The sequence below is a fragment of the Rhipicephalus microplus genome, chromosome 2, assembly GCF_043290135.1.
Source record: "Rhipicephalus microplus isolate Deutch F79 chromosome 2, USDA_Rmic, whole genome shotgun sequence".
Classification (NCBI taxonomy): Eukaryota; Metazoa; Arthropoda; class Arachnida; order Ixodida; family Ixodidae; genus Rhipicephalus; species Rhipicephalus microplus.
The window spans coordinates 6,033,135-6,172,725 of NC_134701.1; the positions used below are offsets into that span (position 1 = coordinate 6,033,135).

General features: G+C 52.2%; 1 non-coding gene across 1 annotated transcript; it reads left to right on the forward strand.

Annotated features, from left to right (window-relative positions):
* The first annotated feature begins 136,645 nt into the window (after positions 1–136,645).
* On the forward strand, positions 136,646–136,719 carry TRNAN-GUU (transfer RNA asparagine (anticodon GUU)). The gene has a single exon. It is a non-coding gene; the product is annotated as a tRNA-Asn (tRNA).
* The last annotated feature ends 2,872 nt before the right edge of the window (positions 136,720–139,591 follow it).

A 139,591-nucleotide genomic window follows, 5' to 3' on the forward strand; every position in this document is an offset into this window, starting at 1 on the left:
TTTCTTTGGGCTGATAGCTTTGAAGATATGTTCTGATGGTGGTGAGAGTGGAGCACGACTGTCTCCCTGGCGCAATCGGCTAACGCGATCGGCTGTTAACCGGAAGGTTGGAGGTACGAGCCCTCCCGGGAGTGGTGTGTTGCTTTTTTTATTTTGGGCTGATAGCTTTGAATATATGTTCTGATGGTGGTGAGAGTGGAGCACGACTGTCTCCGTGGCGCAATTGGCTAGCGCGATCGGCTGTTAACCGAAAGGTTGGAGGTACGAGCCCACCCGGTGGTGGTGCGGCGCTTTTTTTTCTTTGGGCTGATAGCTTTGAAGATATGTTCTGATGGTGGTGAGAGTGGAGCACGACTGTCTCCATGGCGCAATTGGCTATACGATCGGCTGTTAACTGAAAGGTTTGAGGTTCGAGCCTTTCCGGGAGTGGTGTGTTGCTTTTTTTATTTTGGGCTGATAGCTTTGAAGATATGTAATGATGGTGGTGAGAGTGGAGCACGACTGTCTCCGTGGCGCAATTGGCTAGCGCGATCGGCGGTTAACCGAAAGGTTGGAGGTACGAGCCCACCCGGTGGTGGTGCGGCGCTTTTTTTTCTTTGGGCTGATAGCTTTGAAGATATGCTCTGATGGTGGTGAGAGTGGAGCACGACTGTCTCCGTGGCGCAATTGGCTAGCGCGATTGGCTGTTAACCGAAAGGTTGGAGGTACGAGCCCACCCGGTGGTGGTGTGGCGCTTGTTTTTCTTTGGGCTGATAGCTTTGAAGATATGTTCTGATGGTGGTGAGAGTGGAGCACGACTGTCTCCGTGGCGCAATTGGCTAGCGCGATCGGCTGTTAACCGAAAGGTTGGAGGTTCGAGCCCTCCCAGGAGTGGTGTGTTGCTTTTTTTGTTTTGGGCTGATAGCTTTGAAGATATGTATTGATGGTGGTGAGAGTGGAGAACGACTGTCTCCGTGGCGCAATTGGCTAGCGCGTTCGGCTGTTAACCGAAAGGTTGGAGGTACAAGCCCACCCGGTGGTGGTGTGGCGCTTTTTAGATGCGGAGCATCTTATACTCGCGCCTTGTAGTGCGCCGTCCGCGCCGTCCGCGCCGTCCGCACCGCTTCTCGAACATTCGACAGCTGACGCGTGCGCATGCGCCGTCGCGCCGTCGCCCACTCTTCGACCATCTGTGCATCCCTTCCTCCTCTACACACCGCGCGTGCTTCACTCCTCCACTATCTGTGCACCCTTCCTCCTCTACACACCGCGTTCGACATCTACAATTCTCCTGATTCTCCAGTGGACGCGCATGTGGCGTCGCGCTTCGAGAACATTCAACAGCTGACAGTGCATGCGCCGTCGAGCTGTATATATACTCAAGGTCGGCGCTCGCTCGCTCAGTTGCCGCTCGTCGGTTGGTTTGTACGGCGTGTCGACGTCCAAGGTCGCGGTGAAATGAATTCCAACGAATCCACAAACACAATGATCGACGTCCCTTCGACCAGCGCCGCCCTTTCGCATACGTGGGTACGTGTTCACTAATTTAACACCCCCTCCTACAACCACGTTAACCAATTTAGCCATCGACCCAAGTAAGTCGCAATTTAACACCCCATTTCACAACCACGTTAACCAATTTAGCCATCGACCCAAGTAAGTCGCACTTTAACACCCCGTTAACCAATTATATGCTCCGCATCCTCCTCAGTGTTCCCCCGAGGGAAGCTGCGGGCAATTTTTTTTCTTTGGGCTGATAGCGTTGAAGATATGTTCTGATGGTGGTGAGAGTGGAGCAGGACTGTCTCCGTGGCGCAAACGGCTAACACGATCGGCTGTTAACCAAAAGGTTGGAAGTACAAGCCCTCCCGGGATTGGTGTGTTGCTTTTTTTATTTTGGGCTGATAGCTTTGAAGATATGTTCTGATGGTGGTGAGAGTGGAGCACGACTGTCTCCGTGGCGCAATTGGCTAGCACGATCGGCTGTTAACCGAAAGGTTGGAGGTACGAGCCCACCCGGTGGTGGTGCGGCGCTTTTTTTGGGCTGATAGCTTTGAAGATATGTTCTGATGGTGGTGAGAGTGGAGCACGACTGTCTCCATGGCGCAATTGGCTATTCGATCGGCTGTTAACTGAAAGGTTTGAGGTTCGAGCCAATCCGGGAGTGGTGTGTTGCTTGTTTTATTTTGGGCAGATAGCTTTGAAGATATGTAATGATGGTGGTGAGAGTGGAGCACGACTGTGTCCGTGGCGCAATTGGCTAGCGCGATCGGCTGTTAACCGAAAGGTTGGAGGTACGAGCCCACCCGGTGGTGGTGTGGCGCTTCTTTTTCTTTGGGCTGATAGCTTTGAAGATATTGTAACGGTAGGATGAGAACGACGAAGAAGACAAAGAGGAGGACGATGTTGTCAGATCTGTGAGCCAACTGGGCGCCATCTTGTCCACCACCGAGTTTATTCCTCGTTTTATAAAGTAAAGTTATTCTCCCGTAACATCATTGGTGGGAGGTGCGGGGTACTCACTTCACGCAAAACGGAGCTTCGTAGCGGGCGCCTAGTGGTCTCCCCCATGGCGACTGCAGTCAACAATGCCGACCCTTCCCCGACTACCGTGCCTTCTCCAACTACGTCCGTGCTTTCTCCAACTGGACCGTCAACCCTCATCTTGGAGCCCCCGAGAGATCCAGGTACCTTTTCTGGCACTGATGGCATTGACGTAGAAGCCTGGCTGAAGTCATACGAACGAGTGGGTGTACGTATGCGATGGGATCCAACGCTCATGCTGGCCAACGTGATTTTTTATCTCAGAGGTACCGCAAAGGTCTGGTACGAGACGCACGAGGAAGAACTGACTAGCTGGGAGTTATGCAAGCAAAAGCTCCGGGAGCTATTTGGCAGGCCTGTGGGAAGTCAACGCGCCGCCCAAAACGAGCTCGCACGTCGAGTTCAGACGTGCACCGAATCATACCTCACGTACATTCAGGACGTGCTCGCTTTGTGCCGCAAGGTAGACTCGCAGATGTCCGAAGCCGATAAGGTTGACCATATTATTAAGGGCATAGCAGATGACGCCTTTCACCTTCTTGTGTTCAAGAATTCATCTACGGTCCACGACATTATTTCTGAATGCCGGCGCTTTGAAGAAGCGAAGAGCCGCCGTGTTCTCCACCAGTTTGCCCGGCTTCCAAACACGGCTGCAACATCCACATGCGAAGACCCTCGCCTGCCTTCTACGGAAAGTCCCGGTGACGTTGTCCGTATTGTCCGTCGGGAAATAGAAGCCGCAGCTCCACTCGTGTCAGCCTCCCCCAACTCCGAAAGCTATCACGCCACCGTCTCTCTCATACAGACCGTCGTGAGGCAAGAACTGGCCAACGCCGGCTTAAACGTCTGCTCCATTCATCGTCCAGACTACGCCACACCAAATCCACCCGTGACTGTTCCGCCCAACCGACGTTTTTCTGCCAGCCCACATTATCGCGACCCGGCGGTATGGCGCACCCCAGACGACCGGCCGATATGCTTCAATTGCGGTCGTATAGGCCACATTTCGCGTCACTGCCGTGCTTGGTCCAGCTCTGCTCCGTGGCCTCACCCTCCGCCCCATCGCCCACCTGTCTGGAATTCACGCTCATCACCGAAAACAGAGCCGCTAACGCCTGAGAATTCCTCGCGCCCCCGATCCAGCCGCTCCCCTTCGCCACAACGCCGTTTCTCCCGCTCGCCCCCATCTCGCCGATCGCCGTCCCCAAGCTCGTTCCGGCGTTCACCTCCGGAAAACTGACGGGAGCAGCTCTTGGAGGTGATGCTGCAATACCGACCCGATCCCAAAATCCTCTACTGACCTTGCCCGCACATCAGAACCTTATCAATGTTGACGTCGACGGTGTACCTACTACAGCCCTCATTGACACTGGCGCACACGTGTCTATCATGAACGCTGACCTTAGAGCACGGCTGAAGAAAGTCCTTACTCCTGGCCCAACTCCTGTGGTCCGAACGGCCGATGGTGGAAAAGTCGCCGTAATTGGTGTGTGCTCAGCTCGCGTCAGCGTCGCCGGACACCACACATCAGTTCTGTTTTATGTTTTAGAACACTGCCCTAATGACATAATTTTGGGCCAAGACTTTTTGTCTGAACATTCGGCCTTGATAGACTGCTCTGCCGGTATAGTGCAACTCGCTCTACCTAATGTTGTTGATCCTCCAAGTTGCCCTCCAAGTCGGCTTTGTTCTACAGAACACCTGCGTCTCCCTCAACGAACAGTAGCTTACATAGGCGTCTCCCCTGTTCCACCTGTCCCAGACGGTGTTTATATTGTGTCCCCCAATGTTGACGTCCTGCTTTCGCACAACGTTGCGTTTCCTCACACCGTCATCACTATTACGGCCAATGCATCCTGCCTACCCTTAGTGAATTTTTCACTATGTACACAAGTCCTCCCTCGTGGTATATCTCTAGCCGAGATCGTGCCGGCGGCAGAGTGCCATATTTGCACTCTAAGTTATGACAGCATCCCGAGTGCCGAAAAAACTTCGTCTACTCCTCCATCAGACCAAAGTGTGTTAACCAAGATGATTGCCCCCGACTTGCCGAAAGAACAAGCTAACGACCTCCGTTCCCTGCTTGCATCTTTTTGGGACATCTTCGACCTTGGCGACCGCCCACTCGGCCAGACGTCCGTTGTTAAGCACCGGATTGATACAGGCGATACGAGTCCCATCCATCGGAGACCCTACCGTGTTTCCCATGCAGAGCGGCGCATCATCCAACAGGAGGTCGACAAAATGCTTTCTCGGAATATCATCGAGCCTTCATGCAGTCCCTGGGCGTCCCCTGTTGTACTTGTAAAGAAGAAGGACAACAGCTGGAGATTTTGCGTTGATTATCGCCATTTAAACAAAATAACGAAGAAGGACGTCTACCCTTTACCACGCATAGACGATGCCCTGGATTGCCTTCACGGCGCAAAATATTTTTCCTCCATTGACCTCCGCTCTGGGTACTGGCAGATTGCCGTTGATGACATGGACCGTGAGAAGACGGCGTTTATCACTCCCGACGGCCTTTACGAGTTTAAAGTGATGCCATTCGGTTTATGTAATGCGCCCGCCACATTCGAACGTATGATGGACGCTCTGTTGCACGGTTTCAAGTGGTCCATCTGCCTGTGCTACCTGGACGACGTTATCGTTTTTTCGCCTTCTTTTGCGACGCACCTTGAAAGGCTATCGAAAATCTTATCTGTCTTTCGTAAGGCGGGCCTGCAACTCAATTCGGCAAAGTGCCACTTCGGCCGTCGTGAAATTTCTGTCCTCGGACACCTCGTTGATTCCGTGGGGGTTCGCCCTGATCAAGATAAAATACGCGCAGTAAGAGATTTCCCTGTACCAACCTGTACCAAAGACGTTCGCAGTTTCGTTGGCCTCTGTTCTTACTTCCGCCGCTTTGTTAAAAACTTCGCCGACGTAGCACGCCCTCTCACTCAACTTCTCAAAAAAGACGCTGGCTTCATCTGGGGCCCCGAGCAAGCAGATGCGTTTCAAAATCTAGTGTGTCTGCTTACGTCTCCGCCTATCCTCGCCCACTTTGATATTTCATCTCCAACAGAAGTTCGTACAGACGCAAGTGGCTATGGCATCGGTGCAGTCCTCGCCCAGAAACAACAAGGACGAGACCGTGTTGTTGCTTATGCCAGCCGCCTTCTTTCGCCTGCTGAAAGAAAATATTCAATAACCGAACGGGAATGTTTGGCACTTGTTTGGGCAGTCGGTAAATTTCGTCCCTATTTGTACGGCCGGCCATTCACAGTAATCACAGATCACCACGCCTTGCGCTGGCTTTCGTCCCTTAAAGACCCTTCAGGCCGTCTTGGCCGTTGGGCGCTGCGCCTTCAAGAATTTGATTACTCAGTCCTGTATAAAACCGGCCGCCTGCATCAAGATGCGGACTGCTTGTCCCGGTATCCTGTCGACCCTCCAGACGGCGACTCCTCTAAAACCACCCTTCCTATCGACGTTTTCTCTCTATCCGCGTTTCATGACATTGGAATCGAGCAGCGACGAGATACTTTCTTGGACGGTATTATCCGAAGGCTCACATCGGTGAGGCCCGACCCTTCCCTTCGAATGTTTGAAATACATGATGGTGTATTGTACCGTTGCAATATGCGTCCTGACGGCCCCGAAAGACTACTCGTCGTTCCCATTCAATTGCGTCACACTGTTCTCGCCCAGCTTCATGATGCACCTACAGCGGGTCACCTCGGCGTGTCACGGACCTACGACAGAGTTCGCCGGCGCTTCTTCTGGCCTGGCATGTACCGCGACGTCTGCCGTTATATTGCAGCCTGCGACCCTTGTCAACGACGGAAAAAACCAAATGCCCCTCCGGCCGGACGTCTTCAGCCACTGCACATCCCACAAGACCCATTCTACCGTGTTGGCGTGGACCTGCTTGGCCCTTTTCCTACGTCAGCTGCGGGTAATCGGTGGATTGCAGTAGCAACCGATTATGCTACCCGATACGCGATCACACGGGCCCTTCCAACCAGCTGTGCAACTGACGTGGCCGATTTCCTTTTGGAGGACGTCATCTTACATCATGGCGCCCCTCGACAACTCCTTACCGACCGAGGCAGCTACTTCCTTTCCAAAGTGGTTGATGACCTCCTCCGCTCCTGCGCCACTAAACACAAGCTCTCGACTGCTTACCATCCACAAACAAATGGTCTAACGGAGCGCCTCAATCGCACTCTCACCGACATGCTCTCCATGTATGTCTCCGCCGATCACCGCGACTGGGACACTACGTTACCGTTTGTAACATTCGCGTACAATTCTTCCAGACACGACACCGCTGGGTTCTCTCCTTTTTTTCTGTTGTTCGGCCGTGACCCTGCGCTACCTTTCGACACCCTCCTGCCGGCCGGACTAAATGACAAGTCTCAGTACGCTCGTGATGCAATAATGAAGGCCCAAGCGGCACGCCAAGTTGCTCGACGACGCTTACTGGACTCCCAGGACAATCAGAAGAGCGTATACGACGCCCGCCATCGTGACGTCCACTTCACACCCGGAGATCTCGTTCTGTTATGGTTCCCCTCGCGCCGCGTTGGACTTTCGGAGAAGTTACTCCCACGCTATTCAGGTCCCTACCGTATCTTACGCCAAGTAACTGACGTCACATACGAAATCACCCCTACGGACCCCGCCATCCTTCACCCTCACACTGACGTAGTGCATGTTACGCGACTCAAACCGTATTACTCCAGTGCCTCCTGATTAGCACCGGGTCGGTGCTCCAGCCGCCGGGGAAATCATGTAACGGTAGGATGAGAACGACGAAGAAGACAAAGAGGAGGACGATGTTGTCAGATCTGTGAGCCAACTGGGCGCCATCTTGTCCACCACCGAGTTTATTCCTCGTTTTATAAAGTAAAGTTATTCTCCCGTAACAATATGTTCTGATAGTGGTGAGAGTGGAGCACGACTGTCTCCATGGCGCAATTGGCTATTCGATCGGCTGTTAACTGAAAGGTTTGAGGTTCGAGCCCTTCCGGGAGTGGTGCGGCGCTTTTTTTTCTTTGGGCTGATAGCTTTGAAGAAATGTTCTGATGGTGGTGAGAGTTGAGCACGTCTGTCTCCGTGGCGCAATTGGCTAGCGCGGTCGGCTGTTAACCGAAAGGTTGGAGGTTCCAGCCCTCCCGGGAGTGGTTTGTTGCTTTTTTGGGCTGATAGCTTAGAAGATATGTTCTGATGGTGGTGAGAGTGGAGCACGAGTGTCTCCGTGGCGCAATTTGCTAGCGCGATCGGCTGTTAACCGAAAGTTTGGAGGTACCAGCCCACACGGTCGTGGTCCGGCACTTTTTTTTTCTTTGGACTGATAGCTCTGAAGAAATGTTCTGACGGTGGTGAGAGTGGAGCACGACTGTCTCCGTGGCGCTATTGGCTATGTGAAAGGCTGTTAACTGGAAGGTTGGAGGTTCGAGCCCTCCCGGGAGTGGTGTGTTGCTTTTTTTGGGCTGATAGCTTTGAAGATATGTTCTGATGGTGGTGAGAGTGGAGCAGGACTGTCTCCGTGGCGCAATAGGCTAGCGCGATCGGTTGTTAACCGAAAGGTTCGAGGTACGAGCCCACCCGGTGGTGGTGCGGCGCTTTTTTTCTTCTGGCTGATAGCTCTGAAGAAATGTTCTGGCGGTGGTGAGAGTGGAGCACGACTGTCTCCGTGGCGCATTTGGCTAGCGTGATCGGCTGTTAACCGAAAGGTTGGAGGTACGAGCCCACCCGGTGGAGGTGCGGCGCTTTTTTTCTTTGGGCTGATAGCTTTGAAGATATGTTCTGATGGTGGTGAGAGTGGAGCACGAGTGTCTCCGTGGCGCAATTGGCTATGCGAAAGGCTGTTAACCGGAAGGTTGGAGGTTCGAGCCCTCCCGGTGCTGGTGCGGCGCTTTTTTTTCTTTGGGCTGATAGCTTTGAAGATATGTTCTCATGGTGGTGAGAGTGGAGCACGACTGTCTCCGTGGCGCTATTGGCTAGCGCGATCGGCTGTTAACCGAAAGGTTGGAGGTTCGAGCCCACCCGGTGGTGGTACGGCGCTTTTTTTCTTTGGGCTGAAAGGTTTGAAGATGTGTTCTGATGGTGGTAAGAGTGGAGCACGACTGTCTCCGTGGCGCAATTGGCTAGCGCGATCGGCTGTTAACCGAAAGGTTGGAGGTTCGTGCCCTCCCGGGAGTGGTGTGTTGCTTTTTTTATTTTGGGCTGATAGCTTTGAAAATATGTTCTGATGGTGGTGAGTGTGGAGCAGGACTGTCTCCGTGATGCAATTGGCTAGCGCGATCGGCTGTAAACCGAAAGGTTGGAGGTACGAGCCTACCCGGTGGAGGTGCGGCGCTTTTTTTTCTTTGGGCTGATAGCTTTGAAGATATGTTCTGATGGTGGTGAGAGTGGAGCACGACTGTCTCCCTGGCGCAATCGGCTAACGCGATCGGCTGTTAACCGGAAGGTTGGAGGTACGAGCCCTCCAGGGAGTGGTGTGTTGCTTTTTTTATTTTGGGCTGAAAGCTTTGAAGATAGGTTCTGATGGTGAGGAGAGTGGAGCACGACTGTCTCCGTGGCGCAATTGGCTAGCGCGATCGGCTGTTAACCGAAAGGTTGGAGGTACGAGCCCACCCGGTGGTGGTGCGGCGCTTTTTTTTCTTTAGGCTGATAGCTTTGAAGATATGTTCTGATGGTGGTGAGAGTGGAGCACGACTGTCTCCATGGCGCAATTGGCTATTCGATCGGCTGTTAACTGAAAGGTTTGAGGTTCGAGCCCTTCCGGGAGTGGTGTGTTGCTTTTTTATTTTGGGCTGATAGCTTTGAAGATATGTAATGATGGTGGTGAGAGTGGAGCACGACTGTCTCCGTGGCGCAATTGGCTAGCGCGATTGGCGGTTAACCGAAAGGTTGGAGGTACGAGCCCACCCGGTGGTGGTGCGGCGCTTTTTTTTCTTTGGGCTGATAGCTTTGAAGATATGTTCTGATGGTGTTGAGAGTGGAGCAGGACTGTCTCCGTGGCGCAATGGGCTAGCGCGATCGGCTGTTAACCGAAAGGTTGGAGGTTCGAGCCCTCCCGGGAGTGGTGTGTTGCTTTTTTTATTTTGGGCTGATAGCTTTGAAAATATGTTCTGATGGTGGTGAGTGTGGAGCAGGACATTCTTCGTGGCGCAATTGGCTAGCGCGATCGGCTGTTAACCGAAAGGTTGGAGGTACGAGCCTACCCGGTGGAGGTGCGGCGCTTTTTTTTCTTTGGGCTGATAGCTTTGAAGATATGTTCTGATGGTGGTGAGAGTGGAGCACGACTGTCTCCGTGGCGCAATTGACTAGCGCGATCGGCTGTTAACCGAGAGGTTGGAAGTTGGAGCCCACCCGGTGGTGGTGCGGCGATTTTTTTCCTTTTGGCTGATAGCTCTGAAGAAATGTTCTGACGGTGGTGAGAGTGGAGCACGACTGTCTCCATGGCGCAATTGGCTATGCGATCGGCTGTCAACTGAAAGGTTGGAGGTTCGAGTCCCGCGGGAGTGGTGTATTGCTTTTTTTTCTTTGGGCTGATAGCTTTGAAGATGTGTTCTGATGGTGGTAAGAGTGGAGCACGACTGTCTCCGTGGCGCAATTGGCTAGCGCTATCGGCTGTTAACCGAAAGGTTGGAGGTTCGGGCCCACCTGGTAGTGGTGCGGCGCTTTTCTTTCTTTGGGCTGATAGCTTTGAAGATATGTTCTGATGGTGGTGAGAGTGGAGCACGACTGTCTCCGTGGCGCAATTGGCTAGCGCGATCGGCTGTTAAACGAAAGGTTGGAGGTACGTGCACACCCGGTGGTGGTGCGGCGCTTTTTTTTCTTTGGGCTGATAGCTTTGAAGATATGTTCTGATGGTGGTGAGAGTGGAGCAGGACTGTCTCCGTGGCGCAATCGGCTAACGCGATCGGGTGTTAACCGAAAGGTTGGAGGTACGAGCCCTCCCGGGAGTGGTGTGTTGCTTTTTTTATTTTAGGCTGATAGCTTTGAAGATATGTTCTGATGGTGGTGAGAGTGTAGCACGACTGTCTCCGTGGCGCAATTTGCTAGCGCGATCGGCTGTTAACCGAAAGGTTGGAGGTACGAGCCCACCTGGTGGTGGTGCGGCGCTTTTTTTTCTTTGGGCTGATAGCTTTGAAGATATGTTCTGATGGTGGTGAGAGTGGAGCACGACTGTCTCCATGGCGCAATTGGCTATACGATCGGCTGTTAACTGAAAGGTTTGAGGTTCGAGCCTTTCCGGGAGTGGTGTGTTGCTTTTTTTATTTCGGGCTGATAGCTTTGAAGATATGTAATGATGGTGGTGAGAGTGGAGCACGACTGTCTCCGTGGCGCAATTGGCTAGCGCGATCGGCGGTTAACCGAAAGGTTGGAGGTACGAGCCCACCCGGTGGTGGTGCGGCGCTTTTTTTTCTTTGGGCTGATAGCTTTGAAGATATGCTCTGATGGTGGTGAGAGTGGAGCACGACTGTCTCCGTGGCGCAATTGGCTAGCGCGATTGGCTGGTAACCGAAAGGTTGGAGGTACGAGCCCACCCGGTGGTGGTGTGGCGCTTGTTTTTCTTTGGGCTGATAGCTTTGAAGATATGTTCTGATGGTGGTGAGAGTGGAGCACGACTGTCTCCGTGGCGCAATTGGCTAGCGCGATCGGCTGTTAACCGAAAGGTTGGAGGTTCGAGCCCTCCCAGGAGTGGTGTGTTGCTTTTTTTGTTTTGGGCTGATAGCTTTGAAGATATGTATTGATGGTGGTGAGAGTGGAGCACGACTGTCTCCATGGCGCAATTGGCTATACGATCGGCTGTTAACTGAAAGGTTTGAGGTTCGAGCCTTTCCGGGAGTGGTGTGTTGCTTTTTTTATTTTGGGCTGATAGCTTTGAAGATATGTTCTGATAGTGGTGAGAGTGGAGCACGACTGTCTCCATGGCGCAATTGGCTATTCGATCGGCTGTTAACTGAAAGGTTTGAGGTTCGAGCCCTTCCGGGAGTGGTGCGGCGCTTTTTTTTCTTTGGGCTGATAGCTTTGAAGAAATGATCTGATGGTGGTGAGAGTTCAGCACGTCTGTCTCCGTGGCGCAATTGGCTAGCGCGGTCGGCTGTTAACGGAAAGGTTGGAGGTACGAGCCCACCCGGTGCTGGTGCGGCGCTTTCTTTTCTTTGGGCTGATAGCTTTGAAGATATGTTCTGATGGTGGTGAGAGTGGAGCACGACTGTCCCCGTGGCGCAATAGGCTAGCGCGATCGGCTGTTAACCGAAAGGTTGGAGGTTTGAGCCCTCCCGGGAGTGGTGTGTTGCTTTTTTTTTCTTTGGGCTGATAGCTTTGAAGATATGTTCTCGTGGTGGTGAGAGTGGAGCACGACTGTCTCCGTGGCGCTATTGGCTAGCGCGATTGGCTGTTAACCGAAAGGTTGGAGGTTCGAGCCCACCCGGTGGTGGTGCGGCGCTTTTTTTCTTTGGGCTAAAAGGTTTGAAGATGTGTTCTGATGGTGGTAAGAGTGGAGCACGACTGTCTCCGTGGCGCAATTGGCTAGCGCGATCGGCTGTTAACCGAAAGGTTGGAGGTTCGAGCCCTCCCGGGAGTGGTGTGTTGCTTTTTTTATTTTGGGCTGATAGCTTTGAAAATATGTTCTGATGGTGGTGAGTCGGGAGCAGGACTGTCTCCGTGACGCAATTGGATAGCGCGATCGGCTGTAAACCGAAAGGTTGGAGGTACGAGCCTACCCGGTGGAGGTGTGGCGCTTTTTTTTCTTTGGGCTGATAGCTTTGAAGATATGTTCTGATGGTGGTGAGAGTGGAGCACGACTGTCTCCCTGGCGCAATCGGCTAACGCGATCGGCTGTTAACCGGAAGGTTGGAGGTACGAGCCCTCCCGGGAGTGGTGTGTTGCTTTTTTTATTTTGGGCTGATAGCTTTGAATATATGTTCTGATGGTGGTGAGAGTGGAGCACGACTGTCTCCGTGGCGCAATTGGCTAGCGCGATCGGCTGTTAACCGAAAGGTTGGAGGTACGAGCCCACCCGGTGGTGGTGCGGCGCTTTTTTTTCTTTGGGCTGATAGCTTTGAAGATATGTTCTGATGGTGGTGAGAGTGGAGCACGACTGTCTCCATGGCGCAATTGGCTATACGATCGGCTGTTAACTGAAAGGTTTGAGGTTCGAGCCTTTCCGGGAGTGGTGTGTTGCTTTTTTTATTTTGGGCTGATAGCTTTGAAGATATGTAATGATGGTGGTGAGAGTGGAGCACGACTGTCTCCGTGGCGCAATTGGCTAGCGCGATCGGCGGTTAACCGAAAGGTTGGAGGTACGAGCCCACCCGGTGGTGGTGCGGCGCTTTTTTTTCTTTGGGCTGATAGCTTTGAAGATATGCTCTGATGGTGGTGAGAGTGGAGCACGACTGTCTCCGTGGCGCAATTGGCTAGCGCGATTGGCTGTTAACCGAAAGGTTGGAGGTACGAGCCCACCCGGTGGTGGTGTGGCGCTTGTTTTTCTTTGGGCTGATAGCTTTGAAGATATGTTCTGATGGTGGTGAGAGTGGAGCACGACTGTCTCCGTGGCGCAATGGCTAGCGCGATCGGCTGTTAACCGAAAGGTTGGAGGTTCGAGCCCTCCCAGGAGTGGTGTGTTGCTTTTTTTGTTTTGGGCTGATAGCTTTGAAGATATGTATTGATGGTGGTGAGAGTGGAGAACGACTGTCTCCGTGGCGCAATTGGCTAGCGCGTTCGGCTGTTAACCGAAAGGTTGGAGGTACAAGCCCACCCGGTGGTGGTGTGGCGCTTTTTAGATGCGGAGCATCTTATACTCGCGCCTTGTAGTGCGCCGTCCGCGCCGTCCGCGCCGTCCGCACCGCTTCTCGAACATTCGACAGCTGACGCGTGCGCATGCGCCGTCGCGCCGTCGCCCACTCTTCGACCATCTGTGCATCCCTTCCTCCTCTACACACCGCGCGTGCTTCACTCCTCCACTATCTGTGCACCCTTCCTCCTCTACACACCGCGTTCGACATCTACAATTCTCCTGATTCTCCAGTGGACGCGCATGTGGCGTCGCGCTTCGAGAACATTCAACAGCTGACAGTGCATGCGCCGTCGAGCTGTATATATACTCAAGGTCGGCGCTCGCTCGCTCAGTTGCCGCTCGTCGGTTGGTTTGTACGGCGTGTCGACGTCCAAGGTCGCGGTGAAATGAATTCCAACGAATCCACAAACACAATGATCGACGTCCCTTCGACCAGCGCCGCCCTTTCGCATACGTGGGTACGTGTTCACTAATTTAACACCCCCTCCTACAACCACGTTAACCAATTTAGCCATCGACCCAAGTAAGTCGCAATTTAACACCCCATTTCACAACCACGTTAACCAATTTAGCCATCGACCCAAGTAAGTCGCACTTTAACACCCCGTTAACCAATTATATGCTCCGCATCCTCCTCAGTGTTCCCCCGAGGGAAGCTGCGGGCAATTTTTTTTCTTTGGGCTGATAGCGTTGAAGATATGTTCTGATGGTGGTGAGAGTGGAGCAGGACTGTCTCCGTGGCGCAAACGGCTAACACGATCGGCTGTTAACCAAAAGGTTGGAAGTACAAGCCCTCCCGGGATTGGTGTGTTGCTTTTTTTATTTTGGGCTGATAGCTTTGAAGATATGTTCTGATGGTGGTGAGAGTGGAGCACGACTGTCTCCGTGGCGCAATTGGCTAGCACGATCGGCTGTTAACCGAAAGGTTGGAGGTACGAGCCCACCCGGTGGTGGTGCGGCGCTTTTTTTGGGCTGATAGCTTTGAAGATATGTTCTGATGGTGGTGAGAGTGGAGCACGACTGTCTCCATGGCGCAATTGGCTATTCGATCGGCTGTTAACTGAAAGGTTTGAGGTTCGAGCCAATCCGGGAGTGGTGTGTTGCTTGTTTTATTTTGGGCAGATAGCTTTGAAGATATGTAATGATGGTGGTGAGAGTGGAGCACGACTGTGTCCGTGGCGCAATTGGCTAGCGCGATCGGCTGTTAACCGAAAGGTTGGAGGTACGAGCCCACCCGGTGGTGGTGTGGCGCTTCTTTTTCTTTGGGCTGATAGCTTTGAAGATATGTTCTGATAGTGGTGAGAGTGGAGCACGACTGTCTCCATGGCGCAATTGGCTATTCGATCGGCTGTTAACTGAAAGGTTTGAGGTTCGAGCCCTTCCGGGAGTGGTGCGGCGCTTTTTTTTCTTTGGGCTGATAGCTTTGAAGAAATGTTCTGATGGTGGTGAGAGTTGAGCACGTCTGTCTCCGTGGCGCAATTGGCTAGCGCGGTCGGCTGTTAACCGAAAGGTTGGAGGTTCCAGCCCTCCCGGGAGTGGTTTGTTGCTTTTTTTGGGCTGATAGCTTAGAAGATATGTTCTGATGGTGGTGAGAGTGGAGCACGAGTGTCTCCGTGGCGCAATTTGCTAGCGCGATCGGCTGTTAACCGAAAGTTTGGAGGTACCAGCCCACACGGTCGTGGTCCGGCACTTTTTTTTTCTTTGGACTGATAGCTCTGAAGAAATGTTCTGACGGTGGTGAGAGTGGAGCACGACTGTCTCCGTGGCGCTATTGGCTATGTGAAAGGCTGTTAACTGGAAGGTTGGAGGTTCGAGCCCTCCCGGGAGTGGTGTGTTGCTTTTTTTGGGCTGATAGCTTTGAAGATATGTTCTGATGGTGGTGAGAGTGGAGCAGGACTGTCTCCGTGGCGCAATAGGCTAGCGCGATCGGTTGTTAACCGAAAGGTTCGAGGTACGAGCCCACCCGGTGGTGGTGCGGCGCTTTTTTTCTTCTGGCTGATAGCTCTGAAGAAATGTTCTGGCGGTGGTGAGAGTGGAGCACGACTGTCTCCGTGGCGCATTTGGCTAGCGTGATCGGCTGTTAACCGAAAGGTTGGAGGTACGAGCCCACCCGGTGGAGGTGCGGCGCTTTTTTTCTTTGGGCTGATAGCTTTGAAGATATGTTCTGATGGTGGTGAGAGTGGAGCACGAGTGTCTCCGTGGCGCAATTGGCTATGCGAAAGGCTGTTAACCGGAAGGTTGGAGGTTCGAGCCCTCCCGGTGCTGGTGCGGCGCTTTTTTTTCTTTGGGCTGATAGCTTTGAAGATATGTTCTCATGGTGGTGAGAGTGGAGCACGACTGTCTCCGTGGCGCTATTGGCTAGCGCGATCGGCTGTTAACCGAAAGGTTGGAGGTTCGAGCCCACCCGGTGGTGGTACGGCGCTTTTTTTCTTTGGGCTGAAAGGTTTGAAGATGTGTTCTGATGGTGGTAAGAGTGGAGCACGACTGTCTCCGTGGCGCAATTGGCTAGCGCGATCGGCTGTTAACCGAAAGGTTGGAGGTTCGTGCCCTCCCGGGAGTGGTGTGTTGCTTTTTTTATTTTGGGCTGAAAGCTTTGAAGATAGGTTCTGATGGTGAGGAGAGTGGAGCACGACTGTCTCCGTGGCGCAATTGGCTAGCGCGATCGGCTGTTAACCGAAAGGTTGGAGGTACGAGCCCACCTGGTGGTGGTGCGGCGCTTTTTTTTCTTTAGGCTGATAGCTTTGAAGATATGTTCTGATGGTGGTGAGAGTGGAGCACGACTGTCTCCATGGCGCAATTGGCTATTCGATCGGCTGTTAACTGAAAGGTTTGAGGTTCGAGCCCTTCCGGGAGTGGTGTGTTGCTTTTTTATTTTGGGCTGATAGCTTTGAAGATATGTAATGATGGTGGTGAGAGTGGAGCACGACTGTCTCCGTGGCGCAATTGGCTAGCGCGATTGGCGGTTAACCGAAAGGTTGGAGGTACGAGCCCACCCGGTGGTGGTGCGGCGCTTTTTTTTCTTTGGGCTGATAGCTTTGAAGATATGTTCTGATGGTGTTGAGAGTGGAGCAGGACTGTCTCCGTGGCGCAATGGGCTAGCGCGATCGGCTGTTAACCGAAAGGTTGGAGGTTCGAGCCCTCCCGGGAGTGGTGTGTTGCTTTTTTTATTTTGGGCTGATAGCTTTGAAAATATGTTCTGATGGTGGTGAGTGTGGAGCAGGACATTCTTCGTGGCGCAATTGGCTAGCGCGATCGGCTGTTAACCGAAAGGTTGGAGGTACGAGCCTACCCGGTGGAGGTGCGGCGCTTTTTTTTCTTTGGGCTGATAGCTTTGAAGATATGTTCTGATGGTGGTGAGAGTGGAGCACGACTGTCTCCGTGGCGCAATTGACTAGCGCGATCGGCTGTTAACCGAGAGGTTGGAAGTTGGAGCCCACCCGGTGGTGGTGCGGCGATTTTTTTCCTTTTGGCTGATAGCTCTGAAGAAATGTTCTGACGGTGGTGAGAGTGGAGCACGACTGTCTCCATGGCGCAATTGGCTATGCGATCGGCTGTCAACTGAAAGGTTGGAGGTTCGAGTCCCGCGGGAGTGGTGTATTGCTTTTTTTTCTTTGGGCTGATAGCTTTGAAGATGTGTTCTGATGGTGGTAAGAGTGGAGCACGACTGTCTCCGTGGCGCAATTGGCTAGCGCTATCGGCTGTTAACCGAAAGGTTGGAGGTTCGGGCCCACCTGGTAGTGGTGCGGCGCTTTTTTTTCTTTGGGCTGATAGCTTTGAAGATATGTTCTGATGGTGGTGAGAGTGGAGCACGACTGTCTCCGTGGCGCAATTGGCTAGCGCGATCGGCTGTTAAACGAAAGGTTGGAGGTACGTGCACACCCGGTGGTGGTGCGGCGCTTTTTTTTCTTTGGGCTGATAGCTTTGAAGATATGTTCTGATGGTGGTGAGAGTGGAGCAGGACTGTCTCCGTGGCGCAATCGGCTAACGCGATCGGGTGTTAACCGAAAGGTTGGAGGTACGAGCCCTCCCGGGAGTGGTGTGTTGCTTTTTTTATTTTGGGCTGATAGCTTTGAAGATATGTTCTGATGGTGGTGAGAGTGTAGCACGACTGTCTCCGTGGCGCAATTTGCTAGCGCGATCGGCTGTTAACCGAAAGGTTGGAGGTACGAGCCCACCTGGTGGTGGTGCGGCGCTTTTTTTTCTTTGGGCTGATAGCTTTGAAGATATGTTCTGATGGTGGTGAGAGTGGAGCACGACTGTCTCCATGGCGCAATTGGCTATTCGATCGGCTGTTAACTGAAAGGTTTGAGGTTCGAGCCCTTCCGGGAGTGGTGTGTTGCTTTTTTTATTTTGGGCTGATAGCTTTGAAGATATGTAATGATGGTGGTGAGAGTGGAGCACGACTGTCTCCGTGGCGCAATTGGCTAGCGCGATTGGCTGGTAACCGAAAGGTTGGAGGTTCGAGCCCTCCCGGGAGTGGTGTGTTGCTTTTTTATTTTGGGCTGATAGCTTTTAAAATATGTTCTGATGGTGGTGAGTGTGGAGCAGGACTGTCTCCGTGGCGCAATTGGCTAGCGGGATCGGCTGTAAACCGAAAAGTTGGAGGTACGAGCCTACTCGGTGGAGGTGCGGCGCTTTTTTTTCTTTGGGCTGATAGCTTTGAAGATATGTTCTGATAGTGGTGAGAGTGGAGCAGGACTGTCTCCGTGGCGCAATCGGCTAACGCGATCGGCTGTTAACCGAAAGGTTGGAGGTACGAGCCCTCCCGGTAGTGGTGTGTTGCTTTTTTTATTTTGGGCTGATAGCTTTGAAGATATGTTCTGATGGTGGTGAGAGTGGAGCACGACTGTCTCCGTGGCGCAATTGGCTAGCGCGATCGGCTATTAACCGAAAGGTTGGAGGTACGAGCCCACCCGGTGGTGGTGCGGCGCTTTTTTCTCTTTGGGCTGATAGCTTTGAAGATATGTTCTGATGGTGGTGAGAGTAGAGCACGACTGTCTCCATGGCGCAAAGGGCTATTCAATCGGCTGTTAACTGAAAGGTTTGAGGTTCGAGCCCTTCCGCGAGTGGTGTGTTGCTTTTTTTATTTTGGGCTGATAGCTTTGAAGATATGTAATGATGGTGGTGGGAGTGGAGCACGACTGTCTCCGTGGCGCAATTGGCTAGCGCGATCGGCTGTTAACCGAAAGGTTGGAGGTTCGAGCTCTTCCGGGAGTGGTGCGGCGCTTTTTTTTCTTTGGGCTGATAGCTTTGAAGAAATGTTCTGATGGTGGTGAGAGTTGAGCACGTCTGTCTCCGTGACGCAATTGGCTAGCGCAGTCGGCTGTTAACCGAAAGGTTGGAGGTTCGAGCCCTCCCGGGAGTAGTGTGTTGCTTTTTTTATTTTTTGCACATAGCTTTGAAAATATAATTTGATGGTGTGAGTGTGGAGCAGGACTGTCTGCGTGACGCAATTGGCTAGCTCGATCGGCTGTTAACCGAAAGGTTGGAGGTACGAGCCCACCCGGTGGAGGTGCGGCGCTTTTTTTTCTTTGGACTGATAGCTTTGAAGATATGTCCTGATGGTGGTGAGAGTGGAGCACGACTGTCTCCGTGGCGCAATCGGCTAGCGCGATCGACTGTTAACCGAGAGGTTGGAGGTTCGAGCCCACCCGGTGGTGGTGCGGCGATTTTTTTCCTTTGGGCTGATAGCTCTGAAAAAATGTTCAGACGGTGGTGAGAGTGGAGCACGGCTGTCTTCATGGCGCAAGTGGCTATGCGATCGGCTGTTAACTGAAAAGTTGGAGGTTCCAGCCCTCCCGGGAGTGGTTTGTTGCTTTTTTTGGGCTGATTGCTTAGAAGACATGTTCTGATGGTGGTGAGAGTGGAGCACGACTGTCTCCGTGGCGCAATTTGCTAGCGCGATCGGCTGTTAACCGAAAGGTTGGAGGTACGAGCCCACACGGTGGTGGTGTGTTGCTTTTTTTATTTTGGGCTGAGAGCTTTGAAGCTATGTTCTCATGTTGGTGAGAGTGGAGCCGACTGTCTCCGTGGCGCAATTGGCTAGCGCGATCGGCTGTTAACCGAAAGGTTGGAGGTACGAGCCCACCCGGTGGTGGTGTGGCGCTTTTTTTCTTTGGGCTGATAGCTTTGAAGAAATGATCTGACGGTGGTGAGAGTGGAGCACGACTGTCTCCGTGGCGCTATTGGCTAGCGCGATCGGCTGTTAACCGAAAGGTTGGAGGTTCGAGCCCACCCGGTGGTGGTGCGGCGGTTTTTTTCTTTGGGCTGAAAGTTTTGAAGATGTGTTCTGATGGTGGTAAGAGTGGAGCACGACTGTCTCCGTGGCGCAATTGGCTAGCGCGATCGGCTGTTAACCGAAAGGTTGGAGGTTCGTGCCCTCCCGGGAGTGGTGTGTTGCTTTTTTTATTTTGGGCTGATAGCTTTGAAAATATGTTCTGATGGTGGTGAGTGTGGAGCAGGACTGTCTCCGTGACGCAATTGGCTAGCGCGATCGGCTGTAAACCGAAAGGTTGGAGGTACGAGCCTACCCGGTGGTGGTGCGGCGCTTTTTTTTCTTTGGGCTGATAGCTTTGAAGATATGTTCTGATGGTGTTGAGAGTGGAGCAGGACTGTCTCCGTGGCGCAATGGGCTAGCGCGATCGGCTGTTAACCGAAAGGTTGGAGGTTCGAGCCCTCCCGGGAGTGGTGTGTTGCTTTTTTTATTTTGGGCTGATAGCTTTGAAAATATGTTCTGATGGTGGTGAGTGTGGAGCAGGACATTCTTCGTGGCGCAATTGGCTAGCGCGATCGGCTGTTAACCGAAAGGTTGGAGGTACGAGCCTACCCGGTGGAGGTGCGGCGCTTTTTTTTCTTTGGGCTGATAGCTTTGAAGATATGTTCTGATGGTGGTGAGAGTGGAGCACGACTGTCTCCGTGGCGCAATTGGCTAGCGCGATCGGCTGTTAACCGAGAGGTTGGAAGTTGGAGCCCACCCGGTGGTGGTGCGGCGATTTTTTTCCTTTTGGCTGATAGCTCTGAAGAAATGTTCTGACGGTGGTGAGAGTGGAGCACGACTGTCTCCATGGCGCAATTGGCTATGCGATCGGCTGTCAACTGAAAGGTTGGAGGTTCGAGTCCCGCGGGAGTGGTGTATTGCTTTTTTTTCTTTGGGCTGATAGCTTTGAAGATGTGTTCTGATGGTGGTAAGAGTGGAGCACGACTGTCTCCGTGGCGCAATTGGCTAGCGCTATCGGCTGTTAACCGAAAGGTTGGAGGTTCGGGCCCACCTGGTAGTGGTGCGGCGCTTTTTTTTCTTTGGGCTGATAGCTTTGAAGATATGTTCTGATGGTGGTGAGAGTGGAGCACGACTGTCTCCGTGGCGCAATTGGCTAGCGCGATCGGCTGTTAAACGAAAGGTTGGAGGTACGTGCACACCCGGTGGTGGTGCGGCGCTTTTTTTTCTTTGGGCTGATAGCTTTGAAGATATGTTCTGATGGTGGTGCGAGTGGAGCAGGACTGTCTCCGCGGCGCATTCGGCTAACGCGATCGGGTGTTAACCGAAAGGTTGGAGGTTCGTGCCCTCCCGGGAGTGGTGTGTTGCTTTTTTTATTTTGGGCTGATAGCTTTGAAAATATGTTCTGATGGTGGTGAGTGTGGAGCAGGACTGTCTCCGTGACGCAATTGGCTAGCGCGATCGGCTGTAAACCGAAAGGTTGGAGGTACGAGCCTACCCGGTGGAGGTGCGGCGCTTTTTTTTCTTTGGGCTGATAGCTTTGAAGATATGATCTGATGGTGGTGAGAGTGGAGCACGACTGTCTCCCTGGCGCAATCGGCTAACGCGATCGGCTGTTAACCGGAAGGTTGGAGGTACGAGCCCTCCAGGGAGTGGTGTGTTGCTTTTTTTATTTTGGGCTGATAGCTTTGAAGATATGTTCTGATGGTGAGGAGAGTGGAGCACGACTGTCTCCGTGGCGCAATTGGCTAGCGCGATCGGCTGTTAACCGAAAGGTTGGAGGTACGAGCCCACCCGGTGGTGGTGCGGCGCTTTTTTTTCTTTAGGCTGATAGCTTTGAAGATATGTTCTGATGGTGGTGAGAGTGGAGCACGACTGTCTCCATGGCGCAATTGGCTATTCGATCGGCTGTTAACTGAAAGGTTTGAGGTTCGAGCCCTTCCGGGAGTGGTGTGTTGCTTTTTTATTTTGGGCTGATAGCTTTGAAGATATGTAATGATGGTGGTGAGAGTGGAGCACGACTGTCTCCGTGGCGCAATTGGCTAGCGCGATTGGCGGTTAACCGAAAGGTTGGAGGTACGAGCCCACCCGGTGGTGGTGCGGCGCTTTTTTTTCTTTGGGCTGATAGCTTTGAAGATATGTTCTGATGGTGTTGAGAGTGGAGCAGGACTGTCTCCGTGGCGCAATGGGCTAGCGCGATCGGCTGTTAACCGAAAGGTTGGAGGTTCGAGCCCTCCCGGGAGTGGTGTGTTGCTTTTTCTATTTTGGGCTGATAGCTTTGAAAATATGTTCTGATGGTGGTGAGTGTGGAGCAGGACATTCTTCGTGGCGCAATTGGCTAGCGCGATCGGCTGTTAACCGAAAGGTTGGAGGTACGAGCCTACCCGGTGGAGGTGCGGCGCTTTTTTTTCTTTGGGCTGATAGCTTTGAAGATATGTTCTGATGGTGGTGAGAGTGGAGCACGACTGTCTCCGTGGCGCAATTGACTAGCGCGATCGGCTGTTAACCGAGAGGTTGGAAGTTGGAGCCCACCCGGTGGTGGTGCGGCGATTTTTTTCGTTTTGGCTGATAGCTCTGAAGAAATGTTCTGACGGTGGTGAGAGTGGAGCACGACTGTCTCCATGGCGCAATTGGCTATGCGATCGGCTGTCAACTGAAAGGTTGGAGGTTCGAGTCCCGCGGGAGTGGTGTATTGCTTTTTTTTCTTTGGGCTGATAGCTTTGAAGATGTGTTCTGATGGTGGTAAGAGTGGAGCACGACTGTCTCCGTGGCGCAATTGGCTAGCGCTATCGGCTGTTAACCGAAAGGTTGGAGGTTCGGGCCCACCTGGTAGTGGTGCGGCGCTTTTTTTTCTTTGGGCTGATAGCTTTGAAGATATGTTCTGATGGTGGTGAGAGTGGAGCAGGACTGTCTCCGTGGCGCAATCGGCTAATGCGATCGGGTGTTAACCGAAAGCTTGGAGGTACGAGCCCTCCCGGGAGTGGTGTGTTGCTTTTTTTATTTTGGGCTGATAGCTTTGAAGATATGTTCTGATGGTGGTGAGAGTGTAGCACGACTGTCTCCGTGGCGCAATTTGCTAGCGCGATCGGCTGTTAACCGAAAGGTTGGAGGTACGAGCCCACCTGGTGGTGGTGCGGCGCTTTTTTTTCTTTGGGCTGATAGCTTTGAAGATATGTTCTGATGGTGGTGAGAGTGGAGCACGACTGTCTCCATGGCGCAATTGGCTATTCGATCGGCTGTTAACTGAAAGGTTTGAGGTTCGAGCCCTTCCGGGAGTGGTGTGTTGCTTTTTTTATTTTGGGCTGATAGCTTTGAAGATATGTAATGATGGTGGTGAGAGTGGAGCACGACTGTCTCCGTGGCGCAATTGGCTAGCGCGATTGTCTGGTAACCGAAAGGTTGGAGGTTCGAGCCCTCCCGGGAGTGGTGTGTTGCTTTTTTATTTTGGGCTGATAGCTTTTAAAATATGTTCTGATGGTGGTGAGTGTGGAGCAGGACTGTCTCCGTGGCGCAATTGGCTAGCGGGATCGGCTGTAAACCGAAAAGTTGGAGGTACGAGCCTACTCGGTGGAGGTGCGGCGCTTTTTTTTCTTTGGGCTGATAGCTTTGAAGATATGTTCTGATAGTGGTGAGAGTGGAGCAGGACTGTCTCCGTGGCGCAATCGGCTAACGCGATCGGCTGTTAACCGAAAGGTTGGAGGTACGAGCCCTCCCGGGAGTGGTGTGTTGCTTTTTTTATTTTGGGCTGATAGCTTTGAAGATATGTTCTGATGGTGGTGAGAGTGGAGCACGACTGTCTCCGTGGCGCAATTGGCTAGCGCGATCGGCTATTAACCGAAAGGTTGGAGGTACGAGCCCACCCGGTGGTGGTGCGGCGCTTTTTTCTCTTTGGGCTGATAGCTTTGAAGATATGTTCTGATGGTGGTGAGAGTAGAGCACGACTGTCTCCATGGCGCAAAGGGCTATTCAATCGGCTGTTAACTGAAAGGTTTGAGGTTCGAGCCCTTCCGCGAGTGGTGTGTTGCTTTTTTTATTTTGGGCTGATAGCTTTGAAGATATGTAATGATGGTGGTGGGAGTGGAGCACGACTGTCTCCGTGGCGCAATTGGCTAGCGCGATCGGCTGTTAACCGAAAGGTTGGAGGTTCGAGCTCTTCCGGGAGTGGTGCGGCGCTTTTTTTTCTTTGGGCTGATAGCTTTGAAGAAATGTTCTGATGGTGGTGAGAGTTGAGCACGTCTGTCTCCGTGACGCAATTGGCTAGCGCGGTCGGCTGTTAACCGAAAGGTTGGAGGTTCGAGCCCTCCCGGGAGTAGTGTGTTGCTTTTTTTATTTTTTGCACATAGCTTTGAAAATATAATTTGATGGTGTGAGTGTGGAGCAGGACTGTCTGCGTGACGCAATTGGCTAGCTCGATCGGCTGTTAACCGAAAGGTTGAAGGTACGAGCCCACCCGGTGGAGGTGCGGCGCTTTTTTTTCTTTGGACTGATAGCTTTGAAGATATGTCCTGATGGTGGTGAGAGTGGAGCACGACTGTCTCCGTGGCGCAATCGGCTAGCGCGATCGACTGTTAACCGAGAGGTTGGAGGTTCGAGCCCACCCGGTGGTGGTGCGGCGATTTTTTTCCTTTGGGCTGATAGCTCTGAAAAAATGTTCAGACGGTGGTGAGAGTGGAGCACGGCTGTCTTCATGGCGCAAGTGGCTATGCGATCGGCTGTTAACTGAAAAGTTGGAGGTTCCAGCCCTCCCGGGAGTGGTTTGTTGCTTTTTTTGGGCTGATTGCTTAGAAGACATGTTCTGATGGTGGTGAGAGTGGAGCACGACTGTCTCCGTGGCGCAATTTGCTAGCGCGATCGGCTGTTAACCGAAAGGTTGGAGGTACGAGCCCACACGGTGGTGGTGTGTTGCTTTTTTTATTTTGGGCTGAGAGCTTTGAAGCTATGTTCTCATGTTGGTGAGAGTGGAGCCGACTGTCTCCGTGGCGCAATTGGCTAGCGCGATCGGCTGTTAACCGAAAGGTTGGAGGTACGAGCCCACCCGGTGGTGGTGTGGCGCTTTTTTTCTTTGGGCTGATAGCTTTGAAGAAATGATCTGACGGTGGTGAGAGTGGAGCACGACTGTCTCCGTGGCGCTATTGGCTAGCGCGATCGGCTGTTAACCGAAAGGTTGGAGGTTCGAGCCCACCCGGTGGTGGTGCGGCGGTTTTTTTCTTTGGGCTGAAAGTTTTGAAGATGTGTTCTGATGGTGGTAAGAGTGGAGCACGACTGTCTCCGTGGCGCAATTGGCTAGCGCGATCGGCTGTTAACCGAAAGGTTGGAGGTTCGTGCCCTCCCGGGAGTGGTGTGTTGCTTTTTTTATTTTGGGCTGATAGCTTTGAAAATATGTTCTGATGGTGGTGAGTGTGGAGCAGGACTGTCTCCGTGACGCAATTGGCTAGCGCGATCGGCTGTAAACCGAAAGGTTGGAGGTACGAGCCTACCCGGTGGTGGTGCGGCGCTTTTTTTTCTTTGGGCTGATAGCTTTGAAGATATGTTCTGATGGTGTTGAGAGTGGAGCAGGACTGTCTCCGTGGCGCAATGGGCTAGCGCGATCGGCTGTTAACCGAAAGGTTGGAGGTTCGAGCCCTCCCGGGAGTGGTGTGTTGCTTTTTTTATTTTGGGCTGATAGCTTTGAAATTATGTTCTGATGGTGGTGAGTGTGGAGCAGGACATTCTTCGTGGCGCAATTGGCTAGCGCGATCGGCTGTTAACCGAAAGGTTGGAGGTACGAGCCTACCCGGTGGAGGTGCGGCGCTTTTTTTTCTTTGGGCTGATAGCTTTGAAGATATGTTCTGATGGTGGTGAGAGTGGAGCACGACTGTCTCCGTGGCGCAATTGGCTAGCGCGATCGGCTGTTAACCGAGAGGTTGGAAGTTGGAGCCCACCCGGTGGTGGTGCGGCGATTTTTTTCCTTTTGGCTGATAGCTCTGAAGAAATGTTCTGACGGTGGTGAGAGTGGAGCACGACTGTCTCCATGGCGCAATTGGCTATGCGATCGGCTGTCAACTGAAAGGTTGGAGGTTCGAGTCCCGCGGGAGTGGTGTATTGCTTTTTTTTCTTTGGGCTGATAGCTTTGAAGATGTGTTCTGATGGTGGTATGAGTGGAGCACGACTGTCTCCGTGGCGCAATTGGCTAGCGCTATCGGCTGTTAACCGAAAGGTTGGAGGTTCGGGCCCACCTGGTAGTGGTGCGGCGCTTTTTTTTCTTTGGGCTGATAGCTTTGAAGATATGTTCTGATGGTGGTGAGAGTGGAGCACGACTGTCTCCGTGGCGCAATTGGCTAACGCGATCGGCTGTTAAACGAAAGGTTGGAGGTACGTGCACACCCGGTGGTGGTGCGGCGCTTTTTTTTCTTTGGGCTGATAGCTTTGAAGATATGTTCTGATGGTGGTGAGAGTGGAGCAGGACTGTCTCCGTGGCGCAATCGGCTAACGCGATCGGGTGTTAACCGAAAGGTTGGAGGTACGAGCCCTCCCGGGAGTGGTGTGTTGCTTTTTTTATTTTGGGCTGATAGCTTTGAAGATATGTTCTGATGGTGGTGAGAGTGTAGCACGACTGTCTCCGTGGCGCAATTTGCTAGCGCGACCGGCTGTTAACCGAAAGGTTGGAGGTACGAGCCCACCTGGTGGTGGTGCGGCGCTTTTTTTTCTTTGGGCTGATAGCTTTGAAGATATGTTCTGATGGTGGTGAGAGTGGAGCACGACTGTCTCCATGGCGCAATTGGCTATTCGATCGGCTGTTAACTGAAAGGTTTGAGGTTCGAGCCCTTCCGGGAGTGGTGTGTTGCTTTTTTTATTTTGGGCTGATAGCTTTGAAGATATGTAATGATGGTGGTGAGAGTGGAGCACGACTGTCTCCGTGGCGCAATTGGCTAGCGCGATTGGCTGGTAACCGAAAGGTTGGAGGTTCGAGCCCTCCCGGGAGTGGTGTGTTGCTTTTTTATTTTGGGCTGATAGCTTTTAAAATATGTTCTGATGGTGGTGAGTGTGGAGCAGGACTGTCTCCGTGGCGCAATTGGCTAGCGGGATCGGTTGTAAACCGAAAAGTTGGAGGTACGAGCCTACTCGGTGGAGGTGCGGCGCTTTTTTTTCTTTGGGCTGATAGCTTTGAAGATATGTTCTGATAGTGGTGAGAGTGGAGCAGGACTGTCTCCGTGGCGCAATCGGCTAACGCGATCGGCTGTTAACCGAAAGGTTGGAGGTACGAGCCCTCCCGGGAGTGGTGTGTTGCTTTTTTTATTTTGGGCTGATAGCTTTGAATATATGTTCTGATGGTGGTGAGAGTGGAGCACGACTGTCTCCGTGGCGCAATTGGCTAGCGCGATCGGCTATTAACCGAAAGGTTGGAGGTACGAGCCCACCCGGTGGTGGTGCGGCGCTTTTTTCTCTTTGGGCTGATAGCTTTGAAGATATGTTCTGATGGTGGTGAGAGTAGAGCACGACTGTCTCCATGGCGCAAAGGGCTATTCAATCGGCTGTTAACTGAAAGGTTTGAGGTTCGAGCCCTTCCGCGAGTGGTGTGTTGCTTTTTTTATTTTGGGCTGATAGCTTTGAAGATATGTAATGATGGTGGTGGGAGTGGAGCACGACTGTCTCCGTGGCGCAATTGGCTAGCGCGATCGGCTGTTAACCGAAAGGTTGGAGGTTCGAGCTCTTCCGGGAGTGGTGCGGCGCTTTTTTTTCTTTGGGCTGATAGCTTTGAAGAAATGTTCTGATGGTGGTGAGAGTTGAGCACGTCTGTCTCCGTGACGCAATTGGCTAGCGCGGTCGGCTGTTAACCGAAAGGTTGGAGGTTCGAGCCCTCCCGGGAGTAGTGTGTTGCTTTTTTTATTTTTTGCACATAGCTTTGAAAATATAATTTGATGGTGTGAGTGTGGAGCAGGACTGTCTGCGTGACGCAATTGGCTAGCTCGATCGGCTGTTAACCGAAAGGTTGGAGGTACGAGCCCACCCGGTGGAGGTGCGGCGCTTTTTTTTCTTTGGACTGATAGCTTTGAAGATATGTCCTGATGGTGGTGAGAGTGGAGCACGACTGTCTCCGTGGCGCAATCGGCTAGCGCGATCGACTGTTAACCGAGAGGTTGGAGGTTCGAGCCCACCCGGTGGTGGTGCGGCGATTTTTTTCCTTTGGGCTGATAGCTCTGAAAAAATGTTCAGACGGTGGTGAGAGTGGAGCACGGCTGTCTTCATGGCGCAAGTGGCTATGCGATCGGCTGTTAACTGAAAAGTTGGAGGTTCCAGCCCTCCCGGGAGTGGTTTGTTGCTTTTTTTGGGCTGATTGCTTAGAAGACATGTTCTGATGGTGGTGAGAGTGGAGCACGACTGTCTCCGTGGCGCAATTTGCTAGCGCGATCGGCTGTTAACCGAAAGATTGGAGGTACGAGCCCACACGGTGGTGGTGTGTTGCTTTTTTTATTTTGGGCTGAGAGCTTTGAAGCTATGTTCTCATGTTGGTGAGAGTGGAGCCGACTGTCTCCGTGGCGCAATTGGCTAGCGCGATCGGCTGTTAACCGAAAGGTTGGAGGTACGAGCCCACCCGGTGGTGGTGTGGCGCTTTTTTTCTTTGGGCTGATAGCTTTGAAGAAATGATCTGACGGTGGTGAGAGTGGAGCACGACTGTCTCCGTGGCGCTATTGGCTAGCGCGATCGGCTGTTAACCGAAAGGTTGGAGGTTCGAGCCCACCCGGTGGTGGTGCGGCGGTTTTTTTCTTTGGGCTGAAAGTTTTGAAGATGTGTTCTGATGGTGGTAAGAGTGGAGCACGACTGTCTCCGTGGCGCAATTGGCTAGCGCGATCGGCTGTTAACCGAAAGGTTGGAGGTTCGTGCCCTCCCGGGAGTGGTGTGTTGCTTTTTTTATTTTGGGCTGATAGCTTTGAAAATATGTTCTGATGGTGGTGAGTGTGGAGCAGGACTGTCTCCGTGACGCAATTGGCTAGCGCGATCGGCTGTAAACCGAAAGGTTGGAGGTACGAGCCTACCCGGTGGAGGTGCGGCGCTTTTTTTTCTTTGGGCTGATAGCTTTGAAGATATGTTCTAATGGTGGTGAGAGTGGAGCACGACTGTCTCCCTGGCGCAATCGGCTAACGCGATCGGCTGTTAACCGGACGGTTGGAGGTACGAGCCCTCCCGGGAGTGGTGTGTTGCTTTTTTTATTTTGGGCTGATAGCTTTGAAGATATGTTCTGATGGTGGTGAGAGTGGAGCACGACTGTCTCCGTGGCGCAATTGGCTAGCGCGATCGGCTGTTAACCGAAAGGTTGGAGGTACGAGCCCACCCGGTGGTGGTGCGGCGCTTTTTTTTCTTTGGGCTGATAGCTTTGAAGATATGTTCTGATGGTGGTGAGAGTGGAGCACGACTGTCTCCATGGCGCAATTGGCTATTCGATCGGCTGTTAACTGAAAGGTTTGAGGTTCGAGCCCTTCCGGGAGTGGTGTGTTGCTTTTTTATTTTGGGCTGATAGCTTTGAAGATATGTAATGATGGTGGTGAGACTGGAGCACGACTGTCTCCGTGGCGCAATTGGCTAGCGCGATCGGCGGTTAACCGAAAGGTTGGAGGTACGAGCCCACCCGGTGGTGGTGCGGCGCTTTTTTTTCTTTGGGCTGATAGCTTTGAAGATATGTTCTGATGGTGTTGAGAGTGGAGCAGGACTGTCTCCGTGGCGCAATGGGCTAGCGCGATCGGCTGTTAACCGAAAGGTTGGAGGTTCGAGCCCTCCCGGGAGTGGTGTGTTGCTTTTTTTTATTTTGGGCTGATAGCTTTGAAAATATGTTCTGATGGTGGTGAGTGTGGAGCAGGACATTCTTCGTGGCGCAATTGGCTAGCGCGATCGGCTGTTAACCGAAAGGTTGGAGGTACGAGCCTACCCGGTGGAGGTGCGGCGCTTTTTTTTCTTTGGGCTGATAGCTTTGAAGATATGTTCTGATGGTGGTGAGAGTGGAGCACGACTGTCTCCGTGGCGCAATTGGCTAGCGCGATCGGCTGTTAACCGAGAGGTTGGAAGTTGGAGCCCACCCGGTGGTGGTGTGGCGCTTTTTTTCTTTGGGCTGATAGCTTTGAAGAAATGATCTGACGGTGGTGAGAGTGGAGCACGACTGTCTCCGTGGCGCTATTGGCTAGCGCGATCGGCTGTTAACCGAAAGGTTGGAGGTTCGAGCCCACCCGGTGGTGGTGCGGCGGTTTTTTTCTTTGGGCTGAAAGTTTTGAAGATGTGTTCTGATGGTGGTAAGAGTGGAGCACGACTGTCTCCGTGGCGCAATTGGCTAGCGCGATCGGCTGTTAACCGAAAGGTTGGAGGTTCGTGCCCTCCCGGGAGTGGTGTGTTGCTTTTTTTATTTTGGGCTGATAGCTTTGAAAATATGTTCTGATGGTGGTGAGTGTGGAGCAGGACTGTCTCCGTGACGCAATTGGCTAGCGCGATCGGCTGTAAACCGAAAGGTTGGAGGTACGAGCCTACCCGGTGGTGGTGCGGCGCTTTTTTTTCTTTGGGCTGATAGCTTTGAAGATATGTTCTGATGGTGTTGAGAGTGGAGCAGGACTGTCTCCGTGGCGCAATGGGCTAGCGCGATCGGCTGTTAACCGAAAGGTTGGAGGTTCGAGCCCTCCCGGGAGTGGTGTGTTGCTTTTTTTATTTTGGGCTGATAGCTTTGAAATTATGTTCTGATGGTGGTGAGTGTGGAGCAGGACATTCTTCGTGGCGCAATTGGCTAGCGCGATCGGCTGTTAACCGAAAGGTTGGAGGTACGAGCCTACCCGGTGGAGGTGCGGCGCTTTTTTTTCTTTGGGCTGATAGCTTTGAAGATATGTTCTGATGGTGGTGAGAGTGGAGCACGACTGTCTCCGTGGCGCAATTGGCTAGCGCGATCGGCTGTTAACCGAGAGGTTGGAAGTTGGAGCCCACCCGGTGGTGGTGCGGCGATTTTTTTCCTTTTGGCTGATAGCTCTGAAGAAATGTTCTGACGGTGGTGAGAGTGGAGCACGACTGTCTCCATGGCGCAATTGGCTATGCGATCGGCTGTCAACTGAAAGGTTGGAGGTTCGAGTCCCGCGGGAGTGGTGTATTGCTTTTTTTTCTTTGGGCTGATAGCTTTGAAGATGTGTTCTGATGGTGGTATGAGTGGAGCACGACTGTCTCCGTGGCGCAATTGGCTAGCGCTATCGGCTGTTAACCGAAAGGTTGGAGGTTCGGGCCCACCTGGTAGTGGTGCGGCGCTTTTTTTTCTTTGGGCTGATAGCTTTGAAGATATGTTCTGATGGTGGTGAGAGTGGAGCACGACTGTCTCCGTGGCGCAATTGGCTAGCGCGATCGGCTGTTAAACGAAAGGTTGGAGGTACGTGCACACCCGGTGGTGGTGCGGCGCTTTTTTTTCTTTGGGCTGATAGCTTTGAAGATATGTTCTGATGGTGGTGAGAGTGGAGCAGGACTGTCTCCGTGGCGCAATCGGCTAACGCGATCGGGTGTTAACCGAAAGGTTGGAGGTACGAGCCCTCCCGGGAGTGGTGTGTTGCTTTTTTTATTTTGGGCTGATAGCTTTGAAGATATGTTCTGATGGTGGTGAGAGTGTAGCACGACTGTCTCCGTGGCGCAATTTGCTAGCGCGATCGGCTGTTAACCGAAAGGTTGGAGGTACGAGCCCACCTGGTGGTGGTGCGGCGCTTTTTTTTCTTTGGGCTGATAGCTTTGAAGATATGTTCTGATGGTGGTGAGAGTGGAGCACGACTGTCTCCATGGCGCAATTGGCTATTCGATCGGCTGTTAACTGAAAGGTTTGAGGTTCGAGCCCTTCCGGGAGTGGTGCGGCGCTTTTTTTTCTTTGGGCTGATAGCTTTGAAGAAATGTTCTGATGGTGGTGAGAGTTGAGCACGTCTGTCTCCGTGACGCAATTGGCTAGCGCGGTCGGCTGTTAACGGAAAGGTTGGAGGTTCGAGCCCTCCCGGGAGTAGTGTGTTGCTTTTTTTATTTTTTGCACATAGCTTTGAAAATATAATTTGATGGTGTGAGTGTGGAGCAGGACTGTCTGCGTGACGCAATTGGCTAGCTCGATCGGCTGTTAACCGAAAGGTTGGAGGTACGAGCCCACCCGGTGGAGGTGCGGCGCTTTTTTTTCTTTGGACTGATAGCTTTGAAGATATGTCCTGATGGTGGTGAGAGTGGAGCACGACTGTCTCCGTGGCGCAATCGGCTAGCGCGATCGACTGTTAACCGAGAGGTTGGAGGTTCGAGCCCACCCGGTGGTGGTGCGGCGATTTTTTTCCTTTGGGCTGATAGCTCTGAAAAAATGTTCAGACGGTGGTGAGAGTGGAGCACGGCTGTCTTCATGGCGCAAGTGGCTATGCGATCGGCTGTTAACTGAAAAGTTGGAGGTTCCAGCCCTCCCGGGAGTGGTTTGTTGCTTTTTTTGGGCTGATTGCTTAGAAGACATGTTCTGATGGTGGTGAGAGTGGAGCACGACTGTCTCCGTGGCGCAATTTGCTAGCGCGATCGGCTGTTAACCGAAAGATTGGAGGTACGAGCCCACACGGTGGTGGTGTGTTGCTTTTTTTATTTTGGGCTGAGAGCTTTGAAGCTATGTTCTCATGTTGGTGAGAGTGGAGCCGACTGTCTCCGTGGCGCAATTGGCTAGCGCGATCGGCTGTTAACCGAAAGGTTGGAGGTACGAGCCCACCCGGTGGTGGTGTGGCGCTTTTTTTCTTTGGGCTGATAGCTTTGAAGAAATGATCTGACGGTGGTGAGAGTGGAGCACGACTGTCTCCGTGGCGCTATTGGCTAGCGCGATCGGCTGTTAACCGAAAGGTTGGAGGTTCGAGCCCACCCGGTGGTGGTGCGGCGGTTTTTTTCTTTGGGCTGAAAGTTTTGAAGATGTGTTCTGATGGTGGTAAGAGTGGAGCACGACTGTCTCCGTGGCGCAATTGGCTAGCGCGATCGGCTGTTAACCGAAAGGTTGGAGGTTCGTGCCCTCCCGGGAGTGGTGTGTTGCTTTTTTTATTTTGGGCTGATAGCTTTGAAAATATGTTCTGATGGTGGTGAGTGTGGAGCAGGACTGTCTCCGTGACGCAATTGGCTAGCGCGATCGGCTGTAAACCGAAAGGTTGGAGGTACGAGCCTACCCGGTGGAGGTGCGGCGCTTTTTTTTCTTTGGGCTGATAGCTTTGAAGATATGTTCTAATGGTGGTGAGAGTGGAGCACGACTGTCTCCCTGGCGCAATCGGCTAACGCGATCGGCTGTTAACCGGACGGTTGGAGGTACGAGCCCTCCCGGGAGTGGTGTGTTGCTTTTTTTATTTTGGGCTGATAGCTTTGAAGATATGTTCTGATGGTGGTGAGAGTGGAGCACGACTGTCTCCGTGGCGCAATTGGCTAGCGCGATCGGCTGTTAACCGAAAGGTTGGAGGTACGAGCCCACCCGGTGGTGGTGCGGCGCTTTTTTTTCTTTGGGCTGATAGCTTTGAAGATATGTTCTGATGGTGGTGAGAGTGGAGCACGACTGTCTCCATGGCGCAATTGGCTATTCGATCGGCTGTTAACTGAAAGGTTTGAGGTTCGAGCCCTTCCGGGAGTGGTGTGTTGCTTTTTTATTTTGGGCTGATAGCTTTGAAGATATGTAATGATGGTGGTGAGAGTGGAGCACGACTGTCTCCGTGGCGCAATTGGCTAGCGCGATCGGCGGTTAACCGAAAGGTTGGAGGTACGAGCCCACCCGGTGGTGGTGCGGCGCTTTTTTTTCTTTGGGCTGATAGCTTTGAAGATATGTTCTGATGGTGTTGAGAGTGGAGCAGGACTGTCTCCGTGGCGCAATGGGCTAGCGCGATCGGCTGTTAACCGAAAGGTTGGAGGTTCGAGCCCTCCCGGGAGTGGTGTGTTGCTTTTTTTTATTTTGGGCTGATAGCTTTGAAAATATGTTCTGATGGTGGTGAGTGTGGAGCAGGACATTCTTCGTGGCGCAATTGGCTAGCGCGATCGGCTGTTAACCGAAAGGTTGGAGGTACGAGCCTACCCGGTGGAGGTGCGGCGCTTTTTTTTCTTTGGGCTGATAGCTTTGAAGATATGTTCTGATGGTGGTGAGAGTGGAGCACGACTGTCTCCGTGGCGCTATTGGCTAGCGCGATCGGCTGTTAACCGAGAGGTTGGAAGTTGGAGCCCACCCGGTGGTGGTGTGGCGCTTTTTTTCTTTGGGCTGATAGCTTTGAAGAAATGATCTGACGGTGGTGAGAGTGGAGCACGACTGTCTCCGTGGCGCTATTGGCTAGCGCGATCGGCTGTTAACCGAAAGGTTGGAGGTTCGAGCCCACCCGGTGGTGGTGCGGCGGTTTTTTTCTTTGGGCTGAAAGTTTTGAAGATGTGTTCTGATGGTGGTAAGAGTGGAGCACGACTGTCTCCGTGGCGCAATTGGCTAGCGCGATCGGCTGTTAACCGAAAGGTTGGAGGTTCGTGCCCTCCCGGGAGTGGTGTGTTGCTTTTTTTATTTTGGGCTGATAGCTTTGAAAATATGTTCTGATGGTGGTGAGTGTGGAGCAGGACTGTCTCCGTGACGCAATTGGCTAGCGCGATCGGCTGTAAACCGAAAGGTTGGAGGTACGAGCCTACCCGGTGGTGGTGCGGCGCTTTTTTTTCTTTGGGCTGATAGCATTGAAGATATGTTCTGATGGTGTTGAGAGTGGAGCAGGACTGTCTCCGTGGCGCAATGGGCTAGCGCGATCGGCTGTTAACCGAAAGGTTGGAGGTTCGAGCCCTCCCGGGAGTGGTGTGTTGCTTTTTTTATTTTGGGCTGATAGCTTTGAAATTATGTTCTGATGGTGGTGAGTGTGGAGCAGGACATTCTTCGTGGCGCAATTGGCTAGCGCGATCGGCTGTTAACCGAAAGGTTGGAGGTACGAGCCTACCCGGTGGAGGTGCGGCGCTTTTTTTTCTTTGGGCTGATAGCTTTGAAGATATGTTCTGATGGTGGTGAGAGTGGAGCACGACTGTCTCCGTGGCGCAATTGGCTAGCGCGATCGGCTGTTAACCGAGAGGTTGGAAGTTGGAGCCCACCCGGTGGTGGTGCGGCGATTTTTTTCCTTTTGGCTGATAGCTCTGAAGAAATGTTCTGACGGTGGTGAGAGTGGAGCACGACTGTCTCCATGGCGCAATTGGCTATGCGATCGGCTGTCAACTGAAAGGTTGGAGGTTCGAGTCCCGTGGGAGTGGTGTATTGCTTTTTTTTCTTTGGGCTGATAGCTTTGAAGATGTGTTCTGATGGTGGTATGAGTGGAGCACGACTGTCTCCGTGGCGCAATTGGCTAGCGCTATCGGCTGTTAACCGAAAGGTTGGAGGTTCGGGCCCACCTGGTAGTGGTGCGGCGCTTTTTTTTCTTTGGGCTGATAGCTTTGAAGATATGTTCTGATGGTGGTGAGAGTGGAGCACGACTGTCTCCGTGGCGCAATTGGCTAGCGCGATCGGCTGTTAAACGAAAGGTTGGAGGTACGTGCACACCCGGTGGTGGTGCGGCGCTTTTTTTTCTTTGGGCTGATAGCTTTGAAGATATGTTCTGATGGTGGTGAGAGTGGAGCAGGACTGTCTCCGTGGCGCAATCGGCTAACGCGATCGGGTGTTAACCGAAAGGTTGGAGGTACGAGCCCTCCCGGGAGTGGTGTGTTGCTTTTTTTATTTTGGGCTGATAGCTTTGAAGATATGTTCTGATGGTGGTGAGAGTGTAGCACGACTGTCTCAGTGGCGCAATTTGCTAGCGCGATCGGCTGTTAACCGAAAGGTTGGAGGTACGAGCCCACCTGGTGGTGGTGCGGCGCTTTTTTTTCTTTGGGCTGATAGCTTTGAAGATATGTTCTGATGGTGGTGAGAGTGGAGCACGACTGTCTCCATGGCGCAATTGGCTATTCGATCGGCTGTTAACTGAAAGGTTTGAGGTTCGAGCCCTTCCGGGAGTGGTGTGTTGCTTTTTTTTATTTTGGGCTGATAGCTTTGAAGATATGTAATGATGGTGGTGAGAGTGGAGCACGACTGTCTCCGTGGCGCAATTGGCTAGCGCGATTGGCTGGTAACCGAAAGGTTGGAGGTTCGAGCCCTCCCGGGAGTGGTGTGTTGCTTTTTTATTTTGGGCTGATAGCTTTTAAAATATGTTCTGATGGTGGTGAGTGTGGAGCAGGACTGTCTCCGTGGCGCAATTGGCTAGCGGGATCGGCTGTAAACCGAAAAGTTGGAGGTACGAGCCTACTCGGTGGAGGTGCGGCGCTTTTTTTTCTTTGGGCTGATAGCTTTGAAGATATGTTCTGATAGTGGTGAGAGTGGAGCAGGACTGTCTCCGTGGCGCAATCGGCTAACGCGATCGGCTGTTAACCGAAAGGTTGGAGGTACGAGCCCTCCCGGGAGTGGTGTGTTGCTTTTTTTATTTTGGGCTGATAGCTTTGAAGATATGTTCTGATGGTGGTGAGAGTGGAGCACGACTGTCTCCGTGGCGCAATTGGCTAGCGCGATCGGCTATTAACCGAAAGGTTGGAGGTACGAGCCCACCCGGTGGTGGTGCGGCGCTTTTTTCTCTTTGGGCTGATAGCTTTGAAGATATGTTCTGATGGTGGTGAGAGTAGAGCACGACTGTCTCCATGGCGCAAAGGGCTATTCAATCGGCTGTTAACTGAAAGGTTTGAGGTTCGAGCCCTTCCGCGAGTGGTGTGTTGCTTTTTTTATTTTGGGCTGATAGCTTTGAAGATATGTAATGATGGTGGTGGGAGTGGAGCACGACTGTCTCCGTGGCGCAATTGGCTAGCGCGATCGGCTGTTAACCGAAAGGTTGGAGGTTCGAGCTCTTCCGGGAGTGGTGCGGCGCTTTTTTTTCTTTGGGCTGATAGCTTTGAAGAAATGTTCTGATGGTGGTGAGAGTTGAGCACGTCTGTCTCCGTGACGCAATTGGCTAGCGCGGTCGGCTGTTAACCGAAAGGTTGGAGGTTCGAGCCCTCCCGGGAGTAGTGTGTTGCTTTTTTTATTTTTTGCACATAGCTTTGAAAATATAATTTGATGGTGTGAGTGTGGAGCAGGACTGTCTGCGTGACGCAATTGGCTAGCTCGATCGGCTGTTAACCGAAAGGTTGGAGGTACGAGCCCACCCGGTGGAGGTGCGGCGCTTTTTTTTCTTTGGACTGATAGCTTTGAAGATATGTCCTGATGGTGGTGAGAGTGGAGCACGACTGTCTCCGTGGCGCAATCGGCTAGCGCGATCGACTGTTAACCGAGAGGTTGGAGGTTCGAGCCCACCCGGTGGTGGTGCGGCGATTTTTTTCCTTTGGGCTGATAGCTCTGAAAAAATGTTCAGACGGTGGTGAGAGTGGAGCACGGCTGTCTTCATGGCGCAAGTGGCTATGCGATCGGCTGTTAACTGAAAAGTTGGAGGTTCCAGCCCTCCCGGGAGTGGTTTGTTGCTTTTTTTGGGCTGATTGCTTAGAAGACATGTTCTGATGGTGGTGAGAGTGGAGCACGACTGTCTCCGTGGCGCAATTTGCTAGCGCGATCGGCTGTTAACCGAAAGATTGGAGGTACGAGCCCACACGGTGGTGGTGTGTTGCTTTTTTTATTTTGGGCTGAGAGCTTTGAAGCTATGTTCTCATGTTGGTGAGAGTGGAGCCGACTGTCTCCGTGGCGCAATTGGCTAGCGCGATCGGCTGTTAACCGAAAGGTTGGAGGTTCGTGCCCTCCCGGGAGTGGTGTGTTGCTTTTTTTATTTTGGGCTGATAGCTTTGAAAATATGTTCTGATGGTGGTGAGTGTGGAGCAGGACTGTCTCCGTGACGCAATTGGCTAGCGCGATCGGCTGTAAACCGAAAGGTTGGAGGTACGAGCCTACCCGGTGGAGGTGCGGCGCTTTTTTTTCTTTGGGCTGATAGCTTTGAAGATATGTTCTAATGGTGGTGAGAGTGGAGCACGACTGTCTCCCTGGCGCAATCGGCTAACGCGATCGGCTGTTAACCGGACGGTTGGAGGTACGAGCCCTCCCGGGAGTGGTGTGTTGCTTTTTTTATTTTGGGCTGATAGCTTTGAAGATATGTTCTGATGGTGGTGAGAGTGGAGCACGACTGTCTCCGTGGCGCAATTGGCTAGCGCGATCGGCTGTTAACCGAAAGGTTGGAGGTACGAGCCCACCCGGTGGTGGTGCGGCGCTTTTTTTTCTTTGGGCTGATAGCTTTGAAGATATGTTCTGATGGTGGTGAGAGTGGAGCACGACTGTCTCCATGGCGCAATTGGCTATTCGATCGGCTGTTAACTGAAAGGTTTGAGGTTCGAGCCCTTCCGGGAGTGGTGTGTTGCTTTTTTATTTTGGGCTGATAGCTTTGAAGATATGTAATGATGGTGGTGAGAGTGGAGCACGACTGTCTCCGTGGCGCAATTGGCTAGCGCGATCGGCGGTTAACCGAAAGGTTGGAGGTACGAGCCCACCCGGTGGTGGTGCGGCGCTTTTTTTTCTTTGGGCTGATAGCTTTGAAGATATGTTCTGATGGTGTTGAGAGTGGAGCAGGACTGTCTCCGTGGCGCAATGGGCTAGCGCGATCGGCTGTTAACCGAAAGGTTGGAGGTTCGAGCCCTCCCGGGAGTGGTGTGTTGCTTTTTTTTATTTTGGGCTGATAGCTTTGAAAATATGTTCTGATGGTGGTGAGTGTGGAGCAGGACATTCTTCGTGGCGCAATTGGCTAGCGCGATCGGCTGTTAACCGAAAGGTTGGAGGTACGAGCCTACCCGGTGGAGGTGCGGCGCTTTTTTTTCTTTGGGCTGATAGCTTTGAAGATATGTTCTGATGGTGGTGAGAGTGGAGCACGACTGTCTCCGTGGCGCAATTGGCTAGCGCGATCGGCTGTTAACCGAGAGGTTGGAAGTTGGAGCCCACCCGGTGGTGGTGCGGCGATTTTTTTCCTTTTGGCTGATAGCTCTGAAGAAATGTTCTGACGGTGGTGAGAGTGGAGCACGACTGTCTCCATGGCGCAATTGGCTATGCGATCGGCTGTCAACTGAAAGGTTGGAGGTTCGAGTCCCGCGGGAGTGGTGTATTGCTTTTTTTTCTTTGGGCTGATAGCTTTGAAGATGTGTTCTGATGGTGGTAAGAGTGGAGCACGACTGTCTCCGTGGCGCAATTGGCTAGCGCGATCGACTGTGAACCGAGAGGTTGGAGGTTCGAGCCCACCCGGTGGTGGTGCGGCGATTTTTTTTCTTTGGGCTGATAGCTCTGAAAATATGTTCAGGCAGTGGTGAGAGTAGAGCACGGCTGTCTTCATGGCGCAAGTGGCTATGCGATCGGCTGTTAACTGAAAAGTTGGAGGTTCCAGCCCTCCCGGGAGTGGTTTGTTGCGTTTTTTTTGGGCTGATAGCTTAGAAGATATGTTCTGATGGTGGTGAGAGTGGAGCACGACTGTCTCCGAGGCGCAATTTGCTAGCGCGATCGGCTGTTAACCGAAAGGGTGGAGGTACGAGCCCACACGGTGGTGGTCCGGCACTTTTTTTTTCTTTGGACTGATAGCTCTGAAGAAATGTTCTGACGGTGGTGAGAGTGGAGCACGACTGTCTCCGTGGCGCAATTGGCTATGCGAAAGGCTGTTAACCGGAAGGTTGGAGGTTCGAGCCCTCCCGGGAGTGGTGTGTTGCTTTTTTTTCTTTGGGCTGATAGCTTTGAAGATATGTAATGATGGTGGTGGGAATGGAGCACGACTGTCTCCGTGGCGCAATTGGCTAGCGCGAACGGCTGTTAACCGAAAGGTTGGAGGTACGAGCCCATTCGGTGGTGGTGCGGCGCTTTTTTTTCCTTGGGCTGATAGCTTTGAAGATATGTTCTGATGGTGGTGAGAGTGGAGCAGGACTGTCTCCGTGGCGCAATTGGCTAGCGCGATCGGCTGTTAACCGAAAGGTTGGAGGTACGAGCCCACTCGGTGGTGGTGCGGCGCTTTTTTTGTTTGGGCTGATAGCTCTGAAGAAATGTTCTGACGGTGGTGAGAGTGGAGCACGACTGTCTCCGTGGCGCATTTGGCTAGGGCGATCGGCTGTTAACCGAAAGGTTAGAGGTACGAGCCCTCCATGGAGTGGTGTGTTGCTTTTTTTTCTTTGGGCTGATAGCTTCCAAAATATGTTCTGATGGTGGTGAGTGTGGAGCAGGACTGTCTCCGTGAAGCAATTGGCTAGCGCGATCGGCTGTTAACCGAAAGGTTGGAGTTACGAGCCCACCCGGTGGAGGTGCGGCGCTTTTTTTTCTTTGGGCTGATAGCTTTGAAGATATGTTCTGATGGTGGTGACAATGGAGCACGACTGTCTCCGTGGCGCAATCGGCTAACGCGATCGGCTGTTAACCGAAAGGTTGGAGGTGCGAGCCCTCCCGGGAGTGGTGTGTTGCTTTTTTTATTTTGGGCTGATAGCTTTGAAGATATGTTCTGATGGTGGTGAGAGTGGAGCACGACTGTCTTCATGGCGCAAGTGGCTAGCGGGATCGGCTGTTAACCGAAAGGTTGGAGGTACGAGCCCTTCCGGGAGTGGTGCGGCGCTTTTAGATGCGGAGCATCTTATACTCGCGCCTTGTAGTGCGCTGTCCGCGTCGTCCGCGCCGTCCACACCGCTTCTCGAACATTCGACAGCTGACGCGCGCGCATGCGCCGTCGCGCCGTCGCCCACTCTTCCACCATCTGTGCATCCCTTCCTCCTCTACACACCGCGCGCGCTTCACTCCTCCACCATCTGTGCACCCTTCCTCCTCTACACACCGCGTTCAACATCTACAATTCTCCTGATTCTCCAGTGGACGCGCATGTGGCGTCGCGCTTCGAGAACATTCAACAGCTGACAGTGCATGCGCCGTCGTGCTGTATATATACTCAAGGTCGGCGCTCGCTCGCTCAGTTGCCGCTCGTCGGTTGGTTTGTACGGCGCGTCGACGTCCAAGGTCGCGGTGAAATGAATTCCAACGAATCCACAAACACAATGATCGACGTCCCTTCGACCAGCGCCGCCCTTTCGCATACGTGTGTACGTGTTCACTCATTTAACACCCCCTCCTACAACCACGTTAACCAATTTAGCCATCGACCCAAGTAAGTCGCAATTTAACACCCCATTTCACAACCACGTTAACCAATTTAGCCATCGACCCAAGTAAGTCGCACTTTAACACCCCGTTAACCAATTATATGGTCCGCATCCTCCTCAGTGTTCCCCCGAGGGAAGCTGCGGGCAATTTTTTTTTCTTTGGGCTGATAGCTTTGAAGAAATGTTCTGATGGTGGTGAGAGTTGAGCACGTCTGTCTCCGTGGCGCAATATGCTAGCGCGGTCGGCTGTTAACCGAAAGGTTGGAGGCTCGAACCCTCCCGGGAGTGGTGTGTTGCTTTTTTATTTTTTGCTGATAGCTTTGAAAATATGTTTTGATGGTGGTGAGTGTGGAGCAGGACTGTCTCCGTGACGCAATTGGCTAGCTCGATCGGCTGTTAACCGAAAGGTTGGAAATACGAGCCCACCCGGTGGAGGTGCGGCGCTTTTTTTTCTTTGGACTGATAGCTTTGAAGATATGTCCTGATGGTGGTGAGAGTGGAGCACGACTGTCTCCGTGGCGCAATTGGCTAGCGCGATCGACTGTTAACCGAGAGGTTGGAGGTTCGAGCCCACCCGGTGGTGGTGCGGCGATATTTTTTCTTTGGGCTGATAGCTCTGAAAAAATGTTCAGACAGTGGTGAGAGTGGAGCACGGCGGTCTTCATGGCGCAAGTGGCTATGCGATCGGCTGTTAACTGAAAAGTTTGAGGTTCCAGCCCTCCCGGGAGTGGTTTGTTGCTTTTTTTGGGCTGATAGCTTAGAAGATATGTTCTGATGGTGGTGAGAGTGGAGCACGACTGTCTCCGTGGCGCAATTTGCTAGCGCGATCGGCTGTTAACCGAAAGGTTGGAGGTACGAGCCCACACGGTGGTGGTCCGGCACTTTTTTTTATTTGGACTGATAGCTCTGAAGAAATGTTCTGACGGTGCAGAGAGTGGAGCACGACTGTCTCCGTGGCGCAATTGGCTATGCGAAAGGCTGTTAACCGCAAGGTTGGAGGTTCGAGCCCTCCAGGGAGTGGTGTGTTGCTTTTTTTTCTTTGGGCTGATAGCTTTGAAGATACGTTCTGATGGTGGTGAGAGTGGAGCACGACTGTCTCCGTGGCGCAATTGGCTAGCGCGATCGGCTGTTAACCGAGAGGTTGGAAGTTGAAGAACACCCGGTGGTGGTGCGGCGATTTTTTTCCTTTTGGCTGATAGCTCTGAAGAAATGTTCTGACGGTGGTGAGAGTGGAGCACGACTGTCTCCATGGCGCAATTTGCTATGCGATCGGCTGTCAACTGAAAGGTTGGAGGTTCGAGTCCCGCGGGAGTGGTGTATTGCTTTTTTTGGGCTGATAGCTTTGAAGATGTGTTCTGATGGTGGTAAGAGTGGAGCACGACTGTCTCCGTGGCGCAATTGGCTAGCGCTATCGGCTGTTAACCGAAAGGTTGGAGGTTCGGGCCCACCTGGTGGTGGTGCGGCGCTTTTTTTTTTCTTTGGGCTGATAGCTTTGAAGATATGTTCTGATGGTGGTGAGAGTGGAGCACGACTGTCTCCGTGGCGCAATTGGCTAGCGCGATCGGCTGTTAACCGAAAGGTTGAAGGTTCGAGCCCTTCCGGGAGTGGTGTGTTGCTTTTTTTATTTTGGGCTGATAGCTTTGAAGATATGTAATGATGGTGGTGAGAGTGGAGCACGACTGTCTCCGTGGCGCAATTGGCTAGCGCGATCGGCTGTTAACCGAAAGGTTGGAGGTTCGAGCCCTCCCGGGAGTGGTGTGTTGCTTTTTTTATTTTGGGCTGATAGCTTTTAAAATATGTTCTGATGGTGGTGAGTGTGGAGCAGGACTGTCTCCGTGGCGCAATTGGCTAGCGCGATCGGCTGTAAACCGAAACGTTGGAGGTACGAGCCTACTCGGTGGAGGTGCGGCGCTTTTTTTTTCTTTGGGCTGATAGCTTTGAAGATATGTTCTGATGGTGGTGAGAGTGGAGCAGAACTGTCTCCGTGGCGCAATCGGCTAAGGCGATCGGCTGTTAACCGAAAGGTTGGAGGTACGAGCCCTCCCGGGAATGGTGTGTTGCTTTTTTTATTTTGGGCTGATAGCTTTGAAGATATGTAATGATGGTGGTGAGAGTGGAGCACGACTGTCTCCGTGGCGCAATTGGCTAGCGCGATTGGCTGGTAACCGAAAGGTTGGAGGTTCGAGCTCTTCCGGGAGTGGTGCGGCGCTTTTTTTTCTTTGGGCTGATAGCTTTGAAGAAATGTTCTGATGGTGGTGAGAGTTGAGCACGTCTGTCTCCGTGGCGCAATTGGCTAGCGCGGTCGGCTGTTAACCGAAAGGTTGGAGGTTCGAGCCCTCCCGGGAGTAGTGTGTTGCTTTTTTTATTTTTTTGCACATAGCTTTGAAAATATAATTTGATGGTGTGAGTGTGGAGCAGGACTGTCTGCGTGACGCAATTGGCTAGCTCGATCGGCTGTTACCCGAAAGGTTGGAGGTACGAGCCCACCCGGTGGAGGTGCGGCGCTTTTTTTTCTTTGGACTGATAGCTTTGAAGATATGTCCTGATGGTGGTGAGAGTGGAGCACGACTGTCTCCGTGGCGCAATCGGCTAGCGCGATCGACTGTTAACCGAGAGGTTGGAGGTTCGAGCCCACCCGGTGGTGGTGCGCCGATTTTTTTCCTTTGGGCTGATAGCTCTGAAAAAATGTTCAGACGGGGGTGAGAGTGGAGCACGGCTGTCTTCATGGCGCAAGTGGCTATGCGATCGGCTGTTAACTGAAAAGTTGGAGGTTCCAGCCCTCCCGGGAGTGGTTTGTTGCTTTTTTTGGGCTGATTGCTTAGAAGATATGTTCTGATGGTGGTGAGAGTGGAGCACGACTGTCTCCGTGGCGCAATTTGCTAGCGCGATCGGCTGTTAACCGAAAGGTTGGAGGTACCAGCCCACACGGTCGTGGTCTGGCACTTTTTTTTTCTTTGGACTGATAGCTCTGAAGAAATGTTCTGACGGTGGTGAGAGTGGAGCACGACTGTCTCCGTGGCGCAATTGGCTATGTGAATGGCTGTTAACCGGAAGGTTGGAGGTTCGAGCCCTCCCGGGAGTGGTGTGTTGCTTTTTTTTGGGCTGATAGCTTTGAAGATATGTTCTGATGGTGGTGAGAGTGGAGCAGGACTGTCTCTGTGGCGCAATTTGCTAGCGCGATCGGCTGTTAACCGAAAGGTTGGAGGTACGAGCCCACACGGTGGTGGTGTGTTGCTTTTTTATTTTGGGCTGATAGCTTTGAAGCTATGTTCTCATGTTGGTGAGAGTGGAGCCGACTGTCTCCGTGGCGCAATTGGCTAGCGCGATCGGCTGTTAACCGAAAGGTTGGAGGTACGAGCACACCCGGTGGTGGTGCGGCGCTTTTTTTCTTTGGGCTGATAGCTTTGAAGAAATGATCTGACGGTGGTGAGAGTGGAGCACGACTGTCTCCGTGGCGCTATTGGCTAGCGCGATCGGCTGTTAACCGAAAGGTTGGAGGTTCGAGCCCACCCGGTGGTGGTGCGGCGCTTTTTTAATTTGGGCTGAAAGTTTTGAAGATGTGTTCTGATGGTGGTAAGAGTGGAGCACGACTGTCTCCGTGGCGCAATTGGCTAGCGCGATCGGCTGTTAACCGAAAGGTTGGAGGTTCGTGCCCTCCCGGGAGTGGTGTGTTGCTTTTTTTATTTTGGGCTGATAGCTTTGAAAATATGTTCTGATGGTGGTGAGTGTGGAGCAGGACTGTCTCCGTGACGCAATTGGCTAGCGCGATCGGCTGTAAACCGAAAGGTTGGAGGTACGAGCCTACCCGGTGGAGGTGCGGCGCTTTTTTTTCTTTGGGCTGATAGCTTTGAAGATATGTTCTGATGGTGGTGAGAGTGGAGCACGACTGCCTCCCTGGCGCAATCGGCTAACGCGATCGGCTGTTAACCGGAAGGTTGGAGGTACGAGCCCTCCCGGGAGTGGTGTGTTGCTTTTTTCATTTTGGGCTGATAGCTTTGAAGATATGTTCTGATGGTGGTGAGAGTGGAGCACGACTGTCTCCGTGGCGCAATTGGCTAGCGCGATCGGCTGTTAACCGAAAGGTTGGAGGTACGAGCCCACCCGGTGGTGGTGCGGCGCTTTTTTTTCTTTGGGCTGATAGCTTTGAAGATATGTTCTGATGGTGGTGAGAGTGGAGCACGACTGTCTCCATGGCGCAATTGGCTATTCGATCGGCTGTTAACTGAAAGGTTTGAGGTTCGAGCCCTTCCGGGAGTGGTGTGTTGCTTTTTTATTTTGGGCTGATAGCTTTGAAGATATGTAATGATGGTGGTGAGAGTGGAGCACGACTGTCTCCGTGGCGCAATTGGCTAGCGCGATCGGCGGTTAACCGAAAGGTTGGAGGTACGAGCCCACCCGGTGGTGGTGCGGCGCTTTTTTTTCTTTGGGCTGATAGCTTTGAAGATATGTTCTGATGGTGTTGAGAGTGGAGCAGGACTGTCTCCGTGGCGCAATGGGCTAGCGCGATCGGCTGTTAACCGAAAGGTTGGAGGTTCGAGCCCTCCCGGGAGTGGTGTGTTGCTTTTTTTTATTTTGGGCTGATAGCTTTGAAAATATGTTCTGATGGTGGTGAGTGTGGAGCAGGACATTCTTCGTGGTGCAATTGGCTAGCGCGATCGGCTGTTAACCGAAAGGTTGGAGGTACGAGCCTACCCGGTGGAGGTGCGGCGCTTTTTTTTCTTTGGGCTGATAGCTTTGAAGATATGTTCTGATGGTGGTGAGAGTGGAGCACGACTGTCTCCGTGGCGCAATTGGCTAGCGCGATCGGCTGTTAACCGAGAGGTTGGAAGTTGGAGCCCACCCGGTGGTGGTGCGGCGATTTTTTTCCTTTTGGCTGATAGCTCTGAAGAAATGTTCTGACGGTGGTGAGAGTGGAGTACGACTGTCTCCATGGCGCAATTGGCTATGCGATCGGCTGTCAACTGAAAGGTTGGGGGTTCGAGTCCCGCGGGAGTGGTGTATTGCTTTTTTTTCTTTGGGCTGATAGCTTTGAAGATGTGTTCTGATGGTGGTAAGAGTGGAGCACGACTGTCTCCGTGGCGCAATTGGCTAGCGCGATCGACTGTGAACCGAGAGGTTGGAGGTTCGAGCCCGCCCGGTGGTGGTGCGGCGATTTTTTTTCTTTGGGCTGATAGCTCTGAAAATATGTTCAGGCAGTGGTGAGAGTGGAGCACGGCTGTCTTCGTGGCGTAAGTGGCTATGCGATCGGCTGTTAACTGAAAAGTTGGAGGTTCCAGCCCTCCCGGGAGTGGTATGTTGCGTTTTTCTTGGGCTGATTGCTTAGAAGATATGTTCTGATGGTGGTGAGAGTGGAGCACGACTGTCTCCGTGGCGCAATTTGCTAGCGCGATCGGCTGTTAACCGAAAGGGTGGAGGTACGAGCCCACACGGTGGTGGTCCGGCACTTTTTTTTCTTTGGACTGATAGCTCTGAAGAAATGTTCTGACGGTGGTGAGAGTGGAGCACGACTGTCTCCGTGGCGCAATTGGCTATGCGAAAGGCTGTTAACCGGAAGGTTGGAGGTTCGAGCCCTCCCGGGAGTGGTGTGTTGCTTTTTTTTCTTTGGGCTGATAGCTTTGAAGATATGTAATGATGGTGGTGGGAATGGAGCACGACTGTCTCTGTGGCGCAATTGGCTAGCGCGAACGGCTGTTAACCGAAAGGTTGGAGGTACGAGCCCATTCGGTGGTGGTGCGGCGCTTTTTTTTCTTTGGGCTGATAGCTTTGAAGATATGTTCTGATGGTGGTGAGAGTGGAGCAGGACTGTCTCCGTGGCGCAATTGGCTAGCGCGATCGGCTGTTAACCGAAAGGTTGGAGGTACGAGCCCACTCGGTGGTGGTGCGGCGCTTTTTTTGTTTGGGCTGATAGCTCTGAAGAAATGTTCTGACGGTGGTGGGAGTGGAGCACGACTGTCTCCGTGGCGCATTTGGCTAGGGCGATCGGCTGTTAACCGAAAGGTTAGAGGTACGAGCCCTCCCTGGAGTGGTGTGTTGCTTTTTTTTCTTTGGGCTGATAGCTTTCAAAATATGTTCTGATGGTGGTGAGTGTGGAGCAGGACTGTCTCCGTGAAGCAATTGGCTAGCGCGATCGGCTGTTAACCGAAAGGTTGGAGTTACGAGCCCACCCGGTGGAGGTGCGGCGCTTTATTTTCTTTGGGCTGATAGCTTTGAAGATATGTTCTGATGGTGGTGAGAGTGGAGCACGACTGTCTCCGTGGCGCAATCGGCTAACGCGATCGGCTGTTAACCGAAAGGTTGGAGGTGCGAGCCCTCCCGGGAGTGGTGTGTTGCTTTTTTTATTTTGGGCTGATAGCTTTGAAGATATGTTCTGATGGTGGTGAGAGTGGAGCACGACTGTCTTCATGGCGCAAGTGGCTAGCGCGATCGGCTGTTAACCGAAAGGTTGGAGGTACGAGCCCTTCCGGGAGTGGTGCGGCGCTTTTAGATGCGGAGCATCTTATACTCGCGCCTTGTAGTGCGCTGTCCGCGTCGTCCGCGCCGTCCACACCGCTTCTCGAACATTCGACAGCTGACGCGCGCGCATGCGCCGTCGCGCCGTCGCCCACTCTTCCACCATCTGTGCATCCCTTCCTCCTCTACACACCGCGCGCGCTTCACTCCTCCACCATCTGTGCACCCTTCCTCCTCTACACACCGCGTTCGACATCTACAATTCTCCTGATTCTCAAGTGGACGCGCATGTGGCGTCGCGCTTCGAGAACATTCAACAGCTGACAGTGCATGCGCCGTCGTGCTGTATATATACTCAAGGTCGGCGCTCGCTCGCTCAGTTGCCGCTCGTCGGTTGGTTTGTACGGCGCGTCGACGTCCAAGGTCGCGGTGAAATGAATTCCAACGAATCCACAAACACAATGATCGACGTCCCTTCGACCAGCGCCGCCCTTTCGCATACGTGTGTACGTGTTCACTCATTTAACACCCCCTCCTACAACCACGTTAACCAATTTAGCCATCGACCCAAGTAAGTCGCAATTTAACACCCCATTTCACAACCACGTTAACCAATTTAGCCATCGACCCAAGTAAGTCGCACTTTAACACCCCGTTAACCAATTATATGGTCCGCATCCTCCTCAGTGTTCCCCCGAGGGAAGCTGCGGGCAATTTTTTTTTCTTTGGGCTGATAGCTTTGAAGAAATGTTCTGATGGTGGTGAGAGTTGAGCACGTCTGTCTCCGTGGCGCAATTGGCTAGCGCGGTCGGCTGTTAACCGAAAGGTTGGAGGCTCGAGCCCTCCCGGGAGTGGTGTGTTGCTTTTTTATTTTTTGCTGATAGCTTTGAAAATATGTTTTGATGGTGGTGAGTGTGGAGCAGTACTGTCTCCGTGACGCAATTGGCTAGCTCGATCGGCTGTTAACCGAAAGGTTGGAAATACGAGCCCACCCGGTGGAGGTGCGGCGCTTTTTTTTTTTTGGACTGATAGCTTTGAAGATATGTCCTGATGGTGGTGAGAGTGGAGCACGACTGTCTCCGTGGCGCAATTGGCTAGCGCGATCGACTGTTAACCGAGAGGTTGGAGGTTCGAGCCCACCCGGTGGTGGTGCGGCGATATTTTTTCTTTGGGCTGATAGCTCTGAAAAAATGTTCAGACAGTGGTGAGAGTGGAGCACGGCGGTCTTCATGGCGCAAGTGGCTATGCGATCGGCTGTTAACTGAAAAGTTTGAGGTTCCAGCCCTCCCGGGAGTGGTTTGTTGCTTTTTTTTGGGCTGATAGCTTAGAAGATATGTTCTGATGGTGGTGAGAGTGGAGCACGACTGTCTCCGTGGCGCAATTTGCTAGCGCGATCGGCTGTTAACCGAAAGATTGGAGGTACGAGCCCACACGGTGGTGGTCCGGCACTTTTTTTTATTTGGACTGATAGCTCTGAAGAAATGTTCTGACGGTGCAGAGAGTGGAGCACGACTGTCTCCGTGGCGCAATTGGCTATGCGAAAGGCTGTTAACCGCAAGGTTGGAGGTTCGAGCCCTCCAGGGAGTGGTGTGTTGCTTTTTTTTCTTTGGGCTGATAGCTTTGAAGATATGTTCTGATGGTGGTGAGAGTGGAGCACGACTGTCTCCGTGGCGCAATTGGCTAGCGCGATCGGCTGTTAACCGAGAGGTTGGAAGTTGAAGAACACATGGTGGTGGTGCGGCGATTTTTTTCCTTTTGGCTGATAGCTCTGAAGAAATGTTCTGACGGTGGTGAGAGTGGAGCACGACTGTCTCCATGGCGCAATTTGCTATGCGATCGGCTGTCAACTGAAAGGTTGGAGGTTCGAGTCCCGCGGGAGTGGTGTATTGCTTTTTTTGGGCTGATAGCTTTGAAGATGTGTTCTGATGGTGGTAAGAGTGGAACACGACTGTCTCCGTGGCGCAATTGGCTAGCGCTATCGGCTGTTAACCGAAAGGTTGGAGGTTCGGGCCCACCTGGTGGTGGTGCGGCGCTTTTTTTTTTCTTTGGGCTGATAGCTTTGAAGATATGTTCTGATGGTGGTGAGAGTGGAGCACGACTGTCTCCGTGGCGCAATTGGCTAGCGCGATCGGCTGTTAACCGAAAGGTTGAAGGTACGTGCCCACCCGGTGGTGGTGCGGCGCTTTTTTTTCTTTGGGCTGATAGCTTTGAAGATATGTTCTGATGGTGGTGAGAGTGGAGCAGGACTGTCTCCGTGGCGCAATCGGCTAACGCGATCGGGTGTTAACCGAAAGGTTGGAGGTTCGAGCCCACCCGGTGGTGGTGCGGCGCTTTTTTTTCTTTGGGCTGATAGCTTTGAAGATATGTTCTGATGGTGTTGAGAGTGGAGCAGGACTGTCTCCGTGGCGCAATTGGCTATGTGAATGGCTGTTAACCGGAAGGTTGGAGGTTCGAGCCCTCCCGGGAGTGGTGTGTTGCTTTTTTTTGGGCTGATAGCTTTGAAAATATGTTCTGATGGTGGTGAGTGTGGAGCAGGACTGTCTCCGTGACGCAATTGGCTAGCGCGATCGGCTGTAAACCGAAAGGTTGGAGGTACGAGCCTACCCGGTGGAGGTGCGGCGCTTTTTTTTCTTTGGGCTGATAGCTTTGAAGATATGTTCTGATGGTGGTGAGAGTGGAGCACGACTGCCTCCCTGGCGCAATCGGCTAACGCGATCGGCTGTTAACCGGAAGGTTGGAGGTACGAGCCCTCCCGGGAGTGGTGTGTTGCTTTTTTTATTTTGGGCTGATAGCTTTGAAGATATGTTCTGATGGTGGTGAGAGTGGAGCACGACTGTCTCCGTGGCGCAATTGGCTAGCGCGATCGGCTGTTAACCGAAAGGTTGGAGGTACGAGCCCACCCGGTGGTGGGGCAGCGCTTTTTTTTCTTTGGGCTGATAGCTTTGAAGATATGTTCTGATGGTGGTGAGAGTGGAGCACGACTGTCTCCATGGCGCAATTGGCTATTCGATCGGCTGTTAACTGAAAGGTTTGAGGTTCGAGCCCTTCCGGGAGTGGTGTGTTGCTTTTTTATTTTGGGCTGATAGCTTTGAAGATATGTAATGATGGTGGTGAGAGTGGAGCACGACTGTCTCCGTGGCGCAATTGGCTAGCGCGATCGGCTGGTAACCGAAAGGTTGGAGGTTCGAGCTCTTCCGGGAGTGGTGCGGCGCTTTTTTTTCTTTGGGCTGATAGCTTTGAAGAAATGTTCTGATGGTGGTGAGAGTTGAGCACGTCTGTCTCCGTGGCGCAATTGGCTAGCGCGGTCGGCTGTTAACCGAAAGGTTGGAGGTTCGAGCCCTCCCGGGAGTAGTGTGTTGCTTTTTTTATTTTTTTGCACATAGCTTTGAAAATATAATTTGATGGTGTGAGTGTGGAGCAGGACTGTCTGCGTGACGCAATTGGCTAGCTCGATCGGCTGTTAACCGAAAGGTTGGAGGTACGAGCCCACCCGGTGGAGGTGCGGCGCTTTTTTTTCTTTGGACTGATAGCTTTGAAGATATGTCCTGATGGTGGTGAGAGTGGAGCACGACTGTCTCCGTGGCGCAATCGGCTAGCGCGATCGACTGTTAACCGAGAGGTTGGAGGTTCGAGCCCACCCGGTGGTGGTGCGCCGATTTTTTTCCTTTGGGCTGATAGCTCTGAAAAAATGTTCAGACGGTGGTGAGAGTGGAGCACGGCTGTCTTCATGGCGCAAGTGGCTATGCGATCGGCTGTTAACTGAAAAGTTGGAGGTTCCAGCCCTCCCGGGAGTGGTTTGTTGCTTTTTTTGGGCTGATTGCTTAGAAGATATGTTCTGATGGTGGTGAGAGTGGAGCACGACTGTCTCCGTGGCGCAATTTGCTAGCGCGATCGGCTGTTAACCGAAAGGTTGGAGGTACCAGCCCACACGGTCGTGGTCTGGCACTTTTTTTTTCTTTGGACTGATAGCTCTGAAGAAATGTTCTGACGGTGGTGAGAGTGGAGCACGACTGTCTCCGTGGCGCAATTGGCTATGTGAATGACTGTTAACCGGAAGGTTGGAGGTTCGAGCCCTCCCGGGAGTGGTGTGTTGCTTTTTTTTGGGCTGATAGCTTTGAAGATATGTTCTGATGGTGGTGAGAGTGGAGCACGACTGTCTCCGTGGCGCAATTTGCTAGCGCGATCGGCTGTTAACCGAAAGATTGGAGGTACGAGCCCACACGGTGGTGGTCCGGCACTTTTTTTTATTTGGACTGATAGCTCTGAAGAAATGTTCTGACGGTGCAGAGAGTGGAGCACGACTGTCTCCGTGGCGCAATTGGCTATGCGAAAGGCTGTTAACCGCAAGGTTGGAGGTTCGAGCCCTCCAGGGAGTGGTGTGTTGCTTTTTTTTCTTTGGGCTGATAGCTTTGAAGATATGTTCTGATGGTGGTGAGAGTGGAGCACGACTGTCTCCGTGGCGCAATTGGCTAGCGCGATCGGCTGTTAACCGAGAGGTTGGAAGTTGAAGAACACCCGGTGGTGGTGCGGCGATTTTTTTCCTTTTGGCTGATAGCTCTGAAGAAATGTTCTGACGGTGGTGAGAGTGGAGCACGACTGTCTCCATGGCGCAATTTGCTATGCGATCGGCTGTCAACTGAAAGGTTGGAGGTTCGAGTCCCGCGGGAGTGGTGTATTGCTTTTTTTGGGCTGATAGCTTTGAAGATGTGTTCTGATGGTGGTAAGAGTGGAGCACGACTGTCTCCGTGGCGCAATTGGCTAGCGCTATCGGCTGTTAACCGAAAGGTTGGAGGTTCGGGCCCACCTGGTGGTGGTGCGGCGCTTTTTTTTTTCTTTGGGCTGATAGCTTTGAAGATATGTTCTGATGGTGGTGAGAGTGGAGCACGACTGTCTCCGTGGCGCAATTGGCTAGCGCGATCGGCTGTTAACCGAAAGGTTGAAGGTACGTGCCCACCCGGTGGTGGTGCGGCGCTTTTTTTTCTTTGGGCTGATAGCTTTGAAGATATGTTCTGATGGTGGTGAGAGTGGAGCAGGACTGTCTCCGTGGCGCAATCGGCTAACGCGATCGGGTGTTAACCGAAAGTAAAGTGTGGGATTGGGCTAGTTGGTGATCCATATGAAACTTCTAGGCGCGTAAAACTTCAGACAACTAACATAAGAGACAAGGACGAGCGCAGACTTTCAACTGATTTTATTACTACTACGACACACATATATATATTAGAAAGAAGATAAGCAACACACAAAATCAAAAGGCGAAAAGAGAGATTGCAAAAACATCACGTGCTCACCCTGGGCCCTCACGTGCCGAATTCAAAAACGCCAATTCTTTCCCAGATAATGCTATCGATGGTTTGCTGATACAGCTACCTCGAGCAATTGCTGCAGCTTCAATTACAAGTCTTGTGCCTTCATTAGGGTGGGACGCGAGAACCCTTGTCTGTTCGAACAAAGGCTGGCATCCACATTCGGAACAATGAGCGGCCAAAAAACCGTCCCGTCCTGCATTTCTTACTTTCTGGCAATGTTCTTGAAGTCTTACATTGAGGCACCTGCCCGACTGACCGACGTACTCAAGTCCACAAGACAAAGGTACGCCATAAACAATCCCTGTTGCACACTCAACAAACTTCTTTCGGTGCTTAATTTTGCAGCTACTCGTAGTGGTTCCTACGGGGCTTGTTTGGACAGATAATTTTGACAATTTATTCGGTGCGGAAAAAACCACTGACACGCCCGCTCTCTGGCCTATTTTCTTGAGTTTATGCGAGATACCATGTAGATACGGTATCACCGCCACCCTCTTGGGAGTTGCTTCTTGTAAAACGTCCCCATCGTTACCGGCCCTTGATTGTCTGCGCAGCTTCTCACACACAGAAACTAGCAACGAACCGGGATAGCCCGCTGCCTCTAGACGGAGAATCTGCCTGTCGAAACTTCGCTGGACTGAGTGGAAGCAAGATTTTGTTAAAGCGTTATATAAACATGCCTTTACAATTCCACGCTTCACCAGTTTGCTGTGAGAAGACGCGTACGGTAAAAGGGGTTTTTTCCCCCGTGGCTCATACGTCCAACACACGTGCCCAGCTGAAAAAGTTAGTATTAACTCTAAAAACCTCAGGGAACCATTTTCCGGCAACTCATACGTGAGAGACAGTGGTTCAAGGCATTCCTGGAACACTTGCAAGACTTGCTGAAAGCACTCACTAAGGACCTCAAGATCGCAATCAAACAAAATTAAGTAATCATCGACAAACCGGAAGCACTTACTGACATTCATTTGTACCAACCGTTGATGAATCTTTCTATCCAAATGAGCGAGATATAAATCGCTCAACACTGGGGCGATGCATGAGCCAATGCACACGCCTGTTTTTTGCAGAAAAACTTCACCATTCCACTCCGCAAAGGTGGAGGCAAGGTAAAGCTTCAGCACATCCAGGAAGCCAGAAACAGAAATACCACACTCGTTTTGAAAGGCAACAGCACCAAAATCAGAAATTGCTTTTTCAATGACATCAACAAGTGGTTTTTGAGGCAGAGAATAGTAGAGATCCTTTATGTCGATGGAAACACCCACTCGACGAGTGGACACGTGTTGACGGAGGAAGCCAACAATCTGCGAAGAATTGTTCACTAGAAAAGGATCATTAATCGGCAACAGTTTTAGGTACCTCTGAAGCCAAGAGGCAACACACTTCTGCCATGTGTCCCGTTCAGAGATTATAACACGAAAGGGCATATCAATCTTATGCGTCTTTGCAGAAAAAAACAAATTAAGCGCCAGTCTTTCTTGTTTGTTAACTGATCTCACGAGGCTACATAGATTAAGCTTATCAAGCATGTTGCACGCTTTGGAAACAAGATGGAAACAGAGAGCAGATGGAAACAAGAGCTGCTTCTACTTCGGCGCCAAAAACGGCGTCCCCAAGTGCGCTCTGCAGGACAGCTCCACGTTGAAGAGGGAATTAGCCTTCCAGACTACGTCAGGACAACGCTATCCCTGGGACCAAAGTTCGCCGTGGAAAAGAAAAACTCACCTGCGGAACTGCTTTCGTTAGTGCGGAACGTTTCAAGGGCTGCCCCGGACAGTGAATCTGAGAGGTGTGTTTCAGAAGGTGTTGATGTCCTCTACCGATATGCGCCTCGAGGAAAGACCATTCCAGTGAGGAAAGTCGTCTCCTACCTAAAGAGCAACAAACTATGTCTGCTGCCTTCGGACAAAGAAGGTGGGTTTTGTGTCGTAAGAAACCGGACCTTCATGAGTAAAGGCCACGCGGCTATTGACTCTGTGTTTAACCTTTGCCCGCAAATTAATCTGAAGGATGCGAAGCGAAAAGCGTGCAACATGCTTGATAAGCTTAATCTATGTAGCCTCGTGAGATCAGTTAACAAACAAGAAAGACTGGCGCTTAATTTGTTTTTTTCTGCAAAGACGCATAAGATTGATATGCCCTTTCGTGTTATACTCTCTGAACGGGACACATGGCAGAAGTGTGTTGCCTCTTGGCTTCAGAGGTACCTAAAACTGTTGCCGATTAATGATCCTTTTCTAGTGAACAATTCTTCGCAAATTGTTGGCTTCCTCCGTCAACACGTGTCCACTCGTCGAGTGGGTGTTTCCATCGACATAAAGGATCTCTACTATTCTCTGCCTCAAAAACCACTTGTTGATGTCATTGAAAAAGCAATTTCTGATTTTGGTGCTGTTGCCTTTCAAAACGAGTGTGGTATTTCTGTTTCTGGCTTCCTGGATGTGCTGAAGCTTTACCTTGCCTCCACCTTTGCGGAGTGGAATGGTGAAGTTTTTCTGCAAAAAACAGGCGTGTGCATTGGCTCATGCATCGCCCCAGTGTTGAGCGATTTATATCTCGCTCATTTGGATAGAAAGATTCATCAACGGTTGGTACAAATGAATGTCAGTAAGTGCTTCCGGTTTGTCGATGATTACTTAATTTTGTTTGATTGCGATCTTGAGGTCCTTAGTGAGTGCTTTCAGCAAGTCTTGCAAGTGTTCCAGGAATGCCTTGAACCACTGTCTCTCACGTATGAGTTGCCGGAAAATGGTTCCCTGAGGTTTTTAGAGTTAATACTAACTTTTTCAGCTGGGCACGTGTGTTGGACGTATGAGCCACGGGGGAAAAAACCCCTTTTACCGTACGCGTCTTCTCACAGCAAACTGGTGAAGCGTGGAATTGTAAAGGCATGTTTATATAACGCTTTAACAAAATCTTGCTTCCACTCAGTCCAGCGAAGTTTCGACAGGCAGATTCTCCGTCTAGAGGCAGCGGGCTATCCCGGTTCGTTGCTAGTTTCTGTGTGTGAGAAGCTGCGCAGACAATCAAGGGCCGGTAACGATGGGGACGTTTTACAAGAAGCAACTCCCAAGAGGGTGGCGGTGATACCGTATCTACATGGTATCTCGCATAAACTCAAGAAAATAGGCCAGAGAGCGGGCGTGTCAGTGGTTTTTTCCGCACCGAATAAATTGTCAAAATTATCTGTCCAAACAAGCCCCGTAGGAACCACTACGAGTAGCTGCAAAATTAAGCACCGAAAGAAGTTTGTTGAGTGTGCAACAGGGATTGTTTATGGCGTACCTTTGTCTTGTGGACTTGAGTACGTCGGTCAGTCGGGCAGGTGCCTCAATGTAAGACTTCAAGAACATTGCCAGAAAGTAAGAAATGCAGGACGGGACGGTTTTTTGGCCGCTCATTGTTCCGAATGTGGATGCCAGCCTTTGTTCGAACAGACAAGGGTTCTCGCGTCCCACCCTAATGAAGGCACAAGACTTGTAATTGAAGCTGCAGCAATTGCTCGAGGTAGCTGTATCAGCAAACCATCGATAGCATTATCTGGGAAAGAATTGGCGTTTTTGAATTCGGCACGTGAGGGCCCAGGGTGAGCACGTGATGTTTTTGCAATCTCTCTTTTCGCCTTTTGATTTTGTGTGTTGCTTATCTTCTTTCTAATATATATATGTGTGTCGTAGTAGTAATAAAATCAGTTGAAAGTCTGCGCTCGTCCTTGTCTCTTATGTTAGTTGTCTGAAGTTTTACGCGCCTAGAAGTTTCATATGTTAACCGAAAGGTTGGAGGTTCGAGCCCACCCGGTGGTGGTGCGGCGCTTTTTTTTCTTTGGGCTGATAGCTTTGAAGATATGTTCTGATGGTGTTGAGAGTGGAGCAGGACTGTCTCCGTGGCGCAATTGGCTATGTGAATGGCTGTTAACCGGAAGGTTGGAGGTTCGAGCCCTCCCGGGAGTGGTGTGTTGCTTTTTTTTGGGCTGATAGCTTTGAAAATATGTTCTGATGGTGGTGAGTGTGGAGCAGGACTGTCTCCGTGACGCAATTGGCTAGCGCGATCGGCTGTAAACCGAAAGGGTGGAGGTACGAGCCCACACGGTGGTGGTCCGGCACTTTTTTTTTCTTTGGACTGATAGCTCTGAAGAAATGTTCTGACGGTGGTGAGAGTGGAGCACGACTGTCTCCGTGGCGCAATTGGCTATGCGAAAGGCTGTTAACCGGAAGGTTGGAGGTTCGAGCCCTCCCGGGAGTGGTGTGTTGCTTTTTTTTCTTTGGGCTGATAGCTTTGAAGATATGTAATGATGGTGGTGGGAATGGAGCACGACTGTCTCCGTGGCGCAATTGGCTAGCGCGAACGGCTGTTAACCGAAAGGTTGGAGGTACGAGCCCATTCGGTGGTGGTGCGGCGCTTTTTTTTCTTTGGGCTGATAGCTTTGAAGATATGTTCTGATGGTGGTGAGAGTGGAGCAGGACTGTCTCCGTGGCGCAATTGGCTAGCGCGATCGGCTGTTAACCGAAAGGTTGGAGGTACGAGCACACTCGGTGGTGGTGCGGCGCTTTTTTTGTTTGGGCTGATAGCTCTGAAGAAATGTTCTGACGGTGGTGGGAGTGGAGCACGACTGTCTCCGTGGCGCATTTGGCTAGGGCGATCGGCTGTTAACCGAAAGGTTAGAGGTACGAGCCCTCCCTGGAGTGGTGTGTTGCTTTTTTTTCTTTGGGCTGATAGCTTTCAAAATATGTTCTGATGGTGGTGAGTGTGGAGCAGGACTGTCTCCGTGAAGCAATTGGCTAGCGCGATCGGCTGTTAACCGAAAGGTTGGAGTTACGAGCCCACCCGGTGGAGGTGCGGCGCTTTATTTTCTTTGGGCTGATAGCTTTGAAGATATGTTCTGATGGTGGTGAGAGTGGAGCACGACTGTCTCCGTGGCGCAATCGGCTAACGCGATCGGCTGTTAACCGAAAGGTTGGAGGTGCGAGCCCTCCCGGGAGTGGTGTGTTGCTTTTTTTATTTTGGGCTGATAGCTTTGAAGATATGTTCTGATGGTGGTGAGAGTGGAGCACGACTGTCTTCATGGCGCAAGTGGCTAGCGCGATCGGCTGTTAACCGAAAGGTTGGAGGTACGAGCCCTTCCGGGAGTGGTGCGGCGCTTTTAGATGCGGAGCATCTTATACTCGCGCCTTGTAGTGCGCTGTCCGCGTCGTCCGCGCCGTCCACACCGCTTCTCGAACATTCGACAGCTGACGCGCGCGCATGCGCCGTCGCGCCGTCGCCCACTCTTCCACCATCTGTGCATCCCTTCCTCCTCTACACACCGCGCGCGCTTCACTCCTCCACCATCTGTGCACCCTTCCTCCTCTACACACCGCGTTCGACATCTACAATTCTCCTGATTCTCAAGTGGACGCGCATGTGGCGTCGCGCTTCGAGAACATTCAACAGCTGACAGTGCATGCGCCGTCGTGCTGTATATATACTCAAGGTCGGCGCTCGCTCGCTCAGTTGCCGCTCGTCGGTTGGTTTGTACGGCGCGTCGACGTCCAAGGTCGCGGTGAAATGAATTCCAACGAATCCACAAACACAATGATCGACGTCCCTTCGACCAGCGCCGCCCTTTCGCATACGTGTGTACGTGTTCACTCATTTAACACCCCCTCCTACAACCACGTTAACCAATTTAGCCATCGACCCAAGTAAGTCGCAATTTAACACCCCATTTCACAACCACGTTAACCAATTTAGCCATCGACCCAAGTAAGTCGCACTTTAACACCCCGTTAACCAATTATATGGTCCGCATCCTCCTCAGTGTTCCCCCGAGGGAAGCTGCGGGCAATTTTTTTTTCTTTGGGCTGATAGCTTTGAAGAAATGTTCTGATGGTGGTGAGAGTTGAGCACGTCTGTCTCCGTGGCGCAATTGGCTAGCGCGGTCGGCTGTTAACCGAAAGGTTGGAGGCTCGAGCCCTCCCGGGAGTGGTGTGTTGCTTTTTTATTTTTTGCTGATAGCTTTGAAAATATGTTTTGATGGTGGTGAGTGTGGAGCAGTACTGTCTCCGTGACGCAATTGGCTAGCTCGATCGGCTGTTAACCGAAAGGTTGGAAATACGAGCCCACCCGGTGGAGGTGCGGCGCTTTTTTTTTGGACTGATAGCTTTGAAGATATGTCCTGATGGTGGTGAGAGTGGAGCACGACTGTCTCCGTGGCGCAATTGGCTAGCGCGATCGACTGTTAACCGAGAGGTTGGAGGTTCGAGCCCACCCGGTGGTGGTGCGGCGATATTTTTTCTTTGGGCTGATAGCTCTGAAAAAATGTTCAGACAGTGGTGAGAGTGGAGCACGGCGGTCTTCATGGCGCAAGTGGCTATGCGATCGGCTGTTAACTGAAAAGTTTGAGGTTCCAGCCCTCCCGGGAGTGGTTTGTTGCTTTTTTTTGGGCTGATAGCTTAGAAGATATGTTCTGATGGTGGTGAGAGTGGAGCACGACTGTCTCCGTGGCGCAATTTGCTAGCGCGATCGGCTGTTAACCGAAAGATTGGAGGTACGAGCCCACACGGTGGTGGTCCGGCACTTTTTTTTATTTGGACTGATAGCTCTGAAGAAATGTTCTGACGGTGCAGAGAGTGGAGCACGACTGTCTCCGTGGCGCAATTGGCTATGCGAAAGGCTGTTAACCGCAAGGTTGGAGGTTCGAGCCCTCCAGGGAGTGGTGTGTTGCTTTTTTTTCTTTGGGCTGATAGCTTTGAAGATATGTTCTGATGGTGGTGAGAGTGGAGCACGACTGTCTCCGTGGCGCAATTGGCTAGCGCGATCGGCTGTTAACCGAGAGGTTGGAAGTTGAAGAACACCCGGTGGTGGTGCGGCGATTTTTTTCCTTTTGGCTGATAGCTCTGAAGAAATGTTCTGACGGTGGTGAGAGTGGAGCACGACTGTCTCCATGGCGCAATTTGCTATGCGATCGGCTGTCAACTGAAAGGTTGGAGGTTCGAGTCCCGCGGGAGTGGTGTATTGCTTTTTTTTGGGCTGATAGCTTTGAAGATGTGTTCTGATGGTGGTAAGAGTGGAGCACGACTGTCTCCGTGGCGCAATTGGCTAGCGCTATCGGCTGTTAACCGAAAGGTTGGAGGTTCGGGCCCACCTGGTGGTGGTGCGGCGCTTTTTTTTTTCTTTGGGCTGATAGCTTTGAAGATATGTTCTGATGGTGGTGAGAGTGGAGCACGACTGTCTCCGTGGCGCAATTGGCTAGCGCGATCGGCTGTTAACCGAAAGGTTGAAGGTACGTGCCCACCCGGTGGTGGTGCGGCGCTTTTTTTTCTTTGGGCTGATAGCTTTGAAGATATGTTCTGATGGTGGTGAGAGTGGAGCAGGACTGTCTCCGTGGCGCAATCGGCTAACGCGATCGGGTGTTAACCGAAAGGTTGGAGGTTCGAGCCCACCCGGTGGTGGTGCGGCGCTTTTTTTTCTTTGGGCTGATAGCTTTGAAGATATGTTCTGATGGTGTTGAGAGTGGAGCAGGACTGTCTCCGTGGCGCAATTGGCTATGTGAATGGCTGTTAACCGGAACGTTGGAGGTTCGAGCCCTCCCGGGAGTGGTGTGTTGCTTTTTTTTGGGCTGATAGCTTTGAAAATATGTTCTGATGGTGGTGAGTGTGGAGCAGGACTGTCTCCGTGACGCAATTGGCTAGCGCGATCGGCTGTAAACCGAAAGGTTGGAGGTACGAGCCTACCCGGTGGAGGTGCGGCGCTTTTTTTTCTTTGGGCTGATAGCTTTGAAGATATGTTCTGATGGTGGTGAGAGTGGAGCACGACTGCCTCCCTGGCGCAATCGGCTAACGCGATCGGCTGTTAACCGGAAGGTTGGAGGTACGAGCCCTCCCGGGAGTGGTGTGTTGCTTTTTTTATTTTGGGCTGATAGCTTTGAAGATATGTTCTGATGGTGGTGAGAGTGGAGCACGACTGTCTCCGTGGCGCAATTGGCTAGCGCGATCGGCTGTTAACCGAAAGGTTGGAGGTACGAGCCCACCCGGTGGTGGGGCAGCGCTTTTTTTTCTTTGGGCTGATAGCTTTGAAGATATGTTCTGATGGTGGTGAGAGTGGAGCACGACTGTCTCCATGGCGCAATTGGCTATTCGATCGGCTGTTAACTGAAAGGTTTGAGGTTCGAGCCCTTCCGGGAGTGGTGTGTTGCTTTTTTATTTTGGGCTGATAGCTTTGAAGATATGTAATGATGGTGGTGAGAGTGGAGCACGACTGTCTCCGTGGCGCAATTGGCTAGCGCGATCGGCTGGTAACCGAAAGGTTGGAGGTTCGAGCTCTTCCGGGAGTGGTGCGGCGCTTTTTTTTCTTTGGGCTGATAGCTTTGAAGAAATGTTCTGATGGTGGTGAGAGTTGAGCACGTCTGTCTCCGTGGCGCAATTGGCTAGCGCGGTCGGCTGTTAACCGAAAGGTTGGAGGTTCGAGCCCTCCCGGGAGTAGTGTGTTGCTTTTTTTATTTTTTTGCACATAGCTTTGAAAATATAATTTGATGGTGTGAGTGTGGAGCAGGACTGTCTGCGTGACGCAATTGGCTAGCTCGATCGGCTGTTAACCGAAAGGTTGGAGGTACGAGCCCACCCGGTGGAGGTGCGGCGCTTTTTTTTCTTTGGACTGATAGCTTTGAAGATATGTCCTGATGGTGGTGAGAGTGGAGCACGACTGTCTCCGTGGCGCAATCGGCTAGCGCGATCGACTGTTAACCGAGAGGTTGGAGGTTCGAGCCCACCCGGTGGTGGTGCGCCGATTTTTTTCCTTTGGGCTGATAGCTCTGAAAAAATGTTCAGACGGTGGTGAGAGTGGAGCACGGCTGTCTTCATGGCGCAAGTGGCTATGCGATCGGCTGTTAACTGAAAAGTTGGAGGTTCCAGCCCTCCCGGGAGTGGTTTGTTGCTTTTTTTGGGCTGATTGCTTAGAAGATATGTTCTGATGGTGGTGAGAGTGGAGCACGACTGTCTCCGTGGCGCAATTTGCTAGCGCGATCGGCTGTTAACCGAAAGGGTGGAGGTACCAGCCCACACGGTCGTGGTCTGGCACTTTTTTTTTCTTTGGACTGATAGCTCTGAAGAAATGTTCTGACGGTGGTGAGAGTGGAGCACGACTGTCTCCGTGGCGCAATTGGCTATGTGAATGACTGTTAACTGGAAGGTTGGAGGTTCGAGCCCTCCCGGGAGTGGTGTGTTGCTTTTTTTGGGCTGATAGCTTTGAAGATATGTTCTGATGGTGGTGAGAGTGGAGCACGACTGTCTCCGTGGCGCAATTTGCTAGCGCGATCGGCTGTTAACCGAAAGATTGGAGGTACGAGCCCACACGGTGGTGGTCCGGCACTTTTTTTTATTTGGACTGATAGCTCTGAAGAAATGTTCTGACGGTGCAGAGAGTGGAGCACGACTGTCTCCGTGGCGCAATTGGCTATGCGAAAGGCTGTTAACCGCAAGGTTGGAGGTTCGAGCCCTCCAGGGAGTGGTGTGTTGCTTTTTTTTCTTTGGGCTGATAGCTTTGAAGATATGTTCTGATGGTGGTGAGAGTGGAGCACGACTGTCTCCGTGGCGCAATTGGCTAGCGCGATCGGCTGTTAACCGAGAGGTTGGAAGTTGAAGAACACCCGGTGGTGGTGCGGCGATTTTTTTCCTTTTGGCTGATAGCTCTGAAGAAATGTTCTGACGGTGGTGAGAGTGGAGCACGACTGTCTCCATGGCGCAATTTGCTATGCGATCGGCTGTCAACTGAAAGGTTGGAGGTTCGAGTCCCGCGGGAGTGGTGTATTGCTTTTTTTGGGCTGATAGCTTTGAAGATGTGTTCTGATGGTGGTAAGAGTGGAGCACGACTGTCTCCTTGGCGCAATTGGCTAGCGCTATCGGCTGTTAACCGAAAGGTTGGAGGTTCGGGCCCACCTGGTGGTGGTGCGGCGCTTTTTTTTTCTTTGGGCTGATAGCTTTGAAGATATGTTCTGATGGTGGTGAGAGTGGAGCACGACTGTCTCCGTGGCGCAATTGGCTAGCGCGATCGGCTGTTAACCGAAAGGTTGAAGGTACGTGCCCACCCGGTGGTGGTGCGGCGCTTTTTTTTCTTTGGGCTGATAGCTTTGAAGATATGTTCTGATGGTGGTGAGAGTGGAGCAGGACTGTCTCCGTGGCGCAATCGGCTAACGCGATCGGGTGTTAACCGAAAGGTTGGAGGTTCGAGCCCACCCGGTGGTGGTGCGGCGCTTTTTTTTCTTTGGGCTGATAGCTTTGAAGATATGTTCTGATGGTGTTGAGAGTGGAGCAGGACTGTCTCCGTGGCGCAATTGGCTATGTGAATGGCTGTTAACCGGAAGGTTGGAGGTTCGAGCCCTCCCGGGAGTGGTGTGTTGCTTTTTTTTGGGCTGATAGCTTTGAAAATATGTTCTGATGGTGGTGAGTGTGGAGCAGGACTGTCTCCATGACGCAATTGGCTAGCGCGATCGGCTGTAAACCGAAAGGTTGGAGGTACGAGCCTACCCGGTGGAGGTGCGGCGCTTTTTTTTCTTTGGGCTGATAGCTTTGAAGATATGTTCTGATGGTGGTGAGAGTGGAGCACGACTGCCTCCCTGGCGCAATCGGCTAACGCGATCGGCTGTTAACCGGAAGGTTGGAGGTACGAGCCCTCCCGGGAGTGGTGTGTTGCTTTTTTTATTTTGGGCTGATAGCTTTGAAGATATGTTCTGATGGTGGTGAGAGTGGAGCACGACTGTCTCCGTGGCGCAATTGGCTAGCGCGATCGGCTGTTAACCGAAAGGTTGGAGGTACGAGCCCACCCGGTGGTGGGGCAGCGCTTTTTTTTCTTTGGGCTGATAGCTTTGAAGATATGTTCTGATGGTGGTGAGAGTGGAGCACGACTGTCTCCATGGCGCAATTGGCTATTCGATCGGCTGTTAACTGAAAGGTTTGAGGTTCGAGCCCTTCCGGGAGTGGTGTGTTGCTTTTTTATTTTGGGCTGATAGCTTTGAAGATATGTAATGATGGTGGTGAGAGTGGAGCACGACTGTCTCCGTGGCGCAATTGGCTAGCGCGATCGGCTGGTAACCGAAAGGTTGGAGGTTCGAGCTCTTCCGGGAGTGGTGCGGCGCTTTTTTTTCTTTGGGCTGATAGCTTTGAAGAAATGTTCTGATGGTGGTGAGAGTTGAGCACGTCTGTCTCCGTGGCGCAATTGGCTAGCGCGGTCGGCTGTTAACCGAAAGGTTGGAGGTTCGAGCCCTCCCGGGAGTAGTGTGTTGCTTTTTTTATTTTTTTGCACATAGCTTTGAAAATATAATTTGATGGTGTGAGTGTGGAGCAGGACTGTCTGCGTGACGCAATTGGCTAGCTCGATCGGCTGTTAACCGAAAGGTTGGAGGTACGAGCCCACCCGGTGGAGGTGCGGCGCTTTTTTTTCTTTGGACTGATAGCTTTGAAGATATGTCCTGATGGTGGTGAGAGTGGAGCACGACTGTCTCCGTGGCGCAATCGGCTAGCGCGATCGACTGTTAACCGAGAGGTTGGAGGTTCGAGCCCACCCGGTGGTGGTGCGCCGATTTTTTTCCTTTGGGCTGATAGCTCTGAAAAAATGTTCAGACGGTGGTGAGAGTGGAGCACGGCTGTCTTCATGGCGCAAGTGGCTATGCGATCGGCTGTTAACTGAAAAGTTGGAGGTTCCAGCCCTCCCGGGAGTGGTTTGTTGCTTTTTTTGGGCTGATTGCTTAGAAGATATGTTCTGATGGTGGTGAGAGTGGAGCACGACTGTCTCCGTTGCGCAATTTGCTAGCGCGATCGGCTGTTAACCGAAAGGTTGGAGGTACCAGCCCACACGGTCGTGGTCTGGCACTTTTTTTTTCTTTGGACTGATAGCTCTGAAGAAATGTTCTGACGGTGGTGAGAGTGGAGCACGACTGTCTCCGTGGCGCAATTGGCTATGTGAATGACTGTTAACCGGAAGGTTGGAGGTTTGAGCCCTCCCGGGAGTGGTGTGTTGCTTTTTTTTGGGCTGATAGCTTTGAAGATATGTTCTGATGGTGGTGAGAGTGGAGCAGGACTGTCTCTGTGGCGCAATTTGCTAGCGCGATCGGCTGTTAACCGAAAGGTTGGAGGTACGAGCCCACACGGTGGTGGTGTGTTGCTTTTTTTATTTTGGGCTGATAGCTTTGAAGCTATGTTCTCATGTTGGTGAGAGTGGAGCCGACTGTCTCCGTGGCGCAATTGGCTAGCGCGATCGGCTGTTAACCGAAAGGTTGGAGGTACGAGCCCACCCGGTGGTGGTGCGGCGCTTTTTTTCTTTGGGCTGATAGCTTTGAAGAAATGATCTGACGGTGGTGAGAGTGGAGCACGACTGTCTCCGTGGCGCTATTGGCTAGCGCGATCGGCTGTTAACCGAAAGGTTGGAGGTTCGAGCCCACCCGGTGGTGGTGCGGCGCTTTTTTTCTTTGGGCTGAAAGTTTTGAAGATGTGTTCTGATGGTGGTAAGAGTGGAGCACGACTGTCTCCGTGGCGCAATTGGCTAGCGCGATCGGCTGTTAACCGAAAGGTTGGAGGTTCGTGCCCTCCCGGGAGTGGTGTGTTGCTTTTTTTATTTTGGGCTGATAGCTTTGAAAATATGTTCTGATGGTGGTGAGTGTGGAGCAGGACTGTCTCCGTGACGCAATTGGCTAGCGCGATCGGCTGTAAACCGAAAGGTTGGAGGTACGAGCCTACCAAGTGGAGGTGCGGCGCTTTTTTTTCTTTGGGCTGATAGCTTTGAAGATATGTTCTGATGGTGGTGAGAGTGGAGCACGACTGCCTCCCTGGCGCAATCGGCTAACGCGATCGGCTGTTAACCGGAAGGTTGGAGGTACGAGCCCTCCCGGGAGTGGTGTGTTGCTTTTTTTATTTTGGGCTGATAGCTTTGAAGATATGTTCTGATGGTGGTGAGAGTGGAGCACGACTGTCTCCGTGGCGCAATTGGCTAGCGCGATCGGCTGTTAACCGAAAGGTTGGAGGTACGAGCCCACCCGGTGGTGGTGCGGCGCTTTTTTTTCTTTGGGCTGATAGCTTTGAAGATATGTTCTGATGGTGGTGAGAGTGGAGCACGACTGTCTCCATGGCGCAATTGGCTATTCGATCGGCTGTTAACTGAAAGGTTTGAGGTTCGAGCCCTTCCGGGAGTGGTGTGTTGCTTTTTTATTTTGGGCTGATAGCTTTGAAGATATGTAATGATGGTGGTGAGAGTGGAGCACGACTGTCTCCGTGGCGCAATTGGCTAGCGCGATCGGCGGTTAACCGAAAGGTTGGAGGTACGAGCCCACCCGGTGGTGGTGCGGCGCTTTTTTTTCTTTGGGCTGATAGCTTTGAAGATATGTTCTGATGGTGTTGAGAGTGGAGCAGGACTGTCTCCGTGGCGCAATGGGCTAGCGCGATCGGCTGTTAACCGAAAGGTTGGAGGTTCGAGCCCTCCCGGGAGTGGTGTGTTGCTTTTTTTTTATTTTGGGCTGATAGCTTTGAAAATATGTTCTGATGGTGGTGAGTGTGGAGCAGGACATTCTTCGTGGCGCAATTGGCTAGCGCGATCGGCTGTTAACCGAAAGGTTGGAGGTACGAGCCTACCCGGTGGAGGTGCGGCGCTTTTTTTTCTTTGGGCTGATAGCTTTGAAGATATGTTCTGATGGTGGTGAGAGTGGAGCACGACTGTCTCCGTGGCGCAATTGGCTAGCGCGATCGGCTGTTAACCGAGAGGTTGGAATTGGAGCCCACCCGGTGGTGGTGCGGCGATTTTTTTCCTTTTGGCTGATAGCTCTGAAGAAATGTTCTGACGGTGGTGAGAGTGGAGCACGACTGTCTCCATGGCGCAATAGGCTATGCGATCGGCTGTCAACTGAAAGGTTGGAGGTTCGAGTCCCGCGGGAGTGGTGTATTGCTTTTTTTTCTTTGGGCTGATAGCTTTGAAGATGTGTTCTGATGGTGGTAAGAGTGGAGCACGACTGTCTCCGTGGCGCAATAGGCTAGCGCGATCGACTGTGAACCGAGAGGTTGGAGGTTCGAGCCCACCCGGTGGTGGTGCGGCGATTTTTTTTCTTTGGGCTGATAGCTCTGAAAAAATGTTCAGGCAGTGGTGAGAGTGGAGCACGGCTGTCTTCATGGCGCAAGTGGCTATGCGATCGGCTGTTAACTGAAAAGTTGGAGGTTCCAGCCCTCCCGGAAGTGGTTTGTTGCGTTTTTTTTATTGGGCTGATAGCTTAGAAGATATGTTCTGATGGTGGTGAGAGTGGAGCACGACTGTCTCCGTGGCGCAATTTGCTAGCGCGATCGGCTGTTAACCGAAAGGTTGGAGGTACGAGCCCACACGGTGGTGGTCCGGCACTTTTTTTTTCTTTGGACTGATAGCTCTGAAGAAATGTTCTGACGGTGGTGAGAGTGGAGCACGACTGTCTCCGTGGCGCAATTGGCTATGCGAAAGGCTGTTAACCGGAAGGTTGGAGGTTCGAGCCCTCCCGGGAGTGGTGTGTTGCTTTTTTTTCTTTGGGCTGATAGCTTTGAAGATATGTAATGATGGTGGTGGGAATGGAGCACGACTGTATCCGTGGCGCAATTGGCTAGCGCGAACGGCTGTTAACCGAAAGGTTGGAGGTACGAGCCCATTCGGTGGTGGTGTGGCGCTTTTTTTTCTTTGGGCTGATAGCTTTGAAGATATGTTCTGATGGTGGTGAGAGTGGAGCAGGACTGTCTCCGTGGCGCAATTGGCTAGCGCGATCGGCTGTTAACCGAAAGGTTGGAGGTACGAGCCCACTCGGTGGTGGTGCGGCGCTTTTTTTGTTTGGGCTGATAGCTCTGAAGAAATGTTCTGACGGTGGTGAGAGTGGAGCACGACTGTCTCCGTGGCGCATTTGGCTAGCGCGATCGGCTGTTAACCGAATTGTTGGAGGTACGAGCCCTCCCTGGAGTGGTGTGTTGCTTTTTTTTCTTTGGGCTGATAGCTTTCAAAATATGTTCTGATGGTGGTGAGTGTGGAGCAGGACTGTCTCCGTGAAGCAATTGGCTAGCGCGATCGGCTGTTAACCGAAAGGTTGGAGTTACGAGCCCACCCGGTGGAGGTGCGGCGCTTTTTTTTCTTTGGGCTGATAGCTTTGAAGATATGTTCTGATGGTGGTGAGAGTGGAGCACGACTGTCTTCATGGCGCAAGTGGCTAGCGCGATCGGCTGTTAACCGAAAGGTTGGAGGTACGAGCCCTTCCGGGAGTGGTGCGGCGCTTTTAGATGCGGAGCATCTTATACTCGCGCCTTGTAGTGCGCCGTCCGCGTCGTCCGCGCCGTCCACACCGCTTCTCGAACATTCGACAGCTGACGCGCGCGCATGCGCCGTCGCGCCGTCGCCCACTCTTCCACCATCTGTGCATCCCTTCCTCCTCTACACACCGCGCGCGCTTCACTCCTCCACCATCTGTGCACCCTTCCTCCTCTACACACCGCGTTCGACATCTACAATTCTCCTGATTCTCCAGTGGACGCGCATGTGGCGTCGCGCTTCGAGAACATTCAACAGCTGACAGTGCATGCGCCGTCGTGCTGTATATATACTCAAGGTCGGCGCTCGCTCGCTCAGTTGCCGCTCGTCGGTTGGTTTGTACGGCGCGTCGACGTCCAAGGTCGCGGTGAAATGAATTCCAACGAATCCACAAACACAATGATCGACGTCCCTTCGACCAGCGCCGCCCTTTCGCATACGTGTGTACGTGTTCACTCATTTAACACCCCCTCCTACAACCACGTTAACCAAATTAGCCATCGACCCAAGTAAGTCGCACTTTAACACCCCGTTAACCAATTATATGGTCCGCATCCTCCTCAGTGTTCCCCCGAGGGAAGCTGCGGGCAATTTTTTTTTTCTTTGGGCTGATAGCTTTGAAGAAATGTTCTGATGGTGGTGAGAGTTGAGCACGTCTGTCTCCGTGGCGCAATTGGCTAACGCGGTCGGCTGTTAACCGAAAGTTTGGAGGCTCGAGCCCTCCCGGGAGTGGTGTGTTGCTTTTTTATTTTTTGCTGATAGCTTTGAAAATATGTTTTGATGGTGGTGAGTGTGGAGCAGGACTGTCTCCGTGACGCAATTGGCTAGCTCGATCGGCTGTTAACCGAAAGGTTGGAAATGCGAGCCCACCCGGTGGAGGTGCGGCGCTTTTTTTTCTTTGGACTGATAGCTTTGAAGATATGTCCTGATGGTGGTGAGAGTGGAGCACGACTGTCTCCGTGGCGCAATTGGCTAGCGCGATCGACTGTTAACCGAGAGGTTGGAGGTTCGAGCCCACCCGGTGGTGGTGCGGCGATATTTTTTCTTTGGGCTGATAGCTCTGAAAAAATGTTCAGACAGTGGTGAGAGTGGAGCACGGCGGTCTTCATGGCGCAAGTGGCTATGCGATCGGCTGTTAACTGAAAAGTTTGAGGTTCCAGCCCTCCCGGGAGTGGTTTGTTGCTTTTTTTTGGGCTGATAGCTTAGAAGATATGTTCTGATGGTGGTGAGAGTGGAGCACGACTGTCTCCGTGGCGCAATTTGCTAGCGCGATCGGCTGTTAACCGAAAGGTTGGAGGTACGAGCCCACACGGTGGTGGTCCGGCACTTTTTTTTATTTGGACTGATAGCTCTGAAGAAATGTTCTGACGGTGCAGAGAGTGGAGCACGACTGTCTCCGTGGCGCAATTGGCTATGCGAAAGGCTGTTAACCGGAAGGTTGGAGGTTCGAGCCCTCCCAGGAGTGGTGTGTTGCTTTTTTTTCTTTGGGCTGATAGCTTTGAAGATATGTAATGATGGTGGTGGGAATGGAGCACGACTGTCTCCGTGGCGCAATTGGCTAGCGCGAACGGCTGTTAACCGAAAGGTTGGAGGTACGAGCCCATTCGGTGGTGGTGCGGCGCTTTTTTTTCTTTGGGCTGATAGCTTTGAAGATATGTTCTGATGGTGGTGAGAGTGGAGCAGGACTGTCTCCGTGGCGCAATTGGCTAGCGCGATCGGCTGTTAACCGAAAGGTTGGAGGTTCGAGCCCACTCGGTGGTAGTGCGGCGCTTTTTTTGTTTGGGCTGATAGCTCTGAAGAAATGTTCTGACGGTGGTGAGAGTGGAGCACGACTGTCTCCGTGGCGCATTTGGCTAGCGCGATCGGCTGTTAACCGAAAGGTTGGAGGTACGAGCCCTCCCTGGAGTGGTGTGTTGCTTTTTTTTCTTTGGGCTGATAGCTTTCAAAATATGTTCTGATGGTGGTGAGTGTGGAGCAGGACTGTCTCCGTGAAGCAATTGGCTAGCGCGATCGGCTGTTAACCGAAAGGTTGGAGTTACGAGCCCACCCGGTGGAGGTGCGGCGCTTTTTTTTCTTTGGGCTGATAGCTTTGAAGATATGTTCTGATGGTGGTGAGAGTGGAGCACGACTGTCTCCGTGGCGCAATCGGCTAACGCGATCGGCTGTTAACCGAAAGGTTGGAGGTGCGAGCCCTCCCGGGAGTGGTGTGTTGCTTTTTTTATTTTGGGCTGATAGCTTTGAAGATATGTTCTGATGGTGGTGAGAGTGGAGCACGACTGTCTTCATGGCGCAAGTGGCTAGCGCGATCGGCTGTTAACCGAAAGGTTGGAGGTACGAGCCCTTCCGGGAGTGGTGCGGCGCTTTTTTTTCTTTGGGCTGATAGCTTTGAAGATATGTTCTGATGGTGGTGAGAGTAGAGCACGACTGTCTCCATGGCGCAATGGGCTATTCAATCGGCTGTTAACTGAAAGGTTTGAGGTTCGAGCCCTTCCGCGAGTGGTGTGTTGCTTTTTTTATTTTGGGCTGATAGCTTTGAAGATATGTAATGATGGTGGTGGGAGCGGAGCACGACTATCTCTGTGGCGCAATTGGCTAGCGCGATCGGCTGTTAACCGAAAGGTTGGAGGTGCGAGCCCTCCCGGGAGTGGTGTGTTGCTTTTTTTTCTTTGGGCTGATAGCTTTGAAGATATGTTCTGAGGGTGGTGAGAGTGGAGCAGGACTGTCTCCGTGGCGCAATTGGCTAGCGCGATCGGCTGTTAACCGAAAGGTTGGAGGTACGAGCCCTCCCTGGAGTGGTGTGTTGCTTTTTCTATTTCCGCCTGAAAGCTATGAAGATATGTTCTGATGCTGGTGAGAGTGGAGCACGACTCTCCGTGGCGCAATCGGCTAGCGCGATCGGCTGTTAACTGAAAGGTTGGAGGTACGAGCCCACGCAGTGGTGGTGCGGCGCTTTTTTTTCTTTGGGCTGATAGCTTTGAAGATATGTTCTGATGGTGGTGAGAGTGGAGCACGACTGTCTCCGTGGCGCAATAGGCTATTCGATCGGCTGTTAACTGAAAGGTTGGATGTTTGAGCCCTCCCGGGAGTAGTGTGTTGCTTTTTTTTCTTTGGGCTGATAGCTTCGAAGATATGTTCTGATGGTGGTGAGAGTGGAGCAGGACTGTCTCCGTGGCGCAATTGGCTGCCGCGATCGGCTGTTAAACGAAAGGTTGGAGGTACGAGCCCACCCGGTGGAGGTGCGGCGCTTTTTTTTCTTTGGGCTGATAGCTTTGAAGATATGTTCTGATGGTGGCGAGAGTGGAGCACGACTGTCTCCGTGGCGCAATTGGCTAGCGCGATCGGCTGTTAACCGAAAGGTTGGAGGTTCGAGCCCACCCGGTGGTGGTGTGGCGCTTTTTTCCTTTGGGCTGTTAGCTCTGAAGAAATCTTCTGACGGTGGTGAGAGTGGAGCACGACTGTCTTCGTGGCGCAATTGGCTATGCGATCGGCTCTTAACTGAAAGGTTGGAGGTTCGAGCCCTCCCGGGAGTGGTGTGTTGCTTTTTTTTCTTTGGGCTGATAGCTTTCAAAATATGTTCTGATGGTGGTGAGTGTGGAGCAGGACTGTCTCCGTGAAGCAATTGGCTAGCGCGATCGGCTGTTAACCGAAAGGTTGGAGTTACGAGCCCACCCGGTGGAGGTGCGGCGCTTTTTTTCTTTGGGCTGATAGCTTTGAAGATATGTTCTGATGGTGGTGAGAGTGGAGCACGACTGTCTCCGTGGCGCATTCGGCTAACGCGATCGGCTGTTAACCGAAAGGTTGGAGGTGCGAGCCCTCCCGGGAGTGGTGTGTTGCTTTTTTTATTTTGGGCTGATAGCTTTGAAGATATGTTCTGATGGTGGTGAGAGTGGAGCACGACTGTCTCCGTGGCGCAATTTGCTAGCGCGATCGGCTATTAAACGAAAGGTTGGAGGTACGAGCCCACCCGGTGGTGGTGCGGCGCTTTTTTTTCTTTGGGCTGATAGCTTTGAAGATATGTTCTGATGGTGGTGAGAGTAGAGCACGACTGTCTCCATGGCGCAATGGGCTATTCAATCGGCTGTTAACTGAAAGGTTTGAGGTTCGAGCCCTTCCGCGAGTGGTGTGTTGCTTTTTTTATTTGGGGCTGATAGCTTTGAAGATATGTAATGATGGTGGTGGGAGTGGAGCACGACTCTCTCCATGGCGCAATTGGCTAGCGCGATCGGCTGTTAACCGAAAGGTTGGAGGTGAGAGCCCATTCGGTGGTGGTGCGGCGCTTTTTTTTCTTTGGGCTGATAGCTTTGAAGATATGTTCTGATGGTGGTGAGAGTGGATCACGACTGTCTCCATGGCGCAATTGGCTATTCGATCGGCTGTTAACTGAAAGGTTTGAGGTTCGAGCCCTTCCGGGAGTGGTGCGGCGCTTTTTTTTCTTTGGACTGATAGCTTTAAGGAAATGTTCTGATGGTGGTGAGAGTTGAGCACGTCTGTCTCCGTGGCGCAATTGGCTAGCGCGGTCGGCTGTTAACCGAAAGGTTGGAGGTTCGAGCCCTCCTGGGAGTGGTGTGTTGCTTTTTTTATTTTTTGCTGATAGCTTTGAAAATATGTTTTGATGGTGGTGAGTGTGGAGCAGGACTGTCTCCGTGACGCAATTGACTAGCTCGATCGGCTCTTAACCGAAAGGTTGGAGGTACGAGCCCACCCGGTGGAGGTGCGGCGCTTTTTTTTCTTTGGACTGATAGCTTTGAAGATATGTCCTGATGGTGGTGAGAGTGGAGCACGACTGTCTCCGTGGCGCAATTGGCTAGCGCGATCGACTGTTAACCGAGAGGTTGGAGGTTCGAGCCCACCCGGTGGTGGTGCGGCGATTTTTTTTCTTTGGGCTGATAGCTCTGAAAAAATGTTCAGACAGTGGTGAGAGTGGAACACGGCTGTCTTCATGGCGCAAGTGGCTATGCGATCGGCTGTTAACAGAAAAGTTGGAGGTTCCAGCCATCCCGGGAGTGGTTTGTTGCGTTTTTTTTTGGGCTGATAGCTTTGAAGATATGTTCTGATGGTGGTGAGAGTGGAGCACGACTGTCTCCGTGGCGCAATTTGCTAGCGCGATCGGCTGTTAACCGAAAGGTTGGAGGTACGAGCCCACACGGTGGTGGTCCGGCACTTTTTTTTTCTTTGGACTGATAGCTCTGAAGAAATGTTCTGACGGTGGTGAGAGTGGAGCACGACTGTCTTCGTGGCGCAATTGCCTATCCGATCGGCTCTTAACTGAAAGGTTGGAGGTTCGAGCCCTCCCGGGAGTGGTGTGTTGCTTTTTTTTCTTTGGGCTGATAGCTTTCAAAATATGTTCTGATGGTGGTGAGTGTGGAGCAGGACTGTCTCCGTGAAGCAATTGGCTAGCGCGATCGGCTGTTAACCGAAAGGTTGGAGTTACGAGCCGACCCGGTGGAGGTGCGGCGCTTTTTTTCTTTGGGCTGATAGCTTTGAAGATATGTTCTGATGGTGGTGAGAGTGGAGCACGACTGTCTCCGTAGCGCATTCGGCTAACGCGATCGGCTGTTAACCGAAAGGTTGGAGGTGAGAGCCCTCCCGGGAGTGGTGTGTTGCTTTTTTTATTTTGGGCTGATAGCTTTGAAGATATGTTCTGATGGTGGTGAGAGTGGAGCACGACTGTCCCCGTGGCGCGATTGGCTAGCGCGATCGGCTGTAAACCGAAAAGTTGGAGGTACGAGCCTACTCGGTGGAGGTGCGGCGCTTTTTTTTCTTTGGGCTGATAGCTTTGAAGATATGTTCTGATGGTGGTGAGAGTGGAGCAGAACTGTCTCCGTGGCGCAATCGGCTAACGCGATCGGCTGTTACCCGAAAGGTTGGAGGTACGAGCCCTCCCGGGAGTGGTGTGTTGCTTTTTTTATTTTGGGCTGATAGCTTTGAAGATATGTTCTGATGGTGGTGAGAGTGGAGCACGACTGTCTCCGTGGCGCAATTGGCTAGCGCGATCGGCTATTAACCGAAAGGTTGGAGGTACGAGCCCACCTGGTGGTGGTGCGGCACTTTTTTTTCTTTGGGCTGATAGCTTTGAAGATATGTTCTGATGGTGGTGAGAGTAGAGCACGACTGTCTCCATGGCGCAATGGGCTATTCAATCGGCTGTTAACTGAAAGGTTTGAGGTTCGAGCCCTTCCGCGAGTGGTGTGTTGCTTTTTTTATTTGGGGCTGATAGCTTTGAAGATATGTAATGATGGTGGTGGGAGTGGAGCACGACTCTCTCCGTGGCGCGATTGGCTAGCGCGATCGGCTGTTAACCGAAAGGTTGGAGGTGCGAGCCCATTCGGTGGTGGTGCGGCGCTTTTTTTTCTTTGGGCTGATAGCTTTGAAGATATGTTCTGATGGTGGTGAGAGTGGATCACGACTGTCTCCATGGCGCAATTGGCTATTCGATCGGCTGTTAACTGAAAGGTTTGAGGTTCGAGCCCTTCCGGGAGTGGTGCGGCGCTTTTTTTTCTTTGGACTGATAGCTTTAAGGAAATGTTCTGATGGTGGTGAGAGTTGAGCACGTCTGCCTCCGTGGCGCAATTGGCTAGCGCGGTCGGCTGTTAACCGAAAGGTTGGAGGTTCGAGCCCTCCTGGGAGTGGTGTGTTGCTTTTTTATTTTTTGCTGATAGCTTTGAAAATATGTTTTGATGGTGGTGAGTGTGGCGCAGGACTGTCTCCGTGACGCAATTGACTAGCTCGATCGGCTGTTAACCGAAAGGTTGGAGGTACGAGCCCACCCGGTGGAGGTTCGGCGCTTTTTTTTCTTTGGACTGATAGCTTTGAAGATATGTCCTGATGGTGGTGAGAGTGGAGCACGACTGTCTCCGTGGCGCAATTGGCTAGCGCGATCGACTGTTAACCGAGAGGTTGGAGGTTCGAGCCCACCCGGTGGTGGTGCGGCGATTTTTTTTCTTTGGGCTGATAGCTCTGAAAAAATGTTCAGACAGTGGTGAGAGTGGAGCACGGCTGTCTTCATGGCGCAAGTGGCTATGCGATCGGCTGTTAACAGAAAAGTTGGAGGTTCCAGCCCTCCCGGGAGTGGTTTGTTGCTTTTTTTATTTCGGCCTGAAAGCTATCAAGATATGTTCTGACGGTGGTGAGAGTGGAGCACGACTGTCTTCGTGGCGCAATTGGCTATGCGATCGGCTGTTAACTGAAAGGTTGGAGGTTGGAGCTCTCCCGGGAGTGGTGTGTTGCGTTTTTTTCTTTGGGCTGATAGCTTTGAAGATATGTTCTCGTGGTGGTGAGAGTGGAGCAGGACTGTCTCCGTGGCGCAATTGGCTAGCGCGATCGGCTGTTAACCAAAATTTGGAGGTACGAGCCCACCCGGTGGTGGTGCGGCGCTTTTTTTTCTTTGAGCTGATAGCTTTGAAGAAATGTTCTGATGGTGGTGAGAGTGGAGCACGTCTGTCTCCGTGGCTCAATTGGCTAGCGCGGTCGGCTGTTAACCAAAAGGTTGGAGGTTCGAGCCCTCCCGAGGGTGGTGTGTTGCTTTTTTTATTTTGGGCTGATAGCTTTGAAAATATGTTTTGATGGTGGTGAGTGTGGAGCAGGACTGTCTCCGTGACGCAATTGGCTAGCGCGATCGGCTGTTAACCGAAAGGTTGGAGGGACGAGCCCTCCCGGGACTGGTGCGTTGCTTTTTTTTCTTTGGGCTGATAGCTTTACAGATATGTTCTTATGGTGGTAAGAGTGGAGCACGACTGTCTCCGTGGCGCAATTGGCTAGCGCGATCGGCTGTTAACCGAAAGGTTGGAGGTACGAGCCCAGCCGGTGGTGGTGCGGCGCTTTTTTTCTTTGGACTGATAGCTCAGAAGAAATGTTCTGACGTGGGTTAAAGTGGAGCACGACTGTCTCCGTGGCGAAATTGGCTAGCGCGATCGGCTGTTAACCGAAAGGTTGGGGGTAGGAGCCCTCCCGGGAGTGGTGTGTTGCTTTTTACTCTTTGGGCTGATAGCTTTGAAGATATGTTCTGATGGTGGTGAGAGTGGAGCAGGACTGTCTCCATGGCGCAATCAGCTAACGCGATCGGCTGTTAACCGAAAGGTTGGAGGTACGAGCCCTCCCGGGAGTGGTGCGGCGCTTTTTTTTTCTTTGGGCTGATAGCTTTGAAGAAATGTTCTGATGGTGGTGAGAGTGGAGCACGTCTGTCTCCGTGGCTCAATTGGCTAGCGCGGTCGGCTGTTAACCGAAAGGTTAGAGGTTCGAGCCCTCCCGAGGGTGGTGTGTTGCTTTTTTTATTTTGGGCTGATAGCTTTGAAAATATGTTTTGATGGTGGTGAGTGTGGAGCAGGACTGTCTCCGTGACGCAATTGGCTAGCGCGATCGGCTGTTAACCGAAAGGTTGGAGGTACGAGCCCACCCGGTGGAGGTGCGGCGCTTTTTTTTCTTTGGGCTGATAGCTTTACAGATATGTTCTGATGGTAGTGAGAGTGGAGCACGACTGTCTCCGTGGCGCAATTGGCTAGCGCGATCGGGTGTTAACCGAAAGGTTGGAGGTACGAGCTCAACCGGTGGTGGTGCGGCGCTTTTTTTCTTTGTACTGATAGCTCAGAAGAAATGTTCTGACGGTGGTGAGAGTGGAGCACGACTGTCTCCGTGGCGAAATTGGCTAGCGCGATCGGCTGTTAACCGAAAGGTTGGGGGTAGGAGCCCTCCCGGGAGTGGTGTGTTGCTTTTTAATCTTTGGGCTGATAGCTTTGAAGATATGTTCTGATGGTGGTGAGAGCGGAGAACTGTCTCCGTGGCGCAATCGGCTAACGCGATCGGCTGTTAACCGAAAGGTTGGAGGTACGAGCCCTCCCGGGAGTGGTGTGTTGCTTTTTTTCTTTGGGCTGATAGCTTTGAAGATATGTTCTGATGGTGGTGAGAGTGGAGCACGACTGTCTCCGTGGCGCAATTTGCTAGCGCGATCGGCTGTTAACCGAAAGGTTGGAGGTACGAGCCCACACGGTGGTGGTCCGGCACTTTTTTTTTCTTTGGACTGATAGCTCTGAAGAAATGTTCTGACGGTGGTGAGAGTGGAGCACGACTGTCTCCGTGGCGCAATTGGCTATGCGAAAGGCTGTTAACCGGAAGGTTGGAGGTTCGAGCCCTCCCGGGAGTGGTGTGTTGCTTTTTTTCTTTGGGCTGATAGCTTTGAAGATATGTAATGATGGTGGTGGGAGTGGAGCACGACTCTCTCCGTGGCGCAATTGGCTAGCGCGATCGGCTGTTAACCGAAAGGTTGGAGGTGCGAGCCCAATCGGTGGTGGTGCGGCGCTTTTTTTTCTTTGGACTGATAGCTTTGAAGATATGTCCTGATGGTGGTGAGAGTGGAGCACGACTGTCTCCGTGGCGCAATTGGCTAGCGCGATCGACTGTTAACCGAGAGGTTGGAGGTTCGAGCCCACCCGGTGGTGGTGCGGCGATATTTTTTCTTTGGGCTGATAGCTCTGAAAAAATGTTCAGACAGTGGTGAGAGTGGAGCACGGCGGTCTTCATGGCGCAAGTGGCTATGCGATCGGCTGTTAACTGAAAAGTTTGAGGTTCCAGCCCTCCCGGGAGTGGTTTGTTGCTTTTTTTTGGGCTGATAGCTTAGAAGATATGTTCTGATGGTGGTGAGAGTGGAGCACGACTGTCTCCGTGGCGCAATTTGCTAGCGCGATCGGCTGTTAACCGAAAGGTTGGAGGTACGAGCCCACACGGTGGTGGTCCGGCACTTTTTTTTATTTGGACTGATAGCTCTGAGAAATGTTCTGACGGTGCAGAGAGTGGAGCACGACTGTCTCCGTGGCGCAATTGGCTATGCGAAAGGCTGTTAACCGGAAGGTTGGAGGTTCGAGCCCTCCCGGGAGTGGTGTGTTGCTTTTTTTTCTTTGGGCTGATAGCTTTGAAGATATGTAATGATGGTGGTGGGAATGGAGCACGACTGTCTCCGTGGCGCAATTGGCTAGCGCGAACGGCTGTTAACCGAAAGGTTGGAGGTACGAGCCCATTCGGTGGTGGTGCGGCGCTTTTTTTTCTTTGGGCTGATAGCTTTGAAGATATGTTCTGATGGTGGTGAGAGTGGAGCAGGACTGTCTCCGTGGCGCAATTGGCTAGCGCGATCGGCTGTTAACCGAAAGGTTGGAGGTACGAGCCCACTCGGTGGTAGTGCGGCGCTTTTTTTGTTTGGGCTGATAGCTCTGAAGAAATGTTCTGACGGTGGTGAGAGTGGAGCACGACTGTCTCCGTGGCGCATTTGGCTAGCGCGATCGGCTGTTAACCGAAAGGTTGGAGGTACGAGCTCTCCCTGGAGTGGTGTGTTGCTTTTTTTTCTTTGGGCTGATAGCTTTCAAAATATGTTCTGATGGTGGTGAGTGTGGAGCAGGACTATCTCCGTGAAGCAATTGGCTAGCGCGATCGGCTGTTAACCGAAAGGTTGGAGTTACGAGCCCACCCGGTGGAGGTGCGGCGCTTTTTTTTCTTTGGGCTGATAGCTTTGAAGATATGTTCTGATGGTGGTGAGAGTGGAGCACGACTGTCTCCGTGGCGCAATCGGCTAACGCGATCGGCTGTTAACCGAAAGGTTGGAGGTGCGAGCCCTACCGGGAGTGGTGTGTTGCTTTTTTTATTTTGGGCTGATAGCTTTGAAGATATGTTCTGATGGTGGTGAGAGTGGAGCACGACTGTCTTCATGGCGCAAGTGGCTAGCGCGATCGGCTGTTAACCGAAAGGTTGGAGGTACGAGCCCTTCCGGGAGTGGTGCGGCGCTTTTTTTTCTTTGGGCTGATAGCTTTGAAGATATGTTCTGATGGTGGTGAGAGTAGAGCACGACTGTCTCCATGGCGCAATGGGCTATTCAATCGGCTGTTAACTGAAAGGTTTGAGGTTCGAGCCCTTCCGCGAGTGGTGTGTTGCTTTTTTTATTTTGGGCTGATAGCTTTGAAGATATGTAATGATGGTGGTGGGAGCGGAGCACGACTATCTCCGTGGCGCAATTGGCTAGCGCGATCGGCTGTTAACCGAAAGGTTGGAGGTGCGAGCCCTCCCGGGAGTGGTGTGTTGCTTTTTTTTCTTTGGGCTGATAGCTTTGAAGATATGTTCTGAGGGTGGTGAGAGTGGAGCAGGACTGTCTCCGTGGCGCAATTGGCTAGCGCGATAGGCTGTTAACCGAAAGGTTGGAGGTACGAGCCCTCCCTGGAGTGGTGTGTTGCTTTTTCTATTTCGGCCTGAAAGCTATGAAGATATGTTCTGATGCTGGTGAGAGTGGAGCACGACTCTCCGTGGCGCAATCGGCTAGCGCGATCGGCTGTTAACTGAAAGGTTGGAGGTACGAGCCCACGCAGTGGTGGTGCGGCGCTTTTTTTTCTTTGGGCTGATAGCTTTGAAGATATGTTCTGATGGTGGTGAGAGTGGAGCACGACTGTCTCCGTGGCGCAATAGGCTATTCGATCGGCTGTTAACTGAAAGGTTGGATGTTCGAGCCCTCCCGGGAGTAGTGTGTTGCTTTTTTTTCTTTGGGCTGATAGCTTCGAAGATATGTTCTGATGGTGGTGAGAGTGGAGCAGGACTGTCTCCGTGGCGCAATTGGCTGCCGCGATCGGCTGTTAACCGAAAGGTTGGAGGTACGAGCCCACCCGGTGGAGGTGCGGCGCTTTTTTTTCTTTGGGCTGATAGCTTTGAAGATATGTTCTGATGGTGGCGAGAGTGGAGCACGACTGTCTCCGTGGCGCAATTGGCTAGCGCGATCGGCTGTTAACCGAAAGGTTGGAGGTTCGAGCCCACCCGGTGGTGGTGTGGCGCTTTTTTCCTTTGGGCTGATAGCTCTGAAGAAATCTTCTGACGGTGGTGAGAGTGGAGCACGACTGTCTCCGTGGCGCATTCGGCTAACGCGATCGGCTGTTAACCGAAAGGTTGGAGGTGCGAGCCCTCCCGGGAGTGGTGTGTTGCTTTTTTTATTTTGGGCTGATAGCTTTGAAGATATGTTCTGATGGTGGTGAGAGTGGAGCACGACTGTCTCCGTGGCGCAATTGGCTAGCGCGATCGGCTGTAAACCGAAAAGTTGGAGGTACGAGCCTACTCGGTGGAGGTGCGGCGCTTTTTTTTCTTTGGGCTGATAGCTTTGAAGATATGTTCTGATGGTGGTGAGAGTGGAGCAGAACTGTCTCCGTGGCGCAATCGGCTAACGCGATCGGCTGTTAACCGAAAGGTTGGAGGTACGAGCCCTCCCGGGAGTGGTGTGTTGCTTTTTTTATTTTGGGCTGATAGCTTTGAAGATATGTTCTGATGGTGGTGAGAGTGGAGCACGACTGTCTCCGTGGCGCAATTTGCTAGCGCGATCGGCTATTAACCGAAAGGTTGGAGGTACGAGCCCACCCGGTGGTGGTGCGGCGCTTTTTTTTCTTTGGGCTGATAGCTTTGAAGATATGTTCTGATGGTGGTGAGAGTAGAGCACGACTGTCTCCATGGCGCAATGGGCTATTCAATCGGCTGTTAACTGAAAGGTTTGAGGTTCGAGCCCTTCCGCGAGTGGTGTGTTGCTTTTTTTATTTGGGGCTGATAGCTTTGAAGATATGTAATGATGGTGGTGGGAGTGGAGCACGACTCTCTCCGTGGCGCAATTGGCTAGCGCGATCGGCTGTTAACCGAAAGGTTGGAGGTGAGAGCCCATTCGGTGGTGGTGCGGCGCTTTTTTTTCTTTGGGCTGATAGCTTTGAAGATATGTTCTGATGGTGGTGAGAGTGGATCACGACTGTCTCCATGGCGCAATTGGCTATTCGATCGGCTGTTAACTGAAAGGTTTGAGGTTCGAGCCCTTCCGGGAGTGGTGCGGCGCTTTTTTTTCTTTGGACTGATAGCTTTAAGGAAATGTTCTGATGGTGGTGAGAGTTGAGCACGTCTGTCTCCGTGGCGCAATTGGCTAGCGCGGTCGGCTGTTAACCGAAAGGTTGGAGGTTCGAGCCCTCCTGGGAGTGGTGTGTTGCTTTTTTTATTTTTTGCTGATAGCTTTGAAAATATGTTTTGATGGTGGTGAGTGTGGAGCAGGACTGTCTCCGTGACGCAATTGACTAGCTCGATCGGCTGTTAACCGAAAGGTTGGAGGTACGAGCCCACCCGGTGGAGGTGCGGCGCTTTTTTTTCTTTGGACTGATAGCTTTGAAGATATGTCCTGATGGTGGTGAGAGTGGAGCACGACTGTCTCCGTGGCGCAATTGGCTAGCGCGATCGACTGTTAACCGAGAGGTTGGAGGTTCGAGCCCACCCGGTGGTGGTGCGGCGATTTTTTTTCTTTGGGCTGATAGCTCTGAAAAAATGTTCAGACAGTGGTGAGAGTGGAACACGGCTGTCTTCATGGCGCAAGTGGCTATGCGATCGGCTGTTAACAGAAAAGTTGGAGGTTCCAGCCCTCCCGGGAGTGGTTTGTTGCGTTTTTTTTTTGGGCTGATAGCTTTGAAGATATGTTCTGATGGTGGTGAGAGTGGAGCACGACTGTCTCCGTGGCGCAATTTGCTAGCGCGATCGGCTGTTTACCGAAAGGTTGGAGGTACGAGCCCACACGGTGGTGGTCCGGCACTTTTTTTTTCTTTGGACTGATAGCTCTGAAGAAATGTTCTGACGGTGGTGAGAGTGGAGCACGACTGTCTTCGTGGCGCAATTGCCTATCCGATCGGCTCTTAACTGAAAGGTTGGAGGTTCGAGCCCTCCCGGGAGTGGTGTGTTGCTTTTTTTTCTTTGGGCTGATAGCTTTCAAAATATGTTCTGATGGTGGTGAGTGTGGAGCAGGACTGTCTCCGTGAAGCAATTGACTAGCGCGATCGGCTGTTAACCGAAAGGTTGGAGTTACGAGCCGACCCGGTGGAGGTGCGGCGCTTTTTTTCTTTGGGCTGATAGCTTTGAAGATATGTTCTGATGGTGGTGAGAGTGGAGCACGACTGTCTCCGTAGCGCATTCGGCTAACGCGATCGGCTGTTAACCGAAAGGTTGGAGGTGCGAGCCCTCCCGGGAGTGGTGTGTTGCTTTTTTTATTTTGGGCTGATAGCTTTGAAGATATGTTCTGATGGTGGTGAGAGTGGAGCACGACTGTCCCCGTGGCGCGATTGGCTAGCGCGATCGGCTGTAAACCGAAAAGTTGGAGGTACGAGCCTACTCGGTGGAGGTGCGGCGCTTTTTTTTCTTTGGGCTGATAGCTTTGAAGATATGTTCTGATGGTGGTGAGAGTGGAGCAGAACTGTCTCCGTGGCGCAATCGGCTAACGCGATCGGCTGTTACCCGAAAGGTTGGAGGTACGAGCCCTCCCGGGAGTGGTGTGTTGCTTTTTTTATTTTGGGCTGATAGCTTTGAAGATATGTTCTGATGGTGGTGAGAGTGGAGCACGACTGTCTCCGTGGCGCAATTGGCTAGCGCGATCGGCTATTAACCGAAAGGTTGGAGGTACGAGCCCACCTGGTGGTGGTGCGGCGCTTTTTTTTCTTTGGGCTGATAGCTTTGAAGATATGTTCTGATGGTGGTGAGAGTAGAGCACGACTGTCTCCATGGCGCAATGGGCTATTCAATCGGCTGTTAACTGAAAGGTTTGAGGTTCGAGCCCTTCCGCGAGTGGTGTGTTGCTTTTTTTATTTGGGGCTGATAGCTTTGAAGATATGTAATGATGGTGGTGGGAGTGGAGCACGACTCTCTCCGTGGCGCGATTGGCTAGCGCGATCGGCTGTTAACCGAAAGGTTGGAGGTGCGAGCCCATTCGGTGGTGGTGCGGCGCTTTTTTTTCTTTGGGCTGATAGCTTTGAAGATATGTTCTGATGGTGGTGACAGTGGATCACGACTGTCTCCATGGCGCAATTGGCTATTCGATCGGCTGTTAACTGAAAGGTTTGAGGTTCGAGCCCTTCCGGGAGTGGTGCGGCGCTTTTTTTTCTTTGGACTGATAGCTTTAAGGAAATGTTCTGATGGTGGTGAGAGTTGAGCACGTCTGCCTCCGTGGCGCAATTGGCTAGCGCGGTCGGCTGTTAACCGAAAGGTTGGAGGTTCGAGCCCTCCTGGGAGTGGTGTGTTGCTTTTTTATTTTTTGCTGATAGCTTTGAAAATATGTTTTGATGGTGGTGAGTGTGGCGCAGGACTGTCTCCGTGACGCAATTGACTAGCTCGATCGGCTGTTAACCGAAAGGTTGGAGGTACGAGCCCACCCGGTGGAGGTTCGGCGCTTTTTTTTCTTTGGACTGATAGCTTTGAAGATATGTCCTGATGGTGGTGAGAGTGGAGCACGACTGTCTCCGTGGCGCAATTGGCTAGCGCGATCGACTGTTAACCGAGAGGTTGGAGGTTCGAGCCCACCCGGTGGTGGTGCGGCGATTTTTTTTCTTTGGGCTGATAGCTCTGAAAAAATGTTCAGACAGTGGTGAGAGTGGAGCACGGCTGTCTTCATGGCGCAAGTGGCTATGCGATCGGCTGTTAACAGAAAAGTTGGAGGTTCCAGCCCTCCCGGGAGTGGTTTGTTGCTTTTTTTTATTTCGGCCTGAAAGCTATCAAGATATGTTCTGACGGTGGTGAGAGTGGAGCACGACTGTCTTCGTGGCGCAATTGGCTATGCGATCGGCTGTTAACTGAAAGGTTGGAGGTTGGAGCCCTCCCGGGAGTGGTGTGTTGCGTTTTTTTCTTTGGGCTGATAGCTTTGAAGATATGTTCTCGTGGTGGTGAGAGTGGAGCAGGACTGTCTCCGTGGCGCAATTGGCTAGCGCGATCGGCTGTTAACCAAAATTTGGAGGTACGAGCCCACCCGGTGGTGGTGCGGCGCTTTTTTTTCTTTGAGCTGATAGCTTTGAAGAAATGTTCTGATGGTGGTGAGAGTGGAGCACGTCTGTCTCCGTGGCTCAATTGGCTAGCGCGGTCGGCTGTTAACCGAAAGGTTGGAGGTTCGAGCCCTCCCGAGGGTGGTGTGTTGCTTTTTTTATTTTGGGCTGATAGCTTTGAAAATATGTTTTGATGGTGGTGAGTGTGGAGCAGGACTGTCTCCGTGACGCAATTGGCTAGCGCGATCGGCTGTTAACCGAAAGGTTGGAGGGACGAGCCCTCCCGGGACTGGTGCGTTGCTTTTTTTTCTTTGGGCTGATAGCTTTACAGATATGTTCTTATGGTGGTAAGAGTGGAGCACGACTGTCTCCGTGGCGCAATTGGCTAGCGCGATCGGCTGTTAACCGAAAGGTTGGAGGTACGAGCCCAGCCGGTGGTGGTGCGGCGCTGTTTTTCTTTGGACTGATAGCTCAGAAGAAATGTTCTGACGTGGGTTAAAGTGGAGCACGACTGTCTCCGTGGCGAAATTGGCTAGCGCGATCGGCTGTTAACCGAAAGGTTGGGGGTTGGAGCCCTCCCGGGAGTGGTGTGTTGCTTTTTACTCTTTGGGCTGATAGCTTTGAAGATATGTTCTGATGGTGGTGAGAGTGGAGCAGGACTGTCTCCATGGCGCAATCAGCTAACGCGATCGGCTGTTAACCGAAAGGTTGGAGGTACGAGCCCTCCCGGGAGTGGTGCGGCGCTTTTTTTTTCTTTGGGCTGATAGCTTTGAAGAAATGTTCTGATGGTGGTGAGAGTGGAGCACGTCTGTCTCCGTGGCTCAATTGGCTAGCGCGGTCGGCTGTTAACCGAAAGGTTAGAGGTTCGAGCCCTCCCGAGGGTGGTGTGTTGCTTTTTTTATTTTGGGCTGATAGCTTTGAAAATATGTTTTGATGGTGGTGAGTGTGGAGCAGGACTGTCTCCGTGACGCAATTGGCTAGCGCGATCGGCTGTTAACCGAAAGGTTGGAGGTACGAGCCCACCCGGTGGAGGTGCGGCGCTTTTTTTTCTTTGGGCTGATAGCTTTACAGATATGTTCTGATGGTAGTGAGAGTGGAGCACGACTGTCTCCGTGGCGCAATTGGCTAGCGCGATCGGGTGTTAACCGAAAGGTTGGAGGTACGAGCTCAACCGGTGGTGGTGCGGCGCTTTTTTTCTTTGTACTGATAGCTCAGAAGAAATGTTCTGACGGTGGTGAGAGTGGAGCACGACTGTCTCCGTGGCGAAATTGGCTAGCGCGATCGGCTGTTAACCGAAAGGTTGGGGGTAGGAGCCCTCCCGGGAGTGGTGTGTTGCTTTTTAATCTTTGGGCTGATAGCTTTGAAGATATGTTCTGATGGTGGTGAGAGCGGAGAAGAACTGTCTCCGTGGCGCAATCGGCTAACGCGATCGGCTGTTAACCGAAAGGTTGGAGGTACGAGCCCTCCCGGGAGTGGTGTGTTGCTTTTTTTCTTTGGGCTGATAGCTTTGAAGATATGTTCTGATGGTGGTGAGAGTGGAGCACGACTGTCTCCGTGGCGCAATTTGCTAGCGCGATCGGCTGTTAACCGAAAGGTTGGAGGTACGAGCCCACACGGTGGTGGTCCGGCACTTTTTTTTTCTTTGGACTGATAGCTCTGAAGAAATGCTCTGACGGTGGTGAGAGTGGAGCACGACTGTCTCCGTGGCGCAATTGGCTATGCGAAAGGCTGTTAACCGGAAGGTTGGAGGTTCGAGCCCTCCCGGGAGTGGTGTGTTGCTTTTTTTCTTTGGGCTGATAGCTTTGAAGATATGTAATGATGGTGGTGGGAGTGGAGCACGACTCTCTCCGTGGCGCAATTGGCTAGCGCGATCGGCTGTTAACCGAAAGGTTGGAGGTGCGAGCCCAATCGGTGGTGGTGCGGCGCTTTTTTTTCTTTGGGCTGATAGCTTTGAAGATATGTTCTGATGGTGGTGAGAGTGGATCACGACTGTCTCCATGGCGCAATTGGCTATTCGATCGGCTGTTAACTGAAACGTTTGAGGTTCGAGCCCTTCCGGGAGTGGTGCGGCACTTTTTTTTCTTTGGACTGATAGCTTTAAGGAAATGTTCCGATGGTGGTGAGAGTTGAGCACGTCTGTCTCCGTGGCGCAATTGGCTAGCGCGGTCGGCTGTTAACCGAAAGGTTGGAGGTTCGAGCCCTCCTGGGAGTGGTGTGTTGCTTTTTTTATTTTTTGCTGATAGCTTTGAAAATATGTTTTGATGGTGGTGAGTGTGGAGCAGGACTGTCTCCGTGACGCAATTGACTAGCTCGATCGGCTGTTAACCGAAAGGTTGGAGGTACGAGCCCACCCGGTGGAGGTGCGGCGCTTTTTTTTCTTTGGACTGATAGCTTTGAAGATATGTCCTGATGGTGGTGAGAGTGGAGCACGACTGTCTCCGTGGCGCAATTGGCTAGCGCGATCGACTGTTAACCGAGAGGTTGGAGGTTCGAGCCCACCCGGTGGTGGTGCGGCGATTTTTTTTCTTTGGGCTGATAGCTCTGAAAAAATGTTCAGACAGTGGTGAGAGTGGAGCACGGCTGTCTTCATGGCGCAAGTGGCTATGCGATCGGCTGTTAACAGAAAAGTTGGAGGTTCCAGCCCTCCCGGGAGTGGTTTGTTGCGTTTTTTTTTGGGCTGATAGCTTTGAAGATATGTTCTGATGGTGGTGAGAGTGGAGCACGACTGTCTCCGTGGCGCAATTTGCTAGCGCGATCGGCTGTTAACCGAAAGGTTGGAGGTACGAGCCCACACGGTGGTGGTCCGGCACTTTTTTTTTCTTTGGACTGATAGCTCTGAAGAAATGTTCTGACGGTGGTGAGAGTGGAGCACGGCTGTCTTCATGGCGCAAGTGGCTATGCGATCGGCTGTTAACAGAAAAGTTGGAGGTTCCAGCCCTCCCGGGAGTGGTTTGTTGCGTTTTTTTTTGGGCTGATAGCTTTGAAGATATGTTCTGATGGTGGTGAGAGTGGAGCACGACTGTCTCCGTGGCGCAATTTGCTAGCGCGATCGGCTGTTAACCGAAAGGTTGGAGGTACGAGCCCACACGGTGGTGGTCCGGCACTTTTTTTTTCTTTGGACTGATAGCTCTGAAGAAATGTTCTGACGGTGGTGAGAGTGGAGCACGACTGTCTCCGTGGCGCAATTGGCTATGCGATCGGCTGTTAACCGAAAGGTTGGAGGTACGAGCCCTCCCTGGAGTGGTGTGTTGCTTTTTTTATTTCGGCCTGAAAGCTATCAAGATATGTTCTGATGCTGGTGAGAGTGGAGCACGACTCTCCGTAGCGCAATCGGCTAGCGCGATCGGCTGTTAACCGAAAGGTTGGAGGTACGAGCCCACACGGTGGTGGTCCGGCACTTTTTTTTTCTTTGGACTGATAGCTCTGAAGAAATGCTCTGACGGTGGTGAGAGTGGAGCACGACTGTCTCCGTGGCGCAATTGGCTATGCGAAAGGCTGTTAACCGGAAGGTTGGAGGTTCGAGCCCTCCCGGGAGTGGTGTGTTGCTTTTTTTCTTTGGGCTGATAGCTTTGAAGATATGTAATGATGGTGGTGGGAGTGGAGCACGACTCTCTCCGTGGCGCAATTGGCTAGCGCGATCGGCTGTTAACCGAAAGGTTGGAGGTGCGAGCCCAATCGGTGGTGGTGCGGCGCTTTTTTTTCTTTGGGCTGATAGCTTTGAAGATATGTTCTGATGGTGGTGAGAGTGGATCACGACTGTCTCCATGGCGCAATTGGCTATTCGATCGGCTGTTAACTGAAACGTTTGAGGTTCGAGCCCTTCCGGGAGTGGTGCGGCACTTTTTTTTCTTTGGACTGATAGCTTTAAGGAAATGTTCCGATGGTGGTGAGAGTTGAGCACGTCTGTCTCCGTGGCGCAATTGGCTAGCGCGGTCGGCTGTTAACCGAAAGGTTGGAGGTTCGAGCCCTCCTGGGAGTGGTGTGTTGCTTTTTTTATTTTTTGCTGATAGCTTTGAAAATATGTTTTGATGGTGGTGAGTGTGGAGCAGGACTGTCTCCGTGACGCAATTGACTAGCTCGATCGGCTGTTAACCGAAAGGTTGGAGGTACGAGCCCACCCGGTGGAGGTGCGGCGCTTTTTTTTCTTTGGACTGATAGCTTTGAAGATATGTCCTGATGGTGGTGAGAGTGGAGCACGACTGTCTCCGTGGCGCAATTGGCTAGCGCGATCGACTGTTAACCGAGAGGTTGGAGGTTCGAGCCCACCCGGTGGTGGTGCGGCGATTTTTTTTCTTTGGGCTGATAGCTCTGAAAAAATGTTCAGACAGTGGTGAGAGTGGAGCACGGCTGTCTTCATGGCGCAAGTGGCTATGCGATCGGCTGTTAACAGAAAAGTTGGAGGTTCCAGCCCTCCCGGGAGTGGTTTGTTGCGTTTTTTTTTGGGCTGATAGCTTTGAAGATATGTTCTGATGGTGGTGAGAGTGGAGCACGACTGTCTCCGTGGCGCAATTTGCTAGCGCGATCGGCTGTTAACCGAAAGGTTGGAGGTACGAGCCCACACGGTGGTGGTCCGGCACTTTTTTTTTCTTTGGACTGATAGCTCTGAAGAAATGTTCTGACGGTGGTGAGAGTGGAGCACGGCTGTCTTCATGGCGCAAGTGGCTATGCGATCGGCTGTTAACAGAAAAGTTGGAGGTTCCAGCCCTCCCGGGAGTGGTTTGTTGCGTTTTTTTTGGGCTGATAGCTTTGAAGATATGTTCTGATGGTGGTGAGAGTGGAGCACGACTGTCTCCGTGGCGCAATTTGCTAGCGCGATCGGCTGTTAACCGAAAGGTTGGAGGTACGAGCCCACACGGTGGTGGTCCGGCACTTTTTTTTTCTTTGGACTGATAGCTCTGAAGAAATGTTCTGACGGTGGTGAGAGTGGAGCACGACTGTCTCCGTGGCGCAATTGGCTATGCGATCGGCTGTTAACCGAAAGGTTGGAGGTACGAGCCCTCCCTGGAGTGGTGTGTTGCTTTTTTTATTTCGGCCTGAAAGCTATCAAGATATGTTCTGATGCTGGTGAGAGTGGAGCACGACTCTCCGTAGCGCAATCGGCTAGCGCGATCGGCTGTTAACCGAAAGGTTGGAGGTACGAGCCCACGCAGTGGTGGTGCGGCGCTTTTTTTTCTTTGGGCTGATAGCTTTGAAGATATGTTCTGATGGTGGTGAGAGTGGAGCACGACTGTCTCCGTGGCGCAATAGGCTATTCGATCGGCTGTTAACTGAAAGGTTGGATGTTCGAGCCCTCCCGGGAGTAGTGTGTTGCTTTTTTTTCTTTGGGCTGATAGCTTCGAAGATATGTTCTGATGGTGGTGAGAGTGGAGCAGGACTGTCTCCGTGGCGCAATTGGCTGCCGCGATCGGCTGTTAACCGAAAGGTTGGAGGTACGAGCCCACCCGGTGGAGGTGCGGCGCTTTTTTTTCTTTGGGCTGATAGCTTTGAAGATATGTTCTGATGGTGGTGAGAGTGGAGCACGACTGTCTCCGTGGCGCAATTGGCTAGCGCGATCGGCTGTTAACCGAAAGGTTGGAGGTTCGAGCCCACCCGGTGGTGGTGTGGCACTTTTTTTCCTTTGGGCTGATAGCTCTGAAGAAATCTTCTGACGGTGGTGAGAGTGGAGCACGACTGTCTTCGTGGCGCAATTGGCTATGCGATCGGCTCTTAACTGAAAGGTTGGAGGTTCGAGCCCTCCCGGGAGTGGTGTGTTGCTTTTTTTTCTTTGGGCTGATAGCTTTCAAAATATGTTCTGATGGTGGTGAGTGTGGAGCAGGACTGTCTCCGTGAAGCAATTGGCTAGCGCGATCGGCTGTTAACCGAAAGGTTGGAGTTACGAGCCCACCCGGTGGAGGTGCGGCGCTTTTTTTTCTTTGGGCTGATAGCTTTGAAGATATGTTCTGATGGTGGTGAGAGTGGAGCACGACTGTGTCCGTGGCGCATTCGGCTAACGCGATCGGCTGTTAACCGAAAGGTTGGAGGTGCGAGCCCTCCCGGGAGTGGTGTGTTGCTTTTTTTATTTTGGGCTGATAGCTTTGAAGATATGTTCTGATGGTGGTGAGAGTGGAGCACGACTGTCTCCGTGGCGCAATTGGCTAGCGCGATCGGCTGTTAACCGAAAGGTTGGAGGTACGAGCCCAACCGGTGGTGGTGCGGCGCTTTTTTTTCTTTGGGCTGATAGCTTTGAAGATATGTTCTGATGGTGTTGAGAGTGGAGCAGGACTGTCTCCGTGGCGCAATCGGCTAGCGCTATCGGCTGTTAACCGAAAGGTTGGAGGTACGAGCCCACCCGGTGGTGGTGCGGCGCTTGTTTTTCTTTGGGCTGATAGCTTTGAAGATATGTTCTGATGGTGGTGAGAGTGGAGCACGACTGTCTCCGTGGCGCAATTGGCTAGCGCGATCAGCTGTTAACCGAAAGGTTAGAGGTACGAGCCCACCCGCTGGTGGTGCGGCGCTTTTTTTTTCTTTGGGCTGATCGCTCTGAAGAAATGTTCTGACGGTGGTGTGAGTGGAGCACGACTGTCTCCGTGGCGCAATTGGCTAGCGCGATCGGCTGTTATCCGAAAGGTTGGAGGTTCGAGCCTTCCCGGGAGTGGTGTGTTGCTTTTTTTATTTTGGGCTGATAGCTTTGAAGATATGTAATGATGGTGGTGAGAGTGGAGCACGACTGTCTCGGTGGCGCAGTTGGCTAGCGCGATCGGCTGTTAACCGAAAGGTTGGAGGTACGAGCCCACCCGGTCGTGGTGTGGCGCTTTTTTTTCTTTGGGCTGATAGCTCTGAAGAAATGTTCTGACGGTGGTGAGAGTGGAGCACGACTGTCTTCGTGGCGCAATTGGCTATGCGATCGGCTGTTAACTGAAAGGTTGGAGGTTGGAGCCCTCCCGGGAGTGGTGTGTTGCGTTTTTTTCTTTGGGCTGATAGCTTTGAAGATATGTTCTCGTGGTGGTGAGAGTGGAGCAGGACTGTCTCCGTGGCGCAATTGGCTAGCGCGATCGGCTGTTGACCGAAATTTGGAGGTACGAGCCCACCCGGTGGTGGTGCGGCGCTTTTTTTTTCTTTGAGCTGATAGCTTTGAAGAAATGTTCTGATGGTGGTGAGAGTGGAGCACGTCTGTCTCCGTGGCTCAATTGGCTAGCGCGGTCGGCTGTTAACCGAAAGGTTGGAGGTTCGAGCCCTCCCGAGGGTGGTGTGTTGCTTTTTTTTATTTTGGGCTGATAGCTTTGAAAATATGTTTTGATGGTGGTGAGTGTGGAGCAGGACTGTCTCCGTGACGCAATTGGCTAGCGCGATCGGCTGTTAACCGAAAGGTTGGAGGGACAAGCCCTCCCGGGACTGGTGCGTTGCTTTTTTTTCTTTGGGCTGATAGCTTTACAGATATGTTCTTATGGTGGTAAGAGTGGAGCACGACTGTCTCCGTGGCGCAATTGGCTAGCGCGATCGGCTGTTAACCGAAAGGTTGGAGGTACGAGCCCAACCGGTGGTGGTGCGGCGCTTTTTTTCTTTGGACTGATAGCTCAGAAGAAATGTTCTGACGGTGGTTAGAGTGGAGCACGACTGTCTCCGTGGCGAAATTGGCTAGCGCGATCGGCTGTTAACCGAAAGGTTGGGGGTAGGAGCCCTCCCGGGAGTGGTGTGTTGCTTTTTACTCTTTGGGCTGATAGCTTTGAAGATATGTTCTGATGGTGGTGAGAGTGGAGCAGGACTGTCTCCATGGCGCAATCGGCTAACGCGATCGGCTGTTAACCGAAAGGTTGGAGGTACGAGCCCTCCCGGGAGTGGTGCGGCGCTTTTTTTTCTTTGGGCTGATAGCTTTGAAGAAATGTTCTGATGGTGGTGAGAGTGGAGCACGTCTGTCTCCGTGGCTCAATTGGCTAGCGCGGTCGGCTGTTAACCGAAAGGTTAGAGGTTCGAGCCCTCCCGAGGGTGGTGTGTTGCTTTTTTTATTTTTGGCTGATAGCTTTGAAAATATGTTTTGATGGTGGTGAGTGTGGAGCAGGACTGTCTCCGTGACGCAATTGGCTAGCGCGATCGGCTGTTAACCGAAAGGTTGGAGGTACGAGCCCACCCGGTGGAGGTGCGGCGCTTTTTTTCATTGGGCTGATAGCTTTACAGATATGTTCTGATGGTAGTGAGAGGGGAGCACGACTGTCTCCGTGGCGCAATTGGCTAGCGCGATCGGCTGTTAACCGAAAGGTTGGAGGTACGAGCCCAACCGGTGGTGGTGCGGCGCTTTTTTTCTTTGGACTGATAGCTCAGAAGAAATGTTCTGACGGTGGTGAGAGTGGAGCACGACTGTCTCCGTGGCGAAATTGGCTAGCGCGATCGGCTGTTAACCGAAAGGTTGGGGGTAGGAGCCCTCCCGGGAGTGGTGTGTTGCTTTTTACTCTTTGGGCTGATAGCTTTGAAGATATGTTCTCATGGTGGTGAGAGCGGAGAAGAACTGTCTCCGTGGCGCAATCGGCTAACGCGATCGGCTGTTAACCGAAAGGTTGGAGGTACGAGCCCTCCCGGGAGTGGTGTTGTCTTTTTTTCTTTGGGCTGATAGCTTTGAAGATATGTTCTGATGGTGGTGAGAGTGGAGCACGACTGTCTCCGTGGCGCAATTTGCTAGCGCGATCGGCTGTTAACCGAAAGGTTGGAGGTACGAGCCCACACGGTGGTGGTCCGGCACTTTTTTTTTCTTTGGACTGATAGCTCTGAAGAAATGTTCTGACGGTGGTGAGAGTGGAGCACGACTGTCTCCGTGGCGCAATTGGCTATGCGAAAGGCTGTTAACCGGAAGGTTGGAGGTTCGAGCCCTCCCGGGAGTGGTGTGTTGCTTTTTTTCTTTGGGCTGATAGCTTTGAAGATATGTTCTGATGGTGGTGAGAGTGGAGCAGGACTGTCTCCGTGGCGCAATTGGCTATCGCGATCGGCTGTTAACCGAAAGGTTGGAGGTACGAGCCCACTCGGTGGTGGTGCGGCGCTTTTTTTGTTTGGGCTGATAGCTCTGAAGAAATGTTCTGACGGTGGTGAGAGTGGAGCACGACTGTCTCCGTGGCGCATTTGGCTAGCGCGATCGGCTGTTAACCGAAAGGTTGGAGGTACGAGCCCTCCCTGGAGTGGTGTGTTGCTTTTTTTATTTCGGCCTGAAAGCTATGAAGATATGTTCTGATGCTGGTGAGAGTGGAGCACGACTCTCCGTGGCGCAATCGGCTAGCGCGATCGGCTGTTAAACGAAAGGTTGGAGGTACGAGCTCACGCAGTGGTGGTGCGGCGCTTTTTTTTCTTTGGGCTGATAGCTTTGAAGATATGTTCTGATGGTGGTGAGTGGAGCACGACTGTCTCCGTGGCGCAATAGGCTATTCGATCGGCTGTTAACTGAAAGGTTGGATGTTCGAGCCCTCCCGGGAGTAGTGTGTTGCTTTTTTTTCTTTGGGCTGATAGCTTCGAAGATATGTTCTGATGGTGGTGAGAGTGGAGCAGGACTGTCTCCGTGGCGCAATTGGCTGCCGCGATCGGCTGTTAACCGAAAGGTTGGAGGTACGAGCCCACCCGGTGGAGGTGCGGCGCTTTTTTTCTTTGGGCTGATAGCTTTGAAGATATGTTCTGATGGTGGTGAGAGTGGAGCACGACTGTCTCCGTGGCGCAATTGGCTATGCGAAAGGCTGTTAACCGGAAGGTTGGAGTTACGAGCCCACCCGGTGGAGGTGCGGCGCTTTTTTTTCTTTGGGCTGATAGCTTTGAAGATATGTTCTGATGGTGGTGAGAGTGGAGCACGACTGTCTCCGTGGCGCATTCGGCTAACGCGATCGGCTGTTAACCGAAAGGTTGGAGGTGCGAGCCCTCCCGGGAGTGGTGTGTTGCTTTTTTTATTTTGGGCTGATAGCTTTGAAGATATGTTCTGATGGTGGTGAGAGTGGAGCACGACTGTCTCCGTGGCGCAATTGGCTAGCGCGATCGGCTGTAAACCGAAAAGTTGGAGGTACGAGCCTACTCGGTGGAGGTGCGGCGCTTTTTTTTCTTTGGGCTGATAGCTTTGAAGATATGTTCTGATGGTGGTGAGAGTGGAGCAGAACTGTCTCCGTGGCGCAATCGGCTAACGCGATCGGCTGTTATCCGAAAGGTTGGAGGTACGAGCCCTCCCGGGAGTGGTGTGTTGCTTTTTTTATTTTGGGCTGATAGCTTTGAAGATATGTTCTGATGGTGGTGAGAGTGGAGCACGACTGTCTCCGTGGCGCAATTGGCTAGCGCGATTGGCTATTAACCGAAAGGTTGGAGGTACGAGCCCACCCGGTGGTGGTGCGGCGCTTTTTTTTCTTTGGGCTGATAGCTTTGAAGATATGTTCTGATGGTGGTGAGAGTAGAGCACGACTGTCTCCATGGCGCAATGGGCTATTCAATCGGCTGTTAACTGAAAGGTTTGAGGTTCGAGCCCTTCCGCGAGTGGTGTGTTGCTTTTTTTATTTGGGGCTGATAGCTTTGAAGATATGTAATGATGGTGGTGGGAGTGGAGCACGACTGTCTCCGTGGCGCAATTGGCTAGCGCGATCGGCTGTTAACCGAAAGGTTGGAAGTGCGAGCCCATTCGGTGGTGGTGCGGCGCTTTTTTTTCTTTGGGCTGATAGCTTTGAAGATATGTTCTGATGGTGGTGAGAGTGGATCACGACTGTCTCCATGGCGCAATTGGCTATTCGATCGGCTGTTAACTGAAAGGTTTGAGGTTCGAGCCCTTCCGGGAGTGTTGCGGCGCTTTTTTTTCTTTGGACTGATAGCTTTAAGGAAATGTTCTGATGGTGGTGAGAGTTGAGCACGTCTGTCTCCGTGGCGCAATTGGCTAGCGCGGTCGGCTGTTAACCGAAAGGTTGGAGGTTCGAGCCCTCCTGGGAGTGGTGTGTTGCTTTTTTTATTTTTTGCTGATAGCTTTGAAAATATGTTTTGATGGTGGTGAGTGTGGAGCAGGACTGTCTCCGTGACGCAATTGACTAGCTCGATCGGCTGTTAACCGAAAGGTTGGAGGTACGAGCCCACCCGGTGGTGGTGTGGCGCTTTTTTTTTCTTTGGGCTGATAGCTCTGAAGAAATGTTCTGACGGTGGAGAGAGTGGAGCACGACTGTCTTCGTGGCGCAAATGGCTATGCGATCGGCTGTTAACCGAAAGGTTGGAGGTTCGAGCCCTCCCGAGGGTGGTGTGTTGCTTTTTTTTATTTTGGGCTGATAGCTTTGAAAATATGTTTTGATGGTGGTGAGTGTGGAGCAGGACTGTCTCCGTGACGCAATTGGCTAGCGCGATCGGCTGTTAACCGAAAGGTTGGAGGGACGAGCCCTCCCGGGACTGGTGCGTTGCTTTTTTTTCTTTGGGCTGATAGCCTTACAGATATGTTCTTATGGTGGTAAGAGTGGAGCACGACTGTCTCCGTGGCGCAATTGGCTAGCGCGATCGGCTGTTAACCGAAAGGTTGGAGGTACGAGCCCAACCGGTGGTGGTGCGGCGCTTTTTTTCTTTGGACTGATAGCTCAGAAGAAATGTTCTCACTGTGGTTAGAGTGGAGCACGACTGTCTCCGTGGCGACATTGGCTAGCGCGATCGGCTGTTAACCGAAAGGTTGGGGGTAGGAGCCCTCCCGGGAGTGGTGTGTTGCTTTTTACTCTTTGGGCTGATAGCTTTGAAGATATGTTCTGATGGTGGTGAGAGTGGAGCAGGACTGTCTCCGTGGCGCAATCGGCTAACGCGATCGGCTGTTAACCGAAAGGTTGGAGGTACGAGCCCTCCCGGGAGTGGTGCGGCGCTTTTTTTTTTCTTTGGGCTGATTGCTTTGAAGAAATGTTCTGATGGTGGTGAGAGTGGAGCACGTCTGTCTCCGTGGCTCAATTGGCTAGCGCGGTCGGCTGTTAACCGAAAGGTTAGAGGTTCGAGCCCTCCCGAGGGTGGTGTGTTGCTTTTTTTATTTTGGGCTGATAGCTTTGAAAATATGTTTTGATGGTGGTGAGTGTGGAGCAGGACTGTCTCCGTGACGCAATTGGCTAGCGCGATCGGCTGTTTACCGAAAGGTTGGAGGTACGAGCCCACCCGGTGGAGGTGCGGCGCTTTTTTTTCTTTGGGCTGATAGCTTTACAGATATGTTCTGATGGTAGTGAGAGTGGAGCACGACTGTCTCCGTGGCGCAATTGGCTAGCGCGATCGGCTGTTAACCGAAAGGTTGGAGGTACGAGCCCAACCGGTGGTGGTGCGGCGCTTTTTTTCTTTGGACTGATAGCTCAGAAGAAATGTTCTGACGGTGGTGAGAGTGGAGCACGACTGTCTCCGTGGCGAAATTGGCTAGCGCGATCGGCTGTTAACCGAAAGGTTGGGGGTAGGAGTCCTCCCGGGAGTGGTGTGTTGCTTTTTACTCTTTGGGCTGATAGCTTCGAAGATATGTTCTGATGGTGGTGAGAGTGGAGCAGGACTGTCTCCGTGGCGCAATCGGCTAACGCGATCGGCTGTTAACCGAAAGGTTGGAGGTACGAGCCCTCCCGGGAGTGGTGTGTTGCTTTTTTTCTTTGGGCTGATAGCTTTGAAGATATGTTCTGATGGTGGTGAGAGTGGAGCACGACTGTCTCCGTGGCGCAATTTGCTAGCGCGATCGGCTGTTAACCGAAAGGTTGGAGGTACGAGCCCACACGGTGGTGGTCCGGCACTTTTTTTTTCTTTGGACTGATAGCTCTGAAGAAATGTTCTGACGGTGGTGAGAGTGGAGCACGACTGTCTCCGTGGCGCAATTGGCTATGCGAAAGGCTGTTAACCGGAAGGTTGGAAGTTCGAGCCCTCCCGGGAGTGGTGTGCTGCTTTTTATTCTTTGGGCTGATAGCTTTGAAGATATGTTCTGATGGTGGTGAGAGTGGAGCAGGACTGTCTCCGTGGCGCAATTGGCTAGCGCGATCGGCTGTTAACCGAAAGGTTGGAGGTACGAGCCCACTCGGTGGTGGTGCGGCGCTTTTTTTGTTTGGGCTGATAGCTCTGAAGAAATGTTCTGACGGTGGTGAGAGTGGAGCACGACTGTCTCCGTGGCGCATTTGGCTAGCGCGATCGGCTGTTAACCGAAAGGTTGGAGGTACGAGCCCTCCCTGGAGTGGTGTGTTGCTTTTTTTATTTCGGCCTGAAAGCTATGAAGATATGTTCTGATGCTGGTGAGAGTGGAGCACGACTCTCCGTGGCGCAATCGGCTAGCGCGATCGGCTGTTAACCGAAAGGTTGGAGGTACGAGCCCACGCAGTGGTGGTGCGGCGCTTTTTTTTTCTTTGGGCTGATAGCTTTGAAGATATGTTCTGATGGTGGTGAGAGTGGAGCAGGACTGTCTCCGTGGCGCAATAGGCTATTCGATCGGCTGTTAACTGAAAGGTTGGATGTTCGAGCCCTCCCGGGAGTAGTGTGTTGCTTTTTTTCTTTGGGCTGATAGCTTCGAAGATATGTTCTGATGGTGGTGAGAGTGGAGCAGGACTGTCTCCGTGGCGCAATTGGCTGCCGCGATCGGCTGTTAACCGAAAGGTTGGAGGTACGAGCCCACCCGGTGGAGGTGCGGCGCTTTTTTTTCTTTGGGCTGATAGCTTTGAAGATATGTTCTGATGGTGGTGAGAGTGGAGCACGACTGTCTCCAAGGCGCAATTGGCTAGCGCGATCGGCTGTTAACCGAAAGGTTGGAGGTTCGAGCCCACCCGGTGGTGGTGTGGCGCTTTTTTTCCTTTGGGCTGATAGCTCTGAAGAAATCTTCTGACGGTGGTGAGAGTGGAGCACGACTGTCTTCGTGGCGCAATTGGCTATGCGATCGGCTCTTAACTGAAAGGTTGGAGGTTCGAGCCCTCCCGGGAGTGGTGTGTTGCTTTTTTTCCTTTGGGCTGATAGCTTTCAAAATATGTTCTGATGGTGGTGAGTGTGGAGCAGGACTGTCTCCGTGAAGCAATTGGCTAGCGCGATCGGCTGTTAACCGAAAGGTTGGAGTTACGAGCCCACCCGGTGGAGGTGCGGCGCTTTTTTTTCTTTGGGCTGATAGCTTTGAAGATATGTTCTGATGGTGGTGAGAGTGGAGCACGACTGTCTCCGTGGCGCATTCGGCTAACGCGATCGGCTGTTAACCGAAAGGTTGGAGGTGCGAGCCCTCCCGGGAGTGGTGTGTTGCTTTTTTTATTTTGGGCTGATAGCTTTGAAGATATGTTCTGATGGTGGTGAGAGTGGAGCACGACTGTCTCCGTGGCGCAATTGGCTAGCGCGATCGGCTGTAAACCGAAAAGTTGGAGGTACGAGCCTACTCGGTGGAGGTGTGGCGCTTTTTTTTCTTTGGGCTGATAGCTTTGAAGATATGTTCTGATGGTGGTGAGAGTGGAGCAGAACTGTCTCCGTGGCGCAATCGGCTAACGCGATCGGCTGTTAACCGAAAGGTTGGAGGTACGAGCCCTCCCGGGAGTGGTGTGTTGCTTTTTTTATTTTGGGCTGATAGCTTTGAAGATATCTTCTGATGGTGGTGAGAGTGGAGCACGACTGTCTCCGTGGCGCAATTGGCTATTCGATCGGCTGTTAACTGAAAGGTTTGAGGTTCGAGCCCTTCCGGGAGTGGTGCGGCGCTTTTTTTTCTTTGGACTGATAGCTTTAAGGAAATGTTCTGATGGTGGTGAGAGTTGAGCACGTCTGTCTCCGTGGCGCAATTGGCTAGCGCGGTCGGCTGTTAACCGAAAGGTTGGAGGTTCGAGCCCTCCTGGGAGTGGTGTGTTGCTTTTTTTATTTTTTGCTGATAGCTTTGAAAATATGTTTTGATGGTGGTGAGTGTGGAGCAGGACTGTCTCCGTGACGCAATTGACTAGCTCGATCGGCTGTTAACCGAAAGGTTGGAGGTACGAGCCCACCCGGTGGAGGTGCGGCGCTTTTTTTTCTTTGGACTGATAGCTTTGAAGATATGTCCTGATGGTGTTGAGAGTGGAGCACGACTGTCTCCGTGGCGCAATTGGCTAGTGCGATCGACTGTTAACCGAGAGGTTGGAGGTTCGAGCCCACCCGGTGGTGATGCGGCGATTTTTTTTCTTTGGGCTGATAGCTCTGAAAAAAATGTTCAGACAGTGGTGAGAGTGGAGCACGGCTGTCTTCATTGCGCAAGTGGCTATGCGATCGGCTGTTAACAGAAAAGTTGGAGGTTCCAGCCCTCCCGGGAGTGGTTTGTTGCGTTTTTTTTGGGCTGATAGCTTAGAAGATATGTTCTGATGGTGGTGAGAGTGGAGCACGACTGTCTCCGTGGCGCAATTTGCTAGCGCGATCGGCTGTTAACCGAAAGGTTGGAGGTACGAGCCCACACGGTGGTGGTCCGGCACTTTTTTTTCTTTGGACTGATAGCTCTGAAGAAATGTTCTGACGGTGGTGAGAGTGGAGCACGACTGTCTCCGTGGCGCAATTGGCTATGCGAAAGGCTGTTAACCGGAAGGTTGGAGGTTCGAGCCCTCCCGGGAGTGGTGTGTTGCTTTTTTTTCTATGGGCTGATAGCTTTGAAGATATGTTCTGATGGTGGTGAGAGTGGAGCAGGACTGTCTCCGTGGCGCAATTGGCTAGCGCGATCGGCTGTTAACCGAAAGGTTGGAGGTACGAGCCCACTCGGTGGTGGTGCGGCGCTTTTTTTGTTTGGGCTGATAGCTCTGAAGAAATGTTCTGACGGTGGTGAGAGTGGAGCACGACTGTCTCCGTGGCGCATTTGGCTAGCGTGATCGGCTGTTAACCGAAAGGTTGGAGGTACGAGCCCTCCCTGGAGTGGTGTGTTGCTTTTTTTATTTCGGCCTGAAAGCTATGAAGATATGTTCTGATGCTGGTGAGAGTGGAGCACGACTCTCCGTGGCGCAATCGGCTAGCGCGATCGGCTGTTAAACGAAAGGTTGGAGGTACGAGCTCACGCAGTGGTGGTGCGGCGCTTTTTTTTCTTTGGGCTGATAGCTTTGAAGACATGTTCTGATGGTGGTGAGAGTGGAGCACGACTGTCTCCGTGGCGCAATTGGCTAGCGCGATCGGCTGTTAACCGAAAGGTTGGAGGTTCGAGCCCACCCGGTGGTGGTGTGGCGCTTTTTTTCCTTTGGGCTGATAGCTCTGAAGAAATCTTCTGACGGTGGTGAGAGTGGAGCACGACTGTCTTCGTGGCGCAATTGGCTATGCGATCGGCTCTTAACTGAAAGGTTGGAGGTTCGAGCCCTCCCGGGAGTGGTGTGTTGCTTTTTTTTCTTTGGGCTGATAGCTCTCAAAATATGTTCTGATGGTGGTGAGTGTGGAGCAGGACTGTCTCCGTGAAGCAATTGGCTAGCGCGATCGGCTGTTAACCGAAAGGTTGGAGTTACGAGCCCACCCGGTGGAGGTGCGGCGCTTTTTTTTCTTTGGGCTGATAGCTTTGAAGATATGTTCTGATGGTGGTGAGAGTGGAGCACGACTGTCTCCGTGGCGCATTCGGCTAACGCGATCGGCTGTTAACCGAAAGGTTGGAGGTGCGAGCCCTCCCGGGAGTGGTGTGTTGCTTTTTTTATTTTGGGCTGATAGCTTTGAAGATATGTTCTGATGGTGGTGAGAGTGGAGCACGACTGTCTCCGTGGCGCAATTGGCTAGCGCGATCGGCTGTTAACCGAAAGGTTGGAGGTACGAGCCCAACCGGTGGTGGTGCGGCGCTTTTTTTTCTTTGGGCTGATAGCTTTGAAGATATGTTCTGATGGTGTTGAGAGTGGAGCAGGACTGTCTCCGTGGCGCAATGGGCTAGCGCTATCGGCTGTTAACCGAAAGGTTGGAGGTACGAGCCCACCCGGTGGTGGTGCGGCGCTCGTTTTTCTTTGGGCTGATAGCTTTGAAGATATGTTCTGATGGTGGTGAGAGTGGAGCACGACTGTCTCCGTGGCGCAATTGGCTAGCGCGATCAGCTGTTAACCGAAAGGTTAGAGGTACGAGCCCACCCGCTGGTGGTGCGGCGCTTTTTTTTCTTTGGGCTGATCGCTCTGAAGAAATGTTCTGACGGTGGTGTGAGTGGAGCACGGCTGTCTCCGTGGCGCAATTGGCTAGCGCGATCGGCTGTTATCCGAAAGGTTGGAGGTTCGAGCCCTCCCGGGAGTGGTGTGTTGCTTTTTTTATTTTGGGCTGATAGCTTTGAAAATATGTTCTGATGGTGGTGAGTGTGGAGCAGGACTGTCTCCGTGGCGCAATTGGCTAGCGCGATCGGCTGTTAACCGAAAGGTTGGAGGTACGAGCCTACCCGGTGGAGGTGTGGCGCTTTTTTTTCTTTGGGCTGATAGCTTTGAAGATATGTTCTGATGGTGGTGAGAGTGGAGCGCGACTGTCTTCGTGGCGCAATTGGCTAGCGCGATCGGCTGTTAACCGAGAGGTTGGAAGTTGGAGCCCACCCGGTGGTGGTGCGGCGCTTTTTTTTTCTTTGGGCTGATAGCTTTGAAGATATGTTCTGATGGTGGTGAGAGTGGAGCACGACTGTCTCCAAGGCGCAATTGGCTATTCGATCGGCTGTTAACTGAAAGGTTTGAGGTTCGAGCCCTTCCGGGAGTGGTGTGTTGCTTTTTTTATTTTGGGCTGATAGCTTTGAAGATATGTAATGATGGTGGTGAGAGTGGAGCACGACTGTCTCGGTGGTGCAGTTGGCTAGCGCGATCGGCTGTTAACCGAAAGGTTGGAGGTACGAGCCCACCCGGTGGTGGTGTGGCGCTTTTTTTTCTTTGGGCTGATAGCTCTGAAGAAATGTTCTGACGGTGGTGAGAGTGGAGCACGACTGTCTTCGTGGCGCAATTGGCTATGCGATTGGCTGTTAACTGAAAGGTTGGAGGTTGGAGCCCTCCCGGGAGTGGAGTGTTGCGTTTTTTTCTTTGGGCTGATAGCTTTGAAGATATGTTCTCGTGGTGGTGAGAGTGGAGCAGGACTGTCTCCGTGGCGCAATTGGCTAGCGCGATCGGCTGTTAACCGAAATTTGGAGGTACGAGCCCACCCGGTGGTGGTGCGGCGCTTTTTTTTTCTTTGAGCTGGTAGCTTTGAAGAAATGTTCTGATGGTGGTGAGAGTGGAGCACGTCTGTCTCCGTGGCTCAATTGGCTAGCGCGGTCGGCTGTTAACCGAAAGGTTGGAGTTTCGAGCCCTCCCGAGGGTGGTGTGTTGCTTTTTTTATTTTGGGCTGATAGCTTTGAAAATATGTTTTGATGGTGGTGAGTGTGGAGCAGGACTGTCTCTGTGACGCAATTGGCTAGCGCGATCGGCTGTTAACCGAAAGGTTGGAGGGACGAGCCCTCCCGGGACTGGTGCGTTGCTTTTTTTTCTTTGGGCTGATAGCTTTACAGATATGTTTTTATGGTGGTAAGAGTGGAGCACGACTGTCTCCGTGGCGCAATTGGCTAGCGCGATCGGCTGTTAACCGAAAGGTTGGAGGTACGAGCCCAACCGGTGGTGGTGCGGCGCTTTTTTTCTTTGGACTGATAGCTCAAAAGAAATGTTCTGACGGTGGTTAGAGTGGAGCACGACTGTCTCCGTGGCGAAATTGGCTAGCGCGATCGGCTGTTAACCGAAAGGTTGGGGGTAGGAGCCCTCCCGGGAGTGGTGTGTTGCTTTTTACTCTTTGGGCTGATAGCTTTGAAGATATGTTCTGATGGTGGTGAGAGTGGAGCAGGACTGTCTCCGTGGCGCAATCGGCTAACGCGATCGGCTGTTAACCGAAAGGTTGGAGGTACGAGCCCTCCCGGGAGTGGTGCGGCGCTTTTTTTTTTCTTTGGGCTGATAGCTTTGAAGAAATGTTCTGATGGTGGTGAGAGTGGAGCACGTCTGTCTCCGTGGCTCAATTGGCTAGCGCGGTCGGCTGTTAACCGAAAGGTTAGAGGTTCGAGCCCTCCCGAGGGTGGTTTGTTGCTTTTTTTATTTTGGGCTGATAGCTTTGAAAATATGTTTTGATGGTGGTGAGTGTGGAGCAGGACTGTCTCCGTGACGCAATTGGCTAGCGCGATCGGCTGTTAACCGAAAGGTTGGAGGTACGAGCCCACCCGGTGGAGGTGCGGCGCTTTTTTTTTTGTTTGGGCTGATAGCTTTACAGATATGTTCTGATGGTAGTGAGAGTGGAGCACGACTGTCTCCGTGGCGCAATTGGCTAGCGCGATCGGCTGTTAACCGAAAGGTTGGAGGTACGAGCCCAACCGGTGGTGGTGCGGCGCTTTTTTTCTTTGGACTGATAGCTCAGAAGAAATGTTCTGACGGTGGTGAGAGTGGAGCACGACTGTCTCCGTGGCGAAATTGGCTAGCGCGATCGGCTGTTAACCGAAAGGTTGGGGGTAGGAGCCCTCCCGGGAGTGGTGTGTTGCTTTTTACTCTTTGGGCTGATAGCTTTGAAGATATGTTCTGATGGTGGTGAGAGTGGAGCAGGACTGTCTCCGTGGCGCAATCGGCTAACGCGATCGGCTGTTAACCGAAAGGTTGGAGGTACGAGCCCTCCCGGGAGTGGTGTGTTGCTTTTTTTCTTTGGGCTGATAGCTTTGAAGATATGTTCTGATGGTGGTGAGAGTGGAGCACGACTGTCTCCGTGGCGCAATTGGCTATTCGATCGGCATTTAACTGAAAGGTTTGAGGTTTGAGCCCTTCTGGGAGAGGTGTGTTGCTTTTTTTTATTTTGGGCTGATAGCTTTGAAGATATGTAATGATGGTGGTGAGAGTGGAGCACGACTGTCTCCGTGGCGCAATTGGCTAGCGCGATCGGCTGTTAACCGAAAGGTTGGAGGTACGAGCCTACCCAGTGGAGGTGCGGCGCTTTTTTTTCTTTGGGCTGATAGCTTTGAAGATATGTTCTGATGGTGGTGAGAGTGGAGCACGACTGTCTCCGTGGCGCCATTGGCTAGCGCGATCGGCTGTCAACAGAAAGGTTGGAGGTTCGATTGATTGATTGATTGATTGATATGTGGGGTTTAACGTCCCAAAACCACTCTATGATTATGAGAGACGCCGTAGTGGAGGGCTCCGGAAATTTAGACCACATGGGGTTCTTTAACGTGCACCCAAATCTGAGCACACGGGCCTACAACATTTCCGCCTCCATCGGAAATGCAGCCGCCGCAGCCGGGATTCGAACCGGCGTCTTTCGGGTCAGCAAGTTTGGAGGTTCGAGTCCACCGGGAGTGGTGTATTGCTTTTTTTTCTTTGGGCTGATAGCTTTGAAGATATGTTCTGATGGTGGTGAGAGTGGAGCACGACTGTCTCCGTGGCGCAATTGGCTAGCGCGATCGGCCGTTAACCGAAAGGTTGGAGGTACGAGCCCACCCGGTGGTGGTGAGGCGCATTTTTTTCTTTGGGCTGATAGCTCTGAAGAAATGTTCTGACGGTGGTGAGAGTGGAGCGCGACTGTCTTCGTGGCGCAATTGGCTATGCGATCGGCTGTTAGCTTAAAGGTTGGAGGTCGGAGCCCTGCCGGGAGTGGTGTGTTGCTTTTTTTTCTTTGGGCTGATAGCTTTGAAGACATGTTCTCATCGTGGTGAGAGTGGAGCAGGACTGTCTCCGTGGCGCAATAGGCTAGCGCGATCGGCTGTTAACCGAAAGGTTGGAGGTACGAGCCCACCCGGTGGTGGTGCGGCACTTTTTTTCTTTGGGCTGATAGCTTTGAAGAAATGTTCTGATGGTGGTGCGAGTGGAGCACGTCTGTCTCCGTGGCTCAATTGGCTAGCGCGGTCGGCTGTTAACCGAAAGGTTGGAGGTTCGAGCCCTCCCGGGAGTGGTGTGTTGCTTTTTTTATTTTGGGCTGATAGCTTTGAAAATATGTTTTGATGGTGGTGAGTGTGGAGCAGGACTGTCTCCGTGACGCAATTGGCTAGCGCGATCGGCTGTTAACCGAAAGGTTGGAGGTACGAGCCCACCCGGTGGAGGTGCGGCGCTTTTTTTCTTTGGACTCATAGCTTTGAAGATATGTCCTGATGGTGGTGAGAGTGGAGCACGACTGTCTCCGTGGCGCAATTGGCTAGCGCGATCGGCTGTTAACCGAGAGGTTGGAGGTTCCAGCCCTCCCAGGAAGGGTTTGTTGCTTTTTTTTGGGCTGATAGCTTTGAAGATATGTTCTGATGGTGTTGAGAGTGGAGCAGGACTGTCTCCGTGGCGCAATGGGCTAGCGCTATCGGCTGTTAACCGAAAGGTTGGAGGTACGAGCCCACCCGGTGGTGGTGCGGCGCTTGTTTTTCTTTGGGCTGATAGCTTTGAAGATATGTTCTGATGGTGGTGAGAGTGGGGCACGACTGTCTCCGTGGCGCAATTGGCTAGCGCGATCAGCTGTTAACCGAAAGGTTAGAGGTACGAGCCCACCCGCTGGTGGTGCGGCGCTTTTTTTTCTTTGGGCTGATCGCTCTGAAGAAATGTTCTGACGGTGGTGTGAGTGGAGCACGACTGTCTCCGTGGCGCAATTGGCTAGCGCGATCGGCTGTTATCCGAAAGGTTGGAGGTTCGAGCCTTCCCGGGAGTGGTGTGTTGCTTTTTTTATTTTGGGCTGATAGCTTTGAAAATATGTTCTGATGGTGGTGAGTGTGGAGCAGGACTGTCTCCGTGGCGCAATTGGCTAGCGCGATCGGCTGTTAACCGAAAGGTTGGAGGTACGAGCCTACCCGGTGGAGGTGCGGCGCTTTTTTTTTCTTTGGGCTGATAGCTTTGAAGATATGTTCTGATGGTGGTGAGAGTGGAGCGCGACTGTCTCCGTGGCGCAATTGGCTAGCGCGATCGGCTGTTAACCGAGAGGTTGGAAGTTGGAGCCCACCCGGTGGTGGTGCGGCGCTTTTTTTTCTTTGGGCTGATAGCTTTGAAGATATGTTCTGATGGTGGTGAGAAGCGAGCACGACTGTCTCCAAGGCGCAATTGGCTATTCGATCGGCTGTTAACTGAAAGGTTTGAGGTTCGAGCCCTTCCGGGAGTGGTGTGTTGCTTTTTTTATTTTGGGCTGATAGCTTTGAAGATATGTAATGATGGTGGTGAGAGTGGAGTACGACTGTCTCGGTGGCGCAGTTGGCTAGCGCGATCGGCTGTTAACCGAAAGGTTGGAGGTACGAGCCCACCCGGTGGTGGTGTGGCGCTTTTTTTTCTTTGGGCTGATAGCTCTGAAGAATTGTTCTGACGGTGGTGAAAGTGGAGCACGACTGTCTTCGTGGCGCAATTGGCTATGCGATCGGCTGTTAACTGAAAGGTTGGAGGTTGGAGCCCTCCCGGGAGTGGTGTGTTGCGTTTTTTTCTTTGGGCTGATAGCTTTGAAGATATGTTCTCGTGGTGTGAGAGTGGAGCAGGACTGTCTCCGTGGCGCAATTGGCTAGCGCGATCGGCTGTCAACCGAAATTTGGAGGTACGAGCCCACCCGGTGGTGGTGCGGCGCTTTTTTTTCTTTGGGCTGATAGCTTTGAAGAAATGTTCTGATGGTGGTGAGAGTGGAGCACGTCTGTCTCCGTGGCTCAATTGGCTAGCGCGGTCGGCTGTTAACCGAAAGGTTGGAGGTTCGAGCCCTCCTGAGGGTGGTGTGTTGCTTTTTTTATTTTGGGCTGATAGCTTTGAAAATATGTTTTGATGGTGGTGAGTGTGGAGCATGACTGTCTCCGTGACGCAATTGGCTAGCGCGATCGGCTGTTAACCGAAAGGTTGGAGGGACGAGCCCTCCCGGGACTGGTGCGTTGCTTTTTTTTCTTTGGGCTGATAGCTTTACAGATATGTTCTGATGGTGGTAAGAGTGGAGCACGACTGTCTCCGTGGCGCAATTGGCTAGCGCGATCGGCTGTTAACCGAAAGGTTGGAGGTACGAGCCCAACCGGTGGTGGTGCGGCGCTTTTTTTCTTTGGACTGATAGCTCAGAAGAAATGTTCTGACGGTGGTGAGAGTGGAGCACGACTGTCTCCGTGGCGAAATTGGCTAGCGCGATCGGCTGTTAACCGAAAGGTTGGGGGTAGGAGCCCTCCCGGGAGTGGTGTGTTGCTTTTTACTCTTTGGGCTGATAGCTTTGAAGATATGTTCTGATGGTGGTGAGAGTGGAGCAGGACTGTCTCCGTGGCGCAATCGGCTAACGCGATCGGCTGTTAACCGAAAGGTTGGAGGTACGAGCCCTCCCGGGAGTGGTGCGGCGCTTTTTTTTTCTTTGGGCTGATAGCTTTGAAGAAATGTTCTGATGGTGGTGAGAGTGGAGCACGTCTGTCTCCGTGGCTCAATTGGCTAGCGCGGTCGGCTGTTAACCGAAAGGTTGGAGGTTCGAGCCCTCCCGAGGGTGGTGTGTTGCTTTTTTTATTTTGGGCTGATAGCTTTGAAAATATGTTTTGATGGTGGTGAGTGTGGAGCAGGACTGTCTCCCTGACGCAATTGGCTAGCGCGATCAGCTGTTAACCGAAAGGTTGGAGGTACGAGCCCACCCGGTGGAGGTGCGGCGCTTTTTTTTCTTTGGGCTGATAGCTTTACAGATATGTTCTGATGGTAGTGAGAGTGGAGCACGACTGTCTCCGTGGCGCAATTGGCTAGCGCGATCGGCTGTTAACCGAAAGGTTGGAGGTACGAGCCCAACCGGTGGTGGTGCGGCGCTTTTTTTCTTTGGACTGATAGCTCAGAAGAAATGTTCTGACGGTGGTGAGAGTGGAGCACGACTGTCTCCGTGGCGAAATTGGCTAGCGCGATCGGCTGTTAACCGAAAGGTTGGGGGTAGGAGCCCTCCCGGGAGTGGCGTGTTGCTTTTTACTCTTTGGGCTGATAGCTTTGAAGATATGTTTTGATGGTGGTGAGAGTGGAGCACGTCTGTCTCCGTGGCTCAATTGGCTAGCGCGGTCGGCTGTTAACCGAAAGGTTGGAGGTTCGAGCCCTCCCGGGAGTGTTGTGTTGCTTTTTTTATTTTGGGCTGATAGCTTTGAAAATATGTTTTGATGGTGGTGAGTGTGGAGCACGACTGTCTCCGTGGCGCAATTGGCTATGCGAAAGGCTGTTAACCGGAAGGTTGGAGGTTCGAGCCCTCCCGGGAGTGGTGTGTTGCTTTTTTTCTTTGGGCTGATAGCTTTGAAGATATGTTCTGATGGTGGTGAGAGTGGAGCAGGACTTCTCCGTGGCGCAATTGGCTAGCGCGATCGGCTGTTAACCGAAAGGTTGGAGGTACGAGCCCACCCGGTGGTTGTGCGGCGCTTTTTTTCTTTGGGCTGATAGCTCTGAAGAAATGTTCTGACGGTGGTGAGAGTGGAGCACAACTGTCTCCGTGGCGCATTTGGCTAGCGCGATCGGCTGTTAACCGAAAGGTTGGAGGTACGAGCCCTCCCGGGAGTGGTGTGTTGCTTTTTATTCTTTGGGCTGATAGCTTTGAAGATATGTTCTGATGTTGGTGAGAGTGGAGCAGGACTGTCTCCGTGGCGCAATTGGCTAACGTGATCGGCTGTTAACCGAAAGTTTGGAGGCACGAGCCCACGCAGTGGTGGTGCGGCGCTTTTTTTTCTTTGGGCTGATAGCTTTGAAGATATGTTCTGATGGTGGTGAGAGTGGAGCACGACTGTCTCCGTGGCGCAATTGGCTATTCGATCGGCTGTTGACTGAAAGTTTGGATGTTCGAGCCCTCCCGGGAGCAGTGTGTTGCTTTTTTTTCTTTGGGCTGATAGCTTCGAAGATATGTTCTGATGGTGGTGAGAGTGGAGCAGGACTGTCTCCGTGGCGCAATTGGCTGCCGCGATTGGCTGTTAACCGAAAGGTTTGAGTTCGGGCCCACCCGGTGCTGGTGCGGCGCTTTTTTTCTTTGGACTCATAGCTTTGAAGATATGTCCTGATGGTGGTGAGAGTGGAGCACGACTGTCTCCGTGGCGCAATTGGCTAGCGCGATCGGCTGTTAACCGAGAGGTTGGAGGTTCCAGCCCTCCCAGGAAGGGTTTGTTGCTTTTTTTTGGGCTGATAGCTTTGAAGATATGTTCTGATGGTGTTGAGAGTGGAGCAGGACTGTCTCCGTGGCGCAATGGGCTAGCGCTATCGGCTGTTAACCGAAAGGTTGGAGGTACGAGCCCACCCGGTGGTGGTGCGGCGCTTGTTTTTCTTTGGGCTGATAGCTTTGAAGATATGTTCTGATGGTGGTGAGAGTGGGGCACGACTGTCTCCGTGGCGCAATTGGCTAGCGCGATCAGCTGTTAACCGAAAGGTTAGAGGTACGAGCCCACCCGCTGGTGGTGCGGCGCTTTTTTTTCTTTGGGCTGATCGCTCTGAAGAAATGTTCTGACGGTGGTGTGAGTGGAGCACGACTGTCTCCGTGGCGCAATTGGCTAGCGCGATCGGCTGTTATCCGAAAGGTTGGAGGTTCGAGCCTTCCCGGGAGTGGTGTGTTGCTTTTTTTATTTTGGGCTGATAGCTTTGAAAATATGTTCTGATGGTGGTGAGTGTGGAGCAGGACTGTCTCCGTGGCGCAATTGGCTAGCGCGATCGGCTGTTAACCGAAAGGTTGGAGGTACGAGCCTACCCGGTGGAGGTGCGGCGCTTTTTTTTCTTTGGGCTGATAGCTTTGAAGATATGTTCTGATGGTGGTGAGAGTGGAGCGCGACTGTCTCCGTGGCGCAATTGGCTAGCGCGATCGGCTGTTAACCGAGAGGTTGGAAGTTGGAGCCCACCCGGTGGTGGTGCGGCGCTTTTTTTTCTTTGGGCTGATAGCTTTGAAGATATGTTCTGATGGTGGTGAGAAGCGAGCACGACTGTCTCCAAGGCGCAATTGGCTATTCGATCGGCTGTTAACTGAAAGGTTTGAGGTTCGAGCCCTTCCGGGAGTGGTGTGTTGCTTTTTTTATTTTGGGCTGATAGCTTTGAAGATATGTAATGATGGTGGTGAGAGTGGAGTACGACTGTCTCGGTGGCGCAGTTGGCTAGCGCGATCGGCTGTTAACCGAAAGGTTGGAGGTACGAGCCCACCCGGTGGTGGTGTGGCGCTTTTTTTTCTTTGGGCTGATAGCTCTGAAGAATTGTTCTGACGGTGGTGAAAGTGGAGCACGACTGTCTTCGTGGCGCAATTGGCTATGCGATCGGCTGTTAACTGAAAGGTTGGAGGTTGGAGCCCTCCCGGGAGTGGTGTGTTGCGTTTTTTTCTTTGGGCTGATAGCTTTGAAGATATGTTCTCGTGGTGTGAGAGTGGAGCAGGACTGTCTCCGTGGCGCAATTGGCTAGCGCGATCGGCTGTCAACCGAAATTTGGAGGTACGAGCCCACCCGGTGGTGGTGCGGCGCTTTTTTTTCTTTGGGCTGATAGCTTTGAAGAAATGTTCTGATGGTGGTGAGAGTGGAGCACGTCTGTCTCCGTGGCTCAATTGGCTAGCGCGGTCGGCTGTTAACCGAAAGGTTGGAGGTTCGAGCCCTCCTGAGGGTGGTGTGTTGCTTTTTTTATTTTGGGCTGATAGCTTTGAAAATATGTTTTGATGGTGGTGAGTGTGGAGCATGACTGTCTCCGTGACGCAATTGGCTAGCGCGATCGGCTGTTAACCGAAAGGTTGGAGGGACGAGCCCTCCCGGGACTGGTGCGTTGCTTTTTTTTCTTTGGGCTGATAGCTTTACAGATATGTTCTGATGGTGGTAAGAGTGGAGCACGACTGTCTCCGTGGCGCAATTGGCTAGCGCGATCGGCTGTTAACCGAAAGGTTGGAGGTACGAGCCCAACCGGTGGTGGTGCGGCGCTTTTTTTCTTTGGACTGATAGCTCAGAAGAAATGTTCTGACGGTGGTGAGAGTGGAGCACGACTGTCTCCGTGGCGAAATTGGCTAGCGCGATCGGCTGTTAACCGAAAGGTTGGGGGTAGGAGCCCTCCCGGGAGTGGTGTGTTGCTTTTTACTCTTTGGGCTGATAGCTTTGAAGATATGTTCTGATGGTGGTGAGAGTGGAGCAGGACTGTCTCCGTGGCGCAATCGGCTAACGCGATCGGCTGTTAACCGAAAGGTTGGAGGTACGAGCTCTCCCGGGAGTGGTGCGGCGCTTTTTTTTTCTTTGGGCTGATAGCTTTGAAGAAATGTTCTGATGGTGGTGAGAGTGGAGCACGTCTGTCTCCGTGGCTCAATTGGCTAGCGCGGTCGGCTGTTAACCGAAAGGTTGGAGGTTCGAGCCCTCCCGAGGGTGGTGTGTTGCTTTTTTTATTTTGGGCTGATAGCTTTGAAAATATGTTTTGATGGTGGTGAGTGTGGAGCAGGACTGTCTCCCTGACGCAATTGGCTAGCGCGATCAGCTGTTAACCGAAAGGTTGGAGGTACGAGCCCACCCGGTGGAGGTGCGGCGCTTTTTTTTCTTTGGGCTGATAGCTTTGAAAATATGTTTTGATGGTGGTGAGTGTGGAGCACGACTGTCTCCGTGGCGCAATTGGCTATGCGAAAGGCTGTTAACCGGAAGGTTGGAGGTTCGAGCCCTCCCGGGAGTGGTGTGTTGCTTTTTTTCTTTGGGCTGATAGCTTTGAAGATATGTTCTGATGGTGGTGAGAGTGGAGCAGGACTTCTCCGTGGCGCAATTGGCTAGCGCGATCGGCTGTTAACCGAAAGGTTGGAGGTACGAGCCCACCCGGTGGTTGTGCGGCGCTTTTTTTCTTTGGGCTGATAGCTCTGAAGAAATGTTCTGACGGTGGTGAGAGTGGAGCACAACTGTCTCCGTGGCGCATTTGGCTAGCGCGATCGGCTGTTAACCGAAAGGTTGGAGGTACGAGCCCTCCCGGGAGTGGTGTGTTGCTTTTTATTCTTTGGGCTGATAGCTTTGAAGATATGTTCTGATGTTGGTGAGAGTGGAGCAGGACTGTCTCCGTGGCGCAATTGGCTAACGTGATCGGCTGTTAACCGAAAGTTTGGAGGCACGAGCCCACGCAGTGGTGGTGCGGCGCTTTTTTTTCTTTGGGCTGATAGCTTTGAAGATATGTTCTGATGGTGGTGAGAGTGGAGCACGACTGTCTCCGTGGCGCAATTGGCTATTCGATCGGCTGTTGACTGAAAGTTTGGATGTTCGAGCCCTCCCGGGAGCAGTGTGTTGCTTTTTTTTCTTTGGGCTGATAGCTTCGAAGATATGTTCTGATGGTGGTGAGAGTGGAGCAGGACTGTCTCCGTGGCGCAATTGGCTGCCGCGATTGGCTGTTAACCGAAAGGTTTGAGTTCGGGCCCACCCGGTGCTGGTGCGGCGCTTTCTTTTCTTTAGGCTGATAGCTTTGAAGATATGTTCTGATGGTGATGAGAGTGAAGCACGACTGTCCCCGTGGCGCAATAGGCTAGCGCGATCGGCTGTTAACCGAAAGATTGGAGGTTTGAGCCCTCCCGGGAGTGGTGTGTTGTTTTTTTATTTCGGGCTGATAGCTTTGAAGATATGTTCTGGTGGTGGTGAGTGTGGAGCAGGACTGTCTCCGTGGCGCAATTGGCTAGCGCGATCGGCTGTTAACCGAAAGGTTGGACGTACGAGCCCTCCCGGGAGTGGTGCATTGCTTTTTTTTCTTTGGGCTGATAGCTTTGAAGATATGTTCTGATGTTGGTGAGAGTGGAGCAGGACTGTCTCCGTGGCGCAATCAGCTAACGCGATCGGCTGTTAACCGAAAGGTTGGAGGTACGAGCCCTCCCGGGAGTGGTGTGTTGCTTTCTTTATTTTGGGCTGGTAGCTTTGAAGATATGTTCTGATGGTGGTGAGAGTGGAGCACGACTGTCTCCGGTGCGCAATTGGCTAGCGCGATCGGCTGTTAACCGAAAGGTTGGAGGTACGAGCCCACCTGGTGGTGGTGCGGCGCTTTTTTTCCTTTGGGCTGATAGCTTTGAAGATATGTTCTGATGGTGGTGAGAGTGGAGCACGACTGTCTCCATGGCGCAATTGGCTATTCGATCGTCTGTTAACTGAAAGGTTGGAGGTTCGAGCCCTCCCGGGAGTGGTGTGTTGCTTTTTTTCTTTGGGCTGATAGCTTTGAAGATATGTTCTGATGGTGGTGAGAGTGGAGCAGGACTTCTCCGTGGCGCAATTGGCTAGCGCGATCGGCTGTTAACCGAAAGGTTGGAGGTACGAGCCCACCCGGTGGTTGTGCGGCGCTTTTTTTCTTTGGGCTGATAGCTCTGAAGAAATGTTCTGACGGTGGTGAGAGTGGAGCACAACTGTCTCCGTGGCGCATTTGGCTAGCGCGATCGGCTGTTAACCGAAAGGTTGGAGGTACGAGCCCTCCCGGGAGTGGTGTGTTGCTTTTTATTCTTTGGGCTGATAGCTTTGAAGATATGTTCTGATGTTGGTGAGAGTGGAGCAGGACTGTCTCCGTGGCGCAATTGGCTAACGTGATCGGCTGTTAACCGAAAGTTTGGAGGCACGAGCCCACGCAGTGGTGGTGCGGCGCTTTTTTTTCTTTGGGCTGATAGCTTTGAAGATATGTTCTGATGGTGGTGAGAGTGGAGCACGACTGTCTCCGTGGCGCAATTGGCTATTCGATCGGCTGTTGACTGAAAGTTTGGATGTTCGAGCCCTCCCGGGAGCAGTGTGTTGCTTTTTTTTCTTTGGGCTGATAGCTTCGAAGATATGTTCTGATGGTGGTGAGAGTGGAGCAGGACTGTCTCCGTGGCGCAATTGGCTGCCGCGATTGGCTGTTAACCGAAAGGTTTGAGTTCGGGCCCACCCGGTGCTGGTGCGGCGCTTTCTTTTCTTTAGGCTGATAGCTTTGAAGATATGTTCTGATGGTGATGAGAGTGAAGCACGACTGTCCCCGTGGCGCAATAGGCTAGCGCGATCGGCTGTTAACCGAAAGATTGGAGGTTTGAGCCCTCCCGGGAGTGGTGTGTTGTTTTTTTATTTCGGGCTGATAGCTTTGAAGATATGTTCTGGTGGTGGTGAGTGTGGAGCAGGACTGTCTCCGTGGCGCAATTGGCTAGCGCGATCGGCTGTTAACCGAAAGGTTGGACGTACGAGCCCTCCCGGGAGTGGTGCATTGCTTTTTTTTCTTTGGGCTGATAGCTTTGAAGATATGTTCTGATGTTGGTGAGAGTGGAGCAGGACTGTCTCCGTGGCGCAATCAGCTAACGCGATCGGCTGTTAACCGAAAGGTTGGAGGTACGAGCCCTCCCGGGAGTGGTGTGTTGCTTTCTTTATTTTGGGCTGGTAGCTTTCAAGATATGTTCTGATGGTGGTGAGAGTGGAGCACGACTGTCTCCGTGGCGCAATTGGCTAGCGCGATCGGCTGTTAACCGAAAGGTTGGAGGTACGAGCCCACCTGGTGGTGGTGCGGCGCTTTTTTTCCTTTGGGCTGATAGCTTTGAAGATATGTTCTGATGGTGGTGAGAGTGGAGCACGACTGTCTCCATGGCGCAATTGGCTATTCGATCGTCTGTTAACTGAAAGGTTTGAGGTTCGAGCCCTTCCGGGAGTGGTGTGTTGCTTTTTGATTTTGGGCTGATAGCTTTGAAGATATGTAATGATGTTGGTGAGAGTGGAGCATGACTGTCTCCATGGCGCAATTGGCTATGCGATCGGCTGTTAACTGAAAGGTTGGAGGTTCGAGCCCTCGCGGGAGTGGTGTGTTGCTTTTTTTGGGGGCTGATTGCTTTGAAGATATGTTCTGATGGTGGTGAGAGTGGAGCAGGACTGTCCCCGTGGCGCAATTGGCTAGCGCGATCGGCTGTTAATCGAAAGGTTTGAGGTTCAGGCCCACCTGGTGCTGGTGCGGCGCTTTTTTTTGGGGCTGATAGCTTTGAAGATATGTTCTGAAGGTGGTGAAAGTGGAGCACGACTGTCCCCGTGGCGCAATAGGCTAGCGCGATCGGCTGTTAACCGAAAGGTTGGAGGTTTGAGCCCTCCCGGGAGTGGTGCATTGCTTTTTTTTCTTTGGGCTGATAGCTTTGAAGGTATGTTCTCATGGTGGTGAGAGTGGAGCACGACTGTCTCCGTGGCGCTATTGGCTAGCGCGATCGGCTGTTAACCGATAGGTTGGAGGTTCGAGCCCACCCGGTGGTGGTGCGGCGCTTTTTTTTCTTTGGGCTGATAGCTTCGAAGATGTGTTCTGATGGTGGTAAGAGTGGAGCACGACTGTCTCCGCGGCGCAATTGGCTAGCGCTATCGGCTGTTAACCGAAAGGTTGGAGGTTCGGGCCCACCTGGAGGTGGTGCGGCGCTTTTTTTTCTTTGGGCTGATAGCTTTGAAGATATGTTCTGATGGTGGTGAGAGTGGAGCACGACTGTCTCCGTGGCGCAATTGACTAGCGCGATCGGCTGTTAACCGAAAGGTTGGAGGTTCGAGCCCACCCGGTGGTGGTGTGGCGCTTTTTTTTCTTTGGGCTGATAGCTTTGAAGATATGTTCTGATGGTGTTGAGAGTGGAGCAGGACTGTCCCCGTGGCGCAATGGGCTAGCGCGATCGGCTGTTAACCGAAAGCTTGGAGGTACGAGCCCACTTGGTGGTGGTGTGGCGCTTGTTTTTCTTTGGGCTGATAGCTTTGAAGATATGTTCTGATGGTGGTGAGAGTGGAGCACGACTGTCTCTGTGGCGCAATTGGCTAGCGCGATCGGCTGTTAACCGAAAGGTTGGAGGTTCGAGCCCTCCCGGGAGTCGTGTGTTGCTTTTTTTAATTTGGGCTGATAGCTTTGAAGATATGTATTGATGGTGGTGAGAGTGGAGCACGACTGTCTCCGTGGCACAATTGGCTAGCGCGATCGGCTGTTAACCGAAAGTTGGAGGTACAAGCCCACCCGGTGGTGGTGTGGCGCTTTTTTTTCTTTGGGCTGATAGCGTTGAAGATATGTTCTGATGTTGGTGAGAGTGGAGCAGGACTGTCTCCGTGGCGCAATCGGCTAACGCGATCGGCTGTTAACACAAAGGTTGGAGGTACGAGCCTTCCCGGGAGTGGTGTGTTGCTTTTTTTATTTTGGGCTGATAGCTTTGAAGATATGTTCTGATGGTAGTGAGAGTGGAGCACGACTGTCTCCGTGGCGCGATTGGCTAGCGCGATCGGCTGTTAACCGAAAGGTTGGAGGTACGAGCCCACCCGGTGCTGGTGCGGCGCTTTCTTTTCTTTGGGCTGATAGCTTTGAAGATATGTTCTGATGGTGGTGAGAGTGGAGCACGACTGTCTCCATGGCGCAATTGGCTATTCGATCGGCTGTTAACTGAAAGGTTTGAGGTTCGAGCCTTTCCGGGAGTTGTGTGTTGCTTTTTTATTTTGGGCAGATAGCTTTGAAGATATGTAATGATGGTGGTGAGAGTGGAGCACGACTGTCTCCGTGGCGCAATTGGCTAGCGCGATCGGCTGTTAACCGAAAGGTTGGAGGTTCGAGCCCTCCCGGGAGTGGTGTGTTGCTTTTTTTATTTTGGGCTGATAGCTTTGAAGATATGTAATGATGGTGGTGAGAGTTGAGCAGGACTGTCTCCGTGGCGCAATTGGCTAGCGCGATCGGCTGTTAACCAAAAGGTTGGAGGTACGAGCCCTCCCGGGAGTGGTGTGTTGCTTTTTTTATTTTGGGCTGATAGCTTTGAAGATATGTTCTGATGGTGTTGAGAGTGGAGCGCGACTGTCTCCGTGGCGCAATTGGCTAGCGCGATCGGCTGTTAACCGAAAGGTTGGAGGTACGAGCCCACCCGGTGGTGGTTCGGCGCTTTTTTTTCTTTGGGCTGATAGCTTTGAAGATATGTTCTGATGGAGTTGAGAGTGGAGCACGACTGTCTCCGTGGCGCTATTGGCTAGCGCGATCGGCTGTTAACCGAAAGGTTGGAGGTTCGAGCCCTCCCGGGAGTGGTGTGTTGCTTTTTTTATTTTGGGCTGATAGCTTTGAAGATATGTAATGATGGTGGTGAGAGTTGAGCAGGACTGTCTCCGTGGCGCAATTGGCTAGCGCGATCGGCTGTTAACCAAAAGGTTGGAGGTACGAGCCCTCCCGGGAGTGGTGTGTTGCTTTTTTTATTTTGGGCTGATAGCTTTGAAGATATGTTCTGATGGTGGTGAGAGTGGAGCGCGACTGTCTCCGTGGCGCAATTGGCTAGCGCGATCGGCTGTTAACCGAAAGGTTGGAGGTACGAGCCCACCCGGTGGTGTTGCGGCGCTTTTTTTCTTTGGGCTGATAGCTCTGAAGAAATGTTCTGACGGTGGTGAGAGTGGAGCACAACTGTCTCCGTGGCGCATTTGGCTAGCGCGATCGGCTGTTAACCGAAAGGTTGGAGGTACGAGCCCTCCCGGGAGTGGTGCGGCGCTTTTTTTTCTTTGGGCTGATAGCTTTGAAGATATGTTCTGATGGTGGTGATAGTGGAGCACGACTGTCTCCGTGGCGCAATTGGCTATTCGATCGGCTGTTGACTGAAAGTTTGGATGTTCGAGCCCTCCCGGGAGCAGTGTGTTGCTTTTTTTTCTTTGGGCTGATAGCTTCGAAGATATGTTCTGATGGTGGTGAGAGTGGAGCAGGACTGTCTCCGTGGCGCAATTGGCTGCCGCGATTGGCTGTTAACCGAAAGGTTTGAGTTCGGGCCCACCCGGTGCTGGTGCGGCGCTTTCTTTTCTTTAGGCTGATAGCTTTGAAGATATGTTCTGATGGTGGTGAGAGTGAAGCACGACTGTCCCCGTGGCGCAATAGGCTAGCGCGATCGGCTGTTAACCGAAAGATTGGAGGTTTGAGCCCTCCCGGGAGTGGTGTGTTGTTTTTTTATTTCGGGCTGATAGCTTTGAAGATATGTTCTGGTGGTGGTGAGAGTGGAGCACGACTGTCTCCGTGGCGCTATTGGCTAGCGCGATCGGCTGTTAACCGAAAGGTTGGAGGTTCGAGCCCACACGGTAGTGGTGCGGCGCTTTTTTTTTCTTTGGGCTGATAGCTTTGAAGATGTGTTCTGATGGTGGTAAGAGTGGAGCACGACTGTCTCCGTGGCGCAATTGGCTAGCGCTATCCGCTGTTAACCGAAAGGTTGGAGGTTCGGGCCCACCTGGTGGTGGTGCGGCGCTTTTTTTTCTTTGGGCTGATAGCTTTGAAGATATGTTCTGATGGTGGTGAGAGTGGAGCACGACTGTCTCCGTGGCGCAATTGTCTAGCGCGATCGGCTGTTAACCGAAAGGTTGGAGGTACGAGCCCACCCGGTGGTGGTGCGGCGCTTTTTTTCTTTGGGCTGATAGCTTTGAAGATATGTTCTGATGGTGGTGAGAGTGGAGCAGGACTGTCTCCGTGGCGCAATCAGCTAACGCGATCGGCTGTTAACCGAAAGGTTGGAGGTACGAGCCCTCCCGGGAGTGGTGTGTTGCTTTCTTTATTTTGGGCTGGTAGCTTTGAAGATATGTTCTGATGGTGGTGAGAGTGGAGCACGACTGTCTCCGTGGCGCAATTGGCTAGCGCGATCGGCTGTTAACCGAAAGGTTGGAGGTACGAGCCCACCTGGTGGTGGTGCGGCGCTTTTTTTCCTTTGGGCTGATAGCTTTGAAGATATGTTCTGATGGTGGTGAGAGTGGAGCACGACTGTCTCCATGGCGCAATTGGCTATTCGATCGGCTGTTAACTGAAAGGTTTGAGGTTCGAGCCCTTCCGGGAGTGGTGTGTTGCTTTTTTATTTTGGGCTGATAGCTTTGAAGATATGTAATGGTGTTGGTGAGAGTGGAGCATGACTGTCTCCATGGCGCAATTGGCTATGCGATCGGCTGTTAACTGAAAGGTTGGAGGTTCGAGCCCTCGCGGGAGTGGTGTGTTGCTTTTTTTGGGGGCTGATTGCTTTGAAGATATGTTCTGATGGTGGTGAGAGTGGAGCAGGACTGTCTCCTTGGCGCAATTGGCTAGCGCGATCGGCTGTTAATCGAAAGGTTTGAGGTTCAGGCCCACCTGGTGCTGGTGCGGCGCTTTTTTTTTGGGCTGATAGCTTTGAAGATATGTTCTGAAGGTGGTGAGTGGAGCACGACTGTCCCCGTGGCGCAATAGGCTAGCGCGATTGGCTGTTAACCGAAAGGTTGGAGGTTTGAGCCCTCCCGGGAGTGGTGCATTGCTTTTTTTTCTTTGGGCTGATAGCTTGAAGATATGTTCTCATGGTGGTGAGAGTGGAGCACGACTGTCTCCGTGGCGCTATTGGCTAGCGCGATCGGCTGTTAACCGATAGGTTGGAGGTTCGAGCCCACCCGGTGGTGGTGCGGCGCTTTTTTTTCTTTGGGCTGATAGCTTCGAAGATGTGTTCTGATGGTGGTAAGAGTGGAGCACGACTGTCTCCGCGGCGCAATTGGCTAGCGCTATCGGCTGTTAACCGAAAGGTTGGAGGTTCGGGCCCACCTGGTGGTGGTGCGGCGCTTTTTTTTCTTTGGGCTGATAGCGTTGAAGATATGTTCTGATGGTGGTGAGAGTGGAGCACGACTGTCTCCGTGGCGCAATTGGCTAGCGCGATCGGCTGTTAACCGAAAGGTTGGAGGTACGAGCCCACCCGGTGGTGGTGCAGCGCTTTTTTTTCTTTGGGCTGATAGCTTTGAAGATATGTTCTGATGGTGTTGAGAGTGGAGCAGGACTGTCCAAGTGGCGCAATGGGCTAGCGCGATCGGCTGTTAACCGAAAGGTTGGAGGTACGAGCCCACTTGGTGGTGGTGTGGCGCTTGTTTTTCTTTGGGCTGATAGCTTTGAAGATATGTTCTGATGGTGGTGAGAGTGGAGCACGACTGTCTCTGTGGCGCAATTGGCTAGCGCGATCGGCTGTTAACCGAAAGGTTGGAGGTTCGAGCCCTCCCGGGAGTCGTGTGTTGCTTTTTTTAATTTGGGCTGATAGCTTTGAAGATATGTATTGATGGTGGTGAGAGTGGAGCACGACTGTCTCCGTGGCGCAATTGGCTAGCGCGATCGGCTGTTAACCGAAAGTTGGAGGTACAAGCCCACCCGGTGGTGGTGTGGCGCTTTTTTTTCTTTGGGCTGATAGCGTTGAAGATATGTTCTGATGTTGGTGAGAGTGGAGCAGGACTGTCTCCGTGGCGCAATCGGCTAACGCGATCTGCTGTTAACCAAAAGGTTGGAGGTACGAGCCCTCCCGGGAGTGGTGTGTTGCTTTTTTTATTTTGGGCTGATAGCTTTGAAGATATGTTCTGATGGTGGTGAGAGTGGAGCACGACTGTCTCCGTGGCGCAATTGGCTAGCGCGATCGGCTGTTAACCGAAAGGTTGGAGGTACGAGCCCACCCGGTGCTGGTGCGGCGCTTTCTTTTCTTTGGGCTGATAGCTTTGAAGATATGTTCTGATGGTGGTGAGAGTGGAGCACGACTGTCTCCATGGCGCAATTGGCTATTCGATCGGCTGTTAACTGAAAGGTTTGAGGTTCGAGCCTTTCCGGGAGTTGTGTGTTGCTTTTTTATTTTGGGCAGATAGCTTTGAAGATATGTAATGATGGTGGTGAGAGTGGAGCACGACTGTCTCCGTGGCGCAATTGGCTAGCGCGATCGGCTGTTAACCGAAAGGTTGGAGGTTCGAGCCCTCCCGGGAGTGGTGTGTTGCTTTTTTATTTTGGGCTGATAGCTTTGAAGATATGTAATGATGGTGGTGAGAGTTGAGCAGGACTGTCTCCGTGGCGCAATTGGCTAGCGCGATCGGCTGTTAACCAAAAGGTTGGAGGTACGAGCCCTCCCGGGAGTGGTGTGTTGCTTTTTTTATTTTGGGCTGATAGCTTTGAAGATATGTTCTGATGGTGGTGAGAGTGGAGCGCGACTGTCTCCGTGGCGCAATTGGCTAGCGCGATCGGCTGTTAACCGAAAGGTTGGAGGTACGAGCCCACCCGGTGGTGGTGCGGCGCTTTTTTTTCTTTGGGCTGATAGCTTTGAAGATATGTTCTGATGGTGTTGAGAGTGGAGCACGACTGTCTCCGTGGCGCTATTGGCTAGCGCGATCGGCTGTTAACCGAAAGGTTGGAGGTTCGAGCCCTCCCGGGAGTGGTGTGTTGCTTTTTTTATTTTGGGCTGATAGCTTTGAAGATATGTAATGATGGTGGTGAGAGTTGAGCAGGACTGTCTCCGTGGCGCAATTGGCTAGCGCGATCGGCTGTTAACCAAAAGGTTGGAGGTTCGAGCCCTCCCGGGAGTCGTGTGTTGCTTTTTTTAATTTGGGCTGATAGCTTTGAAGATATGTATTGATGGTGGTGAGAGTGGAGCACGACTGTCTCCGTGGCGCAATTGGCTAGCGCGATCGGCTGTTAACCGAAAGTTTGAGGTACAAGCCCACCCGGTGGTGGTGTGGCGCTTTTTTTTCTTTGGGCAGATAGCGTTGAAGATATGTTCTGATGTTGGTGAGAGTGGAGCAGGACTGTCTCCGTGGCGCAATCGGCTAACGCGATCGGCTGTTAACCAAAAGGTTGGAGGTACGAGCCCTCCCGGGAGTGGTGTGTTGCTTTTTTTATTTTGGGCTGATAGCTTTGAAGATATGTTCTGATGGTGGTGAGAGTGGAGCATGACTGTCTCCGTGGCGCAATTGGCTAGCGCGATCGGCTGTTAACCGAAAGGTTGGAGGTACGAGCCCACCCGGTGCTGGTGCGGCGCTTTCTTTTCTTTGGGCTGATAGCTTTGAAGATATGTTCTGATGGTGGTGAGAGTGGAGCACGACTGTCTCCATGGCGCAATTGGCTATTCGATCGGCTGTTAACTGAAAGGTTTGAGGTTCGAGCCTTTCCGGGAGTTGTGTGTTGCTTTTTTATTTTGGGCAGATAGCTTTGAAGATATGTTCTGATGGTGGTGAGAGTGGAGCACGACTGTATCCATGGTGCAATTGGCTATTCGATCGGCTGTTAACTGAAAGGTTTGAGGTTCGAGCCCTTCCGGGAGTGGTGCGGCGCTTTTTTTTCTTTGGGCTGATAGCTTTGAACAAATGTTCTGATGGTGGTGAGAGTTGAGCACGTCTGTCTCCGTGGCGCAATTGGCTAGCGCGGTCGGCTGTTAACCGAAAGGTTGGAGGTTCGAGCCCTCCCGGGAGTGGTGTGTTGCTTTTTTATTTTTTGCTGATAGCTTTGAAAATATCTTTTGATGTAGGTGAGTGCGGAGCAGGACTGTCTCCGTGACGCAATTGGCTAGCTCGATCGGCTGTTAACCGAAAGGTTGGAGGTACGAGCCCACCCGGTGGAGGTGCGGCGCTTTTTTTTCTTTGGACTGATAGCTTTGAAGATATGTCCTGATGGTGGTGAGAGTGGAGCACGACTGTCTCTGTGGCGCAATTGGCTAGCGCGAGCGACTGTTAACCGAGAGGTTGGAGGTTCGAGCCCACCCGGTGGTGGTGCGGCGATTTTTTTCCTTTAGGCTGATAGCTCTGAAAAAATGTTCAGACAGTGGTGAGAGTGGAGCACGGCTGTCTTCATGGCGCAAGTGGCTATGCGATCGGCTGTTAACTGAAAAGTTGGAGGTTCCAGCCCTCTCGGGAGTGGTTTGTTGCTTTTTTTTGGGGCTGATAGCTTAGAAGATTTGTTCTGATGGTGGTGAGAGTGGAGCACGACTGTCTCCGTGGCGCAATTTGCTAGCGCGATTGGCTGTTAACCGAAAGGTTGGAGGTACGAGCCCACACGGTGGTGGTCCGGCACTTTTTTTTTCTTTGGACTGATAGCTCTGAAGAAATGTTCTGACGGTGGTGAGAGTGGAGCACGACTGTCTCCGTGGCGCAATTGGCTATGCGAAAGGCTGTTAACCGGAAGGTTGGATGTTCGAGCCCTCCCGGGAGTGGTGTGTTGCTTTTTTTTGAGGCTGATAGCTTTGAAGATATGTTTTGATGGTGGTGAGAGTGGAGCAGGACTGTCTCCGTGGCGCAATTTGCTAGCGCGATTGGCTGTTAACCGAAAGGTTGGAGGTACGAGCCCACACGGTGGTGGTCCGGCACTTTTCTTTTCTTTGGACTGATAGCTCTGAAGAAATGTTCTGACGGTGGTGAGAGTGGAGCATGGCTGTCTTCATGGCGCAAGTGGCTATGCGATCGGCTGTTAACTGAAAAGTTGGAGGTTCCAGTCCTCTCGGGAGTGGTTTGTTGCTTTTTTTTGGGCTGATAGCTTAGAAGATTTGTTCTGATGGTGGTGAGAGTGGAGCACGACTGTCTCCGTGGCGCAATTTGCTAGCGCGATTGGCTGTTAACCGAAAGGTTGGAGGTACGAGCCCACACGGTGGTGGTCCGGCACTTTTTTTTTCTTTGGACTGATAGCTCTGAAGAAATGTTCTGACGGTGGTGAGAGTGGAGCACGACTGTCTCCGTGGCGCAATTGGCTATGCGAAAGGCTGGTAACCGGAAGGTTGGAGGTTCGAGCCCTCCCGGGAATGGTGTGTTGCTTTTTTTTAGGCTGATAGCTTTGAAGATATGTTTTGATGGTGGTGAGAGTGGAGCAGGACTGTCTCCGTGGCGCAATAGGCTAGCGCCATCGGCTGTTAACCGAAAGGTTGGAGGTACGAGCCCACCCGGTGGTGGTGCGGCGCTTTTTTTCTTTGGGCTCATAGCTCTGAAGAAATGTTCTGACGGTGGTGAGAGTGGAGCACGGCTGTCTCCGTGGCGCATTTGGCTAGCGCGATCGGCTGTTAACTAAAAGGTTGGAGGTACGAGCCCTCCCGGGAGTGGTGTGTTGCTTTTTTTTCTTTGGGCTGATAGCTTTGAAAATATGTTCTGATGGTGGTGAGTGTGGAGCAGGACTGTCTCCGTGAAGCAATTGGCTAGCGCGATCGGCTGTTAACCGAAAGGTTGGAGGTACGAGCCCACCCGGTGCTGGTGCGGCGCTTTCTTTTCTTTGGGCTGATAGCTTTGAAGATATGTTCTGATGGTGGTGAGAGTGGAGCACGACTGTCCCCGTGGCGCAATAGGCTAGCGCGATCGGCTGTTAACCGAAAGGTTGGAGGTTTGAGCCCTCCCGGGAGTGGTGTGTTGCTTTTTTTTCTTTGGGCTTATAGTTTTGAAGATATGTTCTCATGGTGGTGAGAGTGGAGCAGGACTGTCTCCGTGGCGCAATTGACTAGCGCGATCGGCTGTTAACCGAAATTTGGAGGTACGAGTCCACCCGGTGGTGGTGCGGCGCTTTTTTTTCTTTGGGCTGATAGCTTTGAAGAAATGTCCTGATGGTGGTGAGAGTGGAGCACGTCTGTCTCCGTGGCGCAATTGGCTAGCGCGATCGGCTGTTAACCGAAAGGTTGGAGGTTTGAGCCCTCCCGGGAGTGGTGTGTTGCTTTTTTTATTTTGGGCTGATAGCTTTGAAACTATGTTCTGATGGTGGTGAGTGTGGAGCAGGACTGTCTCCGTGGCGCAATTGGCTAGCGCGATCGGCTGTAAACCGAAAGGTTGGAGGTACGAGCCTACCCGGTGGAGGTGCGGCGCTTTTTTTTCTTTGGGCTGATAGCTTTGAAGATATGTTCTGATGGTGGTGAGAGTGGAGCACGACTGTCTCCGTGGCGCAACTGGCTAGCGCGATCGGCTGTTAACCGAAAGGTTGGAGGTTCGAGCCCTCCCGGGAGTGGTGTGTTGCGTTTTTTATTTTGGGCTGATAGCTTTGAAGATATGTAATGATGGTGGTGAGAGTTGAGCAGGACTGTCTCCGTGGCGCAATTGGCTAGCGCGATCGGCTGTTAACCAAAAGGTTGGAGGTACGAGCCCTCCCGGGAGTGGTGTGTTGCTTTTTTTATTTTGGGCTGATAGCTTTGAAGATATGTTCTGATGGTGGTGAGAGTGGAGCGCGACTGTCTCCGTGGCGCAATTGGCTAGCGCGATCGGCTGTTAACCGAAAGGTTGGAGGTACGAGCCCACCCGGTGGTGGTGCGGCGCTTTTTTTTCTTTGGGCTGATAGCTTTGAAGATATGTTCTGATGGTGGTGAGAGTGGAGCACGACTGCCTCCATGGCGCAATTGGTTATTCGATCGGCTGTTAACTGAAAGGTTTGAGGTTCGAGCCCTTCCGGTAGTGGTGCGGCGCTTTTTTTTCTTTGGGCTGATAGCTTTGAACAAATGTTCTGATGGTGGTGAGAGTTGAGCACGTCTGTCTCCGTGGCGCAATTGGCTAGCGCGGTCGGCTGTTAACCGAAAGGTTGGAGGTTCGAGCCCTCCCGGGAGTGGTGTGTTGCTTTTTTATTTTTTGCTGATAGCTTTGAAAATATCTTTTGATGTAGGTGAGTGTGGAGCAGGACTGTCTCCGTGATGCAATTGGCTAGCTCGATCGGCTGTTAACCGAAAGGTTGGAGGTACGAGCCCACCCGGTGGAGGTGCGGCGCTTTTTTTTCTTTGGACTGATAGCTTTGAAGATATGTCCTGATGGTGGTGAGAGTGGAGCACGACTGTCTCTGTGGCGCAATTGGCTAGCGCGATCGACTGTTAACCGAGAGGTTGGAGGTTCGAGCCCACCCAGTGGTGGTGCGGCGATTTTTTTCCTTTAGGCTGATAGCTCTGAAAAAATGTTCAGACAGTGGTGAGAGTGGAGCACGGCTGTCTTCATGGCGCAAGTGGCTATGCGATCGGCTGTTAACTGAAAAGTTGGAGGTTCCAGCCCTCTCGGGAGTGGTTTGTTGCTTTTTTTTGGGGCTGATAGCTTAGAAGATTTGTTCTGATGGTGGTGAGAGTGGAGCACGACTGTCTCCGTGGCGCAATTTGCTAGCGCGATTGGCTGTTAACCGAAAGGTTGGAGGTACGAGCCCACACGGTGGTGGTCCGGCACTTTTTTTTTCTTTGGACTGATAGCTCTGAAGAAATGTTCTGACGGTGGTGAGAGTGGAGCACGACTGTCTCCGTGGCGCAATTGGCTATGCGAAAGGCTGTTAACCGGAAGGTTGGATGTTCGAGCCCTCCCGGGAGTGGTGTGTTGCTTTTTTTTAAGGCTGATAGCTTTGAAGATATGTTTTGATGGTGGTGAGAGTGGAGCAGGACTGTCTCCATGGCGCAATTTGCTAGCGCGATTGGCTGTTAACCGAAAGGTTAGAGGTACGAGCCCACACGGTGGTGGTCCGGCACTTTTTTTTTCTTTGGACTGATAGCTCTGAAGAAATGTTCTGACGGTGGTGAGAGTGGAGCATGGCTGTCTTCATGGCGCAAGTGGCTATGCGATCGGCTGTTAACTGAAAAGTTGGAGGTTCCAGCCCTCTCGGGAGTGGTTTGTTGCTTTTTTTTGGGCTGATAGCTTAGAAGATTTGTTCTGATGGTGGTGAGAGTGGAGCACGACTGTCTCCGTGGCGCAATTTGCTAGCGCGATTGGCTGTTAACCGAAAGGTTGGAGGTACGAGCCCACACGGTGGTGGTCCGGCACTTTTTTTTTCTTTGGACTGATAGCTCTGAAGAAATGTTCTGACGGTGGTGAGAGTGGAGCACGACTGTCTCCGTGGCGCAATTGGCTATGCGAAAGGCTGGTAACCGGAAGGTTGGAGGTTCGAGCCCTCCCGGGAGTGGTGCATTGCTTTTTTTTCTTTGGGCTGATAGCTTGAAGATATGTTCTCATGGTGGTGAGAGTGGAGCACGACTGTCTCCGTGGCGCTATTGGCTAGCGCGATCGGCTGTTAACCGATAGGTTGGAGGTTCGAGCCCACCCGTTGGTGGTGCGGCGCTTTTTTTTCTTTGGGCTGATAGCTTCGAAGATGTGTTCTGATGGTGGTAAGAGTGGAGCACGACTGTCTCCGCGGCGCAATTGGCTAGCGCTATCGGCTGTTAACCGAAAGGTTGGAGGTTCGGGCCCACCTGGTGGTGGTGCGGCGCTTTTTTTCTTTGGGCTGATAGCGTTGAAGATATGTTCTGATGGTGGTGAGAGTGGAGCACGACTGTCTCCGTGGCGCAATTGGCTAGCGCGATCGGCTGTTAACCGAAAGGTTGGAGGTACGAGCCCACCCGGTGGTGGTGCGGCGCTTTTTTTTCTTTGGGCTGATAGCTTTGAAGATATGTTCTGATGGTGTTGAGAGTGGAGCAGGACTGTCCCCGTGGCGCAATGGGCTAGCGCGATCGGCTGTTAACCGAAAGGTTGGAGGTACGAGCCCACTTGGTGGTGGTGTGGCGCTTGTTTTTCTTTGGGCTGATAGCTTTGAAGATATGTTCTGATAGTGGTGAGAGTGGAGCACGACTGTCTCTGTGGCGCAATTGGCTAGCGCGATCGGCTGTTAACCGAAAGGTTGGAGGTTCGAGCCCTCCCGGGAGTCGTGTGTTGCTTTTTTTAATTTGGGCTGATAGCTTTGAAGATATGTATTGATGGTGGTGAGAGTGGAGCACGACTGTCTCCGTGGCGCAATTGGCTAGCGCGATCGGCTGTTAACCGAAAGTTGGAGGTACAAGCCCACCCGGTGGTGGTGTGGCGCTTTTTTTTCTTTGGGCTGATAGCGTTGAAGATATGTTCTGATGTTGGTGAGAGTGGAGCAGGACTGTCTCCGTGGCGCAATCGGCTAACGCGATCTGCTGTTAACCAAAAGGTAGGAGGTACGAGCCCTCCCGGGAGTGGTGTGTTGCTTTTTTTATTTTGGGCTGATAGCTTTGAAGATATGTTCTGATGGTGGTGAGAGTGGAGCACGACTGTCTCCGTGGCGCAATTGGCTAGCGCGATCGGCTGTTAACCGAAAGGTTGGAGGTACGAGCCCACCCGGTGCTGGTGCGGCGCTTTCTTTTCTTTGGGCTGATAGCTTTGAAGATATGTTCTGATGGTGGTGAGAGTGGAGCACGACTGTCTCCATGGCGCAATTGGCTATTCGATCGGCTGTTAACTGAAAGGTTTGAGGTTCGAGCCTTTCCGGGAGTTGTGTGTTGCTTTTTTATTTTGGGCAGATAGCTTTGAAGATATGTAATGATGGTGGTGAGAGTGGAGCACGACTGTCTCCGTGGCGCAATTGGCTAGCGCGATCGGCTGTTAACCAAAAGGTTGGAGGTACGAGCCCTCCCGGGAGTGGTGTGTTGCTTTTTTTATTTTGGGCTGATAGCTTTGAAGATATGTTCTGATGGTGGTGAGAGTGGAGCGCGACTGTCTCCGTGGCGCAATTGGCTAGCGCGATCGGCTGTTAACCGAAAGGTTGGAGGTACGAGCCCACCCGGTGGTGGTGCGGCGCTTTTTTTTCTTTGGGCTGATAGCTTTGAAGATATGTTCTGATGGTGTTGAGAGTGGAGCACGACTGTCTCCGTGGCGCTATTGGCTAGCGCGATCGGCTGTTAACCGAAAGGTTGGAGGTTCGAGCCCTCCCGGGAGTGGTGTGTTGCTTTTTTTATTTTGGGCTGATAGCTTTGAAGATATGTAATGATGGTGGTGAGAGTTGAGCAGGACTGTCTCCGTGGCGCAATTGGCTAGCGCGATCGGCTGTTAACCAAAAGGTTGGAGGTTCGAGCCCTCCCGGGAGTCGTGTGTTGCTTTTTTTAATTTGGGCTGATAGCTTTGAAGATATGTATTGATGGTGGTGAGAGTGGAGCACGACTGTCTCCGTGGCGCAATTGGCTAGCGCGATCGGCTGTTAACCGAAAGTTTGAGGTACAAGCCCACCCGGTGGTGGTGTGGCGCTTTTTTTTCTTTGGGCAGATAGCGTTGAAGATATGTTCTGATGTTGGTGAGAGTGGAGCAGGACTGTCTCCGTGGCGCAATCGGCTAACGCGATCGGCTGTTAACCAAAAGGTTGGAGGTACGAGCCCTCCCGGGAGTGGTGTGTTGCTTTTTTTATTTTGGGCTGATAGCTTTGAAGATATGTTCTGATGGTGGTGAGAGTGGAGCATGACTGTCTCCGTGGCGCAATTGGCTAGCGCGATCGGCTGTTAACCGAAAGGTTGGAGGTACGAGCCCACCCGGTGCTGGTGCGGCGCTTTCTTTTCTTTGGGCTGATAGCTTTGAAGATATGTTCTGATGGTGGTGAGAGTGGAGCACGACTGTCTCCATGGCGCAATTGGCTATTCGATCGGCTGTTAACTGAAAGGTTTGAGGTTCGAGCCTTTCCAGGAGTTGTGTGTTGCTTTTTTATTTTGGGCAGATAGCTTTGAAGATATGTTCTGATGGTGGTGAGAGTGGAGCACGACTGTATCCATGGTGCAATTGGCTATTCGATCGGCTGTTAACTGAAAGGTTTGAGGTTCGAGCCCTTCCGGGAGTGGTGCGGCGCTTTTTTTTCTTTGGGCTGATAGCTTTGAACAAATGTTCTGATGGTGGTGAGAGTTGAGCACGTCTGTCTCCGTGGCGCAATTGGCTAGCGCGGTCGGCTGTTAACCGAAAGGTTGGAGGTTCGAGCCCTCCCGGGAGTGGTGTGTTGCTTTTTTATTTTTTGCTGATAGCTTTGAAAATATCTTTTGATGTAGGTGAGTGTGGAGCAGGACTGTCTCCGTGACGCAATTGGCTAGCTCGATCGGCTGTTAACCGAAAGGTTGGAGGTACGAGCCCACCCGGTGGAGGTGCGGCGCTTTTTTTTCTTTGGACTGATAGCTTTGAAGATATGTCCTGATGGTGGTGAGAGTGGAGCACGACTGTCTCTGTGGCGCAATTGGCTAGCGCGAGCGACTGTTAACCGAGAGGTTGGAGGTTCGAGCCCACCCGGTGGTGGTGCGGCGATTTTTTTCCTTTAGGCTGATAGCTCTGAAAAAATGTTCAGACAGTGGTGAGAGTGGAGCACGGCTGTCTTCATGGCGCAAGTGGCTATGCGATCGGCTGTTAACTGAAAAGTTGGAGGTTCCAGCCCTCTCGGGAGTGGTTTGTTGGTTTTTTTGGGGGCTGATAGCTTAGAAGATTTGTTCTGATGGTGGTGAGAGTGGAGCACGACTGTCTCCGTGGCGCAATTTGCTAGCGCGATTGGCTGTTAACCGAAAGGTTGGAGGTACGAGCCCACACGGTGGTGGTCCGGCACTTTTTTTTTCTTTGGACTGATAGCTCTGAAGAAATGTTCTGACGGTGGTGAGAGTGGAGCACGACTGTCTCCGTGGCGCAATTGGCTATGCGAAAGGCTGTTAACCGGAAGGTTGGATGTTCGAGCCCTCCCGGGAGTGGTGTGTTGCTTTTTTTTGAGGCTGATAGCTTTGAAGATATGTTTTGATGGTGGTGAGAGTGGAGCAGGACTGTCTCCGTGGCGCAATTTGCTAGCGCGATTGGCTGTTAACCGAAAGGTTGGAGGTACGAGCCCACACGGTGGTGGTCCGGCACTTTTCTTTTCTTTGGACTGATAGCTCTGAAGAAATGTTCTGACGGTGGTGAGAGTGGAGCATGGCTGTCTTCATGGCGCAAGTGGCTATGCGATCGGCTGTTAACTGAAAAGTTGGAGGTTCCAGTCCTCTCGGGAGTGGTTTGTTGCTTTTTTTTGGGCTGATAGCTTAGAAGATTTGTTCTGATGGTGGTGAGAGTGGAGCACGACTGTCTCCGTGGCGCAATTTGCTAGCGCGATTGGCTGTTAACCGAAAGGTTGGAGGTACGAGCCCACACGGTGGTGGTCCGGCACTTTTTTTTTCTTTGGACTGATAGCTCTGAAGAAATGTTCTGACGGTGGTGAGAGTGGAGCACGACTGTCTCCGTGGCGCAATTGGCTATGCGAAAGGCTGGTAACCGGAAGGTTGGAGGTTCGAGCCCTCCCGGGAATGGTGTGTTGCTTTTTTTTTTAGGCTGATAGCTTTGAAGATATGTTTTGATGGTGGTGAGAGTGGAGCAGGACTGTCTCCGTGGCGCAATAGGCTAGCGCCATCGGCTGTTAACCGAAAGGTTGGAGGTACGAGCCCACCCGGTGGTGGTGCGGCGCTTTTTTTCTTTGGGCTCATAGCTCTGAAGAAATGTTCTGACGGTGGTGAGAGTGGAGCACGGCTGTCTCCGTGGCGCATTTGGCTAGCGCGATCGGCTGTTAACTAAAAGGTTGGAGGTACGAGCCCTCCCGGGAGTGGTGTGTTGCTTTTTTTTCTTTGGGCTGATAGCTTTGAAAATATGTTCTGATGGTGGTGAGTGTGGAGCAGGACTGTCTCCGTGAAGCAATTGGCTAGCGCGATCGGCTGTTAACCGAAAGGTTGGAGGTACGAGCCCACCCGGTGCTGGTGCGGCGCTTTCTTTTCTTTGGGCTGATAGCTTTGAAGATATGTTCTGATGGTGGTGAGAGTGGAGCACGACTGTCCCCGTGGTGCAATAGGCTAGCGCGATCGGCTGTTAACCGAAAGGTTGGAGGTTTGAGCCCTCCCGGGAGTGGTGTGTTGCTTTTTTTTCTTTGGGCTTATAGTTTTGAAGATATGTTGTCATGGTGGTGAGAGTGGAGCAGGACTGTCTCCGTGGCGCAATTGACTAGCGCGATCGGCTGTTAACCGAAATTTGGAGGTACGAGTCCACCCGGTGGTGGTGCGGCGCTTTTTTTTCTTTGGGCTGATAGCTTTGAAGAAATGTCCTGATGGTGGTGAGAGTGGAGCACGTCTGTCTCCGTGGCGCAATTGGCTAGCGCGATCGGCTGTTAACCGAAAGGTTGGAGGTTTGAGCCCTCCCGGGAGTGGTGTGTTGCTTTTTTTATTTTGGGCTGATAGCTTTGAAACTATGTTCTGATGGTGGTGAGTGTGGAGCAGGACTGTCTCCGTGGCGCAATTGGCTAGCGCGATCGGCTGTAAACCGAAAGGTTGGAGGTACGAGCCTACCCGGTGGAGGTGCGGCGCTTTTTTTTCTTTGGGCTGATAGCTTTGAAGATATGTTCTGATGGTGGTGAGAGTGGAGCACGACTGTCTCCGTGGCGCAACTGGCTAGCGCGATCGGCTGTTAACCGAAAGGTTGGAGGTTCGAGCCCTCCCGGGAGTGGTGTGTTGCTTTTTTTATTTTGGGCTGATAGCTTTGAAGATATGTAATGATGGTGGTGAGAGTTGAGCAGGACTGTCTCCGTGGCGCAATTGGCTAGCGCGATCGGCTGTTAACCAAAAGGTTGGAGGTACGAGCCCTCCCGGGAGTGGTGTGTTGCTTTTTTTATTTTGGGCTGATAGCTTTGAAGATATGTTCTGATGGTGGTGAGAGTGGAGCGCGACTGTCTCCGTGGCGCAATTGGCTAGCGCGATCGGCTGTTAACCGAAAGGTTGGAGGTACGAGCCCACCCGGTGGTGGTGCGGCGCTTTTTTTTCTTTGGGCTGATAGCTTTGAAGATATGTTCTGATGGTGGTGAGAGTGGAGCACGACTGCCTCCATGGCGCAATTGGTTATTCGATCGGCTGTTAACTGAAAGGTTTGAGGTTCGAGCCCTTCCGGTAGTGGTGCGGCGCTTTCTTTTCTTTGGGCTGATAGCTTTGAACAAATGTTCTGATGGTGGTGAGAGTTGAGCACGTCTGTCTCCGTGGCGCAATTGGCTAGCGCGGTCGGCTGTTAACCGAAAGGTTGGAGGTTCGAGCCCTCCCGGGAGTGGTGTGTTGCTTTTTTATTTTTTGCTGATAGCTTTGAAAATATCTTTTGATGTAGGTGAGTGTGGAGCAGGACTGTCTCCGTGACGAAATTGGCTAGCTCGATCGGCTGTTAACCGAAAGGTTGGAGGTACGAGCCCACCCGGTGGAGGTGCGGCGCTTTTTTTTCTTTGGACTGATAGCTTTGAAGATATGTCCTGATGGTGGTGAGAGTGGAGCACGACTGTCTCTGTGGCGCAATTGGCTAGCGCGATCGACTGTTAACCGAGAGGTTGGAGGTTCGAGCCCACCCAGTGGTGGTGCGGCGAGTTTTTTCCTTTAGGCTGATAGCTCTGAAAAAATGTTCAGACAGTGGTGAGAGTGGAGCACGGCTGTCTTCATGGCGCAAGTGGCTATGCGATCGGCTGTTAACTGAAAAGTTGGAGGTTCCAGCCCTCTCGGGAGTGGTTTGTTGCTTTTTTTTGGGGCTGATAGCTTAGAAGATTTGTTCTGATGGTGGTGAGAGTGGAGCACGACTGTCTCCGTGGCGCAATTTGCTAGCGCGATTGGCTGTTAACCGAAAGGTTGGAGGTACGAGCCCACACGGTGGTGGTCCGGCACTTTTTTTTTCTTTGGACTGATAGCTCTGAAGAAATGTTCTGACGGTGGTGAGAGTGGAGCACGACTGTCTCCGTGGCGCAATTGGCTATGCGAAAGGCTGTTAACCGGAAGGTTGGATGTTCGAGCCCTCCCGGGAGTGGTGTGTTGCTTTTTTTTGAGGCTGATAGCTTTGAAGATATGTTTTGATGGTGGTGAGAGTGGAGCAGGACTGTCTCCATGGCGCAATTTGCTAGCGCGATTGGCTGTTAACCGAAAGGTTAGAGGTACGAGCCCACACGGTGGTGGTCCGGCACTTTTTTTTTCTTTGGACTGATAGCTCTGAAGAAATGTTCTGACGGTGGTGAGAGTGGAGCATGGCTGTCTTCATGGCGCAAGTGGCTATGCGATCGGCTGTTAACTGAAAAGTTGGAGGTTCCAGCCCTCTCGGGAGTGGTTTGTTGCTTTTTTTTGGGCTGATAGCTTAGAAGATTTGTTCTGATGGTGGTGAGAGTGGAGCACGACTGTCTCCGTGGCGCAATTTGCTAGCGCGATTGGCTGTTAACCGAAAGGTTGGAGGTACGAGCCCACACGGTGGTGGTCCGGCACTTTTTTTTTCTTTGGACTGATAGCTCTGAAGAAATGTTCTGACGGTGGTGAGAGTGGAGCACGACTGTCTCCGTGGCGCAATTGGCTATGCGAAAGGCTGGTAACCGGAAGGTTGGAGGTTCGAGCCCTCCCGGGAATGGTGTGTTGCTTTTTTTTTGAGGCTGATAGCTTTGAAGATATGTTTTGATGGTGGTGAGAGTGGAGCAGGACTGTCTCCGTGAAGCAATTGGCTAGCGCGATCGGCTGTTAACCGAAAGGTTGGAGGTACGAGCCCACCCGGTGCTGGTGCGGCGCTTTCTTTTCTTTGGGCTGATAGCTTTGAAGATATGTTCTGATGGTGGTGAGAGTGGAGCACGACTGTCCCCGTGGCGCAATAGGCTAGCGCGATCGGCTGTTAACCGAAAGGTTGGAGGTTTGAGCCCTCCCGGGAGTGGTGTGTTGCTTTTTTTTCTTTGGGCTTATAGTTTTGAAGATATGTTCTCATGGTGGTGAGAGTGGAGCAGGACTGTCTCCGTGGCGCAATTGACTAGCGCGATCGGCTGTTAACCGAAATTTGGAGGTACGAGTCCACCCGGTGGTGGTGCGGCGCTTTTTTTTCTTTGGGCTGATAGCTTTGAAGAAATGTTCTGATGGTGGTGAGAGTGGAGCACGTCTTTCTCCGTGGCGCAATTGGCTAGCGCGATCGGCTGTTAACCGAAAGGTTGGAGGTTTGAGCCCTCCCGGGAGTGGTGTGTTGCTTTTTTTATTTTGGGCTGATAGCTTTGAAACTATGTTCTGATGGTGGTGAGTGTGGAGCAGGACTGTCTCCGTGGCGCAATTGGCTAGCGCGATCGGCTGTAAACCGAAAGGTTGGAGGTACGAGCCTACCCGGTGGAGGTGCGGCGCTTTTTTTTCTTTGGGCTGATAGCTTTGAAGATATGTTCTGATGGTGGTGAGAGTGGAGCACGACTGTCTCCGTGGCGCAATCGGCTAACGCGATCGGCTGTTAACCGAAAGGTTGGAGGTACGAGCCCTCCCGGGAGTGGTGTGTTGCTTTTTTTATTTTGGGCTGATAGCTTTGAAGATATGTTCTGATGGTGGTGAGAGTGGAGCACGACTGTCTCCGTGGCGCAATTGGCTAGCGCGATCGGCTGTTAACCGAAAGGTTGGAGGTTCGAGCCCTCCCGGGAGTGGTGTGTTGCTTTTTTTATTTTGGGCTGATAGCTTTGAAGATATGTAATGATGGTGGTGAGAGTTGAGCAGGACTGTCTCCGTGGCGCAATTGGCTAGCGCGATCGGCTGTTAACCAAAAGGTTGGAGGTACGAGCCCTCCCGGGAGTGGTGTGTTGCTTTTTTTATTTTGGGCTGATAGCTTTGAAGATATGTTCTGATGGTGGTGAGAGTGGAGCGCGACTGTCTCCGTGGCGCAATTGGGTAGCGCGATTGGCTGTTAACCGAAAGGTTGGAGGTACGAGCCCACACGGTGGTGGTCCGGCACTTTTTTTTTCTTTGGACTGATAGCTCTGAAGAAATGTTCTGACGGTGGTGAGAGTGGAGCACGACTGTCTCCGTGGCGCAATTGGCTATGCGAAAGGCTGGTAACCGGAAGGTTGGAGGTTCGAGCCCTCCCGGGAATGGTGTGTTGCTTTTTTTTTGAGGCTGATAGCTTTGAAGATATGTTTTGATGGTGGTGAGAGTGGAGCAGGACTGTCTCCGTGGCGCAATAGGCTAGCGCGATCGGCTGTTAACCGAAAGGTTGGAGGTACGAGCCCACCCGGTGGTGGTGCGGCGCTTTTTTTCTTTGGGCTCATAGCTCTGAAGAAATGTTCTGACGGTGGTGAGAGTGGAGCACGGCTGTCTCCGTGGCGCATTTGGCTAGCGCGATCGGCTGTTAACTAAAAGGTTGGAGGTACGAGCCCTCCCGGGAGTGGTGTGTTGCTTTTTTTTCTTTGGGCTGATAGCTTTGAAAATATGTTCTGATGGTGGTGAGTGTGGAGCAGGACTGTCTCCGTGAAGCAATTGGCTAGCGCGATCGGCTGTTAACCGAAAGGTTGGAGGTACGAGCCCACCCGGTGCTGGTGCGGCGCTTTCTTTTCTTTGGGCTGATAGCTTTGAAGATATGTTCTGATGGTGGTGAGAGTGGAGCACGACTGTCCCCGTGGCGCAATAGGCTAGCGCGATCGGCTGTTAACCGAAAGGTTGGAGGTTTGAGCCCTCCCGGGAGTGGTGTGCTGCTTTTTTTTCTTTGGGCTTATAGTTTTGAAGATATGTTCTCATGGTGGTGAGAGTGGAGCAGGACTGTCTCCGTGGCGCAATTGACTAGCGCGATCGGCTGTTAACCGAAATTTGGAGGTACGAGTCCACCCGGTGGTGGTGCGGCGCTTTTTTTTCTTTGGGCTGATAGCTTTGAAGAAATGTTCTGATGGTGGTGAGAGTGGAGCACGTCTGTCTCCGTGGCGCAATTGGCTAGCGCGATCGGCTGTTAACCGAAAGGTTGGAGGTTAGAGCCCTCCCGGGAGTGGTGTGTTGCTTTTTTTATTTTGGGCTGATAGCTTTGAAACTATGTTCTGATGGTGGTGAGTGTGGAGCAGGACTGTCTCCGTGGCGCAATTGGCTAGCGCGATCGGCTGTAAACCGAAAGGTTGGAGGTACGAGCCTACCCGGTGGAGGTGCGGCGCTTTTTTTTCTTTGGGCTGATAGCTTTGAAGATATGTTCTGATGGTGGTGAGAGTGGAGCACGACTGTCTCCGTGGCGCAATCGGCTAACGCGATCGGCTGTTAACCGAAAGGTTGGAGGTACGAGCCCTCCCGGGAGTGGTGTGTTGCTTTTTTTATTTTGGGCTGATAGCTTTGAAGATATGTTCTGATGGTGGTGAGAGTGGAGCACGACTGTCTCCGTGGCGCAATTGGCTAGCGCGATCGGCTGTTAACCGAAAGGTTGGAGGTTCTAGCCCTCCCGGGAGTGGTGTGTTGCTTTTTTTATTTTGGGCTGATAGCTTTGAAGATATGTAATGATGGTGGTGAGAGTTGAGCAGGACTGTCTCCGTGGCGCAATTGGCTAGCGCGATCGGCTGTTAACCAAAAGGTTGGAGGTACGAGCCCTCCCGGGAGTGGTGTGTTGCTTTTTTTATTTTGGGCTGATAGCTTTGAAGATATGTTCTGATGGTGGTGAGAGTGGAGCGCGACTGTCTCCGTGGCGCAATTGGGTAGCGCGATCGGCTGTTAACCGAAAGGTTGGAGGTACGAGCCCACCCGGTGGTGGTGCGGCGCTTTTTTTTCTTTGGGCTGATAGCTTTGAAGATATGTTCTGATGGTGTTGAGAGTGGAGCACGACTGTCTCCGTGGCGCTATTGGCTAGCGCGATCGGCTGTTAACCGAAAGGTTGGAGGTTCGAGCCCTCCCGGGAGTGGTGTGTTGCTTTTTTTATTTTGGGCTGATAGCTTTGAAGATATGTAATGATGGTGGTGAGAGTTGAGCAGGACTGTCTCCGTGGCGCAATTGGCTAGCGCGATCGGCTGTTAACCAAAAGGTTGGAGGTACGAGCCCTCCCGGGAGTGGTGTGTTGCTTTTTTTATTTTGGGCTGATAGCTTTGAAGATATGTTCTGATGGTGGTGAGAGTGGAGCGCGACTGTCTCCGTGGCGCAATTGGCTAGCGCGATCGGCTGTTAACCGAAAGGTTGGAGGTACGAGCCCACCCGGTGGTGGTGCGGCGCTTTTTTTCTTTGGGCTGATAGCTTTGAAGATATGTTCTGATGGTGGTGAGAGTGGAGCACGACTGTCTCCATGGCACAATTGGCTATTCGATCGGCTGTTAACTGAAAGGTTTGAGGTTCGAGCCCTTCCGGGAGTGGTGCGGCGCTTTCTTTTCTTTGGGCTGATAGCTTTGAACAAATGTTCTGATGGTGGTGAGAGTTGAGCACGTCTGTCTCCGTGGCGCAATTGGCTAGCGCGGTCGGCTGTTAACCGAAAGGTTGGAGGTTCGAGCCCTCCCGGGAATGGTGTGTTGCTTTTTTATTTTTTGCTGATAGCTTTGAAAATATCTTTTGATGTAGGTGAGTGTGGAGCAGGACTGTCTCCGTGACGCAATTGGCTAGCTCGATCGGCTGTTAACCGAAAGGTTGGAGGTACGAGCCCACCCGGTGGAGGTGCGGCGCTTTTTTTTCTTTGGACTGATAGCTTTGAAGATATGTCCTGATGGTGGTGAGAGTGGAGCACGACTGTCTCTGTGGCGCAATTGGCTAGCGCGATCGACTGTTAACCGAGAGGTTGGAGGTTCGAGCCCTCCCGGTGGTGGTGCGGCGATTTTTTTCCTTTAGGCTGATAGCTCTGAAAAAATGTTCAGACAGTGGTGAGAGTGGAGCACGGCTGTCTTCATGGCGCAAGTGGCTATGCGATCGGCTGTTAACTGAAAAGTTGGAGGTTCCAGCCCTCTCGGGAGTGGTTTGTTGCTTTTTTTTGGGGCTGATAGCTTAGAAGATTTGTTCTGATGGTGGTGAGAGTGGAGCACGACTGTCTCCGTGGCGCAATTTGCTAGCGCGATTGGCTGTTAACCGAAAGGTTGGAGGTACGAGCCCACACGGTGGTGGTCCGGCACTTTTTTTTTCTTTGGACTGATAGCTCTGAAGAAATGTTCTGACGGTGGTGAGAGTGGAGCACGACTGTCTCCGTGGCGCAATTGGCTATGCGAAAGGCTGTTAACCGGAAGGTTGGATGTTCGAGCCCTCCCGGGAGTGGTGTGTTGCTTTTTTTTTGAGGCTGATAGCTTTGAAGATATGTTTTGATGGTGGTGAGAGTGGAGCAGGACTGTCTCCGTGGCGCAATTTGCTAGCGCGATTGGCTGTTAACCGAAAGGTTGGAGGTACGAGCCCACACGGTGGTGGTCCGGCACTTTTTTTTTCTTTGGACTGATAGCTCTGAAGAAATGTTCTGACGGTGGTGAGAGTGGAGCATGGCTGTCTTCATGGCGCAAGTGGCTATGCGATCGGCTGTTAACTGAAAAGTTGGAGGTTCCAGCCCTCTCGGGAGTGGTTTGTTGCTTTTTTTTGGGCTGATAGCTTAGAAGATTTGTTCTGATGGTGGTGAGAGTGGAGCACGACTGTCTCCGTGGCGCAATTTGCTAGCGCGATTGGCTGTTAACCGAAAGGTTGGAGGTACGAGCCCACACGGTGGTGGTCCGGCACTTTTTTTTTCTTTGGACTGATAGCTCTGAAGAAATGTTCTGGCGGTGGTGAGAGTGGAGCACGACTGTCTCCGTGGCGCAATTGGCTATGCGAAAGGCTGGTAACCGGAAGGTTGGAGGTTCGAGCCCTCCCGGGAATGGTGTGTTGCTTTTTTTTGAGGCTGATAGCTTTGAAGATATGTTTTGATGGTGGTGAGAGTGGAGCAGGACTGTCTCCGTGGCGCAATAGGCTAGCGCGATCGGCTGTTAACCGAAAGGTTGGAGGTACGAGCCCACCCGGTGGTGGTGCGGCGCTTTTTTTCTTTGGGCTCATAGCTCTGAAGAAATGTTCTGACGGTGGTGAGAGTGGAGCACGGCTGTCTCCGTGGCGCATTTGGCTAGCGCGATCGGCTGTTAACTAAAAGGTTGGAGGTACGAGCCCTCCCGGGAGTGGTGTGTTGCTTTTTTTTCTTTGGGCTGATAGCTTTGAAAATATGTTCTGATGGTGGTGAGTGTGGAGCAGGACTGTCTCCGTGAAGCAATTGGCTAGCGCGATCGGCTGTTAACCGAAAGGTTGGAGGTACGAGCCCACCCGGTGCTGGTGCGGCGCTTTCTTTTCTTTGGGCTGATAGCTTTGAAGATATGTTCTGATGGTGGTGAGAGTGGAGCACGACTGTCCCCGTGGCGCAATAGGCTAGCGCGATCGGCTGTTAACCGAAAGGTTGGAGGTTTGAGCCCTCCCGGGAGTGGTGTGTTGCTTTTTTTTCTTTGGGCTTATAGTTTTGAAGATATGTTCTCATGGTGGTGAGAGTGGAGCAGGACTGTCTCCGTGGCGCAATTGACTAGCGCGATCGGCTGTTAACCGAAATTTGGAGGTACGAGTCCACCCGGTGGTGGTGCGGCGCTTTTTTTTTCTTTGGGCTGATAGCTTTGAAGAAATGTTCTGATGGTGGTGAGAGTGGAGCACGTCTGTCTCCGTGGGGCAATTGGCTAGCGCGATCGGCTGTTAACCGAAAGGTTGGAGGTTTGAGCCCTCCCGGGAGTGGTGTGTTGCTTTTTTTATTTTGGGCTGATAGCTTTGAAACTATGTTCTGATGGTGGTGAGTGTGGAGCAGGACTGTCTCCGTGGCGCAATTGGCTAGCGCGATCGGCTGTAAACCGAAAGGTTGGAGGTACGAGCCTACCCGGTGGAGGTGCGGCGCTTTTTTTTCTTTGGGCTGATAGCTTTGAAGATATGTTCTGATGGTGGTGAGAGTGGAGCACGACTGTCTCCGTGGCGCAATCGGCTAACGCGATCGGCTGTTAACCGAAAGGTTGGAGGTACGAGCCCTCACGGGAGTGGTGTGTTGCTTTTTTTATTTTGGGCTGATAGCTTTGAAGATATGTTCTGATGGTGGTGAGAGTGGAGCACGACTGTCTCCGTGGCGCAATTGGCTAGCGCGATCGGCTGTTAACCGAAAGGTTGGAGGTTCGAGCCCTCCCGGGAGTGGTGTGTTGCTTTTTTTATTTTGGGCTGATAGCTTTGAAGATATGTAATGATGGTGGTGAGAGTTGAGCAGGACTGTCTCCGTGGCGCAATTGGCTAGCGCGATCGGCTGTTAACCAAAAGGTTGGAGGTACGAGCCCTCCCGGGAGTGGTGTGTTGCTTTTTTTATTTTGGGCTGATAGCTTTGAAGATATGTTCTGATGGTGGTGAGAGTGGCGCGCGACTG